This window comes from Neoarius graeffei, chromosome 25 (genome assembly GCF_027579695.1).
Source record: "Neoarius graeffei isolate fNeoGra1 chromosome 25, fNeoGra1.pri, whole genome shotgun sequence".
Classification (NCBI taxonomy): Eukaryota; Metazoa; Chordata; class Actinopteri; order Siluriformes; family Ariidae; genus Neoarius; species Neoarius graeffei.
The window spans coordinates 34,839,751-34,955,186 of NC_083593.1; the positions used below are offsets into that span (position 1 = coordinate 34,839,751).

Sequence of the window (115,436 nt, forward strand, 5' to 3'; positions counted from 1 at the left end):
TTGGACTGTGGGGGAAACCGGAGCACCCGGAGGAAACCCACGCGGACATGGGGAGAACGTGCAAACTCTGCACAGAAAGGCCCTCGCCGGCCACGGGGCTCGAACCCGGACCTTCTTGCTGTGAGGCGACAGCGCTAACCACTACACCACCGTGCCGCCTGGTGTAAAACCTATGCCAAATCAAATATGTAGAACAGATCCGCTGTAGCGACCCCTGATGGGTCAGCAGCCGAAAGAAGACGTAGATTCACAGTTCTCCACTTGGTGGCAGCACACTGACTTCGTTGTGTCGATTCGGATTTCAAAAAACGTCGCTGAAGAAGAAGCAATTCAACGAACAGGGAAGATGGTGGACTTTCATGAATCGTTTCTGCTTGTTTTCGGCGCCTTGCAGAAATAATTCGCATTAACTCGCACGTTCCACTGCAGCTGAATTTGTTGCCGCTTTGCAATGTTTAAAAAAGCGAAAAGGTGCAATTTCAGACGCCGGAACGATTCTGACGACGAGGAAAAAGAGGAGGTCCAGGATGAGTCGAGTCAGGAGGTGCTGCAGCCGCAGCCATGCGGGCCCGGAGCGGACAGCGCGCCCACAGCCGCCGCCGACACGCTTACCGCCAGTAATGCTGTCAATAGTCATGGAAATGGACTTCAAATGGGACTCATGAAGCTTTCTAAAGACAAGAAAAAGAAGAAGGAAGGCAAAGAAGAACCTAAAGCCAGCTTACTCAGCTTCAACGATGAAGAAGGTACTGTATAATAGTTTACCGGAGCAGGGCTGAATTTTAAACAACTTCCTAAATATCCGTTAAGTGCACTACGTAGGTTACAGAAATGAGTATTCTATGTTCAATATAAGTGCACTTCTATAGTGAGGTAGGCGCTATTTGGGATGTAGCCTGTGCACTACTACAAAGCTAAGCAGCTAGCTTACATTAGCGTTTACATTATGCAACTCCAGAATTATTGGCACCCATCGTGAATATACACAACAAAGCATGCAGTGAGCTTAAAAAATATAGGATGGAGAAGTAATTTATTGTATTTTTTTTTTCTTAGAAAATACCTGCTCCGAAATAATCTGTTTAAGATCGACATGGAGACAGGGATATTAGCAGTGAAGGAGCCTGAAGTGTCTAACAAGGGCACTTGTAGATTTTGGCTCACTCCTCCAAACACAACATTTGACATTACTTTATTGTGTTCTTTGGATTAGGATGTATTTTTGTGAAAACTTTTGAGTTTGTGTTCCTGCATTGACTGACTGTTGATTGGGATTTCTGTCTTTTGCCATTGTCTTGAAGGATCCATGTTCAGTGAAACTGTAACCACCTGGCAGAGGCAAACAAGTTTTTGTCTGAAATATCCACGTACTCTGTTAAATCAATCGACAAGCCAGTCTTCACAAAATCCCTGACACCACCAGCTACAAAACTACAGAAGCATATTGCTGCCACACCAGAAAAAAAATCAGTATCACGTAATAATGTGAAAAGTTTGTTATAGCAATATATTTTTCATGTTAACAATATATTTTCACATTATTACGTGAAACGGTTAACCTTATAACGTGATAACTTTAAACTCATGTTTGAATGAGGTGTGTGGAGAATAAACTGGGTAATTTGGCTCATTTACATTATTTAATCAGGTTCTGTTTCATGCTTGGGTTGAACTGCAGTCAAATTGGAAATATATTCACAGGTTCAAACTTCCTGGATCAATAACGCTGAAGCGAAACGTTGTTAAAACACAATCGATGCATCTTTCCTACTGTACCAAGGTAGATAATGAGCTACAATCTGATTTTAATCAAAACAAGTCATTCTCCGAGCTGGACAAATAACACTGGTCTCTGTTACCCCTTTTCCACCAAATCAGTTCCAGGGCTGGTTCGGAGCCGGTGCTGGTTCACAACTCGTTCAACTTGCGAGCCAGCTGAGAACCAGTTTGCTTTTCCATAGCTCGCGGTGCCACGTCATTACGTCGCTGTATACATCATTACATCGCTACGTTTGCTTAAACCTTGGCGCAAATATCGAAGCAAAAACAACACGGAAGAAGCAGCAGCAACAATAATAATAATAATGGATGACTTTGCGTTTGTACAGCTGCTGCTTCTCGCCACTTAAAAATGGTGATCTTTCGCGGTCTTATTGTGGTTGGTCTTAACAACTCCGCCCCCTCCGATGACGTAAGCGGTTCTTTCCTCTGGCCAGCAGAGAGTTGGTGCTAGCCTGGAACCGGTTTTTCTGGCCCCAGAGCCAGTTCCTTGTCAGTGGAAACAGAAAACCTGGTTCTAAACTAAGCACTGGCCCCGAACCAGCCCTGGAACTGCTTTGATGGAAAAGGGGCATGTGTGCAGCTGGCTGTGAGACAAGTGTGCAGGGATCGTCTAAAAAGTGCAAGACCGAAAAGAGATGCTGCGAAAATATTCAATAACTTTACTCTTATCCATTGTAGTGTCACCAAAATACTGATTATCTATCTATCTATCTATCTATCTATCTATCTATCTATCTATCTATCTATCTGGTGTGGCATCAATACAGTTCTGTAATAAAACAGTCCCAAAACATGATTTTATTCTACATTTGGTATGTATGTTTTATTAATGCTAATTTCAGAATGTAGTAGTTCAGTGAAAAATGCGGACATGCTGATGGAGTGAAGGCAGAGCTGGACAAATCATAAATATGTAAGCTAGCCCAGTGTGCAACTGAAATGTTCTGGATACCTGCCCTGCCATGTGTTTTGATTGCCCAGAAACCTCAATGATTAGATTAAACTATGGTAGCTGATCTAACATATGGTGAGTTAGTTAAATGCATTAATATAAACTAGGAGTAACACGTTTGTTGATTATCTTGTTCTAAGTTTTTAATTTAGCACATCATATTTGCACCCTCAGCAAAGTCAGTGTCCTTGTCCAAGGTTTCAGCTATAAGATGTGGTGTTCTGCCCTCATGTCAAAACTCAGTAGAGTGCATACGCCAAGCCACGTATTAGAATATCCACACACACACACAATAATAAAAAATCCTGGATCTGCATACATGTCCCAATTTGCATAAAAATCTAATCCGTTGTTCCTTGGCCCATGGCTCACCTTTGCTCACAATTTCATCAAAATTTGTTGATTCATACTTTTTCAGTTAAGTTGGAAAAAGACAACAAAAAAGGATCTGTGTATATGTATCTAGGTTTACATCAAAATCTAATCAAGTGTTCCTTGGCCCAATTAGGGCTCAATATAGGGTTGGGCGGTATCCAAATTTTGATACCTTTAAACCGTCTCTGTGTTTTCCCGGGGTATACGGTATTACCGAGAAAAAAATAATATTTTGTTTCGGCCTACTGTGTAACGTGCGCCTATGCCTCAAATGTACTATTTAAAAGCAGCATAGCGAACTGTGTGCACTGTGGTATGGATTAAGCAGCAAAGCGAATTTTGTGCATTAAGTAGGGTTGCCACATCTGAGTTGTAAAAAACCGGGACACATCGGTCGGCGGCCGCGCCTGCGCGCACGTACGAGCGCGGGGGTTGAGGGCTGCGGACACGCACACGATGCCTTATGCCTTATGTGAATGTTCACGTTTAAAAATAAAACAGTTCAACTGGTGCAGTTAGGCGTTTAGTTAAAATTCATTTTGTCTTCTTAACCCTTAAATGGGCACTACCACAAATATTATTACAAAAAATAATTTCATATAGGAATGATCTTATTTGGACGCCAATTTTTTTTAAACAAATATTTAATAGTAGGCTAACAGCCCTCTGAAGAGTCTCTCCTCCCATTCCGTTTCCAAATCAAAATAATACAAATATAATCAATATAATTTCTCTCAGTCTGCTTCGTTGTTGTTTTAGCCTTTTCTCTGGAGAACTGAACTTTAAAAGTTAGACTACCGTATCATACCAAATAGCCCTAATCCTTTGTTTTAATCACAAGAGAGAGGTGCTATGTTATTGGGACAACTGATTTATTCATTTCTCACGCCAGTGTTCAGGCATTCTTTTTTGATATATTTAATGATTTATTTAATGATTCATTTATTGATGAAATTGGCCCAGGCTTTAGAACCAGCCTTTATCAGAATCAGAACATAGGAAGTAGACAGCCAGCCTACTCGCGCACCGACCAAGGGAACTCTCACCTATTGTTTGGTATTACGGTATTCCAGTATCTTTGATTTCGCGCGGCCGCCGTTGTATTGACCACGATCACCTAGCAACGGCGACTGGCTGCGTGCGCAAACATTCGGTGAGGCCACACAAGTAGCTGCCTACAATATGCCCGCTTACGTGAAAACTATTAATATGTTAAGTGGCTGCGAGAAACATTAATGATTTGTGTTTATTTCAATGGGGATAATGTGAGGAAGTAAAAAACCAGGACAAAACGTGTCCCGGGAAGGTTATTCCATTTTCCTGGACATTTTCCACAAAAAACCGGGACAATCCCGGAAAAACCTGGACGTGTGGCAACACTAGCATTAAGAGATATTTCAAAGCATCACGCAACTCTTCCTTCATCTGTCAGACTCCAAAATGTCACGCAGGGTTGCCATGGTAACGACATAAACAACCCTGCACGCGATGAGAACTTCTTTAGGAAATTGATAGAATTAGTGAAAATACGATCACACAGTTATTCGGGATGATCTTCAATTTATTATTTTATATTATGACCTCATGTACTCCATATTTATTTAGATATTATATATTTTTTTTAAATGACGGTAATGAGACCGATACCGTTGGTACTTTTGGATACCTCGGGATACCTTCTTACCGTAATACCGCCCAACCCTAGCTCAATATTAACATTTTAATCCACTTGTCCAGTTTGACAAGCAGCAAGATTTTTCACTTGTCCTAACCATAATCTTATTAATATGTATTTACTAGTTCAATGAAAGGAAAGGGATTAACAAAGTTTACTAAAAAAACAGGTACAGTTATCATAAATCATTTTGCTTTAATGAGTTCTAATTGTTTTTTTTTTTTGTTTAAAAAAAAAAAAGTCGAACTTTAAACAAAAACGATCCAATGTCCCATTATGGTGTAGGTCAGTGTTTCTCAACCACTGGGTCACGTCCCATTAGTGGGCCACAACACGCCATCTGGTGGGCCTCAAATTTTTTTCAAGTTTGAAGCCAGATGCTAAATAGTTCAAGATGTCTTATGCCGCTTTTCCACTACCAACGCGGCTGAGTTGGGCTGAGCCGTGCCGTGCTGAGTCGAGCTGAGCGGGGCTGTTGGAGTTGCATTTCGACTACAACCGCGCTGAACCGTGCTGGCTGGAAGTGGGTGGACACATTGGGTGGAGTTAGTGAAAGTGGGTGGACGTCACGTGATGTCGTTAGGCGGCGCAAACAGTGACATCAGTGATCTTTTAAGTGGTAGTCTCACGACCCGGATAGTAAACAATAAACATGGAGTCGTTAGTGTTGCTGGTCTTGGTGCTGTGGCTTGTTGTCACCGACAACGCCAACAGATACTGGCAAGAGCGTATAGATGAGGCGAGGCGCATAAGGCTTCAGAAATTCTCGTAATTATTCTTCTTCCGGGTTTACGGTGTTTACAGATCCCAGCGTGCTCGCGGGGCGTGTGTGGGCATGTGAGGACACTCCTCCTCACCAATCAGTGCACAGGGGAGTGTCTCCTCACGCCCCTAGCCCCACTCGGCTCAGTTTGGCTCGCTTCAGCCCTATTCCAAAACCGTGCGAGTTTTGGGTGCTAAACAGGGCTAAAGCGAGCTGAGTCATGCTGCTCTAAGGTAGTCGAAACGCGAGCCGTGTCGGGCTGAAGTGAGCTGAAAAAGGGTAGTGGAAAAGGGCCATTAGTATCCCAAATGCAGTAGCTGGTTTGCCAAACACTTTAAATGGAATAAATACATTTGTGGGTAAATTAAGAAAAACAAGCCTTTATTTTTGTCACATTCCTCTTCTACATTTAGCCTATGCATACATACATACACAGAGAGTCAGAGAATGCGCGTATGTAGTGGGCAGCATAAATACATTTGTGGGTAAATTATATGGATCTGTGATGCCTGCTGGAAGAGAAAAGCAGGGAGGACTGAGAATCAAGCGGCTGTGGTTTGTCTGTGTGTCCATGTAGAATGATTTCTGCAGCACCAAGTAGTTTGAGATGTTGAGGAACTCAACGGATGGATAATTTTCCAACTCATAATAAATGAATGAATAACTTTTATTTAAACATGAAAAGTTGATCAGCAGAGCTGGTCAGGTCGTGTACAGATACAAATACAAAAGAATAAAAAGATACACAATCCTTAAACCCTTTATCTGTTATAATTATTTCCACATCAAGTTCATAATAGTATGCATAACTACTGTCTTTGTTACAGCTACAATAGGATCAAAATTTATTCTACTAATGTCAAATTTGGCTAGTAAATTTTTCTTTCATAGGAAAAATCCTTCTTTGTTCATGTGTAAGGATAGATCCCATTGAGTGGTTTCTATATCCACTACTTTTGAGTGTACTTCTTTGGTTTTTATAACTTGTTTGTGTACAGCAGACAAGTATGACAGTAAGTTCTTGTGTTAATGGACCAGACTCAGGGCTCTACACTAACTTTTTTTTATTTTTCAGGAGCACACGTGCTCCTAAGTTAAAAATTTTAGGAGCACAGGGACAAAAATGGGGGCACAAGCACAAGTAGGTTTTCATTTTAAAGGTTTATTGCAGCGCAAACCTTAGACACACCAACACAAAACGCAAAATTCAATTGAGAATGAATGAATGAACGAATGACTGAATGAACAAACAAATGAATAACGAACAACTGAATGAATGAACAAACAGTAGCTAAACAGAGAGCAGAGCTAACATCATCATCAAGGACAGCTCCCACCCTGGCTCTGAGTTCTTTGACTTGCTGCCCTCAGGCAGGCGTTACAGGTGCATCAAAGCAAGGACCAACAGACTCAAAAACAGTTTTTTTCCCACAGCCCATAACCACCTTGAACAATTAGCCTTTTTCACATTACGTCACTCGCAGGGGAACTCGTATCCGTTTTCAGCCTTTTGAATGGAAGAAGAGGTATACGGCGGCAACATATGTTAACAGAACTGTGTCATTCACAGATAAGACTGATAATAATATTGTGCATTGTTGTTTATCATTACGTATTGTTAGTGGCCATTCCAGTCACCTATCTGCCTTGTTTTGGAAAGGAAGTTTACTGACTTTCTATGATTGCTACTTGTTAGCCAGCAGATTAGCATACCGCCTCTTCTTCCATTCAAAAGGCTGAAAACGGATGTGAGGTTCTTCTGCAAGTGACGTAATGTGAAAAAGGCTAATTACATGCACTGACTGATGCCACTTCTGGCAGGTGCAACAATGCACCAACAAGGACCTAAAAGGACAATATTCTCACACTTACCTGATACAGTGCAATACTTACAGTGGTGCTTGAAAGTTTGTGAAACCTTTAGAATTTTCTATATTTCTGCACAAATATGACCTAAAACATCAGATTTTCACACAAGTCCTAAAAGTAGATAAAGATAACCCAGTTAAACAAATGAGACAAAAATATTATACTTGATCATTTATTTATTGAGGAAAATTATCCAATATTACATATCTGTGAGTGGCAAAAGTATGTGAACCTCTAGGATTAGCAGTTCATTTGAAGGTGAAATTAGAGTCAGGTGTTTTCAATCAATGGGATGACAGTCAGGTGTGAGTGGGCACCCTGTTTTATTTAAAGAACAGGGATCTATCAAAGTCTGGCCTTCACAACACATGTTTGTGGAAGTGTATCATGGCACGAATAAAGGAGATTTCTGAGGACCTCAGAAAAAGCGTTGTTGATGCTCATCAGGCTGGAAAAGGTTACAAAACCATCTCTAAAGAGTTTGGACTCCACCAACCCACAGTCAGACAGATTGTGTACAAATGGAGGAAATTCAAGACCATTGTTACGCTCCCCAGGAATGGTCAACCGACAAAGATCACTCCAAGAGCAAGGCGTGTAATAGTCAGCGAGGTCACAAAGGACCCCAGGGTAACTTCTATGCAAGTGAAGACCTCTCTCACACTGGCTAATGTTAATGTTCATGAGTCCACTATCAGGAGAACACTGAACAACAATGGTGTGCATGGCAGGGTTGCAAGGAGAAAGCCACTGCTCTCCAAAAAGAACATTGCTGCTCATCTGCAGTTTGCTAAAGATCACGTGGACAAGCCGGAAGGCTATTGGAAAAATGTTTTGTAGATGGATAAGACCAAAATACAACTTTTTGGTTTAAATGAGAAGCATTCTGTTTAGAGAAAGGAAAATACTGCATTCCAGCATAAGAGCCTTATCCCATCTGTGAAACATGGTGGTGGTAGTATCATGGTTTGGGCCTGTTTTGCTGCATCTGGACCAGGATGGCTTGCCATCATTGATGGAACAATGAATTCTGAATTATAACAGCAAATTCTAAAGGAAAATGTCAGAACATCTGTCCATGAACTGAATCTCAAGAGAAGGTGGGTCATGCAGCAAGACAACAACCCTAAGCGCGCAAGTCATTCTACCAAAGAATGGTTAAAGAAGAATAAAGTTAATGTTTTGGAATGGCCAAGTCAAAGTCCTGACCATAATCCAATCGAAATGTTGTTGAAGGACCTGAAGCAAGCAGTTCATGTGAGGAAACCCACCAACATCCCAGAGTTGAAGCTGTTCTGTACGGAGGAATGGGCTAAAAATTCCTCCAAGCCGGTGTGCAGGACTGATCAACAGTAAACGCAAACGTTTAGTTGCAGTTATTGCTGCACAAGGGGGTCACACCAGATACTGAAAGCAAAGGTTCACATACTTTTGCCACTCACAGATATGTAATATTGGATCATTTTCCTCAATAAATAAATGACCAAGTATAATATTTTTGTCTCATTTGTTTAACTGGGTTCTCTTTATCGACTTTTAGGACTTGTGTGAAAATCTGACAATGTTTTGGGTCATATTTACGCAGAAATATAGAAAATTCTAAAGGGTTCACAAACTTTCAAACACCACTGTATTACAGTGCAACCTCACAGAGCAACTTTTTCATGCATGAAAATCCCTCACCTTTCGGCGAAATTCGCCGTTTTGAAACCAAAATGGGTGACCTACGTGAATCGTGTAGATCCGATGAGAAAAAATTGGGGGGGGGGTTGATATTGACCCAAAGGGCAAGGAGGTCGCTTCGCACCCATAGACAGTTCGTGCCGGTTTGCGCCTCCTCCTCCTGCTTTGATATTGACGCCATAGCGCCGAGTACATCTCGCTGCGAAGGGCAAGCAGCATCATTTCGCACCTCTTCTCCTGCTGGCCAGAGCGTGCACACATCAGTCAAAGTGCAGACCAGACCGCTGGAAGCTGGATTGAGTCTTCGGACTGAATTTCCTACTTTTTTCAAACTTTCCTGATTTGCCATCAAAACAAACGAAACTTCCGGCTTGATTACGGCAGCATTCGAAAGCGGGCGCGCGCGTCTTTTGACAATCCCTGTGTCCGAAATTGCTCGCTACTCACTATAGCGGATTTCGGCCTACGTCATTGTTTCCATAGCGACAATATTTATGCCGCCATTTTGACGGTCACAAATATGGCGACTACCGGTAGCAATACACTGTTGATCATGACGAAGTCTCATTGTCGAGTATTTTATCCGGCCTAGATGATGCGAGTAAGAAGCGATATCACCAGAAAATGAATGATGCTGGTGTACGTGATCCGTACACGTTACCAGGCTATCTTTTTCTGGCTTTGCAGCGCGGGTGATCTTCCTGACCTGCAGTCAGACGTGTGGGAAATACCAGGGGAAAAACATAAAAGAAAAAGGAGCGAGATGCAGAAAACACCTTCACTATCCAGCGACGTAGGGCATTTACAGGGCGAGCAGAGGGAGAGGTATTTGCAAAAATTGAGGTTAGCAGGCTTAGAGAACGACGTTTACCTGCTTCCACCAGGATTGTTCACTGACGTACGGAAGTACACGAAGCCCTCGTCTTTACCTGACTTCGGCCCACGTGATCTGTATACCTATGTCGTTAAAAACCAGGCTGGGTAACATGCCTACATCAGCGGGTCGTCCCTGGAGCTGGTGGTCGCCATCTTATTACAGCTAAGGTTTTTCATATTTTCATTTACTTTCGGTCCTCAGGATAAACAAAATGTTATTAAATGTCATTGAAATAACTTCTTAGTCTGTTGAGACATGGCCCGCTATAAATTTGCTGTTACCAGGCAATGACTAAGAACTGTATTATTAGGGTCGGTGTAGTTGTAGCAGTGCACTAGCAGCTAGCTGTTAGCACTAGCTAATGTCAACAACATAGTAGCTGGTATGTTACTGTAGCAATGTTTACCTTCAGTCATTTGGATGACTGTTAAAACCTTTCAGCCTCAAGTTTTTCCTTTACTGTATTTACTAGTTTACTGAGCTAGCGCGCTTGCTCCCAGCCTGCCCGAGCTACCGCGCTCGCTCCCAGCCTGCCCGAGCTAGCGCGCGCGCTCCCAGCCTGCCCGACAGGGCTCGAAATTAACTTTTTTTCTTTGTGTCCCCCAGTGGTCCCGAATTCTGTGTTGTATTGTCCCAAATGGAAGCAATAGTGTCCCCATTTTTTTCCTCTCTGAAATAACCAGTGGTTAATATTATCATATGAAGTTACTATTACATTTGTAACTATGCAATTTTGAACCCTTTATATCATTTTTACAATAAGTCACAAGACACAAGCGACACATGTCCTATACATCATCTACTTCAAAATTACAGTTATTGCATTTTCAGTTGATTAAACTTTGGCGATCTCACTGTATGAATAGATACCCGTTTATTTAAAGGGGCCAACTAGCTCATTCAGAAAATGTTTCAACTCCCTACATCTGCAGTACACTTTAGTTGAAAATAAGACCCCTTTTATGTTCATTTCATCTACTTATACCTTGAATATCTGTTGGCACTTATAAGGCCAACTTATAATTTTCACCATTACCGTTATCCATTTTTATGAACTTTCCGTTATCCATTACCGTTATCCATTTTTATGAACTTTCCGTTATCCATTACCGTTATCCATTTTTATGAACTTTCCGTTATCCATTACCGTTATCCATTTTTATGAACCTTCCGTTATCCATTACCGTTATCCATTTTTATGAACTTTCCGTTATCCATTTTATGAACTTTCGCTGCCGAGTGCAAATGTTAGCAACATCAGCATAGTGGCAGGTCCGAGCCTAGTTGTGCTGCTGACTGACTAAACTTTCTGAACTAGAAAGACACCAAGAAAACTCACTTATTCTGTTGAACGGTATCTTCCGTCAATATCATCCACATCATTCCTGTTGTATTTTATAACGTGTCTAACAGTGTTCATTAAGTTCATTCAGTTGCTAGCGTTGCCTGCAGACCAGGCGATGACACTTTGGATCCTGAAGGTCCCGGAGACGTTATGTCTGGGCTTTCAGTTTCTTCCCCGCGGTCGGTCCGCTTCAACCACTTCAGCATTTTTGTTCTGGCAAGAGTCGGCGCAGCGTGTGCGGTAGCAATTCCATTCCAAGTCCATATAATGCGGACTCCGGCCGAAGATTCTAGAACAGAATGCGCTGCTCTGTAGCCTACGGATGCAGGTGCATCGAAAGTGTAGCTACTATGTATTTTTCGCTGTTAACGTTTTAAAATTAAAATTGACAAATTAGGTGAATGTCTACGTATGTGTTACGGCTTTGTAAATAATATTAATGTAGAACTTTTTTCTAGATCTATTTTTTTTCCATTGTCCCGGGATTGTCCCAGATATGATAATTTTGTGTCCCGATGACATTTTTTATGGTCCCCGGGACGTCGGGACACCGTTAGTTTCGAGCGCTGCTGCCCGAGCTAGCGCGCTCGCTCCCAGCCTGCCCGAGCGAGCGCGCTCGCTCCCAGCCTGCCCGAGCGAGCGCGCTCGCTCCCAGCCTGCCCGAGCGAGCGCGCTCGCTCCCAGCCTGCCCGAGCGAGCGCGCTCGCTCCCAGCCTGCCCGAGCGAGCGCGCTCGCTCAGTAAACTAGTAAATACAGTAAAGGAAAAACTTGAGACTGAAAGGTTTTAACAGTCATCCAAATGACTGAACGTAAACATTGCTACAGTAACATACCAGCTACTATGTTGTTGACATTAGCTAGCTTGACCTTCAAAATGGCGGACACCGGGGCGTCACATGACCTGTGACGTCACGTCGAAATCCTCTATAGAGCAGGGGTGTCCAAACTGATCCATAAAGGGCCGTGTGGCTGCAGGTTTTCATTCCAGCCATGCAGCAGCACACCTGACTTGGCTCATTCAATCAACTGAACTGTCTTCACACAGTCAAATACTTGCAGCCACACCCATGCTTGATTAAAGGGTGGGTGTGTCAGTTGATTGAATAAGCCAAATCAGGTGTGCTGCTGCATGGCTGGAATGAAAACCTGCAGCCACACGGCCCTTTATGGATCAGTTTGGACACCCCTGCTATAGAGGGATTTCACTGACGTCACCCGAAACCAGAAGTAAACAGACCCTGCACCATTTTGGAAGACCAACAAACTCGTGATTAGGGGGAAATAACGGCAGCGATATGTGAACCCACAAGAATAAAGTGCAGTGGCAAACGACTTAAACAAATCTGAGCTGTTTTATTTATGATTTATTGGCCCAACAGTAGACTTGAAAGAAACCTGTGTGAGACTTGGCAAAAAATTGTGGATATAATGGATAAGTCTGTGCATGATCTGTGGACACTTTGAGGTAAGCAAACGCAAGAAATTCAGATTTAAAACATGCTAAATTGGCCCCAAGTTGATAACTGTATGAGGAGTAAGCCTCCCAGACTTCTACAATTTAATAATAATAATAATAATAATAATTTAGGATGGTTTAGGGCTTGCTCTCCCTCCTATTATATAAATAAAGCATAGTTGTTGTGTAGGCATATATCAAAAATACATATGTATAATTTGGATAAATTAACCTAAATTATGGATACCTTAATAGTAACAAAAAGTATTAATTTTTCAACTGAAAAGATATATTATTAAAAGATAAATATCAACAAGATTACCTTGGCCATGACTATGTGTAGGTTATTCTTAATAACAGCTGTAATATCACGAACCAAGCCACTAACAACATAATTGTAAGCCTGTAGGCCTTCAAGTCATCAGCAGTGTAGGCACTGGGTGTAAACAACAAATAGTTTACAATGTCTGGGTAGCAAACAGATGGCAGAATTGGTGTCAGGTCCTCCTTATGTTTCCATTCTCCCTTGCCCCGAGTCTTATCATATAGGTCAAACCCATCAATCACAGCCAGTTTCTCCACATACTGTGCCCTTTCTGCAGCTGGTAATGTACTCACATAACCAGAATTATCATCCATCGTGTCACTTTACTCTCGCTCGTACTTTTGTTTTATATTGTGAGTGCATGTACTTGGTCTTCCAATATGGCGCCTAACAAAATCTCGCGGCGCGGTGACGTCATGCGGTAGCCCTCTATAGACCCTTTTCAGTCACGTGACCTTCGTAAACGCGACCACCATTTTGGACATGTAGCAGACTTCGGCTTGAATTGGTTTGAATGCGAGGAAGGCGACAAACGGAGAACATACAAGAAAAAGGAGCGAGATGCAGAAAACACCTTCGCTATCCAGCGACGTAGGGCATTTACAGGGCGAGCAGAGGGAGAAATAACAACAGTAACGACACATTAGCAACGCCGTACAGAAATAACGGTTTATGGCACAGACCCTTTCGGTTCTCGCTCATCTAGCTGCTACAATGACTGCTTAGACTGCAACAATAATACCTAACACACATTTAAGTATCCGTCGTAAAGACGTGAAACTTGTCGAGTGACGAGTGTGTTCATTGATAAGCTAACACAATCTAAAAGTAGACATATCATCACACTGCCCTGGCGCTGTGTACAGTTTACCTTCTATGGTTTGTGCACTCGCTATTTGCCATAACTTTCTCCAACCCAGTGTTACAGATTACAGGGAACGGCCTGGATTTAAGAGACAAATACATGTTCCTCTTGTTTTGAACACTTAGCCCATGTTTACATTAGACCGTATCAGCGGATCATCAGATTAACGTTTTTAAAAGCGATTAGTGTGCACACAGCAACACCAACACACGATTCGTCTGCACACAGCAACACCAATACACGGATACGCTCGGCTCCGCAGGCATCCTGCGCTCCAAATCACTCCACCCTGAACAGCGAGTGCCCTCTGGAGGGTGCGCACTCCGGCCCTGCGCAGCTCACACAGCGCGCGAGTGAAGTGCACGAGCCACGATTCGGGACTGAGCCGCTGTGTGTGTGATCCCAGCGCAGATCACTTACCACTCGCAAGTGGAAGGATGGCAAGCCTAAAGACGATCGTGTTTTTTTTTTTTTTTTTGTTACATAGTCAAGAGAGGTGTCGGATCACTGGATCCAGTGTGTAAATAGCTGCCGGAGCCAACGCCCGAGGTTCCGGAGCGCGCTCCGGCTTGCTCCCCCTCAAATTAAGCGCTGTTTGTAGGACACTGCCTCTGATCTGTCCTATAGTCTACCAACAGCAAAGGAACACAACGTTAGCTAATAGCTACCACAGAAGAACAAAGAGGTTACAATGGGTTATTTTAGCCTATTTGGTTACACACTCGCCGCCACAGAATGTTAACAGCAATGTAATGCCTTTTCTGGCTAATTTTATTCATCTTACCTCCAACAAAGTGGTCACTACACAAGCGCTGGTATGCCGAGGGCTGCCAATCTGTTAATGGCCGCTATCCATCTTCTCCGTCAGGATCCGATAAAATGATAAACCTTGCCTTGTTTGTTGATGGTTACTACATCCAGGTGCACAACAATATAGTGGCATGATGGAAGTCTTGCTGAAAATAAACACTTTCTTTGCTGCCGTTCCTCAATGCTGGCTGTGGTAAACTACTGGTAGTACATGTCCAAAATGGCGGCCGCGTTTGTCGTGACGTCACGTGAAAAGGGTCCATAGGGCACTGTATAGTGGAGACGCCATTTTGTAGTGCTGTCCGTGCTGAAAGAAATCAAATTAAAAGTCTCAAATTTGATTTAATAAAAGACAGCAGCAAAGAAGAAAGTATTCAGCCTTGATTTAAAAAGAACTGAAAGCTGCAGGTACTTCCATATCTTGGCAGGCTGAGTGGTATGCTGGGGCACCTCTTGCCAGCAGACCAGGATATCCAGAGGGAACTTGTGCGGTTCAGTATTGACCTGACCATCCCCAGCTTCAAGGAGGGAGAGAGCATCGTGGAGTGGTGGGGTCATGTCTTCGACAAACCAGACAAGTGCCCCTCCCTGGGTGCACTGGTTAAGTGTTGCCTCTCCATCTTTCATGGACCTAGAGTCGAGTCCTCATTTAGTCTGATGAATGATGTAATTGATCAAAGGGGTGGCAACATGAATGTGGAAACATTTAATGCAATACAGACGGTCAAATACACGCTGATGTCCAGGGGGAAGACAGCTGTGCAGCTCTTTAGAAGGGAGAACGTGAAGTTTGGGGAAGTGGACAGAACATTGTGCAAGAACATTAACTCTGCAGCAGCCACATACAAACACCAGCAGAGGGTGAACAAGGAGGAAAAGCAGCAAAGCAAGTATGGCTCTCAAGCAACTTGCAGTGCTCAGCAGGCCAAGAAACCGACTGCTGAAGGAGAGAAGCGGGCAAGGCTGAAACATGTGGCAACTCGGCGAAAGCGGGCCATGGAGACACTGGTAGTCCAGGCAAATAAAAGGAAAAAATGATCACTATTCCTTGTGTGTTCCACTTTCTTTGTTCTATTATTTGCATTTTTTTCCAGGGCATAATTTCACTATAACTACATGTATTTGTACTGTATGTCCTTGTGCAAATGTCAATACAGTATACTTAGTAAGGAGGCTATAATATTTATTCTGGGGGAGGACCCCCCAAAGAAAATAAAACAACACCAGAGGCCACGTCACCACTCGCGCACCCTTCTCACCTTTTTCACCCCTGACCCGTTTTCATGCCTGCTTTTTAGTTTTTATAGCTTTTGTATATTTTATATTTATATTTCTACACTTTTACATCCATACCCAATACAATGCAATACCAAATACAGTGCAATATCCTGAGTTTTGTAGCTGAACTGAGTTTCTATAACTAATGTGCAATTAACATCTGCAACTCAACACGCCCAGTTGATATATTCTTTGTTTTTCTGCTGTGTTGTGACATGCACCATTTGTATATACTGTATGTTATTTGTTTTTCTGCTGTGTTGTATGTTCCCATCTAAATGTTTGCACTGGGGTGTGTGCTTTCCATCTCATATAATTTTCCCACACCTTCTCCCGTCGTTCTAGCTTTCTTCACTACACTTTCTTCCTCGTCCGTTCTTTTATTCTTGTTTCCACCATCATTGCTTTTAAAAAAACGCCGTTATTCTCTGCATAGCGAATATATTTATCAGCTTGGTCCGAACCAGCTCTCCGTTATCTCTCAGTTGAATGATCTGATGAATCCCTAATGCCACACCCACAACATACAACCATGGGAAAGAGGGGCAATCACAGAAAGATGTGGCAGAACGGCAAAAAAAAATGTAACTTTTTCACACACACACACACACACACCCCGGCTGCCATGGGAACCACCGCAGGTGCAAGACAGGGGCAATGCACGCAACTACAGACGGGGAGCAAGGCGCAGGCAGAACACACACACAACAATACAGGCCGTTACTCGTTACACTATATTAGGTAGGCTATCCAGCGCTGGATTTACATACTTTGCAGTTTAACGTTTGATACATTTTAGAACGTTAAACTCGTCGCGTCTGTGCTCAGTGCTTTCCTAAATTGTCGGCCGCAAGAAGCCCTCGCACGAATGCGCGTGTTTTTTTGTTTTTTTTTTCGTCGTTCGCATGCTGAAAAATTCTCTCGCAAATGCGAGTGAAACGTGCGCACTGTAGAGCCCTGACCAGACTCCACTTTTGGATCATTAATCCCTTTTGACTGAGAATGCCCTGCATGCATTGTTTGGCTTCTGGCACATCCATACAGTTTTAAATACAATACCTACAATTAAACAGTTTGTTTTTATTGCCTTTATTTAATTCCTGGGCTCCCATCTTGTAACAGGGAGTGATGCTGCATCCCATTAATACACTTTACAATAGATTATTAGATTCTAATAGAATAGATGAGCCAAAATAATCGGGGATCTTTTTTTAATGGGCCCCGACTCGTGAAAAGTATAAATAGGTGGGCCTTACAGTAGAAAAGGTTGAGAACCCCTGGTGTAGGTGTTGTTCTAACCCATTACCTTTATCTGCAGTTTTAAGAGTCAGACTCACCCAAATTCAAAGCTTCTGGAGGAAATAAATTTGAATCTTGATTAATCCAATAAAGCTTGAAGTAGGGCTGAACGATTTTAAGGAAAAATTGAATTGCGATTTTTCTGGCAGATATTTCGATTTCAACCATGATTTTTTTTTTCTTTAAATCAAGTTTCAGTACAAATTAATTAATACAATGAATTCCATAAAGCTAATGCAAGAATGAAAACTGAGGTCAACAGATTTCAAATGTAGGCCTGTTTATTAACATTGAGTGCCTGAGGAACAAGTTATAATAACTTAAAATAATAAAAAGAGAGCCATCTTTCTTAAGTAAACTTTTGCTTCTTTTACTTTTCCCATCTACAACATATCAGACATTAAAAAAAAGGTTGATCAATGGCTCAGCAGCATCAAAATATTGCACTTTTGTAAAAGAATGTACATAAGCATTATAAATTATAACTAGAGCCAACAATTCCCCTGTGGGAAATAAGTGATGCAGTGGCTGTAGCAGTCGCTATTGCAGGGCCCCTCCCTCCTGTGTGTGTGAGAGTGAGCGATCAGCCCCTCCCCCACCCGTGCGCACAGAGACAGAGAAAGCGCACTTTTTCCTCACAGTGCTCCCTCCAAACAACTGGGATTTACATGAAAACGGAAGGAGATATTCACAAAATTCTTTCACACTGAGTGCCACAAGGCTTTCCTGAACGTAATTTTTTTGTCTGTAGTGTAAAAAATGAGGACAATTTATTGACGAAACAAAACATGGGTCAGTTTAGGAGCACTGAGAAAAACCGCGGCTTTGACGATCCCAAAATCGTGTTGTCTGAGATCGCGATTTTCGGTCGAAAACGATAGATCGTTCAGCCCTATGCTGTATGCATCAAAATTGGTTTATAGCCTGACTCAGGGATGTCCGTTTCCTGTAAGCCAAGAAGGCTATGATAAAGCTCATCACGAGCACAGCGTAGGCTACCTTTTAAAATAAGGGGTCGGAAGGCTGCGTTATTTTTTTGTTAGCCTAACAGGCCTACTTCCAGTCCGGGTATATGCGCAACTGCAGGCCTGTGTACACGCCTCTCTGTCTCTCTCAGTCTCTGTGTCTCTGGTTCCGGTCTCTGGGTCTCTGTGAATGAGAAGAAAGAGCACTATGAATGAACGGAACGATACGCAATGGAATTTTTTTTTTTCCTTCAAAATCGCGAGTCTGATTGTGTGGCGATAGGAATCCATTGTGTGGCGCTGCGCCACACAATGGTCTATGTATGGGGAAACCCTGCAAACCTTAAGTGAGTTCGGCACTGTTGTAAAATTCCTGACAAATATTTTGACATTTGTGATCGTTAATGTGTATCATACAAAAGAAAATTACAAAAAAGTCTGAATTAAATGAAGATTCACCACAGATATTTATTGAGGTATTTGAGCATCATTTCTCCCATTTCAGTGAATTCAAAGGCTAATAATCTGTAATTAGATATTACGATGTGGTTATTTTTATACACGCACCTGCTGTACTCGGCTTCCCCAGATATTCGTAAACAATAACACGGCTGGATCACTGAGGGAATTTAACTCGGGGGGGTCCTCCAGTCTATATGGTGGAAAATCTAGCCAGTCAGACATGCCTTTGCCTTTCAAAGTCCTTCCCGCACCATTCATGGCGCGTTTGGCAGTGCCAATCTCTGTTTCATAGCCCTCGGCCTCTCGCCTATATTACATAGCGAGGGTTACAGCGGGGGGCTAGTCCTCTGGTAACCGTGAGAGTTTGATTCCCCACTCGCATCTGTAATGCAGCGTGCCTTGCCAGATGGCAGTAGGCACCATTTTTTTTATGATGGTCTTTGGTATGACTTGACCGTGAGTAGAACTCGCGATCTCCCGATCGAGAGGCAGGCACGTGAACCACTAGGCCACTCGCCTGTATAGTTTGCCTTTAGGCAAAATTAATGCCTCCATCAGACAAATCACATTTCACACGACATTGACAAGATACAGTGTTTGAAGGGATGATGTAAAAATTTGAACAGTATTGTCTTAGAGATTGTCACTAACACACAATGTTCTACTTATTTTTGGTTAAAGTGACCCATTTTCTTTCTGATTCCAGAGGATGCTGAAGTTTTCAGAGTAAAGAAATCTAATCACAGTAAGAAGATTGTCAAACAACTCAAGAAGGAGTACAGAGAGGAAAAGAGCAGCCATGTTGTGCAGGAACAGACACGCCTCGATGGTACGGAACATAAGCTACATTCTCAACTCCAATCACCTCTGTACAGTGCCTGAGCGCAAAAAAAAGCAATTTGAGTTTAAATACGCAAATACTTTGATTGGATAATTACTGCAGTGATTAGTGTTTCAGCTGGCAGCAATTCTTTTGACCCTAAATGGTGCAGTGAGTAGAAAAGATGTTAATGTTTGGTCAAATTATTGGCCTGCATCAAGCAAAGAAAACAACTAAGGAGATTGCTGAAATGACTGGAATTGGGTTAAGAACTGTGCAACACATTTATTAAAACCTAAAACGATAGTGGTGAACCATCAACTTCACAATAGAAATGTAGTCAGGGAAAAAAAAACAACCTTGACTCGTGTAATTGGAGTTCATGTAAACGCTTGAAGTCGGATCGTCCAAAAAAATCAACAGAACTCACGGCTGTGTTTCATAGTGAAAGTAAGAGCATTTCTACATGTGCAGTGTAACGAACTCACAGGATTGGGATTAAACAGCTGTGTGGCCATGAGATAACCACTTGTTAGTAAGACTGATCAGAAGAAAAGCCTTCATTTTGCTAGGGAGCATAAAGATTGGACTCCGGAGCAATAACAGAAGGTCATGTGGTCTGAGTCCAGATTTATTCTGTTCGAGAGTGATGGGTATGACAGGGTAAGAAGGGAAGCACATGAAGCAATGCGCACCTATTGTGCATGAAATATCTAATATATAATATATCTATATAAAAATGACAACTGCATTATGATACTGTACTATGATACACCTTGGCATTTTTTATTTTAACAGGCGTTCAGTGTCTGCCTGGTGCGGGTGTTAAAGAGGAGGCAGTAGACAGCAGGGGCAGCAGTGAACAAGGCGAAGGTGAGATGGAGGTGGACAGTAATGATGAACATGATGACGAGAATGAAGCCAGCCAGGGCGGAAACTTCTCTCAGACTCTGTCCGCTCTTAGCTCACTCAGACCAGGTATGTTCTGTGATTGATTTGTTTGTTTGTAGAACAATAGGCTTTAAGCTCCATGCTGTATTCAGGAAGTGGGTGTACAAGCATTTGGCAATTCTTCTGTCCCTGCAGGTGAGATCCCAGACGCAGCCTTCATTCACGCAGCCCGTAAACGGCGGCAGATGGCACGAGAGCTTGGCGGCGACACTCCACTTGTGGAGACGGAAGTGTCAAGTAAACGCCTGGTCCGTGAGGACGAGCAAGGTGGAAGTGACGATGAAGATGAGAAGAGGATCGTGTTTAGTGGAGTCAAGCACAAGAGCCAGCGTCAGAAAATAGCAGAGGAAATCGGTATGTACGCTGTATTATTGTGTATGAGCGTTTGCTGGTGTAATGCGTCTGTGACTAACTCACTGATGGATTCTCTAATGGGTTTTCTGAGGCTAATAATCAAATGCCTTGGTATGCATGTGTCGTCTTTGAACCTTGAATCTAATCTGAATTGACATTTAGGGTTCGTGAACGTTATTTGAAGATGATAGTTAAAGGGGAACTGAAGGCAATTTTTTTATCAAAATTCTATTTATCTTTTATTAAATATAGGAATGCATTTCTGACAGCTATTTTTTCACTGCTGTAGCAAGTTATGAGTGTTTGAAATATGCTATGTAATATATCAGTCCATATGTCAAAGCGATGGCCATAAACAAGATTCGCTGAGACCTGTACGAGACATCGTAGCATGGAAGTAAAACGTACAGCAGAAATCAAAGTGACCAACATCTGCCAACGTTGTCAAAAGACACCCGCACCCTCTTTCGAATGCTGACGTAATCAAGCCGGAAGTTTTCCCTGTGTCCAAACTTGCTCCCGACTCACTATATAGGGTACTATATAGTGGGGACGCTATTTTGCAGTGCCGTCCGAAACCTTAGTGAGAATTATTTACACCCTATATAGTGCACTCAAAGTATCCCACAATGCATCATGAAAAGTGGTGTACAACCAATGGTCACTAACCAAAGCAATATATCCCATCATGCGTTGTGGTCGCGCTAAAAGAAATCAAATTAAAAGTCTCAAATTTGATTTAATAACATGCAGCGGCAAAGAAGAAAGTCTCATCTCATTATTTCTAGCCACTTTATCCTGTTCTACAGGGTCACAGGCGAGCTGGAGCCTATCCCAGCTGACTATGGGTTAAAGGCGGGGTACACCCCGGACAAGTCGCCAGGTCATCACAGGGCTGACACATAGACACAGGCAACCATTCACACCTACAGTCAATTTAGAGTCACCAGTTAACCTAACCTGCATGTCTTTGGACTGTGGGGGAAACCGGAGCACCCGGAGGAAACCCACGCGGACACGGGGAGAACATGCAAACTCCACACATAAAAGGCCCTCGCCAGCCACGGGGCTCGAACCTGGACCTCCTTGCTGTGAGGTGACAGCGCTAACCACTACACCACTGTGCCGCCCCAAAGAAGAAAGTGTTCAGCCTTAATTTAAAAAAACTGAAAGATGCAGGTACTTTGATTAATGTGGGAAATGCGCTCAGTATAATATGTATTTATCACAAAAATACATGCATGTATTTATTATTTTGAAAACCCACTAGCCGCCTGATCTGGCACGTTTTAATTGTATGACAGTAATGACGTAATTACCAGCACGACAGACTAGTGTCCGAAACTGTGGGGTGTGGTGCCCCCCCCCCCCCCCCCCTTTTTTTTTAAAACCAGTGGTTCAAAGTTGTATGGAATAATCTCTATCACTGATGAAGCTGGCAAATCTCGAAATTAATCTAAATTGCAATAATATGGTGATCTGGCCGCTGTGTAAAGAGTTTTCAAAATGGCTGCGCTGACAATTCATGTTTGAAGTCTCGCACAAGTCTCGTGAAGATCGCGTGGATAAGCAACGCCTGCTGTGGACCATACGAACTACATTCAACATGGCTAAAAACCGAAAAGGCCGATAAGTGTAATATAATATGCCAATACGAGTCACAATATAAGGTTAATAAAACCATAAACGTAATTGAATAACACGTTAATTAAGAAATAAAGCAAGTTTAAAAAGGACTTCAGTTCCCCTTTAAATAAGTGATTGGTCAGTTGTAAATGTGAAGTATTGAGGGTAATGATGTGTGCATGATGCTGTAGGTATTGACTGCAGCGATGATGAAGCCTTGAATACTGAAGGTCATGATGAGGAAGTCAGTCGCTGGGAGCAGGAGCAGATCCGGAAAGGCATTAGCATTCCTCAGGTCAGCTCCGTAAATCCCCACCCCCACCCCGTCCAACTGCATTCTCCTTTTCTCAAATATAGTCAGTCGGATGCATTTTTATTCTGCGCACAAGTTGCAAGGCTAATAAAAGTAAGTGATAATGAAAATATATCTGCTTAAGTCACAATGATGAAGAAATATCATTTCAACAGAAGTTTGACAAGTAACAGTCCACAAAGCTCCACAGTTAACGGTGTTGTAATTGGGAATGCGGTTACTGTATTCTTTTAATTAGGCTTATTTAATGGTAATACTGGAGGGCTAATATTAGATTTTGATTTTGTTTGCATTAAATCACAGGTGTGTCATTCATATTTGTGAACTGTGTTTGTTTTCATGTTTACACGTTTGTTTAATCTGGTTAGCATCTGAAGACACTCAGTTAGTGGGACTGTGGAGTTTGTCTTGTCAGATGTTTCTACACTTGAATAAATCAGGTTAACTTGTTAGTTCTGAAATAGGCTTCACTGCAGAACCAAAAGCCTAGGGGGTGGAGCTGGACCTAATCTAACCCGAACCCCAGAAAGATTAGTTTAAAAAACAAAACATTACAATACAGAGTGGTACATTTAACGGCACCCTTATCCAGTGTGAAACACACTGTTGTGTCCGTCTTCCCTGGACTGTTAGTTCGACTGGTCAGGTAGGAGAATGGGAGGTGCTGGATCAACTCTGGCTCCACCCCTTGCACTTTTGGTACTACAGTGAGGGGTACTTGAGTTTCCTTCCATGGATGCTTTGTAACTGTTTATATACCAAATACGGCAGCATGATGCCACTTTTCTAAGCCCTATTCCTAGAAGCCAGCTTGGAGATTTAATTTAGTAAAATTACAGAACTTGTTAACTCCCAATTGTTGCTTGTTAGGTCCAAACCAGTCAGCCAGAGGATGCGAATATATATTACCAAACTGGCTACGAGAACCAGCAGTATGCAGCATCATATAGCGTGCCATATGGATACACAGCGCTTGGGCCAGAAGGTGTCAAACCTGTGAAAGCGGAGAACACCATGCCCTACCCGATCCCCAGCAGCAGCCTTACTCCCATCACTACAGCTCTGGTAAAGAAACGGCTCATGGACAGGTAGGCTCGGAGCGACTCGCTCTTCCTCACTTCCCCGTCTACTTTTACCTGACACCCACGCAGTCATGTTCAACGCATGTATCTGCTTTGTGTCTGTATGCAACTACAACCCCCATCAGAGAGTGACATGTCAGCACCACACACTGACTTACTGAACTTGACTGAAAACAGGAAATGATTTTCTGGAATTGTCAGCTTGTCACTTATGGGTTTTCCGCTCTTCCTGTGTATTCAGTCTGAGAGACTGGAAATGAGAGTATACAGAAATGCAATATGTGAGGGAAAATACATTTTCACCACTCCATGTTAATGACGCAGAAATGATACACTATCATTTGAACTGAAATTTACCTGCAGTCTACAGAAATGTTTGGTTAAGTAAGCATCTGCTAAGCTTACTCTCCCATTCCCACCCATGGTCATTACGCTCTGCCCCTAGGATGTTGGGTGATCCATAGAGCGTCTGTAAAATAACTGACGAGGCGCATCCTAACACAAAGCATTCTGGACCGGATGTTAAGTTTCCAACCAGGTTTTCTCAGCAACTTGAACTTTTGCGAACGCCACGGCTTCCTCCATTGTTTGTCATGTTCTGCATAGTTTGCAGGTTCTACATAGCTTCTGTTTCTAGGAATTTTTAAAAAAAATTGACACTTGCACCTTTTAAGGGATGGCATTAGTAAGCTATTTCTTTTTTTTTTCAGATATGTGCCAAGCAAAAATAAGAGAGCAATGAAGCAAAAAAAAAAAAACGGGTTTAGGGTTTCTACCAACCCACCTATATTTCTAAACAAAAACAATTTTTCGCTAATGAAGGTCTTGATGGACGTGTGAATGTCAGGACCTGACAGGTTAGATTAGGATAAGAACTAAAATTTGCAGGGTGTCAGATCTACTACAACAGGGTTAGAAAAACGTGAAGTAAACCTGTGGAAGTGTGCGATTAAATGTCACAGGCTCAGGTGTTTCACGCTGCGCTGGTGTATCTGTGGGCTCTGATGCATGTTTCCTGTATGCCAGGCTGAGCTCCATGCGTCAGGGGCGTGATGCCAGCGCCCGGCGCTACGAGCAGATCCAGGAGGAGCTGCAGGCTTCCGACAATAGCATCCTGCAGCTGGACGGCTCCTCGCAGCACGCCGCTGAGCAGTATAAATTCTTGCAAGAAATGCGAGGGTATGTTCGAGACTTGCTTGAGTGTTTCAATGAAAAGGTAAGAAAAACCTTAGACTGTTCATTTTTCCCCCCACCATGTAAGCTTGACTGCTAATTTTATTTAACATTTTCTTATAAATGAATTTCATCCTTTTTGTTATGCAGTAGTGTTGGTGGCTAAGCATAAATATCAGTTTGATTAATTGCATGGAATGAAGTTGGCGAAGCAAAAAAAATTCCTCATAATGGATTTTTTTTACATGTTTTTTTTGTTGTTTTTTTTACTTTCTACAAGCAAATCTCAATGTGCAAGTCTTTAAAAGTTGTACTGCTTAGAAGTTGTTCATATCTTATAGTGCAACATTATGGTGGAAAGCTAAAGTCAATTTTTTTTTTTTGAATAATAAATCACTGTCTCGATTATTCACCATATGCATATTCAGAATTTGTCTGTTTTTGGTGTGTATGTGTTTTACTGGGAAATACACCACTCGAACTTTTCATGCAAACTACATCTGGGACATTGAGTAAAACATTTTTCAATATCCTCACTCGTGTGAATATCACTGAATCATTTTGATAAATTTTAGGTATTTCTTGTTTGCGAATGTGTCTGTATAATAAGAAAATCACTCGTTGGCTTGAAGATGGGAAGTTTATCATGTGTTAAAACTAATTTTTCATACAAAATACATCGCAGATCTGAGTAACATTTTTCCGATATTTCACTCCGATGACGTCACTCCCCGATGTTTCCCCAGTGACTACTGCATGCTGTCAAAATGGCGAACCGATTCAAAATTAAAATTCTTTGGATTAACTTGCGTGGGTTTTTTTTTTTTTTGTCTGTATAATAAACAGAATATTACACGGTGGCGCAAAGATATGAAATTTGTCTTCTCGTGTTGAAAAATATTTCACTCGTTTGCTTCGCTCACTCATGAAATATGTTCATGACTCAAAGATAAGCTTCATATCTTGGCATCACCGTGTAATATTCTTTATATTATATGGACACACACATGCTAATTAATCAAATGAATTTTAATTTTGAACCGGGTCACCATTTTGACAACACGCAGCTAGTCAGCAGGAGAACATTAGGAGTGATGTCATTGGAGTGAAATATCAGAAAATGTCACCGAGCTCCACCATTTATTTTGCACGAAATATGAGTTTTTCAACACGAGAAGATAAACTTCCTATCTTCAAGCCAACGTATGATCATTTTTTTCCCTCTCTTTTTATTATATAGACATATGACGCGGTACGCGGTGGTCCGGATCACCGTATTTTCCATACAAAACGAGGGCATTAATTAATTATTTTTCCTGGATTGTGGTCCGGTTCACCGTATGCTGTATTATATTACGATATCAATAAAAACTTACCAAAATCATACTGTGTTTGTCATTTAATACGAGTTTTTTTACAAAGTCGTACATCATTTGTTATTTTTTCTCAAACCGGAAGAGAAATGCATGCGTAAAACACACGCGCAATAAAAGATACCAGTTCTAACGCATGTAAAAAAGCGGGAGCTGCCACGAGGGAAGTGAAAAATAATTTTACCAACTTTCGTCATTATGTCTCAGGGTGGTTATGAACAGCTTCTAAGGAATAAGAAAAAATGTGCTAGAGACTACAAAGCAACAGAAGAAAGGGCAAAGGAAAGAATTTATTCTAAATTAGGGGAAGAAGTAGCTGAAAATTTAAAATTTATTTGTCTTCTGAACTTGGTGGTCCGGACCACACCTGAAAACGGCGTGGTCCGGACCACAACGGTAGTCCGGACCACCGCGTACCGCGTCATATGCCCAAACAAAAGGTCCCCAAATTTATCAAAACAATTCAGTGATTTCCTCACGAGTGACGTATAGAGAAATGTCATGGTTGCTGTCCGCCTGTAGTTTGTATGAAAAATACGAATGTCGTATTTCCCAGTAAAACACTCCTATATAAAAACTATATATATAAAATTGTCATTTTGTGAATGATTCATTTCTAATTTTTGACAATTTACATATTTTATGTTGCATAAAAAAATCATACAGAACAATACATCTTATAAGTATTATTTACTTTACATGTTCAGGTGTGGGCCTTTCAAGCCCCTTTGAATTAATTAATTAATTGTGCTTCTATTCCACCATAAATTTTCATACATAAATTACCATCAACATTTTGGTTTTCCTTTGAATTTGTCAACTACTGCACTTGTTTTATTGTTTGTATGATGATGATGATGATCCAAAGTTCATTTTTCCACAGAAGATTGGACTAAGAGCGGGGCGGGAAATATTGCACTCCCTTCAGCTGTGCTCCTCGTAGCACCTTGTTAACAGCATGTCTTTAATTTCAGCTCGAAAGAGGACACATGAGATCTTGTGTTATGGTGCCTCAGTGCCTTTGCTGTGGCACAAAAATCAGTAGCTATAAAATGTTTACGAGTAGAAGTGATTGTATTTATTACTAATAGACCTGCTAGTACACAGCAGACAGAAGAGTTAAGATGAATGAAAGATTTGTTCTAGCATGTTGTTAAAATGGTTGTATTTGCAAACAAATTCTGAAATAGACTGGCTATGTGACTCTCCTGTGCCCCAGCAGAATGCACCAAGCCTCTCATTCTTACTCTCTTTTTCTCTTTCTCGCTCTCCAACTCCTCAACTGGGAGCAGCCGTCACATGACCTATCATATCTTTCAGGTGCCTGCCGTTCTGGAGCTGGAGGCTGCAATGCACCAGTTACTAAGGCAACGGGCGGTGCGGCGAGTCCAGAGAAGACAGGATGATATTAAAGATGAATCAGCGGAGTTTTCGAGCCTTTCAAGTCAGTCCATCTTGAAGGTTTTTATTATTTATTTGAATGGCCTCATTATTTTCCTTTTCCTCTTGTATGACAACAGCCACATTTAGCCAGACTGCTAGTCCCAGCCCTGTCTCAGAGCTCACTGTGCAGCTGATGTCAGAATCATGGCACAGCTAAACACAGCTTTATTTTAGTGGACTGCTTTTACATTGACCATCTCCTGCTCAGTAGTGGGCAGTGTGTGCCCCTTACTTTTGTGTGTGTGTGTAAGAGCTTATGACCACTGGGTTCTGAAATGACAATGTGTTCAGTTCTCTTGTGAGAAATTACTGAGCCAATGTGAAACTGTCACATCAGAATCATTGCTAAGGTGCAGCATAAGTAAGTATGAGTCAGTCAGTTGGGTGATGTATATAATACCGATTACATAAGAGTCTGAATATACATTTATCTCAGTAACTTTCTTAACGCACCATCATATTTACCCTAATAGGTATCATGATCAGTATTACATTTTATAATGGTCTTAAGTTTTGAATGTTCATGTAGCTAGAAAATGATTCTTGTAAAGTTGGAGAACATGCCTGGAATGGGAGATTGATATGTCCCCTGTCTGTTTCAGGTAAGGCTGTTATGGCCCCAAATCTGGACCATTTTGGCAGAGATCGTGCAGCCTATCAGGAGCTCAGCAGGCAGAGGAGGGTAGCAGAGCGTGAGGCCCGGAGGTACACTGCTTGATTTCAGCTTATAATGTATACTTTGTTTTTAAAGCATTGTTTTTGTGTTTCACTGTTTGAAATTTTATGTTGTGGATTATCCGTTGTTTGGGAATATAAGTAATAGGGATGCGTTTGTGTGGATTTGGCAGAGCTCGCCGCAGACAGGCTCGAGAACAGAGTGGGGCGAGGGCCGAACACAAGGAGGGACTGTCCAGCGATGATGAGGAGACCTCCACTGACACAACAAGCTTTAACCTAGAGAGAGGTAATAGTTTTAACCAGTTTCACTAAAACATGTTGATTTTTATTCAGTTAGATATTTTGGAGTTTATATGATTTTTCTGTACGTAACTGAGAAATAAAATCAACTCTGAATCATGTCTGGTATATAAGCAATGAAGTTTCTTTTTGTAAGCGATGCCCATTAAATCTCATCTCATGGATTTCATAGGCTTTAAATTTCCTGTGACCTCTGTTCATATTTCTCATAGATTTGCATCTTTTCACTCTCTTCCCCACTAGATCGTATTTTAAAAGAATCAAAGAAGGTGTTTGAGGATGTGATTGATGATTTCCATTCCTTGGACTGCATCAAGTCTCGGTTTGAGGTGTGGAAGAACCTTTACTTCACGTGCTACAGAGACGCATACATCGGCCTGTGCCTGCCAAAACTTTTCAACCCCCTGATCCGGCTGCAGCTAATCCCGTGGTCGCCTCTGGAGGTAAACGTCACGCTTTTCTTACTCTAACCCTGCATTTATGTTAATAAGCGACAAGTTACCGATGTTCCATATTTCTCATGTAATGATGGAGTGACTGCTACTGATATAACTTGTGGTATGCGACGGGGGGAAAAAAGTTTTTCTAATAGTCAGACTTTAAAATGTATACATTAAATGTGTTGCTGTGATTTTAAAACGCGGTAATGATTGTAACAAAACCTCAGTTTTACGTTTTTATTTCATTTTCTGTGTGCCAGACACTGTCAGTGTAGTGAATGTGTAAGTGATTTGGATTAGAGTGGTTGATGACATTTGTGTCTTCTGTGTGTAGGAGGACTGCCCAAACTTTGAGTACATGCTATGGTTTGAGACTCTGCTCTTCTATGGTTATGAGGAGCAGAGGACTGAGCACCAGGAGGACATCGATAGTGGTCTCCTGCCTGCTATCGTTGAGCGGGTGGTGCTCCCCAAGTTTGCAGGTTAGTTCAATCCCTTCTTGGTCTGACTGATCATCCATCCTTGGTTTCTCCTTTAAAACTGCACTGATATGCTTAAAGGAACAGTCCACCGTACTTCCATAATGAAACATGCTCTTATCTGAATTGAGACGAGCTGCTCCGTACCTGTCCGAGCTTTGCGCGACCTCCCAGTCAGTCAGACGCGCTGTCACTCCTGTTAGCAATGTAGCTAGGCTCAGCATGGCCAATGGTATTTTTTGGGGCTGTAGTTAGATGCGACCAAACTCTTCCGCGTTTTTCCTGTTTACATAGGTTTATATGACCAGTGATATGAAACAAGTTCAGTTACACAAATTGAAACGTAGCGATTTTCTATGCTATGGAAAGTCCGCACTATAATGACAGGCGTACTAACACCTTCTGCGCACTTCGGCAGCGCATTGATACGGAGCTCAGATATCAATGCGCTGCCGAAGCGCGCAGAAGGTGTTAGTACGCCTGTCATTATAGTGCGGACTTTCCATAGCATAGAAAATCGCTACGTTTCAATTTGTGTAACTGAACTTGTTTCATATCACTGGTCATATAAACCTATGTAAACAGGAAAAACGCGGAAGAGTTTGGTCGCATCTAACTACAGCCCCAAAAAATACCATTGGCCATGCTGAGCCTAGCTACATTGCTAACAGGAGTGACAGCGCGTCTGACTGCGTCTGACTGACTGGGAGGTCGCGCAAAGTTTGGAGAGGTACGGAGCAGCTCGTCTCAATTCAGATAAGAGCATATTTCATTATGGAAGTACGGTGGACTGTTCCTTTAAGTTATTGCAGTTGTTTTTCTGTTTTGTGGAATTATTTTCAGTAATTGTAGGTGTTGTAAAACTTTATTATAATGAGGCCATTTTAATCCTAATAAAGGAGTAAACATCAAGAAGTGAGTGAGAGATCTGTCTTGATGTAATTTTGCATTGTGTCTCCTGTATTCATTGGTGTTCTCAGTGCTAGCGGAGCAGGTGTGGGATCCGTTGTCCCACAGTGAGACGTGCAGGCTGGTGGCTTTCATGCGGCGCCTAATAAAAGGCTACCCTACCATTTTACATGGAGACAACCGCAACACACAGGTTAGAACACAGATACATCTTTATCAAGAGTAATAAAACCTGTTTATTCACAAATATTTAGTGCTCTTTCAGCTTTTATTCAAAGTTACCTGGTGGACAGGTACCATTTCTGTTAGTCTATTAAATTAGCTTGTAAGGATGGTGATCCCTTCAGAATGAGGATCTCAGTGAAGTGGAAACAATGAAAAAATTGAGTAACTATCATGAGCTGTATTGCATTATCATTACATGATGGAGGATATCGTATAGTACAATCAGGAAAAGGTAAGGGCCATGTCGGCGTAGTCAGACCCTTTGTGGGGATTCCTTCAACACAATTAACTATGGAAAATAACGTTAGCTATTCCTTTTTAGCCTAGCCTTTACTTACCCAGTGAGCTAATGAATAACTTGTACAGTCCTGATAGTTACTAAAATACATGCATGTAAGTTTTTAAAGAAATACAAACAATAAGCAAGCTCATGAACTGGATGTCAAGTTGCTTCGTGTTCCAATTTTATTTTCATATTAGAGTGTAAATACAATGGTTAACAATATTTCCCATTCCTGCTTTTCTAACCTGAAGCTGAATTTTGTCCTGTGTGTTTGTAGGAGCTGCTGAGGACAATTGTTCTGCGCACACGAAGGACGCTAGATGAGGACATCTTCATGCCACTGTTTCCAAAAAAGTATGTTATAGACAGCTGTTGTATCTAAAGAGAGTTCTTTGGAATTCTGCAATATTAAATCCCTTGGCTGATCTGTTGACAATTTTTCTTTTTAGTGTCATGGAAAACAAGAACTCAAGTCCTTATCTCTTTTTCCAAAGGCAGTTCTGGTCCTGTGTGAAGGTAATGTGAATACTCTGTGTTTTACATCAGCAATAATGCTATAACTAGGTGGGATTTATGAGAATACATATGGAATACACACTCATGAGCACGTTATTAGTAACACTATATACTTTCCCTTGGCCTCAAAACAGCCTCAGTTCTTCATAGCATGGATTCCACAATATGTTGGAAAGATTCCTTTGGTCCATGTTGACTAGGGATGGGACATGATTTTCGAATAGTCGAATATTCGTGACGAGTTCGAATAATGAATAGTAATTTCGAATGCCGTTTTGGCTTACGTTACATTCCACTAAAAAAAAAAAATGAGCGCGGAAAGGCGTTTCCTTGTTCCTAACATTCTCTGTTGCATTAATTCGGCCAGAGGGTGCCGCTATCGTACAGTAAAGGTAGTCAAAATAACAGAAGAAGAATTGCAATTTGCAACATGCGGTGCGATGCAGCGAGGTAGCAAAAGTTCCGTATGGTCCTCATTTACTTTGATAAATGAAAATGAAGTGGAATGCAACATATGTCAGGTAAAGCTGGCATACCACAGATCAACCACCACCATGCACAACCACCTGGAAGCGAGACATCCAGTAGAAGTGACTTCGGGCCAGCAGTCAGTTGCCGCTTTCATGGTGAGGTCATCTAAGTTGAATGCCGCCCGTGCCGAAAAAATATCAACTCTCCTCACTAAGATGATAGCTAAAGATATGCTGCCTGTTAGCTTTGTGGAAGGAGAAGGCTTTCGAGAGTTGATGAACTTTCTTGAGCCTGAATACAGAGTTCCATGTCGAAAAACAATCACTAGCAGGCTGGAAAAACTTCGTGATGAAAATGCAAGCATCCTACAAAGGAAATTAGCGAATGCCCATAAAGTGTCCATAACTACAGATTCGTGGACGGCGCTGACAACGGAATCCTATGTCACCATCACCTGCCATTACATGCTAGACTGGGAGATGCAGAGTGCTGTTCTGCAGACCAAAGCCATGCCCGAGAGACATACGGCTGAGAATCTCGCAAATGTACTGTCTAACGCGAGGGACCACTGGGGTCTCACTGGAAAAGTCATCGCGTGCGTGCATGATAACGCCAGTAACATGGTTCTAGCCAATTCCGACGCCGGGCTGGGGTGGGACTCGCAGCCTTGTTTTGCACACACTCTTCAACTGGCTACAAATGACGGTTTCAAACTGCAAAACATAAACCACGTCGTAAAAGCTGCCAATCGTCTGGTGTCTCACTTCCATCATAGCACGGTGGCAACAGAAGCTCTGAAGCAAAAGCAACAGCTCCTAAACGTGCCTGCACACAAGTTAGTGCAAAGCTGCCGGACGAGATGGAATTCGATACATGACATGTTCGAGCGCTTGTTAGAACAGAGATGGGCTGTGTGCGCTGTCTTGTCAGACAGAAATGTCACCAAATTATCGGATGCGCGCACCCTGGAATTGGCCGATGATAGCTGGGGTGTGATGGAGGAAATTTTGCCTGTGCTGTACTCACTCAAATGCGCCACCACTGCGTTATGTGGAGAGTCGAATGTGTCGCTGTCTATGATTTTTCCAGTGGTTGCAAACCTACTGTCCAAACATCACAAAGAACTCCCAGAAGAATCTTCCAAAGTCACCGATTTCAAAAAAGCGGTGTCTGCCTCATTGAAAGAGCGCCTTGCACCTGAAAATGCCAGCAGCGCACGCAAGGTCGCATACATTGCCTCATTTTTTAATCCCAGACACAAACACCTGAGGTTCGCAACTGACGAGGTGAGAAACACAGTGCAGGCCGAGGTGAGAAACCTTCTGTCCATGGCAGATGATGAAGAGGCCGGAGAGGCGGCGGAATCGCATGAAGGGCCCAGCGAACCGAAACATTCCCGAAAGGATGGCCCATTAACAGCAGCAATTGCCGTCATATTTGGCGAGGATTACAGCACAGAGAGGGCAACATGCGTGACTGAATTGACTCAGTACTGCCAATATACATGCCCACCGCTCCACACTGACCCGATGACATGGTGGAAAGACAATCAACAGAAATACCCTCGCCTGGCAAAGTTGGCCAGCACCTACCTGTGTGTGCCTGCAACGTCCGTGCCATCGGAGCGTGTGTTCTCCGCAGCCGGTCTAATTGTCAATAGGCTGCGTACCCGTCTCCATCCCGACCACGTCGACATGTTAATTTTTTTGAACAAAAATATGTCTTAAGTTTATTCTGCTCTGACTGTTCGAATGCTTTCATTATCGTTTCCTAAACGGGCAGTTTCACCCGCGGTTCCTTCTAACAGACGAAAATAGTCGTGGCTGCATAGAAATGTACAATAAAATTGGAAGCCTATATTATTGTTTGATACTGTAGGCTATGTGAGGTGAATGGAAGTTTGTTTTTTAATGACTCATTAAACCGTTACCACTTTCACCCTGTCTGTCATGTGTGCGTGCGTTTGGGTGGGGCGGGCGGGGTTCTGTCGATTTTCGAATCGAATTTCGAATATCTTTTAGCGAATTTCGAATAGTGTTTTTGATCAAAAGTCACATCCCTAATGTTGACATGACTGTATCACACAATTCCTGCATATTTTTCAGTAGCACTGTCATGCTTCAAATCTCCCATTCTACCACATCCCAAAGGGTGTTCTCTTGGGTTCAGATCTGCTGACTGAGAAGGTCAAAGAAAAGCATTGAATACTGGCCCAAAGTGTGCCAAGAAAACATTCCCCACACCATTACACAACCTCCACCAGTCTGGACTGTTGAGACAGGGCAGGTTTGGTCCATGGATTCATGCTGTTGGTGCCAAATTCTGACCCTACCATCTGTGTGCCTCAGTATAAATCAAGATTCATCAGACCAGGCTACGTTTTTCAGAACTGTCCAGTTTTTGTGAGCTTGTACCCACTACAGGCTCAGCTTTCTGTTCTTGACTGACAAAATGGAACCTGACGTGGTCTTTTGCTGTTGTAGTTCATCAGCCTCAAGGTTCAACGTGCTGCGTGTTCTGAAATGCTTTTCTGCTCACCGTAATTGTATAGCAAGGTTATCGGAGTTACTATAACCTTTCTGTCAGCTCGAACCAGTCTTGTCATTCTCCGTTGATCTCTCTCAACAAGGCATTTCCGTCCACAGAACTGCTGTTCATTGGATATTATGTCTTTTATTGCACCATTCTGAGTAATCTCCAGAGATTGTTGTTTGTGTGAAAATCCCAGGGGAGCCATGGTTATAGAAATACTCAAACCAGCCTGTCTGGCACCAGCAGTCATGCCACGGTCAAAACACTGATCACGTTTTTCCCCCATTCTGATGGTTGATGTGAACAATAACTAAAAACTGCTGGCCTGTATCTGCATGATTTTATGCATTGCATCACTGCCACATGATTGGCTGATTTTTAGATAATTGCATGAATGTATAGGGGTACAGGTGTCCCTGATAAATTGCTCAGTGAGGGTGCATGGTACTGTGTTATCTCTTGGCAGTAGATGAACTGATTGCCCCCTAGTGGAATAACAGAGACTAGCTGTTCTTCAGATCTCTAATTTAATTACAGTCCACAAGGTGATTATTTTTAATTTTTCACACCGATTCAAAAGTGGGATGCATCAGAACCTTTATTGGGCCAGTTCTGGCTCAGGGGCTGTATGTTAGTCCGACTGTGGTTAATTTGAGTAGGGTAGAACAGTGCTTACAATAAGTTACGGCCGATCGGCCCCGGCCGCCATATCGGCCGCGACACCATATTGTCGGGGCCTTATAATCGGCCGCGACGATTTCAGTGTCCAATTTTCAGGAAATCGGCAAGAATTTTAATATAAATAACTATCTATTCGGTGAAAAGGGCTGTCACAACTATTTTCATTCAATTCCGTATGTAATTTTATGAGTGACGTCATTTACTCTGCCAGGCTAACTGGTGGTGCTCGAAAAAAAACGACAGGCAATTCGAGGTGCGCATTGATTTTGCGGAATTTCGCGGGGTTTACGTATGTGCGATTCATCCTAAGACTGATACATTCCCCAAGAAGCATAAATCGAACAAAAGTTTGGAAATTCAGGAACAGTCAACCACCAAATAGCCGGTCATTTTTTCTAGGCACTGCTTGTACATAGCGGAAATGAAATCTCAGGTAACGAAAATGAAACTAAAATAAACATGTCCAAATTCGACAGTTCAAAGACAATCACACTCGCTACATTCAAAAAGTTCATGTTTTCCGACAACTTTGATGTTGATTCTATCCTACCATTGACATTGTTCAGGGATGAGAACTAGTCTTTTTTTTCCGAAAAAGTTTATTTTTACAAAGTTCTTATACAGTCTTTTAGTTTGCCTTGATGTTGATCCTATCTTGCCATTGACTTAGTTCAGGGATGAGAACTACTTTTATTTTCAAAAAAGTTTATTTTTACCATGTCTTTTATATATTTTAGTTTGTTTATTGAGACATTCCAATAAATATTCGTTATAAATATAGAGTCATTATTGTCAGGTATACCTACCATCAAAGGTCTCATGCCCCTTTTCCACCAAAGCAGTTCCAGGGCTGATTCGGGGCCAGTGCTTAGTTTGGAACCGGGTTTTCTGTTTCCACTGACAAAGAACTGGCTCTGGGGCCAGAAAAACCGGTTCCAGGCTAGCACCAACTCTTTGCTGGGCCAGAGGAAAGAACCGCTTATGTCAGCGGGGGGGCGGAGTTAAGACCGACAACAATAGCAAGACCGCAAGAGGTCGCCAGTTTTAAGCGACGAGAAGCAGCAGCTGTACAAATGCGAAGTCATCCATTATTATTGTTGTTGCTGCTGCTTCTTCTCTGTGTTGTTGTTGCTTCGATGTTCGTGCCAAGGTTTATGCAAACGCAGCGACGTAACTGACGTATACAGCGACGTAATGACATGACTCCCCTTAGCACCCCGAGCTATGTAAAAGCAAACTGGTTCTCAGCTGGCTCGCAAGTTGAACGAGTTGTGAACCAGCACTGGCCCTGAACCATGAACCGGCCCTGGAACTGATTTGGTGGAAAAGGGGTAACAGTCTCAGCCAAATCACAGACAATACAGAATTCAATTTCTGAATATTGAGCAGAGATTACTTCAAGCATACTCTGGCTGGCATGTTCTCGGGGGACCAGAAATCCAGCAGAATATGTTGTGTTGACCAAAGTATGCTTGTATATAATCTAAACATGGCATTTGTAGGAATCGCATGTTAGCATGGTCATCTATTTTGCCAGGCCACAAATAGGCCACGATCCTCAAAACTCAGGGCCTTTTAATCAGCCACGAGCAGTCCTCAACCTTCAAAAGTGGAGACCTTTTTTTTTTTTTAGGCCGTGATCATTTTTCTTATTGTAAGCACTGGTAGAATTTGCAATGAACCAATGATGTAAGAAACGCTGTACCATGTCTATCAAAGAATGGTCACTGAATTAGATAGTTAAATGCAGCACTAAATTTATTTATTTATTTATTTATTTATTTATTTTAAAACCTGCCTCTCTGTCTCTTATTATAATTAATGGACGTGTCTGTCTGTGTAGCTCCTAGGGAACATCCTGCAGTGGGATGGCATCCTGTCTCAGAACAGCCTGAAGGAGCTTGCTGTTGACAGCACACTAAATCGTTACATTCTCTCGGCACTACAGTCAACAGATGTCGGGGAGGACAGCGTGGAGAAATGCAGGAAGGTATGAACCTTTCAGTTAACTATACTGTTCAAGGTTATAAGCTATCATACAGGGTCTCCGCGGATCCTTAAAAAGTCTTATTTTTAATATGTGTTTTTTAAGGTCTTAAAAAGCATTATATTTCGCTATTTTTTGAGCTATGGTATTAAATTTCACATGGGAGGTATTAAATTTCATCCGGGTAGCCTACGGTAAATGAAAAAAAAACCATATGTCTGGATTTTTTTTCCGCGCTAACGTTATTTATTCAACCAGCGTCGTTTGTTATCAAGATGCTGAACAAGTAGCACAAGAGCCGTTGTGTGTCTAGCACTAGTTCTAATAGCGCAGGAACCACGCCACAGGGGGCAGTGTGTTCTTTTATCCATGTAGTAGAACCATTGAGAGTAGAGCAGACGAGGAAGAAGTGGTTGAACTTGAACATGAACGGAGATGGGAAAGTGTAAGTTTAGTAACAAGTGGCTTGAGGAGCCAAAATACAAAAGTTGGCTAACAACAGCAACTTCAGAATATGAAGCGAGATGTAAGGTATGTCGGAAAGACATCAAGTTAACAAGGAGAAATCCGATGCACTGAGGCAGTTCGATCAGTAGTCAAACTTCCTTGTTTCCTCACTGTTTGTTCATGGCAGTACCCTACTATTAAAATATCAAGAAGGCAGTTAATGTTCTGTTTTGTTAACTGAAGATCAATTTGTTTCCTCACTGTTTATGTTTACAGCAGTACCCTACTATTAAAATATCGGGAAGGCAGCTAATGTTCTGTTTTGTAAACTGAAGATGCACTTATTTATTAAAAAAAATGCTTTGAACTTAACCTAGAGTGTGCTTTTTTTTTTTTTTACTGTACGTATTTGTTCCGCGGTAGTGGTCTTATTTTTTATACTCAGTGGTCTTAAAATGGTCTTAAAAAGTATTATTTTTGCTGGTCAGAAATGTGCAGAGACCCTGTCATAAGTTCAGGTTGTGAAATTCTTCTTTCTCACTGCTACCTCAAGGTGGTGGAGTGTTTTCCTGTGCAGTGGTTCAGCAGTCTAAAAGGTCAGCAGACTCTGCCGCAGCTGGAGAACTTATGCCGTTACATGAAGCACATGGCCAGTTCACTGTATCGTAACAGCCTGACAGCTTCTGATGTGGACAAGAGGATAGCAAGGTGATTGTTTTTATCAAACCTTCTATCTGTATAGAAACTGAGTTGCTAGAGCAAAGAAGAAAAACTTGTAGTGGCACTAATTAAGAGGCACTGTATTAAATGCACATGAAACATGTTAGAAAGAAGTCAATTAGGGCATGATTACAATAGGCTTTTGTAGAGGAAAGTCTGCTGCCTAGAGAGCTTTTTTTTGTGCTGCTATGGGGGGGACATAGACTGTTCACACAGTGTGCACATTGTAAACATAAGAGTGCTTACCTTACACAGACCTGTCATTTTGCATAGGAGCTCCACATATTAACATTGGAGCATAGATGAACCCCACCCTTTTCCTCCAGTCTCAGATTAGTTATCTTTTGGCTGGTGTGCTCATGTCTCTCTCTCTCTCTCTCTCTCTCTCAAAATGGAGAATGTTGAGTTCATCTGTCCATTTATGTTTGACTCATAGGCCAGGTTTAAGTAATAAAGTAATGGTACTGACACTTTTATAGAGGGATTAAAAGTGATGTTTTTCATTTGTTCTTCCATACCAGTCAGCGCAGTCACGTTCAGTGTGAGCAGTAACAGTGAAAAATGTCATGTGGAAGTATTTCAGCTTCGACAAGGGACATTAGACAAGTGATTTTATAATAGGACTATATGGAAAATATACTTTTTTTTTTTTTTTTAATACTTCCCCCACTGTTTTTAACTGTTTCCTACACAGGGAGCACATTAAGGAGGTGGTGAAGCTTCTTGGTCGACTTAATGCTTTGGATCATGTGATCACTGTCGCCTCAGACCATGGAATTAAAGACATTAAGACATTGCTGGAGTGTAAATGAAGGAAAACTACCTTGAGGAGCCCTGGTTCAGAATGAGTCATGATTGGCTGTCAGGGTGCACTGTGTATAAATTGTTGATACTGTATATTTCTTCACTTCAAGAGGTTTTTTGTTGTTGTTGTTGTTGTTTTTGATGCCTTTTCAACTTTGAGGTGTTATCTTCTACTCTGGTGTTCAGGTGGATGTACATGAGTGCTTGAATTTACAGTGTGTCGAGGTTGGCTTTAATCTGCAGTGGACTGTTTAAATTTATAACCCGCCTACTTGTGGGCTTTTCATCTGTTTCAGTGGCAAAGACCCAGATTTACTTTTATTCCAGTGACTCAGCAACTTTTTAAAATTGTCAATAAAATGTTATACCCATCTGCTGCAGTATGATTGGATGCAGCTTGGCTGTAGAAATAGTACATGCTCCTTTTGCTTGCATGACACACACATCCTGGTCACTCACCCCAGTTTAATATGACATTTTGTGCATTTTTAAAATAAATTTTGATTCAGTGTTTTATTAACCTGAATAAAAAAATCAGTTTCTGTTGAAAACAGTCACTTTGAATTTATTTTAATATTTTATTTATGTATACAGCAATACATGTCCGTGCAATGACATGGACATGTCATTAAATTGTAATGCAATTTCTTGTTCTTACATTTCCCCCCCACCCTTCTACAGTGCCCCTCCACAATTATTGGCACCCTTTGAAAAAAAATCCACCTTTTGGTGAAGTCGTGTCATCTCACCCTGAGGGGGGGGAGACAGGAAAAATCCAACCTTTTAATTGAAGTAAATTTATGCAGAGGAAAAAGAAGTCCTTCATCAAGAAAATTATTTTCAACAGTTACTAGCCCCTGCATTCAATATTTTGTATAAACTACATTTGCCAGTAAAACAGCACGGAGTCTTCTATAACATTTTACAAGGTCCACCAAAACATTAGATACTTTATTAATCCCAGAGGGAAATTCAAGGTATCCAGTAACATTTCCGCATTGCACAAGATCAATACAAAAACTAAATAGCCTTTATACATATAAAAAACTAAAATACAAAAAAAACACCAAAAGAAATAAAACATTACCAATAAGAGCAAGTAATAAGATATACAGCTTTCAGTGTGGGAGGCAGTAACCAGTCACAGTGCAAATAAGCATGTAATGAGCAGTGCAAATACTTTATGGACAGTGGTATATGGTAGATAAAAAAGCATAGTATATTACATGATGGGCATACACAGCAAAATCCCAAGTTTTGAATTAACACCCAGAGTGTTGATTTAACACCCTACTGTGTTTGTGTCCCCAGTTGGACACAAATTAACTCTGAAAGTGTTAATTCAACACTGGGGAATTTGCTGTGTAAATAAAGTATATGTGATAGTGCGATAGTATCTGGTTAGCAGTTATGCATGAAATGCCATTTAAAATAATATTAAAAAAGTAAACAAACAGAAATAAGGCTAGTGCCGTTGCTTTGGTCTGAATCTGAGATAACCATGCCCTGTTCATTTGAATACAATAGATTTTTTTAATTTATTTTATTTTTTTTTATTTTTTTTTTTTTTGGGGGGGGGGGTGTTTAGGAAATAAATGTAGCATTTAGGAAAGAAAAGTCCTCTGAAATAAATCAAAAGTAGTCCTTTGAAAAACGTAATTTTGAAATAAAAACATTTATTTATTGAACTATGTTTACTCGTGTATATATTTATTTTTTTCATAGCCATATTTATTTTATTTCATAGGCATATTTATGTATACGGAACCCAGAAAGTGATATATATTAATCTTGTACACACAAGTTCCTATCTATCTAGATAGATAGATAGATAGATAGATAGATAATATAGAAAAATTTTTAAAGTCACCTTTCGGGATTTCGTATATTTGTGTTTGTTTATTTAATTAATATTGACTTGAATGACATTACATAATAAGCGGTGGTCCTGTGATGGTTGTTTGCTTTGATGGATGGGGGAGAGGGATCTCAGACCATAACAATAGATGGGCTAGTCTTCACTGTTTACCTGTGCAGTATGTTCAGTACCTGAGAGAGAAGGGGTGATGACGTGCAGCTTGTCAGGTTTGTTTCCTGCTGATGATAAACCTCAGGAGGAGTTAAGTCGACGCCTCCTTTTAAATTACAAACTGAAGAAAAAAAAAAGGAAAAAAAACCCCTCGAAACAAACACACACTTTCCTGCAGAGAGGCGATTTCTGTGAAGGTAAGACTCGTTCTTATCAAAACAAAAAGTCCTGTATCTTTATCTTTAATTCTACATACTGTCTGCATGTGTTTAGCCTAAAGCGCACAGTGGGTCAGTCAGACTCTTTTGGTCCACATGGTTTACTCGTACCGGAAGTGGTGTCGTCATTTTAACGCAGTTTTAAAACTTTTTTTTCAGGTCGACTCCTCTTATGTGTAAATCTTAAAATGACTGTGTTACAAGTGGGAACTATGTTTTCCTTCCATATGACAAGATAAACACACTGAACACTGTTGACATCAGTTACTTCTGTAAAATTGTGTTTTGTTGACAAAGTGAAAAACGACATATTTCCACAAAGAAGTGATGAATATGTCTAACAATACAACAAAATGACTCACAGTTGTGTGTATCCAGGCACGTGATATTGTTCAGTGCTGTATTCACAGTAAACACTGTTAGCTGAAAGTTTTTTCAGCTGGTTACTGTGAAATCTGGCTGTGAATTGATGCCATCTGACGCTTAACGTCAAAAAGACTGTATCTATGTGCTTCTCCATAAGAAGGAAAGCCAAATGTACTATCAAAATAGACCAAGAGGTCTTAGAGGAAGTTGGTGAATTTAAATTTTTAGGTATTATTTTGGATTCTCAACTCAAATTTAATAAACACATTAATAAACTCTGTAAGACTGTTCGGACAAACCTGAACTATTTCAGAATGATAAGGCATCACATACCTGTCAAGGCAGCTTTGCTGTTTTTTCCTGTTATTAGATTAGATTCACTTTATTCATCCCACATCGGGGAAATTCACGTGTTACAGTAGCAAGAAAATGTCAAACAGATAACAAATAAAACTGAAATAAAAATTAGACAAATGAAGGATTGAATACAGAGGGCTATTTGCATTATCTACACTGTAAAAAAAATATTTGTTGTTTTAACTTAAAGTTAGTGCAAGGGCTGCCTTAAAATTTTGAGTTCACTGGAATTCACATAGTAAGTTAAATTGTTGTGAACTTACTATATTAATTTCAGTGAACTCAAAATTTTAAGGCAGCCCTTAAGGCAACCCTTGAACTAACTTTTTTAAGTTAAAACAACAAATCATTTTTTTACAGTGTACCGTGAAAAAGTATAGAAAAATTGCCTTATTGAGAGGCTCGGAAAAATTGCACATTACAGGTAGACTCTGTGTATATATACACACATACATAATATATAAGTATGCATAAAAATAGTTTAGGGCCTATATTAATTGCACATAATTGCATCGATGAGAGATGACAGAGGTAGTAGTGGTGAAGTAGTGCAAATATAATGACAAACAGGTTATTGGTGCTACATTACAAGTTGTGGGTGTTATACAGTCTGACAGCAGTAGGTATGAATAACCTGCGGTATCTCTCCTTACATCGTGGGTGTAGCAGTCTACTACTAAACGAGCTGCTTAAAGCCCCCACAGCCTCATGTAGGGGGTGAGGGGGTTATCCATGATTGAGGTCATGGTTATGATACTTTATCACTTATCCTATTGTGTTACTGTATGGGGCCAAGCCTCTCAGACAACGATCAAACCCATCTTATCATTATACAAACAGGCACTGAAAATAATGGATCAGAAACCAGCAATGTGGCACCACTGTCTGATTGTACAGAAATACAAGCTTTTAAGTTTTGACAGTTTTATTAAGTTTTCTTTTTTTAAATTGATTTTTAAATGTGCAAATAATCTAGCTCCTGCTGTACTCTGTCCTTCTGTGACAAAATAAAATTTAATCTAATCTAATCTAAAAACAAATACAAGGAGAGTGGCCACAAGGGGAGCAGTGGGTGGCAGCTGCATAGCAGAGAGGCGCAAAACCACTTTCGGCCAGTCATGTTTCTCAGTGATGGGGACCCATTTCTGGAATGATTGACCAACTGAAATAAAAACACAAACTGAACTGAAAACATTTCATAGAAAGGTGAAATGCTGGCTGAAAGAAAAACAAACATGTAATCACTGAGTCAGGACCATGGGTGCAGGGGCAGAGGTATGTGCATGCATACACTCTGTTGCTCTTGTTGTGGTGTGTTGTCTGTGCTGGATGCCTGGCTGTTTGTGCATGGCTGCTGGGGCTCGCCCCGTGGGGCGGGGTCTGGGTATGGGAGCTAAATACGTAGCAGGCCGGGCCCCTCACTGTCGGGGTGAGTGTGGGTGAGCAGGTGTGAGCGGCTGGGTGTTTGGGGTGTGATGTACTGTTTTTGTGATGTTCTTAATGTTGTATGTTTATATTAAGAAAGGAGAAAGGAAAAAAGGGGGAACAGCAACTGCACACATGCATACGGTGCGCTGCTCTTGTGATATGGTCATGATTCTGTGAAATGTTGATGTAATGTATTGGTATCCAATATATCTGCTGCTACTGTGTAACTCACACTATGCTGCGCTTTTAAAAATTATATTTGGACTTTTTTTTTTTTTAGAAAGGCCTGACCAGGGACTGGGGTTGCAAATTTGCCAATTGGCTAGAAACCTTTTATGCAACACATCTACACATATTGTTATGGCATTGACCGTGATATTATGTATGTAATAATGTGTGCTCCATTGTCCCTGACAAATAAACTAATAAATAAAATAAAAAATAAAATTTGACAGTGCGCATGCGTGCCGGGGACATTGCTCTTTAGTTGTGTTCAGTGTAAATATTATTTTAAAATGTACCATTCAGTGACACATTACCATCTTTCCTCTCATGCTTCCCATTCAAGGGCATGAAGATGAACCGTTTGTCTTAAAGATCTGAGGTTTCCATCCCTTCTTTGTGTCCACAACACAGGTTATGTTGTATATAGGCTTTTTTTTCTTCTTCTTCTTTTCCTTAATGGCACAGGGCAGGTCTGACTTCTGTGTTTATATGACTTTGACCTTTTGAGAAAACACAAACAATTCTGATCTCATGAATTTGGGCAACGCTGGTGAAGCTTACAAAAAAACTTTCCTCTTTAATAGCTACAGTGGCGCTTGAAAGTTTGTGAACCCTTTAGAATTTTCTATATTTCTGCATAAATATGACCTAAAACATCATCAGATTTTCACACAAGTCCGAAAAGTAGATAAAGAGAACCCAGTTAAACAAATGAGACAAAAATATTATACTTGGTCATTTATTTATTGAGAAAAATGATCCAATATTACATATCTGTGAGTGGCAAAAGTATGTGAACCTCTAGGATTAGCAGTTAATTTGAAGGTGAAATTCGAGTCAGGTGTTTTCAATCAATGGGATGACAATCAGGTGTGAGTGGGCATCCTTGTTTTATTTAAAGAACAGAGATCTATCAAAGTCTGATCTTCACAACACGTTTGTGGAAGTGTATCATGGCACGAACAAAAGAGATTTCTGAGGACCTCAGAAAAAGCGTTGTTGATGCTCATCAGGTTGGAAAAGGTTACAAAACCATCTCTAAAGAGTTTGGACTCCACCAATCCACAATCAGACAGATTGTTTACAAATGGAGGAAATTCAAGACCATTGTTACCCTCCCCAGGAGTGGTTGACCAACAAAGATCACTCCAAGAGCAAGGCGTGTAATAGTTGGCAAGGTCACAAAGGACCGCACGGTAACTTCTAAGCAACTGAAGGCCTCTCTCACATTGGCTAATGTTCATGAGTCCACCATCAGGAGGACACTGAACAACAATGGTGTGCATGGCAGGGTTGCAAGGAGAAATCCAGTGCTCTCCAAAAAGAACATTGCTGCTCATCTGGTTTGCTAAAGATCACATGGACAAGCCACAAGGCTATTGGAAAAATGTTTTGTGGATGGATGAGACCAAACTAGAACTTTTTGGTTTAAATGAGGAGTGTTATGTTTGGAGAAAGGAAAACACTGCATTCCAGCATAAGAGCCTTATCCCATCTGTGAAACATGGTGGTGGGAGTATCATGGTTTGGACCTGTTTTGTTGCATCTGGGCCAGGACGGCTTGCCATCATTGATGGAACAATGAATTCTGAATTATACCAGCAAATTCTAAAGGAAAATGTCAGGACATCTGTCCATGAACTGAATCTCAAGAAAAGGTGGGTCATGCAGCAAGACAATGACCCTAAGCACACAAGTCATTCTAACAAAAATGGTTAAAGAAGAATAAAGGTAATGTTTTGGAATGGCCAAGTCAAAGTCCTTACCTTAATCCAATGGAAATGTTGTGGAAGGACCTGAAGCGAGCAGTTAATGTGAGGAAACCCACCAACATCCCAGAGTTGAAGCTGTTCTGTATGGAGGAACGGGCTAAATTTCCTCCAAGCTGGTGTGCAGGACTGATCAACAGTTACCAGAAATATGTAGTTGCAATTATTGCTGTACAAGGGGGTCACACCAGATATTGAAAGCAAAGGTTCACATACTTTTGCCACTCACAGATATGTAATATTGGATCATTTTCCTCAATAAATAAATGACCAAGTATAATATTTTTGTCTCATTTGTTTAACTGGGTTCTCTGTATCTACTTTTAGGCCTTGTGTGAAAATCTGATGATGTTTTAGGTCATATTTATGCAGAAATATAGAAAATTCTAAAGGGTTCACAAACTTTCAAGCACCACTGTATTACATTGATATAGGCCTTACACTGTGGGCATATGCATCTCAATTTTCATTCATTCATTCATTCATTCATTCATTCATTTATAAATAACTTGATCCAATAGGAGTAGTATTTATAACAGGATTTGCATCTTTCCAACCTACTGATCCTGGACATAAAATACTACAGAGCCAAGACCAACAATTTGTATTTGTTTTTATTTTTTTTCATACCTGCTTTCCCATTCATATTTTTAAGGATGATCTATCTTTGTATGCAATAGCAGTACTACAGTGGCGGCTGCTGGTTTTTAAAACAGGGGAAGCCCATTTTACGTATTCATCGTAAAACCTGTAGGCCGGATATCAAAGCATAGAAAGGTGTGCCCCATTAGCATAGTGAACTAGACAACCCTACCTAGTGGCAGAAAGTATTTTTGCTTGTACATTTCATGTTATAGTCTGGCTTGCCAGGCTAGTGCCTCATATCCTTAATCAAAAATATCAAACATCCAAAAATCACTGGCTATTCAACGAAGAGCCTTGAGCAATCATACCCTGATATGCAACACAGAGTCTTTAACACAACACCCAGCTGTGCAACACATCCTTGAACATCATCTGCAACACAGTCTGGAAATTCATAACCAGGTAGGCTATGCAACACACAGAACCTTGAATATTATACCCAGGTATAACCTATAACACAGAGCCCACCATTCTCTTAACATTACTGAACAATATACACACTTCAGATTCATGAACATTATATGATGCACACTATTTATACACAAATTCTGCCCTCCGCTCCTTTTCCAGAAAATGGTCTGTGACCCTGTCATACTAGCTGGTTGTGCTTTCCAGAGACTTCACCAATTTCTGTTAGCAGCTAGCACTGCAGATCCCAATAAGGCTCAAGCTAGCCTACAACCAGATTGAACTACAAATGAAATAAACGAGTGAATTCACAAATGATCAAACTGATAGAATGGATGAAAGTTAACGGAGCACAACGAGTAATATTTACATTTATTTACAGAGTAATGTACAGAGACATCAATGAGAAGAACCGTTTATATGAAAAGAAATTCGGACAGCACTTTGGCACACGACTGCACTTTCTCAACATCTGCTAGGGACTGATCATGCTTCTGTGTTCCTCGCCGAAGTACCGCCCTCCTCATGTCTTTCAAACACTACCTCCAATAATCCTTCATCAGCTCGGCTTCTTGTCCCTCCCACTGTCTCGTTTAGTCCCAGAGAAGCCCGGCTTCCCTGGAAGTGACGATTTTGTCGATTTTAACCAATAACAACTAGCTGAAATTGGCTGTTCAGAGCCCTCTCATAGACTGCAACGGATACCCGGCTGCCAGCGCATAGAGCCCATTGAAATAAGAAAGGTTACAGCCAGTGTTGCCAGATTGGGCTGTTTTAAGTGCATTTTGGCGGGTTTTGAACATATTTTGGCTGGAAAACGTCAGCAGTATCTGGCAACGCTGGTTACAGCCTGGCAGCAAAGGTGATTCTCGTAGTGAACTGCAAGTTCGTCAGACATCACTCAAATAAGTTACAGGATAGTTATGAACGTAAATACAATCTTGGGCATATATTATGTTATGCAAGTTATTGTTTTAATGAGAATTCAACGTCATAGATGCCGCAGTTTGGGGAGAGAATTTTAGGGGAAGCTCGGCTTCCCTTGTTGTCTCTGAGAAATCGCCCCTGCAGTACTAAGGTTTTCAATGGCTTTTTCTTCACTTTCATGAGCGTAAAAACGTTAATTTAGGAGAGTGAGTCAAATGAACATCTTGTTTTTTGTATTGCAAAAACAATACAAACGACCTGTTTCGCAGCCACAGCCCAACACTTCGGCCTGGAAGTCACCAGCACCCAATGAGCAGTACCATCCTCCTCATATCAGCATAGACCAGACAGAGCTGAAAGCTGTCCAGCAATTTACCTACCTCGGGTGCACTATCTCTTCAGATGTCAAGGTCGACAAGGAGATTGACAGCTGTTGGGGTTCAACCCAGTCTGAAACGGTCAATCGGTCAACTTATTTCTCGGGACCCCCGCCCTCGTACCACCCAGACGTCTGGGACGGAACACCGCAAAAAAACAGAGAACCAGAGATCAGTTTAACTGCTGTTTATTCACAGTATTCTCGCCAAAGATGAAAGATTACAAACACCTTTTATAACAAATCATAATCTCTCCAAACGGCTATTGTGTCTGTATGTGACCTCAGAGAAGGGTGTGTGTCTATGGGAGGGTGTGAGTAAGTGACATCATTTTGATATCTGTGTCTATGTGTGTGTGTGTGTGTGAGCAGGTCACATCTTAATTACATCACTGTTGTGATGGAGTGTTCAGATGTATGTGTGTGTGGTTGACTTGCGAGCAAGTGAGCAGCTTGATCTTGGGGCAGGTCAAATAATCATAACATAATAACATATCTGATCATATGACATGATAGCAAGGTACAAACATTGCTTACGCACATACGGAATCTTTCAACAAAGATATGTTATAAGTAAATAAGAACAAACCTAAAAGACAGTCATACGAAAAATAAGAATATGTCTGGCAAAGCAAAGAAATGCTACTTCACCAGAGAAAGGTCAAACAGGATTCAGGATTAAACTCATGAAGTCTTAACATTAGAATCATAAGGTCTTAACAACCCTAAATTATATTCTGTAATTATAAAACTAACTTAAAACTATAAAACTAACTTAAATCATTGAATGCATCTTAGATCTAACAATTAAATTTAAATCACTGCCATAGTATATGCAATAATCCAAAAATATAAAGTCTTAACTCTTTGTTCAGCAATAAGGCTACCATTACATCCAACATTAAAGTGTGTGTGGGTCGATCTGACATCAAAACAGACCTTGGCGTCGTTCAGACACATCTCTGATCAAAAATACACATTTCATATCAAAATAAACAAAATGTTCCCAAACAATGTCCAGCCGAGACAGAAGGTCATTTTTAACTGAACCGAAGTTAATCCTTAATTTTGTCACCATTTTAATAAATTACTGCCTTCTTGGTCAAGAATAATACTTATATAAACCTAACAACAGCAGACTGGCCAAAGCAAACAGTGCCTTCGGCAGGCTCCACAAGCGTGTCTGGTCAAACAAAGACTTGACAACACAAAGAAAGATCAGTGTGTACAGAGCCGTCGTTCTTACCACACTTCTGTACGGCTCCGAGTCGTGGGTCATCTACCGTCGTCACCTTTGTCTCCTTGAACACTTCCATCAGCGTTGCCTTCGCTCCATCCTCGGCATCCACTGGAAAGACTTTGTCACCAACGTGGAGGTCCTTCAGAAAGCTGAGGCTACCAGCATCGAGGCCATGTTGCTCAAGACACAACTTAGGTGGGCAGGACATGTGTCCAGAATGGAGGAACACCGCCTTCCAAAAGAACTATCAACCGGGTGGCGCAAGAGAGGGGCGCCCCAGAAGCGGTACAAAGACCTCTTGAAAAGCTCCCTCACCAACTGCCATATTGATCCCCGTGACTGGTCCTCACACGCTGCTGACCACAAGAGCTGGCGAAACACCATTCACGATGCGGTCAAGACCTTTGAGTGTGCCAGACGGGCCAACCTGGAGGACAAAAGGTCAAAGAGGAAGAGCAAGGTGCTGTCTACTACCACTACTACAACCACGGTCATACCCTCTACTCCCACACCCAACCAGTCATTCACCTGCACCCGCTGCAACCTAATCTGCCTCTCCAGAATCGGGCTCACCAGCCATCAGTGGGCGTGCAACAGACATGGACAACACCCTTCATGATCTTCGTTCGCAAAGCCAAGCCATGATGATTATTGCAAAAACAAAATCAATAAAAGTGTCACAATAGTGAATAATCTTTATACAAAATCTACATTTTGTTCAGTGCAAGTGTTCCAGTGCTAAAGGGGTGTCTGGATTCCTCTTGGGGGAGGGGGAACCCAACACCTGTCTGTTTCTCTAATTTATGTCACACTTTAAGGTATTCATTTGACTGACCCTTGGTTAAATCCTAGTAAATAAGAAAAATTCTTAATATTGAATAAAAAGATAAAAAAATAATCGCACTGTTGCCTCACAGCAAGAAGGTTCTGGATTCAAGCCCAGCGGCCGGTGAGGGCCTTTCTGTGTGGAGTTTGCATGTTCTCCCTGTGTCTGCGTGGGTTTCCCCCACAGTCCAAAGACATGCAGGTTAGGTTAACTGGTGGCTCTAAATTGACCGTAGGTTTGAATGTGAGTGTGAATGGTTGTCTGTGTCTATGTGCAGGGCCGCTGACAGCGTTGGCTGGGCCCAGGACAAAATGCTCTGAATGGGCCCCCCCTAACAACCCCCCCCCCCGGGCCAACACACACACACACACACACACACACACACACACCTCTCTTATCCCAGTCTCTACTCACTCCAACCCTTAAATGACAGGTATTCAAAAACCATTCAACCGGTCAACAACCATTTCATTTTAGCATTTCAACATTTTTACAGTTTTAACATTTTAACATTTCCTTAGTCTGCAACTATTCAGGTGCGAAATGCAATGCGCCGGACTTTTGTTGTGCGTGCATGCGTACTGTCCAGTGTGAAAAGCAGAGAAGAACACACCGCTCAAGAAACGGCGGGATATGATTGCGGGCTAATGTGAATATTCTTAGCTTCAATCAGATATATGAAACACAATGTTATTAAGCCGTTGTGGTTATGAAATGATTCAATGCCCTGTGCGTTTGATATGGTGTTCAGTGTGACTTGCTCTCCCCTCGTTTGTAACATGAATTGCGTGCCGCGCATGCCTTGGTTGGGGTTACTTTACGGGGCTGGAAAAAGTTGGCTGTGTCTTACCCAGTGATGGGAATAACGGCGTTAGAAATAAACGGCGTTACTAACGGCGTTATTTTTTTTAGTAACGAGTAATCTAACTAATTACTTTTTACATCGTTATAACGCCGTTCCCGTTACTTACAATAAAATACTATGCGTTACTTTATTAAAGCTGTTCTCATCTGGCACGCTGCTCGTTCAGCCTTTCTTTACTCTGCTTTCGTGTGGGGTGGGGAGACACGAGACAACGGCACAGTAAGCCAGTCAGAGTAGATTTGGACAACATACGTAGGTAGGCCACGCCTACTGCACTACTGCGCGCTCTTTCAATGAGAAGACACAGCGATGGCGAGCGGTCAGCCCAGTACTGCGCTTTCACATTGGAAATACAGCCATTACTTTTCATTACTTGAAATAAAAGGCAAGAGTGTCTACATGCAATGCACATTATGTCGAGGAACAAAGCGTTTGTCCTCGTCAGTGGCCAGTAATTAGTAACATAATTTTAATAACTACAAAAATATATTACATTTGATAGACGTCTTATCTCACATTGCCCCACAAAAATATTAATATAGTGTAGATAACATTACTAATTGGTTCTGTTAAGTGTCCATTTCAGTCATTAAACACATTTAACATTCACTTTTATTATGATTACACTAATTGAATTTGATTTTTTTTGAGGGGGAACAAAATGTAACGGAATAATTACTTTCCCTGGTAATTAGTTACTTTTATGACAAAGTAACTCCGTTACTAACTCAGTTACTTTTTGGGAAAAGTAACTAGTAACTATAACTAATTACTTTTTGAAAGTAACGTGCCCAACACTGGTCTTACCTGGCTCAGCTGCCCCACTGCCTTCGCTAGTACCTGCTGCATCATCCGAATCTTTTTTAAAATATTTATGCAGTGAGCCCCTGAGTCTCTTGGTTTCTTCCTCTCTTTTTCTCTTTTCTTTTCTGTGCTCCTGACTTGTGCATGTTGGCAAATGGCACGCACGCTGATTGTCGAAGCGCTATGATCGAACGATGTCGGTTTTTTTCCCCTTAATCAAAGAGTCAGACCAAACCATTTTTGCATTAGGGGTGGTAGGGGGTTCTTGACGCCTTTTTCAAAGACAATAAAGGCAAAAGATCTAGAAATCATTTATTGAATGCAAATATAGCACATTTCTCCCCCAAATCAACACATTTTGAAATTAAATAAAATAATCGCAACTTCATGAGAGCCCAGTTCTGCGCCCCCCCCCCCCCCCCCCCCCCCATTCCTGGGCCCGGGACAACATACCCGTTTGTCCCCCCCTGTCGGTGGGCCTGTCTATGTGTCAACCAGTGGCAGCTGGTAGTCTTTCAAACAGGGGAGGCTGGTCGGTTATGATATTTCCAGATTTTAAAAGAAAAAACACATCAATTTTGCCCATACTCTTGCCTCTGATCTGGCTGATTGTTGGCAGGGTCACAAACTGTGAAATAACAGGTTCTTTTGGCCCATTAGCCTACTGTCCAATATACATGATGGTGGTGTTGGGGGGGTATATTTTAACATTTTATATTTTAAAATTGTGGCATGTTGTTTAAAAATTGATCATTATTGAAAGCAGCTCTTTGTCAGGAACCTCAGCAGTAACAGCAGTGTGTTCTGGAATAAGCACAAGCACTGACCTTGGGGAGCCAAACATAGAGCTGGGTGCCACGCATTTCATTCAATGACACTTTCCCTATATTTTACTTATTTTGACTGAGAAATGTTTTATTGACAATTTTGATAACCCTTCACTTTTAATCCAGGTCTGTAGTGTGAAATGTTCTCAGCTGTGTTTTTGTTTAAAAATGTTTTCCAAATTGTAGCTGTGTTTAATTCATATCCAGAGAAATATATATTCCAATATAATATACTCAGCATAAACATTTTAAATAGATTCTATATTTTTGGTCCATCCATGACATATTACTAAAGTAGCCTATTTACTGTTGTTGATGTGGGTCACTTGCTGTTAGCCAATTCACTTTCTCGTACCAGGAGAGCTGAAAGGAACGAGTATTATTCCCTACCTTTTTCACCAAGTCAGTTTGAGGCGTTGGTCTACCCTGCTCTTTAATTTTAATTTTTTCCTCGAAAGGAAAACTGGCAAATGGCTTCGCCAAAATTAAATCAGCAATGCTTGGCATCCGTGCGCAGCTTTCTTGCTAGCTGACTAGCCCCCTCAAGTTCAAGTTCAGTCACTCAAATAAACGAAATTTCTGGAACTAAGATAGCAAACTTGACAACACTATATTTACACTTTATTTACAATGAAAATATATACAAACTAAAAAAGCTGGTAGAAACCATATGTAATGAATCAAATCAAATCAAGTTTATTTGTACAGCGCTTTTAACAATAAACATTGTCGCAAAGCAGCTTTACAGAATTTGAACGACTTAAAACATGAGCTAATTTTATCCCTAATCTATCCCCAATGAGCAAGCCTGTGGCGACGGTGGCAAGGAAAAACTCCCTCAGACGACATGAGGAAGAAACCTCGAGAGGAACCAGACTCAAAAGGGAACCCATCCTCATTTGGGCAACAACAGACAGCCTGACTATAATATTAACAGTTTTAACAGGTATAACCCTCAACTGTCCTCATGGGGCCGTCCTTCACAGGAGTGGGGCGATAAAACTCCGACCAGACACAGGGCACCAGGATGGATCAAGCAGGTCCGAGGGGCAGAAGAGGCCAGCATCTCAATCCCAGGATCAACATGTAACTCAGAGGGACAGATGGGGGGGGGGGGAGAGAGAGAGAGAGAAAGAAAACACGTTGTTAGGTATGCCCTAAAAATGACAAGTATTAAATCTGTGTGGTAGGCTCGCAGAGACGAGAGTCTTTACATCAGGCATGACGCACAATGGCATGTTAATATGGTAAAAAATATATCATGACCTGCTCTGGCTGGATGCTTGATTGGGTGATGGGAGCACACTCCTCAGCAATGATGAGATGCAGATGGGACCCTTAGGCCTGGCCAAGACAATTCAGTTACATTTCACCGGGTCTGGGACATGCGACAGAATGTCTGACGGCCGATTCCCTGCAGGCTACGATAGCCAGTCGAGGTCCCCACCGTCTCCACCAAAAGATTTCCTGTTGACTCCATGTAACTCAGAGGGACAGATTTGGGGGGGGGGAGAGAAAGAAAACACAGGTGGTTAGGTATGCCCAATGTCACCTGAATAAGTAGGAACAGTATACATATTGCACCGAGTACAAGCAGGGACTCCGGCAACTAACTATGACAGCATAACTAAAAGGAGAGAGCCAGAAGGTAACACAGGCATGAGGGAGCCCCGGGACATAAAGCAGCCAGCCACTGCACCGTCAACAAACTCGAGTGAGCAAGCGAGTGGGGACTGACAGCATCCATACATCCCAGTTTACCAAAACACTCTATGTCTGAGGACCCTCCAGATCTACTCCTTTACCTCATAAACACCATTAACAAAAGGCTTGACTAAACAGATATGTTTTCAGCCTAGACTTAAATGCTGAGACTGTGTCTGATTCCCGAACATTACTTGAATGAAATCGAAATGTAAGCTGATCTCTTACAATACACCACAGCACTTGCAAATCCGCATGGGACTGAACTGAAATTCACCGCTGCTTGTCTATAGTTGAAACGAGCTGTCAATCAAAGAAAATATCCGGTCGCTTTCACCAATCACCAGTCTCCTCGCGGAAACTGCCATGTCCCTCCCACTGTGAGGCTGGGAGTCCGTGGGCGGGCATTTTCGCAGTATTTGTCCAATAACCGTCTTGCATTTTGAGATTGACAAGCGCATAGCTCCCAAATGCCATCGAAGTCCACTGAGGCTGGGAGTCCGTGAGACTCCGTGGGCGGGCGTTTTCGCAGTATTTGTCCAATAACCGTCTTGCATTTTGAGATAGACAAGCGCATAGCTCCCAATCCACTGAGGCTGGGCTGCATCGTGCTGTCACGAGGGGGAAAAACTCACGCACACATTAGGCGAACTGGAGAAAGTTATAACGGAATGATTTCGCACTGTAGTTATAAGCCTAGCGCAATTCATCCTACACGGTGTTCGTCATTTTTAGAGGAGGCTGAGCCTCCCTCGTTGTCTTAGAGCAATCGCCCGTGGTGTCAACCCTGCGATGACCTGGTGACTTGTCCAGGGTGTACCCCGCCTCTCGCCCAGAGTCAGCTGGGATAGGCTCCAGCTTGCCTGTGACCCTGTAGAACAGGATGAGCAGCTACAGATAATGGATGGATGGATAAAAAATAATCATGGCGCTTTATTCAAAATGCTATAACAACACATATTAAGAAGGTATGAGTGATCCTGGCAGATAAATGCAATCGATTCTGAATTTTTTTTGTGCTGATCTGATAGTCCTTCATGTTCTGTTGCTGAGACTTCAATTACAGTCCAATTCCACCATGAAAGACACTTGTATTTACTGTAATCTTGGCCTGTTAGATCGTATCTGTCATACTCAAAGACTGGAATTCCTTATAGAATTGTCACAATGCCTACTATTATCTTGATCCAGAAAAAAATAGCATGTTTATAAGTCTTTTTATTCTACAGTGCCCACTACTAGAAGTATTTCCATTCTTGAATCCAGATGACAGGTTTGAGAGCATACATCCATTTTCTCTACCTCTTATTTGTCAGGGTTGCGGGGGAAGCTGGAGCCAATCCCAGCTGATGTTGGGCAAGAGGTGCCCTGGGCAGGTCACCAATCTATCGTAGGGCTTCATCTTCAATATCCACTTTATCCTGCTCAGGGTTGCAGTGGATCTGGATGGACCCACTTCACACTCATACCCTGTTCACGCTCACACTGAAAACTGGAACCATTGAAATAATGTGTTGTGATCGGTGTCGTGATGTTGCTGGCAGTGATGTCTCATCTCATTATCTGTAGCCGCTTTATCCTGTTCTACAGGGTCGCAGGCAAGCTGGAGCCTATCCCAGCTGACTACAGGCGAAAGGCGGGGTACACCCTGGACAAGTCGCCAGGTCATCACAGGGCTGACACATAGACACAGACAACCATTCACACTCACATTCACACCTACGGTCAATTTAGAGTCACCAGTTAACCTAACCTGCATGTCTTTGGACTGTGGGGGAAACCGGAGCACCCGGAGGAAACCCACGTGGACACGGGGAGAATATGCAAACTCCGCACAGAAAGGCCCTCGCCGGCCACGGGGCTCGAACCCGGACCTTCTTGCTTTGAGGCGACAGCGCTACACCACCGTGCTGCCGCTGGCAGTGATGTGAATGATATAATGATACTGCAATAGAACTACTCATACTGCCTCAGTGTAAAGCAACCAGTGGCAAATTCAAAATGACAAGCAAAGAAAACATCAGCAGATACAAGCAAAAATGTTATAAATAAACTTTGCTTGAACAAAACAAATATTCAGAAACAGGAAGAGAACTCTGTCAGCAGAGATGTGATGCAGCTTGACTGATGCCATGTTGCTAACTACGGTAGCTAATGTCTCAGCTTGGGCTTTTCACAACAATGGACTCCCCACCTCATTAATTATACATCATATCCAGTCTCTCATGTTTTACACATCTTGCGGAGTCTTGTGCTCCATAGTATTCTGTTCAATATAGTCAGGTGAGAATAAACAATATTTATTACTTTTTCCATTATTGAAGACTGAGTGGGATGAAAATTTGTTCTCTATCCTGTGTTATTTTTACCTCATAGAGTAACATGTTTCACATGTGAAAAGGGCTTCTGGGAACACTGAGAGTCACTGATTTTGTGTTTCTTTAATTTGGATGTTTGGCCCTGACACTTAGCAGAATTCATGATGCTATCAATCTTCATAACAGCCTCAAAGCATTGATTGATTATCTACCTCTATATTTCATACCAGTAGTGGGTATAAGATGGTTTTTCTTCTATACAGTCCCCTTTAGTCACCAAACAGCTGTTGTTGTGGATGAGCAAAAAAGTTTGATTTTGGTCTCAATTGTTCAGGCACATTTTTTTTTTTTGAGAAACAGATATTTTTGGGGCGGCACGGTGGTGTAGTGGTTAGCGCTGTCGCCTCACAGCAAGAAGGTCCGGGTTCGAGCCCTGTGGCCGGCGAGGGCCTTTCTGTGTGGAGTTTGCATGTTCTCCCCATGTCCGCGTGGGTTTCCTCCGGGTGCTCCGGTTTCCCCCACAGTCCAAAGACATGCAGGTTAGGTTAACTGGTGACTCTAAATTGACCGTAGGTGTGAATGTGAATGTGAATGGTTGTCTGTGTCTATGTGTCAGCCCTGTGATGACCTGGCGACTTGTCCAGGGTGTACCCCGCCTTTCGCCCATAGTCAGCTGGGATAGGCTCCAGCTTGCCTGCGACCCTGTAGAACAGGATAAAGCGGCTAGAGATAATGAGATGAGATGAGATATTTTGGGTATTTCTAATTAGAATGATTTTTGTTAAAACAAATATAAGTACTTTATCCAATTGCTTCAGAATTATTATAATGGAATGATTCTATGTAATTTATTTTATTTTATTCACTTTTGCTTATTGTTATAACGGTTGCTAGTAATGCTGGAGAGTACTGTATGTGCTTAATGTCACTTTGAAAGTCAGACAGCTAATTTTTTTTTCTGTGTTGGAGGCATAGGGAACTTGACCTGAAGCGTAATATGGATGGCCCTTCTGGCAGTTGGCTGTGATCCCCATTTGAGCTGAAAATTGAGCTGTTAATCTGTGACCTTCCAAAATGTGTAACTGTCCATATCTGTAATGTTACTAAAGCATTAGAGATTGTATATAACATAATTTCAGCTTGATATTTAATTATATTGTTTAGGTATTAAAGTAATGACACTGTATTGTTTGGTGTGAGTGGATTAGTGGATAGGAAGGTCATGGTCACTGCCACAGGTATAATACTGTACCAACATGATAATTGGATGAAATATTCCTTTATGATCTTTCTAACTCCACTCTGAGTCAAGCATGATAAAACTGCCATAACCTTGTAATGGTGACATTAAAAGTTCAAGCTGAAGTATCAGTGTGCTTGGAACATGTATTGCTGGACATGCACCTGGACCTGAGACAAAACCTATGATTTCGAACAACATGTTTTAATCAAACAGATCATGTCATTGGATCCGCTGGGCACCCAGCTAGAGCAGTGCCCCCAGCTGTCCTCTTTTGACAGCAGGACTAGTATTGTTTCATAGATATAGGATGATTTGCTTTAGTGAAAAATAACATTACCATTATGTGTGTCCAGCCTTTTCTGGTCAAAACATTACACATTTCTGATATGATAACGCACTGTCAAGGTCGCAGATTGAAAATTGGCTAAATGGACTAGTTTTGAGATTAGCTCATGAATATATTTGACAATATTACTTTCTCTTCACTAATGAGAACACCACAACCATCTTGTGATGCTACATTATTGTGTTTAGGATTCCTAAAAGTGACCTAAGTAGACCCTTGATGTCATGTTACATGTAAATACACCATAATAAACCCTTGCAAAATGATTGGAGGGTGGCACAACACACCCCTGCTCTTCCCACCTGCTTAATATGTGTGTGTGTGTGTGTGTGTGTGTGTGTGTGTGTGTGTGTGTGTGTGTGTGTGGCTTGTCCAGTATCACAAGCAATGTTAGACATTCAATGCATGTCCTATCTACCTTGCTGTCAGTTCCAGCTGGAACTGTCTCAATTGATTTTTCCATACTCACTATAAATGAACACCACACATAATGTCATGTCCCCTCTGTGGAATGTCATGCCCTGCTGAGTCATTCTTTGGAGACCTGGAGTGTGTGGTGTGTGAGTGTTATCTAGTTGAAAAAGTGGTCATCTGTGAGCAGGTCTCTAACCTCAAGTAACACATGACCACTGGCAATACTTTATCAGGGTAGTCATTAAATACAACTGGGAATTACTGTATTTTTAAGGGAACTTAAGATGTTTAGTGGGGTCCCAAAGTCTGAGTATCTGAGACCACTTGTGAAAATGCTTCTACACTCCCTTTTTTTAATAATTATAAATTATATTATCAGTCATAACCTGAATTTTAGAGAGCTGGGATGGCAAGTTTGTGGAGACAATTCATATCAGATCAAATCCATGGCAGTGTCAACTGAATACTTGCTTCAATGGAAGAAATAAAACTCAAGGAAAACCTTGTTTTATACAAAGGATGATCAATATCACAATTTTGGTTAGATATAAATAGTGACTTAGAAATTGTGTAGAATCTTGATTCTTTAATATTCAAGATGTTGACCATTTACTTTCTTTGTTTTACAACCCTGATTCCAAAAAAAGTTGGGTTGGTGTACAAAAAAGGGTAAAATGTGTCCAACCTATATTCAATAGAATACAATACAAAGACAGGATATTTCATGTTCAAACTGATAAACAGTTTTTTGTTTTGTTTTGTAAATATACACTCATTCTGAATTTGATGCCTGCAACACATTCTAAAACTGCTGGGACAAGGGCATGTATACCACCGTGTTACATTACCTTTTCTTTTAACAACACTCGGTAAACATTTGGCAAATGAGGACACTAATAATTGAAGTCTTGAATGTCAAATTCTTTCCCATTCTTGCTTGAGATTCAACTTCATTTGCTCAACAATCCGGGGTCAGTTTAGCACCCTCACTCTTTTACTATGAAGCCACACTGTTGTAACATGTAGAATGTGGCTTAGCATTGTCTTGTTGAAATAAGCAGGGATGTCCCTGAAAAAGACATCATCTGAATGGCAGCATATGTTGCTCCAAAACTTGTATGGACCTTTCAGCATTAATGGTGCCTTCACAGATGTGCAAGTTACCCATGCCATAGGCACTCACACGCCCCCACACCATGCCAGATGCTGGCTTTTGAACTTTATGCTGTTAACAGTCTGGATGGTCCTTTTTCTCTTTATCCTGGAGCATACATATCAACCTTTGGTCAATCAAACCTGTATAACCAACCTCCAAAATCCGTATTTCCCTTATAAAATCCGTATAAGATGCAAATGAAAATAATTTACCTAAAATTTGAATGATAATTAACAATGATATATCCCAGTTACGGCATGGTGGTGTAGTGGTTAGCGCTGTCGCCTCACAGCAAGAAGGTCCGGGTTCGAGCCCTGTGGCCGGTGAGGGCCTTTCTGTGTGGAGTTTGCATGTCCTCTCCGTGTCCGCGTGGGTTTCCTCCGGGTGCTCCGGTTTCCCCCACAGTCCAAAGACATGCAGGTTAGGTTAACTGGTGACTCTAAATTGACCGTAGGTGTGAATGTGAGTGTGAATGGTTGTCTGTGTCTATGTGTCAGCCCTGTGATGACCTGGCGACTTGTCCAGGGTGTACCCCGCCTTTCGCCCGTAGTCAGCTGGGATAGGCTCCAGCTTGCCTGCGACCCTGTAGAACAGGATAAAGCGGCTAGAGATAATGAGATGAGATGACCAAATACAATGAAAAGTATTTTTCCAGTCTCACCTGTGAAAGGTAATCCCATGTGATCTCGTTTGGACGGTAAACCTGTTGGTACAGTTAAACGCAGCACATGAATGAGGCATCTTTATTCTCGGCTACTGTCTAGACCAGAGGTGGGCAAACTACGGCCCGCGGGCCACATCCGGCCCGTTGGCGTTTTTAATCCAGCCTGCGGAAGACAATCATATAAACACGATTGAGCAGATCTATAAACTATAAGCATCAGTGTTATCACGTAGACAGGTGTTCTAGAGATCCATCTTTCCAGTCAGTCGTATTCACGCGAGATTACATTTGCAGAGTGGTGCAGCGCGTGCCATGGAAATCATTCTGGCGCCCGTGCCACTGATGATCTCGAGAACACAGGATAAAACTTTACAATGAGTGGTCCTAAAAAAAGAAAAGTGGACAGTGAGTGCAGGGTGTTCAATAAAGAATGGACAACTAAATATTTTTTTGCTGAAGTCCGATCAAAGGCTGTATGCCATATTTGCAAAGAAACCGTTGCAGTTTTAAAGGAATATAACATCAAATGGCACTTTTCCTCCAAGCATGCTAATTATGCTAACAACCAGTCAGCGCAAGCACGGACGAATACAGCTGAGCGGTTGCTGAGTGAATGTGAGTATTAACACTTTCTCTTTTTAAAACTATGTTGGAGCTGTAATAAGATGGTAGTCACATGTTTACAGACATAATATAAAAAGTATAACTCTTAGTAATTTTGGTTGTCGTGGGTGGCTGCTGTAGTGCTGGTGTTTGTTTTTATGTGTATATATTTTTTATGTGCCAATCTATTGAACTGCAAGCATTTTTCTGCTCTGCCTTTGTTGACTGAGAACTAAAATGTCAATCTGATCTGCATTTGGGTCTCTGTCAGTGAAGGCCTTACAATAACACTAAAGCTTTTCCGGTTTATGTTCGATATGTATGAATTTGGTGTTGGCCCGGCCCGCCTGGCAAATTTCAAAAGTCAATGTGGCCCCTGAGCCAAAAAGTTTGCCCACCCCTGGTCTAGACGCTATACCAGAGACGGTTGAAGAATCTCCACTTTGCCACATCCAATATGGCGGCGAGGATGACGTATGATTCTACGCAGAAGGCGGTGTCTATGTTTATATGTCTATGACTTCCCGGTTGGCGGAATTCTCGCAATGCGGTGTGTGCATGATCAAAAGTGGAACGAAGTCTCGCTACCACAAGATAATGCGCGATTTCATAAGACTCTTTACTGACTGTCTGTGGTGTACAGTACGTTTGTAAATGTTATGCGCTCTTTTATCATCGTGGGAATTGATTATAGCTCTAAATAAATATTGAAGTTTTTTTAAAGAATCCGTATAACTTTATTTATACGTCCGTATACTACGTTTATTGAATCAAATCCGTATAAAATACGGACATTCCGTATAGGTTGACATGTATGCTGGAGGACACATCCATGATTTCCAAAAGCAATTAGAAATGTGGATTTGTCAGACTACAGCGCACACTTCCAGATTGCATCAGCCCATCTCAGATGAGCTCAAGCCCAGAAAATTTGACTTTGTTTCTGGGTGTTGTTGATGTATGACTTTCGTTTTGCTTGATAGATGCAGCGGCAAACTGTGTTTATGGACAACGGTTTTCGGAAGTCTTCCCATGCCTGTGTGTGTAATATCCTTTATACTATCTTGTCAGTCTTTCATGCAGTGCTGCCTGAGGGATCGAATGTCACAGGTGTTCAGTGTTTTATTTTTGACCTTGTCCCTTATGTGCAGCAATGTCCTCTGGATTATCTGAAACCTTTGATGATATTAAGGATCGTTGATGGTGAAATCCCTAAATTCCTTGCAATTTTGTGTTGAGAAGCGTTGTTCTTAAACTGTTGGACTACTTGCCCATGCAATTTTTTACAAGGTGGTGAACCTTGCCCCATCCTTGCTTGTGAATGACAGCCTTTCCAATTATGTACCAATTAACCTGTTTACCTGAGGAATGTTCCAAACAGGGTTTTTTTTATTATTATTTTTAATTTTTTTAAATGTTCCACAACTTTCCCTATCTTTTGTTGCCCCATCACAACTTTTTTTGGGACATATTGCAGGCATCAAATTCAGAATGAATGTATATTTGCAAAAAAAAAAAAATCAGCTTAAACATTAAATATCTAAACAAAGATGGTTTTGTCTTCAACTGAATATAGGTCGCAAAGGATTTGCAAATCATTGCATTCTGTTTTTATTTACCTTTTAGACAGCATCCCAACTTTTTCGGAATTGGGGTTGTAAAATGTTCAAAATCTAAAACTTTTTACTTTACTTCCAAGTTTCAATGTGGTCTCAGACTTTTAGACCCCACTGCATGAGGTCAGTTGAGTACAAGTATATACTGACTTTTTCTTTTGGGCTTTATTTGAGCCCAGTAAGCATTTTCATTTGGTCTTTTGTGCCATTTAGTTAAACATGGCCTCAGTGACTTTTGCAAGTGTGTTTCTTAGAAAGGTTTTGGAAGCTGAAGGCTTCAGTGAGGCACATTCAACACATGTATGCACAGTCTGCCTGGAATAACTTGAACATGTGATGTGTCAGTGTGCTATTTGTAGGACAGCAGTGAGGGAGATTGAAGTCGTCAGTAGACAGGAGTTCATACAAAGATCTCATACTCGCTAACACTAGGTAAAGCTCTTATTCCTCACTTCTTTGCTGTGGTAGAGAGGTTATTGAGTTTGCTTGGCTTCCCTTCCCAGAAATGCGCATGAATTTGATTTGTTTCAGGGATTTTTTTTTTCTTTTTCTGTTAGCAAATTGTCAGTTTGCCAGTCATTTTGTTGCAGGCATGTCTTATTGAAACAGGGAGAAAAACTGTAATGTAAATTCAAGAACATGCATAGCTGATTAACACTTTTTTTCCAATGTGAGCATTTACTATCATTCTGAATAACAGTAATTTTATTTTTCATGAATAATGGTCAGATTTATGTAATAATTTGAATGTACAAAAAAGTGACTGTAAGCAAGTGTAATTCTAACAGGTTTGTCCAGACCCATGTGTTCAGCATGGCAGACCTTAAAGGAGCAGGGACCATTAACATGGCTTTCAGTTACGCTGACATTTTACAGCACCAATTTTTGTTTGTTTGTTTGTTTGTTTTATCTGTAACCGCTTATCCCGTGTGGGGTCATGGGGGGCAAGCTGGAGCCTGTCCCAGCTGACCATGGGCGAGAGGCAGGGTACACCCTGGACAAGTCGCCAGCTCATTGCAGGAACAGCACCGATTTCTCGTCTAAGATGCCAGTGAATGAGGGCCTTTCTGTGCTGTTATGTTTTATGGCATCATTTTATCTTTTTATCTCTTAATCATGTATTAATCAAGGTTAAGCACAGGAATAATTGTGAATAATTAGTAGATGCTTTAATTTTGCTGCCTTGCTATACCCTTAATTTATTCAAATAATGAAAAAAAAAGCTTAACATGAGTAACAAGAGTAAAATAGTTTCACTTCTGTAGTAAGTAGTTAACACACTTTTCAGGATTTTCCTCCACTTTACCTGACATTTACGGCTATGAGCATACAACCTCTCTCGTCTGACTGTCTCATGTGTATGGCATATTACACAGTCACTGTTTGGTGTTCCATCATTTGGCTGTCTTGTAATCTATCTCTTGACTACGTGGACTCTGATGTTTTAGAATTGCTTTTAAGGTGAATTGTATTTGCTTGTTTTAGGTTGAGTTCATTTACCTGCCTTCTTGTATAAGTGAACATGAATTATGTTCTTTGAGATTTTTGAATCTGTGAATCATTGCCCAGCTGCTTCCTACTGCCAGTTCAAGCACATGTTCCCTTTTTTAAAGCTGATCTTTAAATGATAAATGATGGTCCTTATCATCTAATGTGTGCCAAGGACTTAAATCAATCAAACGACTCAACATGCAAATTGAAATATGAAATAGATTGAGCGATCCAATTGTCCCATTGCTGAAATCTTTAAAATGTTGACACACTGTTCAATCATTCCTTTGTCAACCAGTTTATTAAAATTGCACACAATGTCACTTCCATTACTCATTTCTTGTCATTCCCACAGGTAGGCTGTGTTGTAAACTGATCAGATCAGGCCAGATCAAACTGGATCGGGTGAGTCATGATTTTGCAGAAACTTCTGAGTTTTGGTAAGCAGCTGCTGCGGGTGAAAGTAGTGGACTGCAGCTTGGAAGACACTCGTCTCTCGCGATGTCTTAACACATTTGACCTAGTGGCGCTGGGAGTGGGCAGCACCCTGGGGGCTGGGGTGTACGTCCTCGCTGGCGCAGTGGCACGGGAGAATGCAGGGCCTGCCATAGTGCTGTCCTTCCTCATCGCTGCCATGGCATCAGTGCTGGCTGGCCTGTGCTACGCTGAGTTCGGGGCACGAGTACCCAAGACAGGCTCAGCGTATCTGTACACCTACGTGACAGTGGGCGAGCTCTGGGCATTCATCACAGGCTGGAATCTGATCCTCTCTTATATCATAGGTAGGGCCATGCATACAGAAGTTTATACAAACTGACAGTTGAATTTTTCATTAAGTGCATTTTAAAATTAATAAAGTGGATATTATGCATATTGATAAAAATATACTGTACAATGATGTGCGCATATGTTCATTTATATTCATATACACTCACTGGCTGCTTTTAATAGGAATACTTGTACACTTACAATGTACAGTTGGTGCCAGACAGGTTGGTTTGAGTATTTCAGAATCTACTGATCTCCTGTGATTTTATTTATTTATTTTTTTTTACATGCAACAGGATCTAGAATTGACACAGAATGATGCGACAAACAAGGGCGGCACAGTGGTGTAGTGGTTAGCACTGTCACCTCACAGCAAGAAGGTTCTGGGTTTGAGCCCAGCAGCTGACGAGGGCCTTTCTGTGTGGCATTTGCATGTTCTCCCCGTGTCTGCATGGGTTTCCTCCGGGTGCTCCGGTTTCCCCCACAGTCCAAAGACATGCAGGTTAGGCTAATTGGTGACTCTAAATTGACTGTAGGTGTGAATGTGAGAGTGAATGGTTGTTTGTTTCTATGTGTCAGCCCTGTGATGACCTGGCGATTTGTCCAGGGTGTACCCTGCCTCTCGCCCATAGTCAGCTGGGATAGGCTCCAGCTTGCCTGCGACCCTGCAGAGGATAAGCGGCTACAGATAATGGATGGATGGTGTGAAAAACAAAAAAATCATCCTGTGAGAGGCAGTTCTGCAGTCAAAAATGCCTTGCTAATGAGAGAGGTCAAGAAGACTGGCCAGACTGGTTTGTGCTGACAAGAAGCTACAGTAACCCAAATCACCACTCTTTACAACCATGATGAGCAGAAAAGCATCTCAGAATGCATTGAACCTTAAGGCAAATGGGTTGCAACAGCAGAAATACACATTAAGTTCCAGTCCTGTCAGCAAAGAGCAGAAATCTCAGACTACATTTGGCACAGATTTACCCAAACCTGACATTTGAGGATTGGGCAGAAGGCCAGGCAATGTTTTTTTCCAGTCTTCACCTGTCCAGTTTAGGTGAACGTGAACACTAATTGAATCTCTTGACCTGTATTTGCATTATTTGATGCATAGCAATGCCACATGATTGGTGGATTGAATAATTTCATAAATGCGCAGGGGTACAGGTGTTCCTATTAAAGTGGCCTGTGAGTGTATAAAACAACTTAAAAGTTGCATTTAGGCTAATGTTTTATTTTACATTCTGTTTTCCTGGACATAGGTTGAGTCTGAGCTCTCATTAATTTAGCCTTATAAAAAAAACATTTTGCATTATTTGAATAGTTTCCATGTAGCATAATTTTATTGCCCCTTCTCTCATTCTTTGCTCATTGGAAAGGCACATCCAGTGTAGCTCGTGCCTGGAGCGCTACATTTGATGAGCTGATCAACAACCAAATTGAGGTGTTCTGTCGTCAGTATATGAGCATGAAGGTCCCGGGTGTGTTGGCTGAGTACCCGGATCTGTTCGCAGTGGCCATCATTCTGTCTCTTACAGGTACTTCACTGGCTAATCAGCTGTAATTAGACATGTACAGTAATACAAATACAGTTTACACAAAAACATACTGTGTAGGTTTATTTCATAAGTAATTTACGGAATTTCTGCGGTTATTATGATTAGGGTTATGTCTGTGCAGCACAAGGAATTGGATTATATGATTTTTGAAATTAAAAAAAAAATTTTTTTTGTAAACACAGGCTTGCTGGCCTTTGGAGTGAAGGAGTCAGCCATGGTCACTAAGATTTTCACCTGCATCAATATCCTGGTGCTGCTGTTCATAGTAGTATCAGGCCTGGTCAAAGGCACGCTCAAGAACTGGCAAGTGAATCCTGATGAGATTCTCAATGCCACCGATTCCTCAGGCTTCAAGTGAGCAGCATGCAGAAGCTGATCCTTTCTGTTGTCCTTCCCAGTACAGCAGGTTTATCATCAACTTTAAAGCTATTTTCATGTTGATAGTAGACATTTAGTGCTGGGTTTATGGGATACTGCCCTTGTAGTAGGGTATTGTAACTTTTTTTTTTTCCTGTGACCTTTTTCCCAGTGGAAACTGTTCTCATATTGTCATTTTGATGGCTATATAAGAAATAAAATGCAACAGGGTGTGCTGTTATAAGAAAATAATGAATGGGTTGGTGTGATGCAACCCAGTGTGAAGTAGAGGGCCATTACCAACCCAAAGTTACTTGTTTTCCAATACCTCTTATATACTGCAGTGACCAGTGAAGGATTATAATTTTTTCATTTATTTATTAAAGAATGACACATCATACGCTATGCATCATCACTTACAGTACAAGTTAAAAGTTTGGACACACCTTCTAATTCAATGTTTTTTATTATTATTATTATTATTATTATTATTATTATTATATTTTTTAAAATTAAGACACTTTATGACAAAGTAATGATGGTAATTTCTCTTTACTTAGTTGAGCGGTTCTTGACATAATATGGACTACTACAGTTGTGGAATAGGGCTATTTACTGTATTTTTATTATATACTATTTACTGTTTGATCTCAAACACATTAAAAAGGAAAACAATTCTACTAATTACTTTGGATGAGGCACCTGTTAATTGAATAGCACTCCAGGTGACTACCTCATGAAGCTGGTTAAGATAATGCCAATAGTGTGCAAAGCGTCATCAAGGTAAACACTGGCTACTTTGAAGAATCTAAAATATGAACCATATTTTGTTTTTGTTTTTTTGTTTACCACATAATCCCAGATATGTTCCATGTGTTATTTCATAGTTTTGATGTCTTCAGTATTGTTCTACAATGTAGAAAATCATTCAAATACAGAAGAACTTTTGAATGAGTAGGTGTGTCCAAACTTTTGACTGGTACTGGATATTGTAGCAGGTATAAGGAGTTGCCCCCTCACCAGCTTCTCTTATTTCCCCGTCACTTTTTAGTTAATAAAACAAAAATACTATAAAATCCTGCTTGTCCTGAAATGATAGCATGTTATAACAAGTGCATTAAAACAATTCTTTGATTTGTCTTGGAGCTGGCACTACTGTCAGAGCTGTTGTTATAGAAAGTTAATCAACCTTCTGACCATATATTGCTATGAAGCAAAACTAATTATATTTAACATAATAATAATGTTTTCTTTGTTCTCACTTCTCCTCTCTGAAAAGTACAACAGAGGTAAAGGAATCAGCTGAGAGCTTGGGAGTGGGTGGATTTATGCCATTTGGCTTCACCGGAGTCCTCTCGGGAGCTGCTACCTGCTTCTATGCTTTTGTTGGGTTTGACTGCATTGCCACAACAGGTGAGTAAGTGTATAAGGTAGTGAGTGGAAGCGGAAACGCCTAATGTGTTTTGTTTGTTTGTTTTTCAAAAACAGGCTCAGTAGCACTTAACTAAGTTCAAATCTATGACGCAGCATGTTGTTCAATTGTTTTTGAATTATGGCTGGTTAGCTCCACACTAAACATTTATATTGTTCTGCACAAGTTCCCTTTCTTTTAACACTTATTCAGGCTTTTAGCTATCATTTTCTCCAGCACTTATTTCCCCATAGCCCTGTATTTTGCATTCAGCTATGTTCATGCCCCTGTGGTTTAAGCTCTGATTGGTGGAATTGGGTTTATGTTTGCCAGGGCATGTCCTCCTCCCCAGAGCATACTACTGAGTTTGGGTCTGGTTCATACTCCTGTCCTCCAACCCTCCTCCTTAAAAGCAGGAAGCCATTCCTATGTGGGATGATTTTTTTTTTTTGGCAGCAACAGTCTTTTCCAATATTTCATACTAAATGCAGTGAGCACAGTCAGGCCGTAAACCAGAGCCAGAAAATACACAGTACTAAATGTAAAATCTGTTTTTTAAAAAAAAAACCTCCCTCGGACTACATGTTGCAGATGCCACTACTGATGATGATGATGATGATGATTTAATTGTGGAAAACTGAAATGCCAAGAACATGAGCAGAAATATGAGCACTGAGAAAACATGATCTGTCAAAGGGACATAAAATGAATTACTGACATGTTAATTAATTATAGAGTATGATCCATTAAGTAAAATGTGAACTTGATCCAGGATTTTTTTTTTGTGTGTGTGTGTGTGTACTGTAACATTCTCATCAAGCTGGATTCACAGACCAGTTGTCATTATATAAAGCACAAAGCATGTTTTTAGGTATTAATATTTGAAAGCATATTGAAGCATGACAGTTTGATTTGATGAGGGGTTTTTGTTTGTTTGTTTGTTTTTTAAAATTTGTCTACCTTTTATAGAATAGCTCTATAGGATGCCTACTCTCCCTGAGACCTTTTACAAGGACATAGTTCAAATGCTTCAATTCTAATTTCTTGGCAAAACAAAATGTTATTTGATGCCTGCAGTCAGTATGTATGACAGTTTTTTTTTTTTTCTCAGAAGTTGAGCTGGGAACATTTCTGTCTGTATTTGCAATATGTACATTATTTATGGTTGAACCAATTTGTGTAACAACTTTCCAGGTCTCCCTTTTGTCAGTGAGTCATTCATTTGAAATAATTGAGAACTCATTGTACTGTTCCATGCCGTATGACGCCAGTGAGGACATTGCACTTTTTGCACAAAGATCACTTAAATATCTCCTAGGTGAGGAGGTGAAGAATCCTCAACGGGCCATCCCCATCGGCATCGTCTCCTCTCTCTTCATCTGCTTTTTCGCCTACTTTGGTGTGTCAGCTGCTCTCACTATGATGATGCCATACTACATACTGGACAGAAAAAGCCCAATTCCTGTGGCTTTTAAATATGTAGGTTGGGAGGGAGCCACCTACACAGTGGCTGTAGGCTCTCTGTGTGCCCTCTCCACCAGGTAAGCATGAAGCTACAGTAAGCTTATACACATGGAAATGGTTGTTGTATGAAAAGCAAAGTTCAGTTCTGCACCACTTCCTTGCCCTCGTTCTCTTCTGTTTCCGAAATAGGAACTGATGCATAATATTAAAACTGGCAACACACGGAACCTTTAATTCAACATTAATTTGGAGTAAACTTATTAACAGTCTTCTAAAATCTCATTACACATGAACATGATTGGAACAGAAAGTGGGAGGTAGTGATCTGTCACTGTGCCGTGTGTATGCATTCATGGCATTGCATGTGTATATTTGTCTGTGGTTGGGTGTATATATAAAACCCCCTTGCTAAAAATATACATCATAGTACTTAACTATTTCTTCTTTATTTAAGCTAAGTTGATTTCTCTATTGGTTTATAATACTTCTTATATAAAATGTTTTGTACTACACATTTTAAAAACATGTCTGTTCATAAATTAATAACATTTTATAATGCATTTCTTGCATGATGGTATAAATTCTCATAAATACTAGTTTTATGTTTTGAATATAATGTTTTGAATGTTTTTGTCTCTGTCTTCTGAGCTAGCTAATCACAGTTTTATTTCCTATGAAAAGAAAAGTATGATTAAGTGCACTAAACTGTGTGTCTCTTTGCTCACTGCTTATTCTGATGAAACCACAGTGGTGTTTGTCTGCTGTTTGGGTTTCATCATTGACTATAAATGCACTGTGCCATAGGACAGGGAATGTAATTTGTCACTCTTTCACATGCATGGCATGGCTTGGTCTCCTCCCCAATCTGTTATGCTAGCCTGATTGGTGCCATGTTCCCAACACCCCGGGTCTTATGGGCGATGGTAGATGATAAGCTGATCTTCAAATATATGGCTGAAATCAACCCAAAAACAAAAAAACCCTTACTTTCTACTCTAACATCTGGCTTTTTGGCAGGTGAGAAAGGCTCTTCATACTACTAACATTGCCTTGGCCCAGAGTTTGAGACTCAATTCAGCTGTCCTTTTGAGCTGACTGTCATAGTGCATGCAGTATCTCATGTGGACAACCCCAATTCCAAAAAAGTTGGGACACTGTGTAAAACATGAATAAAAACAGAATGTGAAGATTTGCAAATCATGGAAACCCTATATTTCATTGAAAATAGTACAAAGAAAAACTGAAAAAACTGAAAAAACTGAGATGTTATTGTTTTTTGAAAATATATATGCTCATTTTGAATTTGATGTTAGCAACACATTTCAGAAAAGTTAGGACAGGGGCAACAAAAGACTGAAAACGTTATGCAATGCTTAAAAAAAATTGGTTAATTGGAAACAGATCAGTAGCATGATTGGGTATAAAAAGAGCATCCCAGACAGGCAGAGTCTGTCAGAAGTAAAGATGGGGAGGGGTTCAGCGCTCTGTGAAAGACTGCGTGGGCAAACAGTGCAACAATTTAAGAATAACGTTCCTCAATGTAAAATTGCAAAGAATTTGGGGATCACATCATCTATGGGACATCATGTCATTAAAAGATTCTGAGAATCTGGAGAAATCTCTGTATGCAAGAGACAAGGCTGAAAACTGACATTGGATGCCTGTAATCTTCAGGCCCTCAGGCAACACTGCATTAAAAGCAGACATGTGTCTGTAGTGGAAATCACTGTATGGGCTCAGGAACACTTCAGGAAACCATTGTCTGTGAAAACAGTTCATTACTGCATCCAGAAACACTACCACGTTCTCTGGGCCCAAGCTCTTTTATGATGGACTGAGGTAAAGTGGAAAATTGTCCTGAGGTCTGATGAATCAAAAGTAGAAATTCTATTTAGAAATCATGGACACCATGTCCTCCAAGCTAAAGAGGAGAGGGAACATCCGGCTTGTTATCAGTGCACAGTTCAAAAGCCAGCATCTGTGATGGTATGAGGGTGCATTAGTGCACATGACATGGGTAGCTTGTACATCTGGGAAGGCATCAGTAATGCTGAATGATATAAACACGTTTCAGAACAATATGTTGCCATCCAGACAAAATAATTTACAAGGAAGGCCTTCCTTCTTTCAGCAAGACAATACCAAACCGCTTTCTGCACATATTAAAACTGCATGGCTCTGTAGTAAAATAGTCCAGGTGCTAAACTGGCCTGCCTGTAGTTGAGACCATTTAAAACATTTGGCACATTATGAAGCACAAAATATGACCGAGGAAACCCTGAACTGTTGAGCAACTGAAACCGTATATCAGGCAAGAATGGGACAACATTTCTCTTTCAAAATTACAGCAGTTGGTCTCCTCAGTTCCCAAATGTTTACAGTGTTAAAAGTAGAGGTGATGCAACACAGTGGTAAACATACCCCTGTCCCAACTTTTCTGAAACATGTTGCTGACATCAAATTCAAAATGAGCATATATTAAAAAAAATAAATAAACTTTCTCAGTTTCAGCATTTGGTATGTTGTCTTTGTACTATTTTCAGTGAAATATAGGGTTTCCATGATCTGCAAATTATCACATTCTGTTTTTTATTTACAGTTTACACAGCGTCCCAACATTTTTGGAATTGGGATTGTAGTAGGCACTGGCAGTCTATTGGGTTTCTCTGCTGGAGTCAGAAACCTTGATTGTGTGTTGAAACATTTGAAATGATGGAAGACTCCATGTGTCCTACAACTGCTGCAAAGACTTTTTTTTCTCCCCCTTTCTGTTTTGGTTTGTTATAATGTACACCTCCTATCTCCTTCCCTCACCTATTTTCCCATGCCCAGTCTTCTGGGTTCCATGTTTCCACTCCCTCGTATTATCTATGCCATGTCCCGAGATGGCCTCCTCTTCTCTTTCCTGGCACGTGTGAGCAAGAGGAAAACACCCATCATTGCCACGATGGCCGCAGGGGTATTGTCTGGTAAGAGCAGCACCCGCCAGAGGAAGAGTGAAAAATGTCCTCTAATGTAGTCATAGTTACCATGTTATTGTTTACACCATAAACAGAGAATTTAGACCTTTCTAGAACAGGAGCGGTTTCTATTTATGGTAGTCATGACAAGTCACAATCAACCAGCTTGCACTTCCAGGTATAATTTGGTATCAGACATCATAGATCTTAGGAGCAATTTGACATGGTAGTGATTGATAAAGTAGTTTTGGTTTTAGTAGCCACCTTTTCTTCCCACTTTTTCAAAATCAAGCCTTTTTTGAAGATAATATCTTTCCTTTATATGGATGTTGTTTAAATCTTTACTGAGGGTCAAGAGACACTTCATTTTTTTTGCACAAAGAATGATCAGATATCTTTTAACCCAAAGAGAATATGCTTCTATGAAAACTATGTAGCATGGAAAATTGTCCCATGACATTACAGACAGATGAAAACCGAGATAAAGCAACAAGGTTGATTATTCATCTATTCTGTCTTCCTGTGGTTTGTAGTCTTTAGTGGGCTGTGTAAACATTGAAACTTTACAAGGACTCACATGATTGACTTTCTTCGGTTAAAATGTTGCTAGAAACACTGGGTGATGTCGAAAGATTATTTAAAGATATTTATATTTAGCCAGAAATATTGTTCAGTTTGCTGTGTGAAAAGCTGTTGTAAAACACAATCATTTGCAGTGTTATATTTTGTTTTAACTGTGTGAAATAACTGGAATCTGTAAGAAAAAGCACAAATTTTTTTTTTTTTGAAAAAACATCCATCCATTATCTGTAGCCACTTATCCTGTTCTACAGGGTCGCAGGCAAGCTGGAGCCTATCCCAGCTGACTATGGGCGAAAGGCAGGGTACACCCTGGACAAGTCGCCAGGTCATCGTAGGGCTGACGGAGACAAACAACCATTCACACTCTTATTCACACCTACGGTCAATTTAGAGCCATTTAGCCTAACCTGCATGTCTTTTGGACTGTGGGGGAAACCGGAGCACCCGGAGGAAACTCACGCAGACATGGGGAGAACATGTAAACTCCACACAGAAAGGCCCTCGCTGGCCACTGGGCTTGAACGCGGGACCTTCTTGTTGTGAGGCGACAGTGCTAACCACTACACTACCGTGCCGCCCATTTTGAAAAAAACATTTAACAGATATTCCACAAAATCGAGTCGTACATGAGCTAATGGTTGACGAGGCACGTATCGCAGAGTTGGCTATAAGCCATGTACGACGAGATTGAGTGGAATAACTGTTTTATCCTATCCACATTCACTGGATTTTGAGAAACGGAGCATTTTTATTTTTTTGCAAATTCGATAAATAAAACTATACAAAATGTCTGACAATCATTTCTGCTTAGAATGTAAACAAATTGGCGACATGACTAGCAATTTTTGAAAAAATGCTATAATAATAAAAATAATAATAATAAGACGCATTCAAATACTTTTATTCCATATTTTGTTGCTTTTTTTTTTAGGGTTTTCTTCTTCTTTAGGGTTTTTTGGCGGTTGGCAAACCAACTTAAAGGTGCATTACCGCCACTGACTGGGCTGCAATGTGGGACAGGAGATATTGGGGAGGGACCTATATTCTTTTAGCTATTTCTGTTTCTTTTAAATACTTGATAATTTTGGGGGTTTTGTTTTCGAGTAGAGTTTTTATTTCATCCTTGGTTGGTTCAACACGCGCCGCCATTTTGTTTTTCTCTATTCACAGTATATGAATGGATAGCCTAGTAGTAGAATAGCCAATCAGAGCACGTGATTGCTCATATCCAGTGAATGTAGATAGAATAATCACAAATATCTCTGTCCACAAAGGATGTACTGTTTGACTTTTTTCTTGTGTGTCTGTGTGTGTGCTTTTGGCTATGTTCTTTCTGCTCCTGCACAGCTGTCATGGCTTTCCTGTTTGACCTAAAGGATCTGGTTGATCTTATGTCTATCGGCACGCTCCTGGCTTACACTTTGGTTGCTGCATGTGTGCTGGTGCTCAGGTGAGTTGTGTCAAATCTTTTGTGTGCTTTGACTTATCAGTAAATACTGTAGTACCCTGAATAATATTATAAGTTTTACACAAAATCCTTCGGTTTACTACTGCTAAGAAATAGTGGTAAGCCATGTTTTAAGTCAATATTTGGCATCTAATATCAATAATGCTACTATATTATACTGCTATACCAAATAATGGCACCATTAGTGATGAAAACATACTGAGAAATGACTTAGCTCAAATGTGATCACTGTATGTGGGGGGGAACCTTCAGGGTAAAAGTCCTTTGTGTTGCAGGTATCAACCAGAGCAACTCAATCAGGGCTACCAGATGGCAAGCACACATGAGGAGATGGAGATGAGAGCATCCTTTAGTACTACGAGTATGGGCATTCTGCCTGGCATGGAGGAACGCTTCAGTTTCAAAACGCTGCTTTTCCCTAACAACACAGAGCCGTCTGGCCTTTCTGGCTCTGCCGTCAATGTCTGTGCAAGTCTGCTTGGTAGGACTTGAATGATGGACAAATTAATATTAATCATTTTTGTCCTATTTTTTTCCCCTCAGTAGCACATCATACTTTAGTTGATTTACAGTATGTTAGTTTTTGTTGGATGTTAGTATGTTAGTTTTTAAGGATGATCTGCTTGTAGTCGCACAGTAAACTCAACTGCATGTCAAGGAGTACACACACACACACACACACACACACAAATGTATCCAGTACACTTAAATTCCTGAAGACATTTTTTCAATGTGGGCTGCAGGTTTCCTCATCCTGACTTTCTCCATCATGGCCATGCAGGGTGGTTCTGCCAGATGGAACGTAGCAACCCTTGTTGTGATCGCCATAGTGTGTCTTCTTCTCACATTAATCATCTGGAGGCAACCGGAGAGTAAAAGCAAGCTCTCGTTTAAGGTGAGTAAGGCTGTGCACAATATTGTAGTTTGCTTGTTATCCTTCAAAGAACAATTACACGATTGAGGGGAAATCTGAACCCTCCAGCAAGCCACTTGCAATCAGATCCTGACATTTTTACACTTTAGATTTGCACTATTTTTGATCTTAAGTGTCATGATGTCACACAGGTATGAATCACACAGAGATAAAGCTGGAAATTTGTGGCCTGTTTTAGAAATTTAAGGATCAAACCAGGGACTTTGGAACTCTACGCCACCATTCATTCATTCATTCATCAGTAACTGCTTTATCCTGTTCAGGCACATGGTGGATTTGAAGTTTGTCCTGGGAACAGTATATAGGAGGTGGGAATGCAGCCCGGATGAGATTCCAGTCCATTGCAGTGCACCATGCACACACACATTTACACATAGGGTCACTCCAGGGACAGCACGGTGGTGTAGTGGTTAGTGCTGTCCTCTCACAACAAGAAGATTCCAGTTTCAAACCTCACGGCTGACGAGGGCCTTTCTGTGTGGAGTTTGCATGTTCTCCCAGTGTCAGCGTGGGTTTCCTCCGGGTGCTCCGGTTTCTCCCACAGTCCAAAGACATGCAGTTAGGCTAACTGGCTACTCTAAATTGTCCATTGATCAAGCTTGGAGAGGGATGGGCTCTGCCAAGTTTAAATGCCCGAGACACACCAACGATGGACTGTTAAAATGTCATCACTGGTGCCTCTAAAGCCCTTGGTGGCTGTACAAGGGCCTTAGAGAAGAAGGGCCTTAGATGTATCAATGTACCAGCATGTTTTTGAGAGGTGGAGGAAACCAGATAACACTACTCACTGTACAACAGTGTTTCCCTTAATAAATTATTAAATTATTTCATTGCAACAAGCAGTTCACTTGTGTATGTGTGCGTGCGCACCCAGCTAAGCATCAGTCTAACTATTAAGACAATAAAAAGATATGTGTAAGGACATGTACTCCAAATGGCACATCCATCCATTATCCGTGACCGCTTATCCTGTACAGGGTCATGGGCAATCTGGAGCCTATCCCAGCTGACTATGGATAAGAGGCAGGGTACACCCTGGACAAGTCACCAGGTCATTACAGGGCTGACACAAAGGGACAAACAACCATTCTCATTCACACCTATGGTCAATTTAGAGCCACCAATTAGCCTAACCTGCATGTCTTTGGACTGTGGGGGAAACCAGAGCACCCAGAGGAAACCCACGCAGACACGAGGAGAACATGCAAACTCCACACAGAAAGGCCCTCGTCAGCTGCTGGGGTCGAACCCAGGACCTTCTTGCTGTGAGGTGACAGTGCTAGCCACTACATCACTGTGCCACCTCCAAGTGGCACATGTGTAGATGAAATGAGACAGACTGAGACTTTATATGTATTATTTAGGCCCTGTCCACACAGCAACGGATTCAGGTGACTCCGATACAATTGCTTATCGTTTAGGCCTGGCGTCCACACGGCACCGGCATTTTGGGTGCCCAAAACGCAATCTTTTTGAGAACGGGTTCCAGAATGGAAAGATCTGGCAACGTTGCCGTTGTGAAGTCGTCTGGATGAGTAGAACGGATTTGTTTACGATGATGTCACAACCACATGACTGTGAGTGCTTCACGCCAGGTAGAAGTGTAACGAACTCGATGCGAGTTGTCAACAAATCCTATAACTTGGTTCATGAAACGCGCTTACAAAATATTTTCACTGTGAATATTTATTGTGTAATGGTGCAAAGTGAGAGAGAGAGAGAGAGAGAGAGAGAGAGAGACTCTGCCCTTAGGGCAGAGTCAATCCCGCCAGCAAAAATAGGGAAAAAAAGGAGCGATCTCACCTCTTCAGATGTTGGTTTAAGTCCGACAATACATTCCTCAAAAAGGGCATAGAAGAGCAAATTAATCCATCAACATGTAGCATTCAATTTATTCCAGACCATTAAAGACGCCGCCTTCCGTGTAGAATCATACGTCATCCTCGCCGCCATATTGGATGGGTCAAAGCGGAGAATAAAGATTCATGTGCTGCGTTTAACTGTACCAACAGGTTTACCGTCCAAACGAGATCACATGGGATTACCTTTCACAGGTGAGAAACAACAAATTAATCCATCAACGTGTAGCATTCAATTTATTCCGGACCATTAAAGACGCTGCCTTCCGCGTAGAATCATACGTCATCCTCGCCGCCATATTGGATAGGTCAAAGCGGAGAATAAAGATTAGCTGCATTTAACTGTACCAACAGGTATGCCGTCCAAACGAGATCACATGGGATTACCTTTCACAGGTGAGACTGGAAAAATACTTTTCATTGTATTTGGTCATTATAATGTAATTTTACGAACAGATTTTCCTGACTTTGTGGCTAATATGAAGTCTCGCGCATAATAGTTTATGCGCATGCGTCCTTACTTCTTCTATTGTTTTGGTGTCTCCGAAGGGACCGTCTTACAGCGCCCCTAGAGGTGTGGCATGTGTATTGCATCGTTTTCAGCAAGCGTTGCGTTGCCATATGGACCTGATATTTTACTAATCGTTGCCCATTTGGACGCGATATATTTTTAAATAACATCTCGTTGCCGTTGTCGTGTGGATGTAGCCTTAGACATTATAAACAACCCTGCCAAAATGGACGGTTAATTCCCAGAGTGCCGGATTTTACCAATGTTTGTTGGCTGAGTGAGTGATTTTGGCTTTTCCAAGAATGGTGTTGACACAACTTGAGAATTATGTTACAAATCTAGTAATACTGATATTATTAAATATCACTTCTGCATGCATCACTTTAATGATTTTACATTTTGCCTGACAGGTGCCTCTTTTACCCTTCCTCCCTGTGGTTAGTATGTTTGTTAATGTGTATCTAATGATGCAGCTGGACAGGGGGACATGGATGCGCTTTGCTTTGTGGATGTGCATCGGTATGTGTGATTTTATTATACATAAAGAGAAACATTCTAATCAGGAAATTTGTAAAACTACAGTACTGCGCAAAAGTCTTAGGCACCCTGTTTGTTTGTTTTTCATGCAAACTTTGTTATTGATTTCTATTTTATGACTTCTACATTATCGAGTCAGTCCAAAAACATTGTAAAGTTCCAAACGTTCATTTTCCAGCACAAAATTAAATGTAACAGGGAAAGAATGTTTGTAGCTGAGCAGCATATTTCATCAGAGACCACTTTTCAGATTTAAAAATATATAATGAAGGCTACTGGGTTTGGTGCAAAATTAAGAAGCAAGTGTGACAAAGTGTCCAGAAGAACTGTGGCTGGTTCTGCAAGATGCTCAGTAAAGCCTACAGCTCAATTCCTTATAAAACTGCACTCAAAGGGGTCAAAGGTAACTTTATTGTCCCCAAGGGGCAATTATTTGTGCAGCCAGCAGACAGGACAAGACACACAAAAATACAGCAAAAACATAAAATACCCACAATACTAAAACACAGTAATAAATAAAACTAAAAAAAAAAATACATTTAAAATAATTCAGACAAATTATTTAAAATGGAGATGGAAGATGGGATAAAAGAATTCCTGAGTCTATTTGACCTACATCTGGGCATGGAGTACCTGCGGCCTGAGGGGAGTAGCTTGAACTGGCAAGACAAGGGGTGGCTAGAATCAGCTGCAATAGATTGGGCCACCTTTGCCACTCTGTTTGAATAGATGTGGGAGAGAGTGGGGAAGTTGATGCCAGCAATCTTGCTACATGTCTTGACAATGCTCTCTAGTCTGTTTTTGTTTCTCATAGACAAACAACCAAACCAGCAGATAAAACAGAAGGTTAAAACAGACTCAATAAAACAGGAATAAAACATTCTCATAAAAGTGGGATCAATGTTAAAATTTCTCAATTTGCGATAAAAGTACATGCGCTGATGGGCTTTGGCACATACAGCCTCAGAGTGTGATTCAAAACATAACTTGCTGTCAATTATTGTGCCAAGGTACTTGTACTCTTGTACTATCTCGACAAGTTGACCATCTATGGTAGTAGACGGAAGAGGGGGGCACTTTTTCCTAAAATCAATGACTAATTCTTTGGTCTTGGAGACATTTATGTTTAAAAAGGAGCACTTACACCAATCGCTGAAATCCTTCACTACTGGTCCATGTTCAATCACACTTTCATCCAGAAGAGAGACAATAACAGAGTCATCCACAAATTTAAAAATCTGACTTCCATCATATTGGGAACGGCATTCATTTGTATATAAAACAAAGAGGAGAGGGGAGAGGACACATCCTTGGGGGGAGCCAGTAGAGGATAAGAGATTACCAGATAGGACACCATTTACTTTAACCCTTTGGGATCTGGAGGTTAAAAAGTCAACTAGCCAGGCTATAAGCCCTGGGTTAATGTTGTGTGTCTATAAAAGTCTGTCTGCTAAAATGTGAGGTTGAATACAATTAAAAGCTGATGAAAAATCAATAAACAATAAACGTGCAAATTTCTTTGCACCTTCCAAGTGGTTAAGAACTGTATTAAGCAGGCTACCTGTAGCGTCCTCAACCCCCCTACCTGCCCTATAGGCAAATTGTAAGGGGTCAAGTTGGGGATGAATTATATCCAAAATTTCCTGTTTAATAATTTTCTCAAAAGCTTTCATAATAAGGGATGTGAGGGCCACTGGTCTAAAATCATTTAGTGATTTAGGTCCTTTAGTCTTGGGTACGGACACAATCACTGACTCTTTCCAAAGGTGAGGAACCTGATGTGATTGGAGAGACTTATTAAAGATGAAAGCAAATATGTCAGACAGTGGCTCTGCACAGCTTTTAAGAAGATGGCCACCAATATTGTCTGGACCAGGGCTCTTCCTTTCTTTCACCCCCCTAAGGACCTTTATAAACTCTGTCCTTATCAATAGTGATGGCAACAGGTTGCTCTGCACCTAGTTCCCTGTACACAGACAATTCCTGAGTAAAATCATAAATATCAAAACGGTTATAAAAGGTGTTCAAATCATCTACAAGCTGAGAATCTGTCTTGCCATCAAAAGAGAGGACTTTTTTATGATTGGATTGCAAGCCCATCATTGACTTCACACCATCCCAAGCAGGGCGTGACTTGCCACTACTCAATAGGGATTCAACTTTATATTTAAGTTTGGCTAATTTGAGCTCCCTCTTAACTTGCTTCTGCAAATCTTTATAGATGGTGATATCCCCCTGATTAAAGCTAATATTCATTTGATTAATAATACTCTTAAAGGATTTTGACACCCATGGTTTGTTATTTGGAAAAATGAAGATGGCCTTTTTAGGAATTATTTCATTTTCACAGAAACTTATATAAGCAGAAACAGTCTCAACAAGTTCATCCAAGTTAGAACATGATTCCTTGAATAAATCCCAGTCAGTGCATGAGTAACAGTCCAATAATTCCTGTGTGGATTCCTCAGACCAGACCGGAACCAAACGTCGCTCAGGTTTTGTTCTCCTCAGGACAGTTTTGTAAACCGGAACCAAATAACATTATGGTCGGACGAACCGAGCGGAGCTCTACTAAAGGACGTGTAGGCTCTTTTAACTGTCCCATAGCAAAGGTCTAAACATTTCATATGTCTTGTAGGACAGGTGACGTATTGAGAAAAGTTACTTAGCGACTTTCCAATCCTACAATGATTAAAGTCGCCCATTATAAAATTCGGCGCATCAGGGGCGATGCTTTGCAGCCTTTGCACCGTCTGTGCTATTACCCTAGATGCAATATCAGCGTTCGCCCTCAGATGAATGTAAACAAGTGTGACAAATATTTGTGGAAACTCTCTCGGCAAGTAGTAAGGACGGAGAGAGACAGACATAAGTTCAATGTCACGGGCGCACACAGTTTCTCTGACCGCAACTGTGTTGCACCAGTTCTTATTAACATACAAGCACAGACCACCACCAAGCGATTTTCCTGTTGCTGCCAGGTCCCTGTCAAGTCGCAACGGTACTCCAAAACCATCGATTTCCAAGTCGGGCTGGAGATCCTGCTCCTTGAGCCACGTCTCAGTCAGTGCAATAAGGCAGGCATTCCTATAGTCCGATATGAATCTAACATTTGCTTGGAGTTCATCCACCTTACTCCGGAGGGATTGTACATTGGCGAGGATTATCGAGGGGAGAGGGATCCTCCGGTGACCCTGTCTTTTGAGCCTCTGGCGGACCCCACTGCGGCTACCTCTTCTCCTCGCCCTTGTCGGCCTTGTCCCCTGGTCTCCCCTGGAAGGATCATGCCCGATGATCTCCGATGGGAAGACTCCAGCTGGGTCCACGATTCCTCCTCCTGTATCCCGGAGTAGCAGTAGAAACTCCCAATTGTAACGGAGGTGGCAATCCAAACACAACACCCGCAAAAAGTGACCAAAAAGTGTCAGAAAGAGCAGAAAACCACTCAGCTTGAGGGGAGTCATTGTTTCCGAAAAAAACGTATGACATATAAAATTTAAAACTGACAATGAACTGTTAGTAATCACACACAATCATTAGAAAAAGCAAACAAACAAACTTAACGCGCACAACTGCTGCTGCGTGTCGCCATTGAACAGCGCCACCCCTCATTGTGTATATATAAAGCAAAGGGTTGTCTCACACCAAATATTGACTTTGTTTAATTTATTATGGCTTACTGCTGTTTTATAGTTTGTTTGTTTGTTTGTTGTTTTTAAAGCTATTTTTGGTCTACAGCATTTCTTTACGTGTGCCTAATGGTGATGATACACGGGGCAACTTTTTGGGCAATGTTGCCGAGCAATGTTGCTGGCAACGGGCAACTAGGTGAGACACAGGGCAACTTTTCAGGGCAACTAACAATGGGCAACAACAGTTAGCAACGGCAGTTTACAGTTAGCTAAAAAAAATCGATGTCTTAATTTTTGCTGTGACCATTTAATCAAGCTGTCGTTTTTTAGAGCTTTGGTGAGGTAAATTCCTCACCAAATAGAATATTAAAATAACAACTTACCGGTGTAAAAACAGATGAGGAGTCTCTCCATCTCTTCACTCCACTGACACTGAGCGGCCACCATATTTGTTTGAAATTTCTGATCCGAACCTCACCGGAGGTCACATGACTCGATACTCGCATTCTGATTGGCTTATCTCAAAAAGTTGCCAGAGATTATCAAAACCATTCAGAAAGAAACAATGTTGCCCAATCTCAATAGAAAAGAGTCAAAACGCAATTGCCCAGCAACATTGCTCGGCAACATTGCCCAAAAAGTTGCCCCGTGTATCATCACCATAAGACTTTTGCACAGTACTGTACATTCTTGGCCGTTTTTGGTTAAGAATTGTATTTTAATTAAATTATAATTGATTTGTAACTTTGAAAAATTGTGTAAAAGGATTTAAATAATGGCCTCAGTAACACACCTTTTCATTCTTGATCACTCATTACTTCCCAGGTTTTATTATCTACTTTAGCTATGGAATACACCACAGCTCAGAAGTTGCTCCGACTTATTCCCGTCCAGACAAAGAGCCTGGTGTGTGTAAATCCACAAGTACTAACCGGGATGACACATCCCCTGAGAAAGAAGCGTTCCTCTACACCAGGCAGGAGGATGGAGATGAAGATTGTGAGCTCTGATACTGAGGATGAGATGAGCTTCAGTACTGCCTACTTGACCTTCCCTCTGAACTACAGCACTCAGGGCTGCTGAAGAGCACAAACTGTTATCAGGCCGCGCATGAGGAGATGCAGCACTGTGGTTGATTTTTTTAAATAATTCACTTCCTCATGAGCGGCTGAGAGCCCTGTTGTTGGATAGTGATTTTTGGAGATTTTAATTTGCAACAAAAACAGTTAAAGGACATTTTGTCTGAAGGCAACTTGGAAATTTTTCTTAGGTTCAGTTACTGTATATACTGAGTGTCCAGTTTAAGACAGTGCCCACTGTGTTCTCTGATTGCGCCCTTCGTCATCGAATTGCACTTTTACAATATTACACACGTTACAACTGAATTAGAATGATGCATAACCGCAAAAAAAAAATCAGGGACACGTTGCCTTCCATGGACTTCTATTTAACAGTTTAATTTGTTTTATGATGAAATCTGCTCCACACAAGGCTTAGTGTTTCTTATTTAAGCCCTCACTCGCTTTCTGAAATGTTACCTACTAGTCTGAGCTGCTCTGATCCAGATTTAGTACAAGGGGTATTTATAGAAAGCCCTACTATTGCCACCTGGTGGAGTGGTAATGAACACAAAGGAAGATTGAAGCTCATTCAGTATACTGAGAGGATTATATTTCCAGTACTGGGTAACTGTTTTGTCTTTGCAGACTTATTTGCCTCATATAGCTCTTTGAAGCTGCTAATTTAAAAAGTCATCTGAAGAATATTTGAAGAGTTTGTAGGACAAAAACCTGTTTGGTTAAGGTAATAAACTTTTCCATAATTGGTTGCTTATTGTTGAAGATATTAACAAGATTAATGATATTTAACAATTATTCGTTGAAGGCAAAGTGAATATTGGTGATTTATTATTCATATGGGCCACTTTTTCCATGGAACAAAAACGTATTCTATTCCTTTCTAGTGGGCTTATTGATGGCACGCAATATTATCATATTGGTTATCCTCCATGTATTACGCCACTCTCCCCAGTGGAGAGCGAGTGTGCAATATTATTACAATATTGCACGTTATCAAGACAACATGACGTCACATGTCAGAGCTCGTGAATATCCAGTGACAACTTTTCTGCTGCGCATACACACAATCATTTCTTTGTCTGCTGGGAAAGAGAAAAGATGAGGCTAATCCAGTGCTACTGCTAGGTATAGCTATGCGATAATTAAGGACTAAATAAATAAACTAAAAACTGAAACCGAAGATGCACTGAACACCCGAAAGGCTACCAAAATTTCATTATATATTCTTCACGCATATTTACAAGAAAAAAACATACTAACGGAGATCGAAAAACTGGAAAAGAGACACATCGGAGATGAAAAACTTCTGAGCTAGCGAGTGACTGTGACAGTTTGTAAACAAACGTGGCCTTGAGGTTTGCTTCATTAAAAGTAGAAGATTTTGAGAGAATTTTGGCTGCCAGGTCGCGCTGTTGTGTGTAGTTGTCGATGTTGATTTTAAAATTAATGAAGTAAATTACATCGGGAAATGAATACTTACTGTAAGTCTGAGTGAAAAATGCTGTGACAAACATGCGTGGAAAAAGTCTTGGGACAGAAATCTTAGTTTCTCAGTCACTAGCCTGTGCTACTGATGAACGCTATAGCGGCTGTAGGCAACTTTATTGCCGCACCAACTTGTGGGTAAGCTAGCATTGGCCTTCGAGAATGCTGATATGAAGCGCGTGTATGTATAATAATAATATTAGCTGGCATTTTTTCATGGTATATCAGATATATTCCATTCAGCTAGAATGATATTGAACTGGTGTTCAACTCTTTCAGTATCATGCTAGCTGAATAGAATATATCTGATATACCATGAAAAAATGCCAGCCAATATTATTTAAATAATAACTGAGACGAAGTTGAAGTTAGTAGTCACCGATATTCGCTGAGCCTGAGGCGGACAATTGTTTTAGTATAAATACACAGGTGATTTATTTTTTAAAAATTGTATTAAAAGTAATTTACTTCAAACTTAAAAAAATGGCATGCAGATATACAGTGGTGCTTGAAAGTTTGTGAACCCTTTAGAATTTTCTATATTTCTGCATAAATATGACCTAAAACATAATTAGATTTTCACACAAGTCCTAAAAGTAGATAAAGAGAACCCAGTTAAACAAATGAGACAAAAATATTATACTTGGTCATTTATTAAAGAGTTAAAGAGTTTGGACTCCACCAATCCACAGTCAGACAGACTGTGTACAAATGGAGGAAATTCAAGACCATTGTTACCCTCCCCAGGAGTGGTCAACCAACAAAGATCACTCCAAGAGCAAGGCATGTAATAGTCGGTAAGGTCACAAATGACCCCAGGGTAATTTCTAAGCAACTGAAGGCCTCTCTCACATTTGGCTAATGTTAATGTTCATGAGTCCACCATGAGGAGAACACTGAAAAACAATGGTGTGCATGGCAGGGTTGCAAGGAGAAAGCCACTGCTCTCCAAAAAGAACATTGCTGCTCGTCTGCAGTTTACTAAAGATCACGTGGACAAGAGTCACGTGAGGAGGACCTGGGAAATGGCCACGCCTTAGATACGCTCCTGTCCTCCGCCTACAATTAATAACAATTAAACTATATAAACTCTCCATGAAAGTTTAATTAATGCCGAAAGTAGTCAGTGCTTCTACACAGCTCAAAGTTACACGAAGTTACACAGGTTTGAACTACACAATGAACCAGGGAAAACGAAGTGTGCAAACTCGCTTGAAGACTTCAGCTACCATGGAAGTTAACCCTGTTAGCCCCACTAGCAGCAAAGCTAGCCAAAGAAACAACATGGGGGATATCCTCACAGAAATTGTAAAGATGAGCATGACTCTGAATAAAGTGGTGAGTGATGTGTCGACGATTAAGTTGGACACAACAGAGCTCAAAAGCACAGTAAGTGCTTTGCAAACTCTGCTCGAAGAGGCGGAAAGTCACATTGCTGATGTGGACGATAGCAACACTAGCATGATTAATGAAAACAAAGTGCTAAGACAGAGAGTGGAGCAACTATGGAGCCATGTTGATGATCAGGAAAATCGAGGGAGACGTAAAAACATTAAGCTGATTGGACTGAAAGAAGGAAAAGAAACAGGGAATGCAATGAATGACTACATAAAGAAGATACTGAACGAAGGACTGGGGCTACAGGGGGATGAGTATGAGATTGAGAGGAGCCACAGAAGTGGGGAACCATGGCCAGGTGACAATCATCCACCACGGGTGATACTGGTGAAGTTTCTACGCTACATGGCTCGGCAGAAAGTTTTGACAGCTGTGAAAAAAGAGAGAGGGATATGGTGGGAGGACTGCACTTTATCTATGAAGATATGACCAAGGAGCGTTCCGACCTACGAAGACGGTTCTCCCCAATAATGAAAGCTCTGTGGGATCATCAGGTGAAATACACACTGGCACACCCTGCAATCCTGAGGTTTTCATGGAAGGGAAAGAGATTGAGCTTTACCAATCCAAAGAAGGCTGAGGTCTTTGTTCAGGAAAACAACATTCAAAGCACAGAGAACGACGGACTGTGTGATATGAATAGGAGGGAGAGTGGAACTTTATTTTGAAGGCACGACAGAGACTTTGGGGCGCTGCGGTAACCAGACAGTTGGTGAGAGGAGCAGAAGGTACCGTCTATAGGACCTACACGGACTGGAATCACATTAAGCCCAAGGCTTACTACACTGTCATGTTCATTTTAAACCAGTGTTTTTTGAGTTATTGTTATTTGGTATTGTACATGTCCCTGTTCTGGGATACTGGTTCTGGAGGTGTTTTTTATTTTTATGATGGCAGGTGTAAGGCATTAATGTGTGTGGAAGTAATGAGGGATAGCATCATGGATGAGGGTAAAAGGAGGCAAAGGTATACTCTTTGGAGATAATGAGTAGTGGACATATCAATATAGTGACATGGAATATTAATGACTGTAGCACACCAATTAAATGCAAAAAAAAAAAACCTCATCTTAAATCTAAAGGCACAGATATTGCATATATTCAGGAAACACATTTCAGGGACCAAGATGAAGCTTTAAAAATGAAACGTGATTGGGTTGGTCATGTCTTTCATAACTCTGTATCAAGCAAGAGCTGTGGGGTTGTTATCCTCGTCAACAAAAAGCTGAATTTTGCTATATTAAATCAATTTAAAGACTCTCATGGATGGATCTTAGTTGTGGAAGCACTTATTAATGGAGTTAAAGTAGTACTTTGCAACCTATATGCACCAAATGAAGAAAATGCATCCTTTTTTCATGAGGTCAATAAAATATTGGGAGATACAGATGGTCAGATTATCTTGGGATGAGATTTCAATCAAGCATTAGATGATCATTTGGATCACAGTAAAATCAGAACAGGCATATTCCCCAGAGATGGAGCAGCTATAGATACTTTACGGGAGGAACTGGGTTTGATAGATATTTAGAGACTCATAAATCCGAAAGAACGGGAATACACATTTTACTCTCACTTTCATAGATCCTATTCATGAATAGATTTCTTTTTGGTTGCTGGCTCGCTTGTTGACCTGGTAGTAGACTGCAAAATAGGAGTTATAGCAATAACAGACCATGCACCGGTCGAATTACATATGAATTTACGTTCTACTAAAGGTAATGTTGGGAGGTGGAGAGTAAATACAAGTTTATTGCAGGATGAACAGTTTGCTACAAAACTTGGTGAGGATATCAGGGTATTTTTAGATATTAATAGAGGAACAACAGAAAGATTGCATCCCAAACAGCAGCCACTCAAGGCATTCATCAGGGGGAAATGTATAGCTTATGGTTCATGGAAGAAAAAGGACAATAAGGAAAAAGTACAACTATTGGAAAAAGAAATAGGTAAATTGGAGAAGCATCTAGCTGAACAATACAATGAAGAAGGTTTCAGGAAAATCTGTCAACTAAAATTTGAGTTGCATGAAATATATAATAAAAAGGCAGAGTATTCACTATTTAGGCTCAAAACGAATTTTTATGAAAATGGTGAAAAAAAAAGCTGGTCGACTATTGGCAAGACAGTTAAAACTCCTGGATTCAAATAACACTACTACAGTAATTAGGAAAGATGATAAACTATTTACATCAGCTAAGAAAATTAATGAAGTTTTCAAAAACTTTTATGAAGATTTATATACGTCTACGTGTTCGGCTAGTGATGAAGACTTGAACTCTTTCTTCCGGAAGGTAGAGCTACCACAACTTTCTCCAGAGGAAAGGGATGGTTTGGATGCTCCCATAACGGAAGCTGAAGTTAGAACTGCAATTAAGGGTATGAAAACCGGGAGGTCACCTGGTATAGATGGCTTCCCGGTGGAGTACTACAAAAAATATGTTGATGTTCTTTGTCCATTTCTCACAGAGGTTTTCCAAGAAGTGTTTCAATATGGCTCACTCCCAGAAAGTCTTAGCAAGGCCATTATATCACTAATACCAAAAAAAGACAAGGATTCAACGGACCCAGCCAATTATAGACCCATAAGCCTAATAAATGTTAAATATTGTCCAAGACATTAGCACTAAGATTAGATCAGGTTTTACCTAAAATTATTCACAAAGACCAAGTGGGATTTATAAAACATAGAACTTCAGCTGATAACATGAGGAGACTGTTGCATTTAATTTAGATAAATAGAACTAACCTTCACCCTGTTTCAGCCATATCACTCGATGCTCAAAAAGCAGTTGATAGGGTGGAATGGGCTTTTTTATTTATAACTCTTTCAAAATTTGGGTTTGGTGATGGTTTCTGCAGATGGATAAAAGTCTTACATTTGAGCCCTAAAGCTGCAGTCTTTACTAACGGGATAATATCTCAGTTTTTCAGTATAAGCAGGTCATCTAGACAGGGGTGTAGTCTAAGTCCACTATTGTTCACAATTTTCTTAGAACCTTTGGCCACGCCGATTAGAGCAGAGTCAAGAATTAAGGGAGTCATTGGAGGTGGCAGGGAGCATAAATTATTTCTTTATGCTGACGATATTTTGGTACTGAGTTAGGATCCAGCCAGTTCTGTGTCAGTTTTACTAGAAACTATTGAAGCATATTCTAATCTAAAGTGTCTGGTTATTGCATCAATTGGCACAAATCAGAAGCCATGCCAGTGTCTCAAACTTGTTCACATGATCAGCTATCTGCTTTTAATTTCAAATGGTTACCAAAGGGGATGAAATATTTAGGTATAGAATTACACCCAGACATAAGGGAAATTATGACAACTAACATGGGAAAAGTATTAAATAAAATAAAAGCTAATTTGGATAATTGGAGTAAATTACACCTGACATTATGGGGTAAAGTCAATGCAATAAAAATGGTTGTGGCACCACAAATAAATTACCTAACCAGGATGATACCCATATGCATTCCAAAGCAACTATTAGTAAGATATGACAAAATGATAAAACAATTTCTTTGGGATGGGGAAAAAAAAACCTCGAATTAGTTTGGATAAATTATGTGAGTCCAAGAAGAGAGAGGGTTTATCATTGCCGAACATAAAATATTACAGTGTTGCATTTGAGATGTCCAAGCTTACAGGACATTGGGATGAAGCTGGTGCTGACCTGGACTGGGTCCTGGTTGAGCGGGAACTCGCCTCCCCCTTTAAACCTACTGAGGTTCTAGCACAAACAGTTAAAAATGAGAAAAATGAGGTGAGCAGTCCTATTCTAGAACATTCGAAAATGGTTTGGCAGGAGGTACATAAGAGATGTAAAATTTTTCAGTATACTTAAAAATATGCATCCATATGCCATAATCCGAAAATAAAGATAGACAGACATTCTATCTATTGGGCTCAGTGGCTAAGAAAAGGCATCAGAATAATAGATGATCTATTTGAAAATGGCAATTTCTTTCATATGTCAGATTTAAGGAAATTTTTAATTTAGAGGGCAGAGGCCACTTTTGGAAGTACTTACAAATTAGACACTGTATTTAAAGAGGTTGTTCCTGTTGGTCAGGATAGAAGTGCAGTTGAATGCTACTTACAACTACCCAAAATGCATCGTAAGGCTTCAGGATAGTATGAGATGTGTCCTTGGACAAATAATAATAGTTGTAGTAATCTCAAGATGATATGGGATAAAGATTTGTCTTGTACACTGGATGAAAAAACATGGGAGAGGATTCTTTCCAATGCTGAAGAATACATAAGAGAAGCCAGAGGCAAATTTATTCAGTATAAAATAATTCATAGATATTATTTTACCCCATAAAGACTTAACAGAATAGGTTTACTTAATAATGATCTATGCTGGAAGTGTTGGGGAAAAAAGTGGCACTTATATCCATGCATTGTGGGAATGTTCTAAGATCCTCCCCTTATGGGAAAAAGATTATATGAGCAAATGGTTAAATTGTGAACTTCCCAGGTCACCAAGACTATGTCTCCTTGGAGACAGAACTATGGTACCCCAGTTAAACAAATATATTTTTAGAATATTAAAAACTGGCCTAATGACATGTGCACAGACTATTCTGAGGTGTTGGAGGGAGCCTCAAGCTCCTACGCTGAATATGTGGAAAACCCAGATGATGGGGACTGTGGCATGCAAGAAGATGTTGGGGAGATTAAACTGTGAAAATGATATGATGAAAGAAAAATGGAATAGTTTTGGTGGACAGATGTGTTGAGTCGACTACCCTGCCTACTTACTTGCCTACCTGCCTGTCTTGTTTTTATTTCATTTATATTTATTATTATTATTATTATTATTTCTTTATAACCTCCATCCTATCTGTTTTGTCTGATGTACATTTGTCTGTTTGTATTTTTGTTTGCAGTAATGAAAATATAATAACTTTGAATTATAAAAAAAGATCATGTGGACAAGCTAGAAGGCTATTGGAAATCTGTTTTGTGGATGGATGAGACCAAAATAGAACTTTTTGGTTTAAATGAGAAGCGTTATGTTTGGAGAAAGGAAAACACTGCATTCCAGCATAAGAACCTGTGAAACATGGTGGTGGTAGTATCATGGTTTGGGCCTTTTTGGCTGCATCTGGGCCAGGACGGCTTGCCACCATTGATGGAACAATGAATTCTGAATTATACCAGCAAATTCTAAAGGAGAATGTCAGGACATCTGTCCATGAACTGAATCTCAAGAGAAGGTGGGTCATGCAGCAAGACAACAACCCTAAGCACACAAGTCGTTCTACCAAAGAATGGTTAAAGAAGAATAAAGTTAATGTTTTTGGAATGGCCAAGTCAAAGTCCTGACCTTAATCCAATTGAAATGTTGTGGAAGGACCTGAAGCGAGCAGTTCATGTGAGGAAACCCACCAACATCCCAGAGTTGAAGCTGTTCTGTATGGAGGAACAGGCTAAAATTCCTCCAAGCCGGTGTGCAGGACTGATCAACAGTTACCAGAAACGTTTAGTTGCAGTTATTGCTGCACAAGGGGGTCACACCAGGTACTGACAGCAAAGGTTCACATACTTTTGCCACTCACAGATATGTAATATTGGATCATTTTCCTCAATAAATAAATGACCAAGTATAATATTTTTGCCTCATTTGTTTAACTGGGTTCTCTTTATCTACTTTTAGGACTTGTGTGAAAATCTGATGATGTTTTAGGTCATATTTATGCAGAAATATAGAAAATTCTAAAGGGTTCACAAACTTTCAAGCACCACTGTATATTTATTAAAGAATGACACCTCCTTTCATAGATAGATTTGATGTAAAATATCTGCTAAACAAGTAAAAAATTTAATTTTCCACTAGCTGAGCTGTGAGTGGAATTCAGGTTTCTTAGCTACAGTTACAGAATTATTTTTCCCCTGTAAAGAACAATGAGATTTGCAGTAATCTTACAGTGTGTACATGTTTCTCGGTTAAAAAAAAAAAGTCATGTTGTTTACACCTCACTGTTCTTTGTCATGTTAGTTGTTTGTTTTTTGCTTTGAGTTTTTTTGACCATTTCTACTGTTTTGTGTACTGTAGCATACTGAAATAGTTTGGATGTGCTTTAGTTCATCTACTGTACCTTGTATTTGGTACTGCAAATAAAATTGTTAGCCATATTTTTATTCTTTTATTTTATTTTTAATATTACAAGAATAGTCACCTGGAATGCTTTTCAATTTACAGGTGTGCCTTGTCAAAAGTTAATTAGTGCAATTTCTTGCCTTCTTAATGTGTTTAAGATTGAACAGTAAATAATAAATTATAAAAATACAGTAAATGGCCCTATTCCACAACTGTAGTAGTTCATATTATGTCAAGCACCGCTCAACTACTGTAAGTAAAGAGAAACAACATCCATCCTTACTTCAAGACACAAAGAGCTGTTAATCAATAAAACTAAAGAAAACCATTGAATTAGAAGGTGTATCCAAACTTTTGACTGGTATTGTATGTGTGAATCTTTCATTAATCTAATACGAATCTCAATATTCCACAAGTTACAGAAAGTTGCATCAATTGAATTTCCTGAAAATCATAGGAAGAAAAGAACACTCTCCCATTCTTTTTCCCAGTGATACTGTAAGAAGATCCTTATTGTCCTCCTAGTAACATGAATGCTACTTAAACACATTTGTTTTGGGTAAAAAACAAAAAAGAAAATGGACAACAACAACAAAAAACCTAAGTCTGTTATATAGCAAAAATGCAGTGATTCTCAGCAGAGAGAGAGAGATTGTTGCCCGAGATGGGTTAACACACCTGAAAGATTAAATGCATGTTCTCCTAGATGTTGAAAAATGATGAAAATTAAAAATTTTAAGAGTTACAGGGGGTAAATCATGGAATATCCCCAATCACGGAATAAACCAAGAGCTTTGCCGTACACTCTCTTGAGTTCATCATTCCTTCTGCCCTTTTAATTTCTTTTGTTTTTTTTATGATTGACTCATGTGTCAATTTACACAAATGAAAGTAACTACATCTGCATATGACCAAATGTTTGTAATGAGCCACAAATTTTCAGTAAGTGTGGCAGCTCTTCACGGAGAAACACAGAAGACCACACCATTTTAAAACACCCACAATATGGTTAAAAGTTTATGGACACTTTCTGGGCATCTCATTCCATTACTTCTCTCTTTGCTGTTATAATAATCTGCTCTCTTCCGGGAAAACTTTCCACTAGATTTTGGAGCATGGCTGTAGGGATTTGTGTTCATTCAGACACAAGAGCATGAGTGTAGTCAGGCAATGATATCAGGCAAGGACAGGTGGCATGCCATCAGGGTTCCAATTCATCCCAAAGGTGTTCAGTGAGGGTAAGGTCAAGGATCTGTGCAGGTCATTCAAGTTCTTCCACTCTGCCAACTTTGGCAAACAATGTCTTCATGGACCTCGCTTTTGAACAGCGGCATTGCCATGATGGAACATGTTTGGGCCTCTTAGCTTTAGTGAAGAGAAATTGTAATTCTGCACCATACAAAGGCATCCTGTGGACTTCCTACTTTGCCTGGGGAAGACCCACGTGTGTGTGTGTGATGGTCAGGTGTCCACATACTTTTGGCACTAGGTGAAATATTAACTTATCTGATGAGTTGCAAATGATGCATAAGCCTACATTTTGACCATCACCTCACCTGTCCATCCTACTGAGGGTCGTGGATGAACTGGAGCCAATCCCAGCCAACTTCGGATGAGAGGTGGGGTTCACCCTGGAGAGGTTCCCAGTCTATCACAGGGTTAACACAGAAAAGAACAACCATTCATACTTACACTCATGGACAATTTAGATTAGCCAGTTGACCTATGGATTGTCAGAGGAAACAGAAACCAATACAAGCACGTGGAGAACATGCAAACCCTGTACAGAAAGGCCCCAGTCGGTTGCGAGGTTCAAACCCAGAACCTTCTTGCTGTGAAGCGACAGTGCTAATTCAGACAGGTTTGACTCAACCTGGGCCCGGAACAGACAACCAGACAGACAGACAGACAGAGACGAGACGACAGTCTGCCTGTGAGGATGATATCTGTGCTGTTTGGGTGTTTCACCGCTAGAGGGCGCGGTTTAAACACGCTACAGTGAAGAGGACCTGAGAGCATCAGGGAGGAGAGAAAGGAAGGGAAAGGTGGGCAGGAGGAGGAAAGGATGCTCAGCTCAGAGCATCACATCAGAGCATTTTACCCAGCTCACACCTCAGCGAGCCAAGACATGGTTTACTGTTTAAAGGTAAGTGCTTATTTACTAAAGACTGCAGCTGGACGCATTAATGATCCTGGTGCACTGTTGGGAGAATCACTGATATGTTTAGCCTATAGGATAGTGACAGGCTTAGATCATCCAGTGTGCACATGGTCCTTCAGTGCTGCTCGTGTGTGTGTGCGTGCTGCAATTCTTTGTTTCACCAAAGACCCCTGGTTAGACTGGTGGGCGGTGAAAGGGGGCGTCCGGGCTGAGTGCAGAAACAAAGAGAGATGATTATACACTGAGTCGCACTTCGTCTACTGCATTAACTTTTTTTTTTTAAACAAAAAATTTGGATTCAGCAGATTAAAATGCAAAGACGTCGGGGTGTGTGATGCTTTTGTATTTTGTCAAAGTTCCTAGCAGCATATAAACAGACTGAAATGGTCCAATCAGGTGTAAGAAGTGCACAAATATCATCTTCATATTCTATCATCCAGTGTGTACAATTTTTTATGTTTGTTATTTTTTTTACAGTAGATGATGAGAAAAATATAGCAGTATAACATATAGAGTCTACTACGCATAAATAAATAAATAAATAAATTTTATTTATCATCAATTATTCAGGTGAATTTTGTTATTTGAGAATAATAAGATCTAATCATTTAAATTTGCACTAGAAAATAACTAGATTGAAACAATATGGCCTCCAATAAATATTCTGTTCTCATTCAATTTGCTTCATTTGTAAGATTGCGCTGTCATTTGATGTCATATTTCATTTAGCCACATGATCCTATTAAAGACACTTTAATTCTCAAACTTCAATTTTTTTTTTTTTTGTCACTTCTAGGTACAACCATACTCCAAAATAAAGTGGCCATGTTATACTTTTCCTTGTAGTTTTGAGTGATGCATTACATGGGAAGCTGCATGTGGTGTACCTTCAAACTGTACATTAGTGGTCATTATGGTGAAATTATTTTTAAAGCTACATTGTCGTCTTGTTTCCAGGCGAAACATGGCTTACAGACTAAAGGGACAAAAGATGTACCCTTTATGGTACCTTTATTTCTGAGAGTTTAGTTAGGGGCTACTGATATGAAGGTCATGGGTTCAAGTCCTAGCACTAACAAGCTGCAACTGTTGGGCCCTTGAGCAAGGCACTTAACCTTTCCTGCTCCAGGACCAACATGTCATGTACCCCCTTGTTGTATGTCACTCTGGATAAGAGCATCTGTTAAATGCCTGTAATGTAGGATTTCTTTATCGGAAATGGATGTAGCCAGAACCCTTAAGTATTGCAAAAGTCCTTTATTTTTCCTTTTTTTTTTCCTCAAAGAGTGTTACATATGGGTATAATGATACACTCCAGTCATGATTCATGGCTTCCTGCTGGCTTTGCGATTTGATTTGATTTAATTTGATTCTCAGAATATGTTTTTGATAAAATTTTAACAAAGAAAAAGACATTTATTTCTGAGCCATATACAATGCAAAATAATGCATATTTTTGTCTGTTGCTATTGCTATGAACAAAGGTTTAATATTGTAAACAAAATGTACTACAGGTTCACATATGTTAAAAACAAATAAATACATTTATACATTCTCTGCAAAATTTGATTAAATAAACAAAGCCTCTGACACATGGAAAATGACTGACTGAAACATAATGAGTTCCGTAGCAGCACATGGGGTGGCATTTTAACTGGAAATAGAGCTCCAAGGTGGCTAAAATGCCTGGCTTCTACAACCTCTTCCTTGGGCTCTGTAGCTTGCATTGGCATATGGCTGGGCTTGTTTGAAAGCTACTAAAGAGCTCTTTTTAACGGTTATATGGTCGTATACAACCTATAATGCACATCAGTTGTTGTGATTGGAAGCTATTGATCATTTCACAAGTGCAGATGATTCCTGCTAATGGTGCAGGCTCTCTGCAAATTAATGTGTTCATCTGACCAGTGTGCGTATTTATATACTTAACTCTGAGGGTTGCGCAGATTGGGACCGCTAGTCTTCAAAGAGTGCAATTGCATTAGATGCAAGATGATTTCTGTGATGTGAATCACACATTTCCATGATGCACATTGTCACATGTATCGCAATGCATCATGTCACGGTGCACTGTTACACTCTACTGTAGCAATATTGACTCTGGCTTAGAGCTAGCTGCCTCAACTTGGCAGTAAACCTGAATATGTGTGAGTACAGGTACATCTTCTTCTTTTGGCTGCTCCTGATTAGGGGTCGCCACAACGGATCTTTCATTTCCATTGCTCCCTGTCTTCCGCATCCTTCTCTACCACACCTGCCACTTTCATGTCCTCTCTCACCACATCCATGTATCTCCTCTTTGGCCTTCCTCGTTTTCGTTTGCCTGGCAGCTCCATCCTCAACATTCTCCTTCCCACATGCTCTGCATCTCTTCTCAGGATGTGCCCATACCATCTCAGTCTCATCTCTCTTAGCTTAATTCCCAAGCTCTCTACATGTGCTGTCCCTCTGATGTGCTCGTTCCTTATCCTGTCCAACCTTGTCACTCCAATCGCAAACCTTAACGTCCTCAACTCCGCCACCTCCAACTTTGCCTCCTGTCTCTTCGTTAAGGGTACGGTCTCCAATCCATACATCACAGCTGGTCTTACTACTGTCTTATACATCTTACCTTTCACTTTTGCTGGGACTTTCCTATCACAAATGACTCCCGAAATCCTTCTCCAACTGCTCCACCCTGCCTGCACTCTCTTTCTCACCTCACTATCGCAGCCCCCATTTTCCTGCACAGTTGACCCCAGGTACTTGAATTCACCAACTTTCTTTACGTCTACTCCTTGCATCTTCACTACACTCTCATCCCCATTCTCATTGATGCACATGTATTCTGTTTTGCTCCTGCTCACCTTCATTCCTCTTTGTTCCAATGCATACCTCCATCTCTCCAAACCCAACTCAACCTCCTTTCTACTTTCACCACATATCACAATATCATCCGCAAACATCATGTTCCATGGTGACTCTTGCCTCACTTCGTCCGTCAAGCTATCCATCACTATGGCAAACAAAAAAGGACTCAAAGCAGATCCTTGATGGAGTCCCACCTTCACCTTGAACCATTCAGTCGTTCCAACTGCACACCTCACTGCTGTTTCACTGTTCTCATACATGTCTTGCACCACTATAATATACTTCTCATTCACTCCACTCTTTCTCATACAATACCATAACTCATCTCTCGGCACTCTATCGCATGCCTTCTCCAGGTCTACAAACACACAATGTAGCTTTCTCTGGCCTTCTCTGTACTTCTCCATTAACATTCTGAGAGCAAAAATTGCATCCGATGTGCTTTTCCTTGGCATAAACCCGTACTGCTGTTCACAGATCGCTACCTCTCTTCTCAATCTCGCCTCCAATACCCTTTCCCGTAGCGTCATGGTGTGGCTCATCAATTTTATTCCTCTGTAATTACTGCAGCTCTGTACATCTCCCTTATTCTTGTACAACCCCGATTCCAAAAAAGTTGGGACAAAGTACAAATTGTAAATAAAAACGGAATGCAATAATTTACAAATCTCAAAAACTGATATTGTATTCACAATAGAACATAGACAACATATCAAATGTCAAAAGTGAGACATTTTGAAATTTCATGCCAAATATTGTCTCATTTGAAATTTCATGACAGCAACACATCTCAAAAAAGAGATGATATGTCATCTATAGAGATCTTGCAGTCACGTGACCGGAAAGTACACAACCGCCATCTTGTCGGTCAAAAACACCGCTGAATACTGCTGCACTCGTGTACAGAATGGATCAATTTCAACCGACGGACTACACGGCTCATTTTTCTAATGAACAGATAACTAGATATATGTCTAAAATAAACAATCTACAGATTTGTGACCCTTATGGCTTACCGGACGGAGTTTTCACGACCGGATTTTGAACTGTCAGCGGAATACCCGGACGTGTATAATTACCTCATTAACTTTCCCTCGCTGTTCAGTGGTGAAGCACTGCGTGCTTATAAATCTCTGGACAGTTATCTCTACAGAAATTCAGGATTTGTCAGCAACTCAGATGTGGCATCTTGTAAACAAGAATCCTCATTGGATGGGTAAGTCACTTAAGTATTGAGTATAGCACTGACCAGCCAATTATAGAATAGAATAAGGTAATTCCAAATCGTCCGTCTTGTTTACATGGATGTGGCGTTGGAGAGGTAGAGGCTTGGCAGTGGAGATTTGAGTGGCTGTTTTCTGAGCTTAGTCAACAGGCCGGCTCTGCAGCCTCGCTTTTGCTTTCGCTCCCGGCACCGCCTCCTTCGCTTTGCTTCCGATAACAATCCACGGAGACCCCGCTGGTCTCGCTATCTCGTCCGGAATGTTTTTTTTTTTTTCTCGTCCGGAATGTTGTGCATGCGATGGAAATCGCTACAAACCGTCATTTTCTGCTGGAAACCAATGTCCAGTAAGTCCATACGGTTGTAGTGGATATTGAAGTCCGGTACAGACGAACAACACGCAAAAATACACACAAAAAACATTAAAAACGTGCACAGGTAGGGAGAGCTTGTAGCCGCAGCCGTTGTAGTAGAATTGTATATAGTAGGGTTTTCCAGAAGAAAAGGTAGAAGTAAAAGCAGAAGTAGAACCAGAAGTAGAAGTAGAAGGCGGAATATGGCGTTTGACCGACAAGATGGCGTCTGTCACAATCTGGATCGGCTGTGACGTCACATGCAAGTGCTCCATAACGTAAAAGTAAGGCTAATAATATAACTTAGATTACACATTTTTCAGTTTTACTCAAATTAGGGTGGTGCAAAAATGAGTACACCCCACTGAAAGTCTCTGGAGCAAAGCTAAATTGTAGATTACAAATGTCTAATTTAACAAGAATACAATCACAGGTGAGTCTAATTAGTCATTACACAGGTGTCCAGCAGACAGTTGACTATAAAAGGGTGTTACTTAAAGAAAACCCCTTCCCATTTCATGCTGTCAGTAATGGAAGAGAAATGACACAAGAACTGAGAAAGAAAATAATTTCTTTACACCACAAAGGTGAAGGCTACAAAAAGATCAGCAAAGCTTTACTTATCAGTCAGAATACTGTAGCAAAAGTGGTACAAAAATTTAAGAAAGATGGAACTGCAACCATCACACAGAGACATCCAGGTCATCCACGGAAGTTAACACCTTGACAGGAGCGTTTTCTGATGAGAAGAGTTGAAGAAAATTGGCATGCAAGTTCACTGCAGTTATCTAAAGAAGTAGAAAGCCAAACTGGGGTGACTATTTCCCATGACACAATATGGCGTACACTGCAGAGGAATGGCATGCATGGATGCCGTCCACAAAAGAAGCCTCTCCTAAAGTCCAGGCACAAAAAAGCCCGCCTAGAGTTTGCCAGGGCCCATGCTGACAAAGATGAAGACTACTGGGACTCTATACTCTGGAGTGATGAGACCAAGATAAATGTTTTTGGAACCGATGGCTTCAAAACTGTATGGCGTCGCAAAGGTGAGGGATACAAAGAAAAATGCATGGTGCCTACAGTGAAACATGGTGGTGGCAGTGTCCTTATGTGAGGCTGCATGAGTGCTGCTGGTGTCAGGGAGCTGCATTTCACTGATGGCATCATGAATTCACAGATGCATTGCTCTATACTGAAAGAGAAGATGCTACCACCACTCCGTGCCCTTGGTCGTCATGCACTTTTCCAACATGACAATGATCCTAAACACACATCTAAGGTCACTGTTGGATTTCTGAAGAAGAACAGGGTGAAAGTGATTCAGTGGCCAAGTATGTCTCCTGATCTGAACCCAATCGAACACCTATGGGGAATTCTGAAGAGACAAGTTGAGCATCACTCTCCATCCAGCATCCAGTCACTAAAAGAGGTCATTGTTGAAGAATGGAAAAAGATTGATGTTGCAAAATGTCACCAACTTGTTCATTCCATGCCTAGAAAACTTGGTACTGTCATTAAAAATCATGGAGGCCATACAAAGTACTAGATGTAGTAGTTTTTGTTGTGGGGTGTACTCATTTTTGCACCACCCTAATTTGAGTAAAACTGAAAAATGTGTAATCTAAGTTATATTATTAACCTTACTTTCACGTTATAAGTTAAACAGGTGCTATATTAAACTTCCTCTTGTCAACATTTTGGAAATTGTTTGTGTTCACTGAGATATTGTTTAAAATGTTACTTTTCAAAGGGGGTGTACTCATTTACGCTGAGCACTGTACATTCATTCTTCCCTCGATTCTGTCCAGTATCCCCATCCCTGACACTAAAGCACAACCATAGCATCATGCTGCCATCACCATGCTTCACCATACAGATTGTATTATCCAGTTGAAGAGCAGTCCCTGGTTTTCAACAGACATAGTGTTTCGAGTTCATTAGACCAGATATTCTTGTTCCTCATTTACAGAATCATTTCCTGCCATCTGCCTTTTACTAAGAATTGGCTTCTTTCTAGCCACACTACCATAAATGACTGATTGATGGAGCATTTATGAGATGGTTGTCCTTCTGGCAGGTTCTCCCATCTCTGAGGATGACTTCTGAAGCACTGTTAGAGTGACCATTGGCCGCTTGGTCACCTTCAAGACCAAGGCCTTTCTAGGCCGGTTACTGAGTTTGTGCTTTCCTAAACCATGTCCAGTCAATTGAATTTGCCACAGATGGACTCCAGCCAAGTTTGAGAAACATCTCAAGATAATCAAAGCAAACAGAGTGCATCTGAGGTCAGTTTGGAGTTCCTTGGACAAGGTTCTGCATATTTAGCTAAATTATATATATATCAGTTTTCAATTTTTAATATGGGTGGCACGGTGGTGTAGTGGTTAGCACTGTCACTTCACAGCAAGAAGGTTCTGGGTTTGAGCCCAGTGGCCGACAGGGGCCTTTGTGTGTGGAGTTTGCATGTTCTCTCCATGTCTGTATGGGTTTCCTCCGGGTGCTCCGGTTTCCCCACAGTCCAAAGACATGCAGGTTAGATTGCTCTAAATTTACTGTAGATGTGAATGGTTGTTTGTCTCTATGTGTCAGCCCTGCAATGATCTGGTGACTTGTCCAGGGTGTACCCTGCCTCTCGCCCATAGTCAACTGGGGTGGGCTCCAGCTTGCTCGTGACCCTGCACAGGATAAGCAGTTATGGATAATGGATGGATGGAAATTTTTGCTTTGTCATCCTGGGTCATTGTGTCGATTGCTGAAAAAGTTAACATATCCATCCATAGCCGCTTTTCCTGTTTAGGGTCGCAGGCAAGCTGGAGCCTATCCCAGCTGACTATGGGCAAGAAGCAGGGTACTCTCTGGACAAGTCGCCAGGCTGACATAGAGACAAACAACCATTCACACTCACGGTCAATTTAAAGACTCCAATTAAGGCTAACCTGCATATCTTTGGAATGTGGGGGAAACCAGAGCACCCAGAGGAAACCCACACAGACATGAGGAGAACATGCAAACTCCACACAGATAGGCCCTTGTCAGCCACTGGACTTGAACCCAGGACCTTCTTGCTGTGAGGGAACAGTGCTAACCACTACACCACCGTGCTACCAAAGTTAATATAATGCATTTTAAATACAATAATTAATACAGTAAAGTGTACAAAAAGTGAAGGGTGCTGAATCCTTTCCAAAGCCACTGTACAGTTTAAATATGTACTGTAAATATACGTTTGGCACGTTTTGTCACTCCTGGGACACAAATGACTCAATAGAAGAGATATAAGAGCCCTGAGTGCACAAAGACTAAATTGACCGTAGGTGTGAATGTGAGTGTGAATGGTTGTCTGTGTCTATGTGTTAGCCCTGTGATGACCTGGCGACTTGTCCAGGGTGTACCCCGCCTTTCGCCCGTAGTCAGCTGGGATAGGCTCCAGCTTGCCTGCAACCCTGCAGAACAGGATAAAGCGGTTAGAGATAATGAATGATGAGTGCACAAAGACACACACACACAAAGCAAAACAGGAGGGTCATAATAGTGAGATGACACAAGCTGTCAAGTGAACCTGCCTTTCTGTTAAATGCACACTCAATGAGAACTACAAACCTTCACTACTGTTCCCCAAGAGTGAGCTGTCAATCTTGTTCCTCAACCCAAAACCCATAATGTCAGCAGTCATACCACACCAAACCACAGATGTGAAGCTGATGGGAGTTAAAAGGTTTTTTTTTTTTTTTTTTTTTCCTGTAAGCGCCACTTCTCTCCTTGACTAAGCCTGACAAAAAGCCATAGACATTACGCTGGCATTATTAATTAAAAGTAGAATGATTCTTTTCATTTCCATATGAAAGCAGTGAGATTGAAAGAAGGAAAAAGAAGAAAGCAGAGGTGGTCAAGGACATTAATGGACAGAATGTTAAAAGTACAGTTTGCCACTATTGAAACCGTAGACACTATTATCTAAGCAGAAGGAGATGTAATACCCAGACTGCTGTATAATATACAAGCTTTTCGAATATACAGCCAATTGCAAAGGTTTGCATCCCTTTAGGAGAAAATGAAGACAAAAAAAGTAGTTTACACCAAAAAGGCATTCAGTTATACTTCACAGATGCTAATAATTTTTTAAATGTTTTATCATCTTTTTTTAAGCTGATTTATTTTTAAATGCAACACCTAAGTATACTCTAATAAAGATTACGCCTTTACTACTTTTTTCATATCCTCTAAACAGCATTTGGATTTAGGATCATATCACTTGTAAGGTTCAGTCTTAACAAACTAGTTTTGTTCATTTTCACTTGTGTTTTGGACTGTTATAGAACACATCCTTATTTAATTTTAAAAAAAAAATCAAGAACCCAAGGTGAAAGCATTTTTTTTGCCCTTGAATCTATGATAAGGTTACCTGATTTTCTGTTTTGATAAAGGATGGATATAAGATCATGACAGATACACTAATTGTGTTTTAATAATGATGATAAGCACATTCCATGATACAACTGAGCTCATGAAAACAATAGTGGTCTGTCAGAAATCTGTCAAAGATCTGTCAATTATCTAAAAAAAAGAATGCAGAAAAAAGGAGAGGAAAACTGAAAGAGGGCAAAGGACATGGGAAGGTATTGAGAGGAAACAAGATGAGATGAGACAAGACGAAAGGAGAGGAGAGGAGACTGTAGTTGTAGAGGAGAATACACAGGAGAGTCATGAGGTTCTCCAGAGGCTATAAAGACTTTTACACTTTGTGAATTGCTTTTATAGAGAAGCAAATACAAATGTTCACTTACTGACTGATTTAACATACAGTACTGTGCAAATGTCTTGGGCACATGTAAAGAAATGCTGTCGACCAAAAATGGCTTAAAAATAATGAAATGAAATGTTTCAACATTAAAAAAAAAATACTATAAACAGCAGTAAGCTAGAATAAATGAAATTAAGTCAATATTTGGTGTGAGACGACCCTTTGCTTAAAAAAAAATAAAAATAAAAAATAGTCTCAGGTACAATGAGTGCAGTTTGATAAGGAAATGAGCTGTAGGTTTTACTGAGCATCTTCCAGAACCAGCCACAGTTCTTCTGGACACTTTGACTGTCACACTCGCTTCCTAATTTTGCACCAAAACCCAGTAGCCTTCATTATGGTTTCTTTTTTAATCTGAAAAGTGCTCTCTTATGCAATATGCTGTTCAGATACAAACTTATTTTTCTGTAATATTTAATTTTGTGCTGGAAAACAAATGTTTGGAACTCTCACATATTTTTGTACTGACTTGATAATGTAAAAGTCATAAAATAGAAATCTATATCAAAGTTTGTATGAAAAAAATAGGGTGCCTAGACTTTTGCACAATACTGTAAATATACTTCTGATACTCAGTATAAATGTTAATATTCTATCCACATTCACTGGATATGAGCAATCGCACTCTCTCATTGGCTGTTCTACTACTAGGCTATCAGCTCATATACTGTGAATAGAGAAAAACAAAATGGCGGAGCGTGTTGCTGAACCAACGGAGGGCGAAATAAAAACTCTACTCGAAAACAAACCCCCAAAAATTGCTATCAAGTATTTAAAAGAAACAGAAATATCTAAAAGAATGTGGTTTTTTTGTTTGTTTGTTTTTCCCCTCAATATCTCCTGTTCTACACTCCAGCCCAGTCAGTGGCGGTAATGCACTTCTAAGTTGGTTCGCTAACCACCAAAAAACCCTAAAGAAGCAAAAGAAAATACAAAAAAAAAAGCAACAAAATATGGAATAAAATTATTGGATGGTAAGAACATTTATTTTTCAATAATTATTATTATTATAGCATTTTTCACAAATTGCTACTGTCATTTCGCCGGTCCATTTACATTCTTAGTGGAAATTATTTTGTTGGATGTTTTATATCAAGTTTTTATTTATCAAATTTGCAAAAAATAAAAATGCTCTGTTTCTCAAAATCCAGTGAATGTGGATAGAATAAAACAGTTATTCCTCTCAATCTCATCGTACATGGCTTGTAGTTTACTTGGCACGACACGCTTCGTCAGCTATCAGCTCATGTACGACTCGATTTCGTGGAATAACCGTTATATGTTCGACTGTGAACTCAAAACCAATGAACATATACACAATATTATTTAATATAGGGTTCAGTTTCATTTTCAGTGCAATTGTAAACAATTATTACACTGTTTTAAATTTAAATAACCCAATATATTCCAACATATGTTCCTTATTTATCCGAATATACTGTATATTCCTGGAATGGGTGATAACAGGGAGTAACTTTTTATTCTTGACACCCAACCACTCTACCAATGTGTGCAATTCCCTTTGCACAAAACAATGTGCTGTACAACATTAGGAATTAAACAGCATTTCTGAACTGCACATTTTTATAAAACTCTTACAATATTCCTAGCCTACTGTCTACACCAGACATAGTGGCACAAAACAACTTGTATCAAATAGGCATCAGAAACTACTGTAGAGTATTGTATATTTTCTACATGCTATGAAATGATAAATTACACTTAGACAGTGACCCATGAGAGAAGCAAAGATGAACTTGTTTCTGACCACTGAGATATGTCCAGAAGAGTGTTGATAAAATATCACAGTTCTCTATAATCGTTTCAATATCTAGGATGACGACTGAGTTTTTCATATTTAAGAGTGTGCTTGCTTTGAGAAGAGGGGTGAAAGAGAGAGTTTGATCATTTTCTTTTCATAAGACATATCAAATGAAACCAGGCCGGTGTGTGGGATTGCATTCTGCAAAACCAAGCTTTCATCATGTGGGTATAAGAACAAAATCTGAAACTTCAGCGAGAAGAAAAACCAGCAATACAACACCAGAGAACCAACATGATTGCACTCAAGATGCAATGACAGCATCTCTTTTCTTTTAAAACGGCAACCATAGGCATGAGGGCGTCACTGAGTCACTGAAACACTAAACCAGCTCAGACAGCAGTACTGGAACTACGAATGCAGAAGAGCACAGTGATTTATGTACCTACTTCCCTATTTACATAACAGTATAGTAGAATTACACTGGCAGATAACCCAATCCAAATCTTCAATTTTGCATTCAACTGGAGTGGCTGCGGGCGGCACGGTGGTGTAGTGGTTAGCACTGTCGCCTCACAGCAAGAAGGTCCTGGGCTCGAACCCAGCGGCCGGTGAGGGCCTTTCTGTGTGGAGTCTGCATGCTCTCCCTGTGGGTTTCCTCCGGGTGCTCCAATTTCCCCCACAGTCCAAAGACATGCAGGTTAGGCTAATTGGTGGCTCTAAATTGACTGTAGGTGTGAATGGTTGTCTGTATCTATGTGTTTGCCCTGTGATGACCTGGTGACTTGTCCAGGATGTACCCTGCCTCTTGCCCATAGTCAGCTGAGATAGGCTGCAGCTTGCCTGCAACCCTGTAGGACAGGATAAGCAGCTACAGATAATGGATGGATGGATGGATGGAGTGGCTACCAGAATATAGACTCACTGGCCACTTTAATAGGAACACCTCCACCCCGCTTCATCTCATCTCATTATCTCTAGCCGCTTTATCCTTCTACAGGGTCACAGGCAAGCTGGAGCCTATCCCAGCTGACTACGGGCGAAAGGCGGGGTACACCCTGGACGAGTCGCCAGGTCATCACAGGGCTGACACAGACAACCATTCACACTCACATTCACACCTACGGTCAATTTAGAGTCCCCAGTTAACCTAACCTGCATGTCTCTGGACTGTGGGGGAAACCGGAGCACCTGGAGGAAACCCACGCGGACACGGGGAGAACATGCAAACTCCACACAGAAAGGCCCTCGCCGGCCATGGGGCTCGAACCCGGACCTTCTTGCTGTGAGGTGACAGCGCTAACCACTACACCACCGTGCCGCCCGCCCCTCCTCATTCATGTGATTATCCAAAAAGCCAACCATGTGCCATAAATTCATGTAGATAGAGGTCAAGATCTTCAGTTAATGTTCACACGAAACATCAGAAGGATGAGGGGAAAAAATGTGATTTTAGTGACCATGGATTTGCACACACACAACAGTCTCTATAGAGTTTAAGCAGAATGGTGTGAAAAACAAAAAACATCCAGTGTATTTTGTATTGCAGAGAATTAATTGAGACTAAAAAAAATCTCATCTCATTATCTCTAGCCGCTTTATCCTTCTACAGGGTCGCAGGCAAGCTGGAGCCTATCCCAGCTGACTACGGGCGAAAGGCGGGGTACACCCTGGACAAGTCGCCAGGTCATCACAGGGCTGACACATAGACACAGAAAACCATTCACACTCACATTCACACCTACGGTCAATTTAGAGTCACCAGTTAACCTAATCTGCATGTCTTTGGACTGTGGGGGAAACCGGAGCATCCGGAGGAAACCCACGCGGACACGGGGAGAACATGTAAACTCCACACAGAAAGGCCCTCGCCGGCCCCAGGGCTCGAACCCAGGACCTTCTTGCTGTGAGGCGACAGCGCTAACCACTACACCACCGTGCCGCCCACTAAAAAAAATCTAGAGCATAATTTCATTTAACAGGTTTGGGTATATGTTTCCGCTAAATATTTTTGTACATTAATAAGCATATTAAATATTGTGCATATATTACAACACTGCGAAGGATGATAGTACTTTATTTTTAAAAATACATCCATCAACTCAGTCAGTGGCTGGAACAAACCAGTCCATATGAAAAGTGCTGAGACAGACAACTGCAATATTGCTTAGCATTTTCCCCCCTTTTTTTCATTTGATATGTGCTAAAGCTGACATGAGCGGAGTCCTGAGCTGAAGACAGCAAACAGCAATAATGAACAGTGATGAATTTGAGACAAGATCTTGAGGGGAAAACTAGAGAATTCACTTTGGTATGGTGTGTTGGACATGTGTTGGGGGAGGGTTCAGGAAGATACAGTGGGGTAAAAGCCAACATAGAACAGGAGGAAATAAACACAAAACCAGGGAGCAGTAGAGGATTAGCTTTCTGTGCTTGCATTAACCTACACAAAGGTGCACGAGGCACTCAACCAACCACAAATATTTATCACATATCCAAAAAGAACAGAAAATCTCCCCCATGCTGCAGAAGGCCACTCTTTATGTGGCTAACTAGATTTTGTTGGTGCTCAAAAACATGCTGGGCGTTCCACTAAGGACATTCTGTTCTGGTCTGGCATGTGGACATTGTACAGTAGATGTTTAACTGGCAGGTGGATCACAGGATGAGCAGGAGGCAAATCCCTTCTAATCTCCTATAATCATTAACATAAGTCATTGTGCCCTCTTTGTCTTTATGACCCTCTCGCCCTTCTCTCACTCTCAGGCTTCCCTGTTCACTGGCTTCTTTTACTTGTCAGTTAGCAACCCTTGGGACAAACTGCTGTGCTGTGAAATATTTCCAGAGTGAATGATGAAAGCTTAATTTCTTTCTACTCCTATTTGCTGTTCTGTGTTTCTTCACTGTCCCCTATGAGTGTAAGTAAAAGCTGAGACATATAAATTTTCGTAATATGCGCTCAGGGGCCATACATGCTACCAGCATTGACAGCAACTAATAAAATTCCAGGTAATGGATAAAAGTAAAAGTGGTGAAAAGGGTTTTTACTGCTTCTGCTCACACTCAGATAGTCCTTGAGAAGGATTTTGCCTTTTATGTACCTACACTCACACAATCCAGCCACTGGGGGTGCATAAGCGTACTCTTGGTGCCGGTCCCAAGCCCGGATAAATTGGGGAGGGTTGCGTCAGGAAGGGCATCCGGCGTAAAACTGTGCTAAATCGAACATGTGGAATGAAAAGAGAAATACCATACCGGATCGGTCGGGGCCCAGGTTAACAACGACCGCCTCTGGTACTGTTGGTCAACAGGGTGCCGGTGGAAAGTGTGCTACTGTTGCACCAAAACGGAGAAGGAGAAAGAGAGGGGGAGGCATGTTAGGAGAGAGCGTGAAAGATGGAAGGGAAGGAGCTTAGAATTGAGGGTAGGAACACTGAATGTGGGAACATTGACTGGCAGAGCGAGAGAGTTAGCAGGTATGATGGAAAGAAGGAAGTTGGACATTTTGTGTGTGCAGGAGATGAGGTGGAAAGGAAGCAAGGCCAAGAACATTGGAGATGGATGCAAGTTGTTTTATTATGGAGTGGATGGAAAGAGAAATGGTGTTGGTATTGTTTTGAGGGGAGAGTTGGTCAACAGTGTGATTGATGTGAAGAGGGTGTCAGATAGAGTGATAGGCATGAAGTTGGAGATTCAAGGAGTGGTAATCAATGTTGTGTGTGCGTACGCCCCACAGGTTGGATGTGAGAATGAAGAGAAAGAGTCTTTCTGGGAAAAGATGGATGAAGTGGTAGAAAGTATACCGAGGGAGGAGCGCGTGCTGATAGGAGCAGATTTCAACGGACATGTTGGCGAGGGAAACAGAGGAGATGAGGACGTGATGGGCAGATATGGTGTAAGAGAGAGAAATGTGGAAGGGCAAATGGTGGTTGATTTTTCAAAGAGGATGAATTTGGCAATAGTCAATATATACTTCGAGAAGAAAGAACAGCACAGGGTGACGTTTAAGAGTGGAGGAAGATCTACACAGGTGGACTACATACTCTGCAGAAGGGGTAACCTGAAGGAGATTGGAGACTGTAAAGTGATGGCAGGGGAGAGTGTAGCTAGACAACATCAAGTGGTCGTGTGCAGGATGAGCTTGAAAGTGAAAAAGAGGAAGCGTGAAATAGTGGAGCTGAAGATTAAGTGGTGGAAACTAAAAGAGGTTGAACATCAGAAGGAGTTTAGGGAAGAAATGAGATGAGCATTGAGTGGTCATGGAAGTCTGCCGGAAGATTGGAATACTACTGCTGTACTAGTGAAAGAGACAACAAGGAAAGTGCTAGGGTGGTCATCGGGAAGGAGGAAGGAAGACAAGGAGACGTGGTGGTGGAACAGAGAAGTGCAAGAAATTATAAAAGAGAAGAGGCTAGCAAAGAAGAATTGGGACAAGCAGAGAGATGAGGAAAGCAGGCGGTTATACAGAGAGACGAGACAGAAGGCAAAAAGAGCGGTAGTGAAGGCGAAAGCAGATGCATACCAGGAGTTATACGAAAGACTGGAGACCAAAGAAGGCGAGAAAGACCTGTACAGACTAGCTAGGCAGAGAAACAGGGAAGCGAGGGATGTACAGCAGGTAAGAGTGATGAAAGATGTAAATGGAAATGTGCTGACAAACAAAGAGAGTGTATTAAGAAGGTGGAAAGAGTACTTTGAGGATTTATTAAATGAGGAGAATCCAAGAGAGAAAAGGTCAGATTCATTGGAGACAGCAAATCAGGAAGCAGAGTTGGTTAGTAAGGATGAGGTGAGGGCAGCCATGAAAAGAATGAAGACTGGGAAAGCAGTCGGACCAGATGGTATCCCGATTGAGGCTTGGAGATGTTTGGGTGAGATGGCTGTGGAGTTCCTAACGAGATTGTTTAATAAGATCCTAGAGAATGAGAAAGTGCCAAATGAATGGAGAAAGAGTGTGCTAGTCCCAATATACGTTGTAAGTTAAACAGATGTTATATTAAACTTTGTCTTATCAACATTTTGGAAATTGTTTGTGTTCATTGAAATATTGTTTAAAATGTTACTTTTCAAAGGGGGTGTACTCATTTACGCTGAGCACTGTAGCTAAATACAGAGAGATCCAGGTAGAAAACCTGCTCCAGAGTGCACACAACCTCAAACTGGGGTAAAGATTCATTTTTCAATATACACCCCATAATCCCCAGTGTTAAAGGAATACTCCGGAGTGAAATGCTTTCTAGGTCTATTTTCACATTATTGGGAGTGCATACGTTGAGTTGCTACCACAATCACGTCAATCGGATGTGTTTTGAGAAAATTAGTTTTTTGCGATTTCAACCGGAAAGCGTTAACACGGCAGTGCTCGGGGCATGTCTTTTTGCCGATACAAAACGCTAGTTTTAAAACCATTGCAAAGCTCAAAACAAAAGAACAAAGTCAAGAGGTTACATTTTGAGAGTCAAAACAGTGTCAAATATAACAAGTAAAAAAATAAGATAACATGAAATCAGATAAGGAGTAACTAATAATTAAAACAAAAAATACAAAAAAAACAAAAAAAAAAACCAACAACAAATACACAGCACAAAACAAAAACACAAATTGGTCAACCACTGCAAAATAAAAAAGTCCAATATGTCCACTTAAACAGAGATATATAAAAACATTCCCAGCATGCCACAAATTCACACAAGAAAAACTCACAGATAGTAGACAATCAGGGTGGTTACTCTGGAATAGCCATAAAAGTCAATCCCTCAACATGTGCAAAAAATGGACCCCAAGTTTTATTAAACTTTGCAAGAGAACCATGTATCGTGCACCTAACTTTCTCCAACTTCACAAACTGAAGGATGTCCCTGATCCAAGAGGAGTGAGAAGGGGATGTAGGGGACTTCCACCTCAATAAAATCAAACGTCTAGCCAAAAAGGAGGCAAAAGCTACAAAGTCAGCTTTATATAGTATTTAGGAAGCTGCAAAGTAGGAGGTAAAACCCCAAACAAAGCAGTACATGCTGTTGGATCAAATTGAACTTTTGTACAAACAGAAATAGAGTTGAATATCAGTGTCCAAAAATTGAGTAGTGAAGGGCAAGACCAAAACATATGGACATGGGTAGCTGGACATCTTATGCACATGGGATCAACATCCTTATGGATTTTAGAAAGCCTAACTCGAGTGAGATGAGTACAATGTAGAATTTTGCACTGGGTCAGACCATGCCTAGCACAAAAAGATGAGGAGTGAACCCGACGCAAAATGGCATCCCACAGTTCCTCCGAGATCTCCTCCCCTAGATCCTCCTCCCACTGGGTTTTAATTTTATGCTGCGGGGTTAGCTGCAAAGAATAAATAAGATTGTATAAACGTGAAATAGCACCCTTAATAGTAGGAAATGGGATTAAAAATGAGTCAATAAGAGAGGCCTCTGGGAGACTTGGGAAACTGGGGCTAAGATTGCGGATGAAACTACGAACTTGAAGATATCTGAAAAAATGCTGTCTAGGCAAATGAAATTTTTCAGAGAGTTGCTGGAAGGATGCAAAAGTACCGGCAACATACATGTCCCTAAATGCCTTGATGCCATAGTCAGACCACAAAGAGAAAGCCCCACCAATTAAGGAAGGATGAAAAACAGGGTTAGCTGATAAAGGTGCTAGGAAAGAGAAGGACTGTAGACCAAAGTAGCGTGGAAATTGCTTCCAAATTTTAAAAGTGGATTTAATTAAGATATTATTGCAAAAAGGGGAGAGAGAAAAGCTAAGAGGAGCATGGATGAGAGCAGTCAACGAGGCAGGTTTAGCAGAAAACATCTCCATACACAACCATGTAGGAGGAATTGGTGCCCCCTCCAGAGAGATCCAAAGCTGAATTACTCTAAGGATGGAAGCTCAGTAATAAAATCTCAAGTTAGGGAGGGCCAGGCCCCCCATGGTCTTGGGTCTCTGTAACAGCTCCTTTCGCAAGTGAGGGACCTTCCCGTTCCATATAAACTCAGTGATAGATTTGTCTAATTTATGAAAAAAAGACTGAGGGAGAAAGACAGGTAGGCACTGGAAAAGATAGGACAATTTGGGGAGGATGTTCATCTTAACCGCAATAACCCTGGCCACAAGGGAAAGAGGCAACAGTGACCACCGCTGAAAATCCTTCTGTATCTGATCTACGGTAACAAAGGGGCAAAATTACTCTCAAACAAATCTTCAAATCGGTCTCTAATCTGGATACCAAGGTATTTAAAGCCAGATGGAACAATTTTGAATGGTGAACCCTGAGCAGCATTCTGGGCCTCTTGATTTAAAGGAAACAACTCACTCTTGTCCAAATTTAGTTTATAGCGGGATTTTGTTTTCTGACAACAACCTGAAGCTGACAGTCAAGACAACACTGGAATGGCTTCAGGACAAGTATCTGAATGTCCTCAAGTGGCCCAGCCAAATCCCAGACTTGAATGCAATAGAATATATATTAAGAGATATGAAGGTTGCAGTTCAGCGATGCTCCCCAAACAATCTAATTGAGCTTGAAAGGATCTTCCAGGAAGAACAGGTGAAACAGCCCAGATCCATGTGTGCGAAGCTTGTAGAGACTTACCTGTCAAGATTCAAAGCTGTAACCTCTACAGGTGCCTCTAAAACCACAAAGTAAAGGGTTTGGATACTTATCTAAACTAGAAGGGTACTCGTAGAATGCAGACATCTACCCAGGACAATAGTTGAGTCTTCTATGATATGTAAATATGCTACCACAACCTGGATATATTTCCAAAACTATTAGAATTATGTACCTGCATGTGTATCCAAGAGGATTCCTGATACCCGTGAATATGGATTGTGATGTGGGTTCATCGTATTTTTACATTGGCTATGTTTTGTTGCTATTGAACTTTACTGCTATCTACTGGATTTTCAAAATGTATGGAATTGTTGAACACAGATGTGTTCAACAATTCCAGGGTGCCAGGGTGGCATGGTGGTGTAGTGGTTAGCGCTGTCGCCTCACAGCAAGAAGGTCCAGGTTCGAGCCCCATGGCCGGCAAGGGCCTTTCTGTGTGGAGTTTGCATGTTCTCCCCGTGTCCGCGTGGGTTTCCTCCGGGTGCTCCGGTTTCCCCCACAGTCCAAAGACATGCAGGTTAGGTTAACTGGTGACTCAAAATTGACCGTAGGTGTGAATGTGAGTGTGAATGGTTGTCTGTGTCTATGTGTCAGCCCTGTGATGACCTGGCGACTTGTCCAGGGTGTACCCCGCCTTTCGCCCGTAGTCAGCTGGGATAGGCTCCAGCTTGCCTGCGACCCTGTAGAACAGGATAAAGCGGCTAGAGATAATGAGATGAGATGAGATTTCTGCCAAGGCCAAATGGTGTACATCACAATGTTAGCAAAAATGAAACAAAATTCATGGACACTCCCTCCCCCAAAAAATAAATGAATGAATGAATAAAATTGAGTCACAGGGTCCAAAGTTGAATGGGTTCTTCTTTAGCCCAAGCTACACCCTTCTCCCAAGTTTCATGTAAATACTGCTTACAGACAGGCAAACAGACAGACAGACCAACCGCACCAAAAACATAACCTCCTTGACAGAGGTATTGACAGTGTTCAGTTGTGTATGGATGGTTAAAAAAGTACATTGAATCCAAATTAAAATTCAATTTATAACACAATAAAGTGTGCAAGAAATGAAAAGGTTTGAATATTGTCCAAACTCACAGTATTTGGATGTGAGTTCATGTCTGTTGTGCAAATGGCACAGATTCATTGCAGCATTTCTTTATCTCTGTCCCTTTTCCTGCATGCTACAGAAACCTCTGTGTGTGCTCAATCATGTTATTTTGTTTACGCACATAACTGAGAGAGAGAGAGAGAGAGAGAGAGAGAGAAGGGTGAAAATGAGAATGCTTAATAAATTCTGGATGGTTATTAGATCAGTCTTTCCTCCTCTCCTTGCCCAGACTGCTGCGAGCTTGAACCTCTCCATGTGCTTTTCTCCTGGGAGCTGTCTCAGTATGTTAACAGCAAAAAAAAAACAAAAAACCTGTGTTATTGTACTGGTTAAACCAAGAAATTTTAGCAGCTACAGATTTTATGATAATAAAATTGAACTCTTATTTCATTAAAAAATATCTTTAAACAAATCCTTCAGTGATTTTTAACCAAATCTCTCTCTAGCACATGTGTAAAGGACAGGTGGTTTCCACTGACGATAATTTCTGTCCTGAATCTAGTACCTGTTTACTCACTTATAATTAAAATCTAAGGGCGAGGATCACAACTCCAGGGTCCCGGGTTCAATCCTGCGCTCTATGCAGAATTTTTCCTGTTCTATTTTCGTCCTTGTGGGTTTTCTCTGGGTTCTCCCTCTCATATTCCTCCCACTTCCCAACAAACATGCTATAGGTGGACTGGCTTCTCTAACATGCCCCTTGGTGTGTGTGGGTGTATGCACAGTGCATGGTGTCGTGTGATGAACTGGTGTCCCATCCAGGGTGTATTCCCACTTTGCGTATTCCTTTACTGAAGGTGATTAAAAAGGACAGAAACCTTACAGACATACTGCCCTTTTACTAGATTCAAGCAGAAGAGCATTGTGGATTCCTGTTGTGGCTTCACTTGATGGACTGTGAGAGTTGGCAGCCAGTGTCAGATTTTACAAAGATATCTGCTGTGTTCTGTCATAATACTGCTGAAGGCCCATCTGTTTTACAGAAAGTCCCAAATACAGCATGACTGCGGTGCAGATTTAGGTTACAGAGAACTTGACTAGTTTATGAAGATCTTTTATATATATATAATATATGTGTGTGTGTGTGTGTGTGTGTGTGTGTGTGTGTGTGTGTGTGTGTAAGGGAGAGAAGGAACATAAATCAACCACAAGGACAAACGGGACAGGAGCACATTCGTCAGGTGGAGTCGGTATACATTATGTT

At 41.0% G+C, this 115,436-nt stretch overlaps 2 protein-coding genes across 3 annotated transcripts; both read left to right on the plus strand.

Moving 5' to 3' along the window:
* The first annotated feature begins 324 nt into the window (after positions 1–324).
* Positions 325–39,940, plus strand: paxbp1 (PAX3 and PAX7 binding protein 1). Its single transcript, XM_060909180.1, has 18 exons — positions 325–746; positions 19,489–19,611; positions 20,401–20,580; positions 20,689–20,907; positions 22,725–22,828; positions 23,717–23,934; positions 24,955–25,144; positions 27,795–27,918; positions 28,520–28,622; positions 28,766–28,881; positions 29,139–29,338; positions 29,670–29,817; positions 30,795–30,916; positions 31,509–31,585; positions 31,681–31,747; positions 37,275–37,421; positions 38,419–38,573; positions 39,280–39,940. The coding sequence occupies exons 1-18, from the start codon at positions 452–454 to the stop codon at positions 39,395–39,397; spliced, it is 2,706 nt and encodes a 901-aa protein (XP_060765163.1). The 5' UTR covers positions 325–451; the 3' UTR covers positions 39,398–39,940.
* A 1,627-nt stretch (positions 39,941–41,567) lies between these two features.
* On the plus strand, positions 41,568–85,055 carry slc7a1a (solute carrier family 7 member 1a). Of its 2 annotated transcripts, none has more exons than XM_060909510.1 (12): positions 41,568–41,615; positions 64,610–65,036; positions 66,396–66,554; positions 66,758–66,929; positions 68,212–68,345; positions 69,662–69,884; positions 72,640–72,776; positions 74,697–74,799; positions 75,093–75,298; positions 75,561–75,712; positions 78,532–78,640; positions 83,116–85,055. In XM_060909510.1, the coding sequence occupies exons 2-12, from the start codon at positions 64,667–64,669 to the stop codon at positions 83,298–83,300; spliced, it is 1,950 nt and encodes a 649-aa protein (XP_060765493.1). In that variant the 5' UTR covers positions 41,568–41,615; positions 64,610–64,666; the 3' UTR covers positions 83,301–85,055. The 2 variants fall into 2 exon arrangements, with proteins under 2 accessions (XP_060765493.1, XP_060765494.1); XM_060909511.1 differs by lacking the exon at positions 41,568–41,615 and adding an exon at positions 63,125–63,195.
* The last annotated feature ends 30,381 nt before the right edge of the window (positions 85,056–115,436 follow it).

Excerpts from the sequence above, each read along its gene's own strand:
- paxbp1 (XM_060909180.1), top strand. The coding sequence starts at position 452 with ATGTTTAAAAAAGCGAAAAGGTGCAATTTCAGACGCCGGAACGATTCT. Across the intron at positions 27,919-28,519 it reads GGAGTTTTCGAGCCTTTCAA|GTAAGGCTGTTATGGCCCCA; the intron begins GTCAGTCCATCT and ends TGTCTGTTTCAG. Across the intron at positions 28,882-29,138 it reads AAGCTTTAACCTAGAGAGAG|ATCGTATTTTAAAAGAATCA; the intron begins GTAATAGTTTTA and ends CTTCCCCACTAG.
- slc7a1a (XM_060909510.1), top strand. The coding sequence starts at position 64,667 with ATGATTTTGCAGAAACTTCTGAGTTTTGGTAAGCAGCTGCTGCGGGTG. Across the intron at positions 72,777-74,696 it reads GGCCGCAGGGGTATTGTCTG|CTGTCATGGCTTTCCTGTTT; the intron begins GTAAGAGCAGCA and ends GCTCCTGCACAG. Across the intron at positions 75,299-75,560 it reads TGTCTGTGCAAGTCTGCTTG|GTTTCCTCATCCTGACTTTC; the intron begins GTAGGACTTGAA and ends TGTGGGCTGCAG.